This window comes from Nelumbo nucifera, chromosome 7 (assembly GCF_055504915.1).
Source record: "Nelumbo nucifera cultivar China Antique chromosome 7, China Antique-T2T, whole genome shotgun sequence".
Classification (NCBI taxonomy): domain Eukaryota; kingdom Viridiplantae; phylum Streptophyta; class Magnoliopsida; order Proteales; family Nelumbonaceae; genus Nelumbo; species Nelumbo nucifera.
In genome coordinates this window covers 58,499,825-58,641,069 of record NC_142655.1, presented here as the reverse complement: position 1 = coordinate 58,641,069, position 141,245 = coordinate 58,499,825, and the positions used below count along the sequence as shown (strand labels likewise).

At 37.7% G+C, this 141,245-nt stretch overlaps 4 protein-coding genes across 8 annotated transcripts; 3 read left to right on the top strand and 1 right to left on the bottom strand.

Annotated features, from left to right (window-relative positions):
• Positions 1 to 14,420: 14,420 nt before the first annotated feature.
• Positions 14,421 to 17,751, bottom strand: APL (Homeodomain-like superfamily protein). Of its 4 annotated transcripts, XM_088890957.1 has the most exons (7): positions 17,486 to 17,751; positions 17,278 to 17,354; positions 17,100 to 17,166; positions 16,898 to 16,958; positions 16,654 to 16,726; positions 15,835 to 16,543; positions 14,421 to 14,817 (listed from the first exon to the last, which is right to left on the bottom strand). In XM_088890957.1, the coding sequence occupies exons 1-6, from the start codon at positions 17,649 to 17,651 to the stop codon at positions 15,860 to 15,862; spliced, it is 1,128 nt and encodes a 375-aa protein (XP_088747083.1). In that variant the 5' UTR covers positions 17,652 to 17,751; the 3' UTR covers positions 14,421 to 14,817; positions 15,835 to 15,859. The 4 variants fall into 4 exon arrangements, with proteins under 4 accessions (XP_088747083.1, XP_088747084.1, XP_010260754.1 ...); XM_088890958.1 differs by lacking the exon at positions 14,421 to 14,817 and having other exon boundaries at positions 15,595 to 16,543; positions 16,654 to 16,723; positions 17,486 to 17,750; XM_010262452.3 differs by lacking the exon at positions 14,421 to 14,817 and having other exon boundaries at positions 15,595 to 16,540; positions 17,486 to 17,745.
• Positions 17,752 to 36,709: 18,958 nt separating this feature from the next.
• LOC104599760 (37S ribosomal protein S27) lies at positions 36,710 to 85,710 on the top strand. Of its 2 annotated transcripts, XM_010262450.3 has the most exons (3): positions 36,710 to 36,888; positions 37,038 to 37,273; positions 85,340 to 85,710. In XM_010262450.3, the coding sequence occupies exons 2-3, from the start codon at positions 37,059 to 37,061 to the stop codon at positions 85,428 to 85,430; spliced, it is 306 nt and encodes a 101-aa protein (XP_010260752.1). In that variant the 5' UTR covers positions 36,710 to 36,888; positions 37,038 to 37,058; the 3' UTR covers positions 85,431 to 85,710. The 2 variants fall into 2 exon arrangements, with proteins under 2 accessions (XP_010260752.1, XP_088747884.1); XM_088891758.1 differs by lacking the exon at positions 36,710 to 36,888 and having other exon boundaries at positions 36,895 to 37,273.
• Positions 85,711 to 97,556: 11,846 nt separating this feature from the next.
• On the top strand, positions 97,557 to 99,836 carry LOC104599759 (cytochrome P450 714C2-like). The gene is made up of 5 exons (XM_010262448.3): positions 97,557 to 97,884; positions 98,050 to 98,276; positions 98,403 to 98,650; positions 98,762 to 99,122; positions 99,256 to 99,836. Exons 1-5 carry the CDS (start codon positions 97,587 to 97,589, stop codon positions 99,679 to 99,681), a joined length of 1,560 nt encoding a protein of 519 aa, XP_010260750.1. The 5' UTR covers positions 97,557 to 97,586; the 3' UTR covers positions 99,682 to 99,836.
• Positions 99,837 to 131,032: 31,196 nt separating this feature from the next.
• On the top strand, positions 131,033 to 138,070 carry LOC104599758 (cytochrome P450 714C2-like). Its single transcript, XM_010262447.2, has 5 exons — positions 131,033 to 131,341; positions 132,544 to 132,770; positions 135,817 to 136,064; positions 136,162 to 136,531; positions 137,483 to 138,070. Exons 1-5 carry the CDS (start codon positions 131,044 to 131,046, stop codon positions 137,906 to 137,908), a joined length of 1,569 nt encoding a protein of 522 aa, XP_010260749.2. The 5' UTR covers positions 131,033 to 131,043; the 3' UTR covers positions 137,909 to 138,070.
• Positions 138,071 to 141,245: the final 3,175 nt, after the last annotated feature.

Sequence of the window (141,245 nt, the reverse complement as noted above, 5' to 3'; positions counted from 1 at the left end):
TTATAAGCATTGGTTCCGGGTTTTATTGGGCTTAGGCCCAGGTATGATGGGTGGTTCCAGATCATGACCCACCAAATTATGGAAACTAATCGTATATGTAAATATGCCAAAAAAATCGTATATGTAAATATTAGTAAAATCTTTTAAAAATATTGTTTTCATAAAAAACCAAAACAAATGAAAAATTGAACCGAATCAATGAAACCAAATAAAAAAAATTTAATTAACCAAGTGCACGTGCAGTTGGGCCATTAGGGCAAGGTACTGACTCAAAAGCGGTCCACAAAAAAAGTAAACAGAACAAATATTACGGGAAATTTCCAACACTCTAGGCTTTCAACTTTGTTGGACCTGCCCTTCCTAAATGGGTGTCTTGCACATACTCTTATAGTGTCCCGTGTTACCACATCGCCTGCAATGAACCTCTCATCTCTCAATAGGTTGAGACTTAATCCGTTTGGATTGGGGTTGGCCCAGTGGTTGTTTGGTCTTCTGTGGGTGAAGTGTAGCAGATGATGAAGTTTTGATGTCTGCACTCACAGACGATGACATAGATGTTGAAGGCAACTCATCAGATAAGATAGGGTTTATCGTCTGGAGTATATGACCTTCTGTTTTTCGATCATGTAGTAAGGGTCAACAAATTCATACACATTCCACTCCGCTAGCAATATGGCCGCGCATGCATGTGCACATGGGAGGCCACTTATTTGCCACTCCTTGCAATGGCACATCGGCTGGTCCAACCGGACGGTATATTACATTTCCCCCTTCATGACCTCGAACTCATGAATAGATGCACGAACAACCTAGAATTGGATGCTATTATGAATTGTCACGTGCAACTTCTCTTTGATCCTTCTCTTAATCGGTGTTGTGCAGTCTAAAGATTCGCAATGTCGCCTCCAAAGGAGTTCCATCAATTTCAACCGAAATGTGTTCAGCATGGTCACTATAGGCTGATGACGAATGTCTGATACCCATCCATTGAACGTCTTTTCAATATTGGACGACATTTGGTCATACCACATTCCTAGGAACTTGGAGTTTGCCCAATGCTTAGGTTCAGTGCCCTTTACCCAGCTGCCAATGCATTCATTCAATGTGAAAAGCCTCCTCATTAATGACTCATACTTGTCGGTAGATTTCGCATACATGATTTTAAACATTACAACCTTTATTGCATCACACAACTCCTTCGATAAACGAAGTCATGTCATGTGCGATTTTAGATTTTCCATGAGGTGTTGACAATACAAGGCATGCAGATCTGGTCGGAAAATCCACTGGACCGCATCCACCAAGCTATTACCCCTATTCGAAACAATCACAACATCTGTCATTACTGATTGTTGTTTTAAGATGCCCCATAAACCAAGTGCAATCCTTAAGGCACTCTGCAGGGACAATGGCAAATGCCACGGGGAACATCCCATTGTTGGCATCTATCACGGTGGCGGCTAGCAACTTCCCCTGGTATTTCCCATTTAAGTGCGTCCCATCTACAAATAGCAGTGCTCGACACCCATAGCGAAATCCATAGAGAGATGCATGGAATGTTAAGAAGAGTTGCTTGAAACGATCATCTTCATCAATGCTATAAATGACGTACGAACCTGGATTGGACTCAACAATCTTCTCACAGAACCACGAAATACATGAGTATGAGTCATCATCCCTACTATTGATTAGAACCTTTGCGATCTTTTTACAGCTCCAAGCCTGCTGATACATTAGCTGCAACGCGTAGTCACATTTGATGTCCTCCACGATATTTGTTGCTCTGTATGATGGACTATCCCATACCTTCTCAACAAGAAGATTCCCGACAAACTTATTCGACCTGGGAAGACTTACAGAGGATGATGCACCTGCGGTGTGGGAGTGTAGAGGTTGGTACTAATGCACTTGGACCATTGGCCCTCCTCTCAATGCACTAGCTCGAATTTCCCATTGATAGTTGTCCTTACTACATTGCGCATGAATTCGTGTGTTGTCGTTCCTGCTATACTTAAAAGGAAAATCTATGGGCTACGGAGTATTTAGACAAGGCAGTTCAAAATGCAGTCGCATCTTCGAACACTTGGTTGACTCTGGTTATGAGACCATGCCACATTATTGCTGCCATGCTACCGCTTTTAGTTATACCATTTGAACCAACACGCATATGCATGCTTTGGTCATCGTCAGAGTTGGGTTCTCTGCCATCATTCAAGCAACCCACATCCCCTGTTGGTTCATTCAATGAGACGATGGTGTCTGAGGATATGTTGTACTGAATAAGTGTCTGTTTGTCGTTTTGGTGTTGAAGTCTTAGGGTGCGTTTCTCCTCACACTGGATTGTGTACTCTATCTTCACAACGCGTGGGTTGATCCCAAAATGCCCACAGATGTCCTGCATGAATGAATTTAATTTTGTGCTCTAGTTTATAACAATGTCAATTGATTCGCAATTAAAGTTGCAAATGCATAAGATTGACTTATCCGCCTTGGGGTCCATATATGTTTGTGAACGGAAGACACACCTATAAAAAAAGATAGATATCATCAGTCATAACTATTGATGTGAAGAGAAAATGGGGGAAGAAAAAATTTAGAAGAAATAGCACAATATCGTGCGTTAGCTGAAGGATATGTAGACCGCCAACAACCTTGTTGGTGGGGGGTGGTGCCTATGAGGTAACTGCTTGTAATGGGGGGTGGGGTTTAAATGAGAGGGGTAGGGAATGGGTAGAGTATGGCGGTATGAGGTGCAACCCAACATCCATGGGGCAATCCGATGTAAAGGAGGAGCACTATAGCATGATGTTGGCCAATCGGTCAATGCGATGACCCTTCGACAGACATCATCATAGTCTGGAGGGATAGACCAAACCTAGGTACTGCTTCACCCATGTCTTTTCCGCCCATGCACAGAGACCAAGGCAAGCCTAGAATCGATAGGAGGGTGGTGTAAGTCAATGACCAATGGGCACTCTAATGTAAAGGAGACAACGGTACGAGGTGCAGCCCAACGACCATGGGGCAATTCAATGTAAAGGAGGAGCACTATAGTGTGATGTAGGTCAATCGGTCAGTGTGATGACCCTTCGATAGACATCACCATAGGCTGGAGGGATAGACCAGACCCATAAAACATCTATAAATGGGGTGGATCATGGATTCGGTTAACACACTTCACATTCTAACCAAATTATACTTAGTTTTTTTAGGTCCCCAATGGAGCACAATGACGTTACCACTATAATTATTGCACGGAGAGAGTTTCTTAACTTGATCCTCCGTGAATTGAATGCACAGGATGCAAAGTGGGTTGTGAGTGCTGGGAACGGCCTCTATCAAGCAATTGTGGCCTCCAACGTACGTGGACATGATGTATCATTTACCAGCAAACTCCGTCCATCACCGGGAGTTAGCATACAAACAACAACTGCTATAGGAATCTGCCACATCAGATAAGCCCACCACGTTCGTGTGGTGTATGTCACATACCCATAATACTACCACACTCTTAAACAGAGTTAGAACATACAAAGAGACATGGACACTTTGGTGTAGGAGAATTTAGCTTTGAGACAGAAGAATTTGGAACTTGGACACAAGGTCACAAAGATGAGGGCACGGGCCAAAACTAGTGTATTAAGCAAAAATCTGTAACATGAGGATAACAGTCCCTGTGGTCACCAACGGTGCATTTGGTACCGCAAAGGGACTAATCATATCTATTGGCCATAGATTTTGATCAATAGTTGTATTGTTCCTACCTTCACCCTTCTCCACCCAACCTAAACACTACCGTAACACCATGGAACCACCCCCACAAGGGGTGTTAGGAACCTTTCCTTTCCTTTATGCTAGTATAACACGTATGTGGAAATTTTAATGGAAGTAGTCATGTATTATTGACACATGTCTGCACTTTACACGTGCTAGTTGAATTCCCTTATGGTCCATTTGGTTGCCGAGAAAGCATGGGATGGAATGGGATGGGATGAGAAAGGATTTAAGGAGAAGGGAACTTTTTTTCTTAATCCTGTCACCTGTGTTTGGTTGTTGAGACCAGTTATCCTGCCAAATATGTTTCCTAGTGTTTGATTGTTGAGAAAATGTTGTAGGATTGTTGGATCCGTCCCAATTTGACAAATCCATACATTCTCCAATTCCACTTCACAAGTGTTTGATTCCTTACCCATTTTTGTTAGCCCCGAAGAATCTATTTTCATCGACAAATTCTCCGACTTCAGCTTTGTGTTCCTATAATTAACATCATTTTCCATACATTCTCCAATTCTCCGATTTCCTCGTCGTCACCCACTTCTGAATCCTCCTCAGAGTCAGAATTGGCACCCTGAGCATTGATGCTCTTAAGATCGTCGTTGGAGGTAAGAGCCCCATCTCGGGTGTCAGAGAAGGAGAATGGGAAGGTCGGAGCGTGATCATCAGAGGCTAACTTGCCCTTGTGCATACATGGACAAACGGAAGCAGAGGCAGAATGTGATGGGGAGGGTGATTGAGAACTCTTGGAAGGCACATGTGTGGTTGAATGTGCGGAATGACCATCCATCTTGACTAGGGCTTTAGATTGTGTGAAATTAGAGTTTTACAAAAGCTTTTGTGGAATTAGGCACGAGATTTTGTTGATTGATCGCAAAAAGATACTGAAGCAGTTGGGTTGGTTGGTTGCAAATAAAAGTTTTTGTTCAGAACCTTTTTTTTCTTGTGTGTGTGTAACGAAGAAATTGTGGTTCTGTCCTAAAAGACGTTGCTTGAGATCACTGGAGATGTCACTTGAGATCGCTAGAGTTGTTGCTGGAAATGTTGCTCGAGATCATCGAAGATGTCGCCGGAAATGTTGCTTGAGATCGCCGGAGATGGAAAAACTCAACTGTCACTCAAGATCGCCGGAGATGTAGCCGTTGGAAGGCATGTAGATGGAGGACGATAAGGGAGCCCGGTATCTCTCTAACAAGGCTTGAAACTTTCTTAATAATGCCTTCTCAGCGGGGTCTCACCAAAATGGTGTGATCCTGTGTCCTTCATTTTGGGATCTCATGTCCCTTGTTTTCCATTCCCATCCCATAAAACAAACATTGAGAAAAAAGAATATTCCATGAAAATGCTTCCCTTCCCATTATTTTCTCAGCAACCAAACAGAACATTAGGTTTATCTATATGTCTACGTTTCAAAAATATAGTATAGGCTTGCACATCACACCTGTCAATTAAGGTGGCGTTCGGTAGTGTGTATATATCGTGGATGAGACCATTTTGGTCTCGTGTCCTTCATTTTGGTCCCGTCCATGGTAAGATATGGTGTTCTACTATGTGTGGACGGTCCTCGTCCACAAAATAGCATGGACAAGGACAGGCCACACTCCAATTTATCGTCCACAGTATTTTCTCGTGGATGGTCCACACTATGGTGTGAACATTTTGTGGGAAGGTTTCAGTGTAATGCACATGCGTTACATTGGTCCAATTACTTTCATTTTATTTAATCTTTTAATAATTTTAAAATTTTATCAATAAAATAATAATTTTTAGTGTTAGTTCTACCACAAGTCCGACGATTCTCCTTCTAAACTCTTTTTTCATTATTTAAATATTAAATTTTTAATATTTTATCAATAAAATAATATTTAAAATATTATTTTTTTATTTTTTAAAATTTAAAATAATATTTTTAATTATTTAAAAATGCAATTGTTATCTACATATTGATGCCTTTTTTTCAATTTATTTACCATATAAAGTGCAAAAATGAGACATTTATGATCGACTGTGTAGATCTCCCATAAAATGTATAAGACACATGGAATCAAAAAGTATGGTGTGGACCAGTCCACACCACACCTATAAAACACCACTGTGGGTGTGGACTGGTCTGGTCCACACAATCTATCCACCATTCAGAACAGTTGTGGACTATGGTATGGTGTATATTGGTCCCTGCCATAAGGTATGGTGTGGACCAGTCCACACCCACCAATTTCTCATCCACACTACAGAACACCCCCTAAATTTACTTCACTTAATGAGGTGGTACCGCACCCTCCTACTACCACTCACCCACCGAGCATCCCGACACCTTCCGATCATCCATCGTTCCGACAATGGGAAGCGGTTGTTCTACAAAAGCATCGTTTCCCATCGCCGGCCTTCCTTGTTGGCCCAGGCTATCTCCACCTCCTCTAGGCATGTCTTGGAGACTTCTCCCCACCATGTGGAGGTGGTTTCGCTGCCGGTCAATCCTCGCGCCCTCCCTCTAGGACCACATCTCAGAAATGGCATAATCACCCGGAGGCCGCTCCGATGGGTGCGGAGGGGTTCACAAGCCACCAAACCCACTCCCTCATACAGCCACTCACCCACCGAACATCCCGAAACCATCCAGTCGTCCATTGGCCCGATGGCCCAGACTGACGGTGGGAAATGGTGGTTCTGCAAAAGCACCATTTTCCACCATCGTCCTTCCCTTTTGGCTTGGGGCATCTTTGCCTCCTCTGAGATGTCTAGGAGACCTCTCCCCACCCCGTGGAGGTGGTTCCGCCGCTCGTCTACCCCCACGACCCCCTCCAAGACCACTTCTCGAAAATGGTAGAATCATCTAAAGGCCTCTTCGGCAGGTGCGAAGGGGTTCGATGGCCACCAAACCCACTCCCTCGTACTTCCACTCACCCACCGAGCACCTAGACACCTTTTGCTCTCCCATTGGCCTAACGGCCCGACCCGATGGTGGGAAACAGTGGTTCTGCAAACGCACTGTTTCCCACTATCGACCTTCCCCACTACCCCAGGGCATCTCTGCCATCTTTGGCGACGCCTAGAAGACCTCTCCCCACCCCATGGAGGTAGTACCATTGCCCATCTACCCCTGCGCCCCCCTCTAAGACATCAAGTCGAAAATTGAAGAATCACCTAAAGGCCACTCTAGCAGGTGCGGAGGGGTTCACTGGCCACCAAACCCACTCCCTCCTACTGCCACACACCCACCGAGCATCCCAAAAACTTTCGGCCGTCCATCGGCCTGGCAGCCTGGACCGGTGGTGGGAAATGATGTTTCTGTAAAAGCACCATTTCCCACTGTCGGCCTTTCCTGTTGGCTCAGGCTGACTCCTTCTCCTCTCGGGATGTCCAAGAGACCTCTCCCCACCCCATGGAGGTGTTTTTGTCGCCCGTGTACCCCCGCACCCCCCGTCTGGGACTGCTTTTTGGAAATGGCAGAATCACCTGGAGGCCACTTCGACGGGTGCGGAGGGTTTCGGTAGCCACCAAACCCACTCCCTCTTATTGCCACTCACCCACTGAGCATCCCAACCCTTTCGGTCTCTCATCGGCCCAGCTCGACAGTAGGAAATAGTGGTTCTACAAAAGCATTGTTTCCTAGTGTCGACCTTCCCTATTAGCCCAAGGCATCTCTACCATCATTGAGGATGTCCAGGAGATCTCTCCCCACCCCGTGGAGGTGGTACCATTGCCCGTCGTCTATCCCCACGCCCCCTCCAGGATAGCAAGTCAGAAATGGCAGAATCACCCAGAGTTTGCTCTGGCGGGTGTGGAGGAGTTCGTTGGCCACCAAACCCACTCCCTCCTACTGCCACTCAACCACCAAGCATCTCGAAACCTTTCGGCCATCCATTGGCCCGATGGCCTCGTCCTTCCCCATTGGCCCAGGGTGTCTCCGCCTCCTCTAGGGGTGTCCAAGAGACCTCTCCCCACCACGTGGAGGTGGTTCCGCCGCCCGCCTACCCCTACACCCCCTTCGGGACCACTTCTTGGAAATGGTAGAATCACTTGGAGGTTGCACCTACGGGTGCGGAGGGGTTTTATGGCCACCAAACCCACTCCCTCCTACTACCACTGCCACACCGAGCATCCTGACACCTTCCAGTCTCCCACCGGCTCGGCCCGACGATGGGAAATGGTGGTTCTACAAAAGCACCATTTCCCACCATCAACCTTCCCCGTTAACCTGGGGCATCTCTGCCATATTTGAGGAAATCCAGGAGACCTCTCCCCACCCCGTGGAGGTGGTACCATCGCCCGTCTACCCTTGCGTCCCCCTCCAAGACAACAAGTCAAAAATTGCAAAATCACCTGAAGGTCACTCCAACGGGTGCGGAGGGGTTCGATGGCCACCAAACCCACTCCCTCCTACTACCACTTACCCACAGAGTATCCTGACACCTTCCGATCTCCCATCGCCCCAATGGCCCGACCTGACAATGGGAAACTGTGGTTCTACAAAAGCACTGTTTCCCACCATTGGCCTTCCCCGTTAGCTCGAGGCGTCTCTGCCATCTTTGAGGATGTCCAAGAGACCTCTCCCCACCCCGTGTAGGTGGTACCATTGCCCGTCTACCCTCACGCCCCCCTCTAGGACAACATGTCGAAAATGGAAAAATCACTTAGTGACCACCTTGTCAGCCTTACCCATGAGCTTGGGCTTCTCTGCCTCCTGTGAGAACGTATCTTCGATGGATTTACAAATATTTCTGTGAATAAAAAAATATCTTCTAAGTAATTTATGTTTATATATTTGTATTTAAAAGTCCAACATAACTACAATAAGATGCCAAAAGGGTTCACCAACATGAAAACAAAAGTGTGGGGGGGTGGGGGGGGGGGAAGTCTTTTAGCACAATCATAAAAGCACTGAACCAACGCATTCACCATTTATGATAAACTATTTCCACAAGACTAGTGTGAGGAGAGAATAATAACAAAAAGAAGAAAAATAAGTCGCCTAACTGTAGTCATCCCTTCAATAGCTAACTTATGGACTGATTTCATGGACTCAATCTACCTTATGCAAACATCGACTGCTCTCTCCACATTTCCAAGGCATTCCACAACATCACCATGACTATTTCCTGATGTAACCTCATCCGACCAACCTCGAGGAATCGCCCATTCAAAAAATTTGCAACCGCCAAAAGTATCGTTTTTAGTCGTTGGGCTATCTACCACATGCTTCTACAAGTGCAACACATGTCACTTGCAATATACACGCCTTATATCAATGCTAACAAATAATATCGTCCCATTGAAAATATTACCTCATATTTTAATTGACAGACAACTTCTGCTAGTTCCAAGTTGTTGGAATTCGAAGAATGCATTTCCGTTTCCAATAGGCAATAGCAATACTTAGTATCATACTACAAACTACTCGGAGATTGATTCCCGACACTTCATTGGCTATTCATACCTTCAAAAGTTCAATAACCCATATTAACGACATCCGTATCTTAATCAACATTAAACACTTCATTTTCATTAGCACTGAATTAAGCAACATTTAAATATTCATTTACAGAGGTCCTTACGACAATCAACCAAGGAAAAAAATTGCAACAAAGTAAATTACCTATGGTCGAGTAGCGTTAACAAACAAGGGTGCAACAAGTTGGGAGGCCTTTGCACGGGTGGCCAACAGAATGCTAAACCACTGGAGTGAGCCAGAAACACAGGGGGCATCCAACCAAAGTTAGCCAGAAACACGGGGAAATCCAAGGCAGTTGAACGCAGGGGCTTGAGAATCCTTTCAATAGCCGCTAAACCCAGGTTTGAGCGTCCTTTCAACGGTCAACACAGGGTGCCTCTGACGAACGGTGAACAGTAAACCGATGATCCAGCTTCCACCGAATGGTGAACGTTGAGTGTTGTCCACGGCCGGTGACTGGTGAACACTAGAGGATCTGAGAATGTTTTAACGTCCAAAATAAGGAAGACCATTGGGAGAGAGGAGCTTCAATAGTATAATATTATTACTGTTTCGCTGAATGGCGAGTAAATTGACCTTCCTTCAGCCGGTGACGAAACTCGACCTTCCTACGGACAACAAATGCAGGAAGCGACTTCAACGGCCAGAGCTTCACCTGAAAATAACATCGCCGTCGGACAAGCTGGAGAAGAAGACGAATGCCAAACAAGATGGGAAGAAAAAGGTTTTGGTTTTCAAACAAAGCTTCCATGCCGAGAGTTCAACAACCACTTTAATTTCCCTTTCGAAGACAACTATTTTTTGGGTCCAGGGGGAATAATGGAGCTAAGTGGACTGCAATCCACCTAAAAAATCTGAAATTGCAGCCCCCTCCTAGTCTACTAATAGCCAAGGGGTTTAACATATTTTATCATTTAAGAATCTGTTTGGTTTGTAGTTGAAATCAAAATGAAAATCTTTGGAATGATCTATTCCCATAATCTGTTTGGTTCAAACAAGACGCTAAATGATAATTGGAATCAGTTGAAATGGGACTTCATTCATCAAGGGAGGGGCAGGGAATGGCCATTCCATCAAATGTGGAAATGCTTGCACCAAGAATGGGAATAGAATTCTGATTCCGCCCAACCAAACCCTTATTCCCACAAATGAAATAAAATTGGTTTTGGTCCTTACAAGACCGTTCGTACAATCCCTTGCAGCCTAGCCTTGCTGTGAGAATATCTCTTCATGAAAAAAAAAGCATACAAGTAAAGAGATATTCTCAATATATGGCTATAAAAGGTTGTAACAATGGTGTCACCACGGTCTTATGAGGAGTGAAGCTGATCTCAAGCCAAACGGACCTTAACTTAATGGCCGGCGATATTTGTAGCAAAGTGAAAGTCCAGGGCCTTCTTGTCCCAAAAGTTAAGGGTGTAATTGTCATCGACCATACTAGGGGTCGTTGTAATTACCCTTACCCTAAATACTTGTACTAAGGCTCGTATCACACATTTTATCAAGAAAAGACACCTGCTTCACATTGAACGTGAAGTGTAGGAAAATAGTGTAGGACCACCCAACAAACAAACAGGAAATACCACTCTAAAAATAAATCAAATAACCATTTTAACCGCAAATGAAAAATAAAATAGAGAAGACAATTGAACTGAGACCTCTGGATTCTTGTCATGGCTTTACAATTTGGAGGCATCAATGCCCATTTGTTATATTAAATGCCAAATCCATGCATACTAAACGTGTATACAGCCATACAGGGTTGGTTTGAAGCTGAAAAACTTGAAATATATTGCTTACTGGTTCATGGCCTTACATAATAGAAAATCGGTTTTTTGGGCCGGGTCAAGATTTATCAACATATATGTCACTACCAGTGTATTGCCTCTACCATCTACATTTCTATTTGTTTCTTTCCTTTCTTTTTCTTCTTTTTTCCTTTTTTTTGGTAGAGTAGATATTTTTTTCTAACAAGGATGCATGATCAAATCTAGACGAGAAATACGAGTTTTTTCGGTAAATTCAGTTCCTCAGTTCAGACCCTATTATAAGCATCGGTTCCGGGTTATATTGGGCTCAGGCCCGGGTATGATGGGTGGTTCCAGATCATGACCCACCAAATTATGGAAACTAATCGTATATGTAAATATTGGTAAAATCTTTTAAAAATTTTGTGTTCATCAAAAACCAAAAAAAAAAAAAAAAATTGAGAAATTGCACCGAATCAATGAAACCAAATATAAAAGTTTAATTAACCAATCTGATGCCGAAAAGACATGGCATCAGAAGAGCTTTGATCAACCAAAACTCACCCATCATGAATAAATATCACTGGTTGATAGATTGGTGATAAGATTTTCAGATATTATGTTTTTTCGGTATCATGGTCGAACCAAAAGAACTGAACCGATTAAAATATTTTTATATATAAAATTTTTATAATTAATTGTTTATAATATATATATAGTATATATTATAAATATAAAAAATTAAAGAACCGAACCAATTAACCGATTGATTAGATTCGGTTTCGGTTCAGGACAATGCAAAAACCGAAGTGACCGGTTGGATTTCAAATACATGCCCACCGCTAGTTGGATTTATATATGATTTTGATATATTCCCTCCTACAAATTTTTAAGATTCGTATGGTGATTGGTAATTGGTAATTGTTTATAGCGGGGACCTACTAAATGTGGACCCTGGATGGACCCATTTATGGTTGGTCAAAGGTGAATGGACCCAGATCCTGGTAAGGAGGGGTTGATGTGTCGGATACCCAATACCCATTGCCAGGTCCAACCCCTTCTGTAGTTGAATAAAGCCAAGAGTTGCAACTGGAATAATTAAGTGTCTTGCATTCGGCACGTCACATGCAAAGGACTTCCTTGCTAAAGTTGTCCATGTATAAAGGATATTCAAAAGGGACATGTGGGCCTCTTTTAGGTCACCAACAGTGTTGCCACGTGGACCATTTTGACTCTTAAACGACAAACAAACCCATTCTTTTTATAAAGGCAGATGCTACGTTAACAGCTCTCAATAATGCCTGCAGAGCATTACGTTAACAGCTCTCAATACCGTGTTTTCCAATTCAAATAATGCCTGCTCTGATCTTCCTTGCTATCTTATCAGTTGAATGCATGAACATATATAATTAATGAATTCATCGACATGAATTCACTTGCCTAGATCTTTCTCTAATGCTAATTAAATGAATCTACTTAGGTTACATTATATATGTTTGGTTAAAATTCTTTCCCAACTATTTGAAAAGTGAGTTTTTGATAAAAAATGATTCTTTTTCCAAGTTAATTTTGCTTCTAATGGATCAATTCATAGAATGAGTTTAATTTGAGACTTTTAGCGCCCCCCCCCCCCCCAAACCCCCAAAAAAACGAGTCCGGATTCCCTTCCACCAAGGTTTTAAAACTAGAATTAGAACCGTTCTGGTCATCAATTTCTGGATCAACAGTTCGACCATCCGGTGTAATAAATTGCCCGTTCCAATGAAAAAAAATGAAAAAGGCCAAAAAATTGCTCGTTCGATCACCCATGTCAGCAGGCCACTAATCAATTCAATAGTTTTTGGCTAAGGACTGGGTTCGGGGTAAAACAGAATTGGTTGCCTAAACAGTTCTCGGGTCAAACGGTCCAACAATCTAAGTCAACAACGGTTCGGAAATATTGCTGCCCATGACAACTCTACTCACATAATGTTGCAGCCACACATGGGAGCATTTCATCCTCTTACATGTTATTATGCACGGGGAGATATACCCAATGCACGGAAGTAGTGTTTTGTGGATAGGCGTGAATAGAGTTCTTGTGGGCAGAAGATCTACAGTACAAAAAAAAAGGGTTAAAATCAAAATTTTCATCAGATTTAATGCTTTGAAAGCATGTCAAATATAGTCTAAGTTTATATACCATATATATAGTAGGCTCTTTTTTTCCTTTTTAATTTTACATATACCCAGTCTATACCAAATGGGTTATTTTTTGTTTTTCTCTTCTTTTCTCTTTTAGGCTATGTAATTGGCCCAGTTTGATAAAACATAAGAAATAAACTCCTTGAGAATCTTCCCTCAACTTTCTTTCTTTCTTATTAATTTTCTTTCTAACCAAATACATAGTTATTGTAATGGCATGAGTCACTAATTGCTATGGTGCATTTGATACAGCATTTACTTCCCTCTAAAATGTAAATTAAACCACTAATTGTGGACCAGTTTCAAAAGTATTACAGAGCTTGCCACCATTTGTCCTAAGATAATAAACCTAGCATGGAGCCAGATCCCTAGGGTATAGTCTGCTTTAATAGCTTCCAATTTCTTCTAATAATTATAAAACCGACCATGGAACCAGATCCCTACACAGTCTCATCCAGTCAGCTGTAAAGGTCAGATACATTGATAGAAGTTTGACACGTGGCAAGGTATTGGCTGACCTATAATCCTTCCTTGCACTTGGCTTCCATTTGTTTTAGGCATTAAATTAATAAATGCACTATAATTAGATGGCAATAGGTTTATAGCTATGTTTGAATTATAATATTAATTTGAGCTAGCCAGTTGTACCAATTAAAGATTGTTTTTCATGTAAAATGGCCATTTTAGGAATTGAATCATGAGGTTTCTAAAAGGTCAGAACAAATGAATTATTAGGGCCCACAAAATCTGTTTTTAGTGGATGATTAATGATAGTACTGCACCAAGCTGTGAACACCAAGATTGCTTTATGAATAAAATTCAAACTAAAATGACTATTGAGAGCAAAAGCTAATGAACTGCAACTTAAATAAGAACTAAACATAAAGAACTCATCTGCCATTTCTCTAGCTACTAGCCTTCTAGGCTCTAGCATAGTCTTTCCCTTTTGTTTCTTCTTATTCTTTAGTATTTCTAATCATGATTTCCAAGTTCCAACCTTAGGTTTGAAGTTTAATTTACATTATCTCTCCCTTGGTTGGCTGCAGTGTGAACTGGCAGACCCACAACTGTGTGTGTGTTTGTGAGAGAGAGAGAGAGAGTCGATAATTAGGGAAAGAAGTTTCTCAACTGTACTTTGTTTCTGGGAGTAGTTCTTTACTAAGCCCAAAGTTGTCCTGAGAGCAAAAAGAATCCAAAGTGGTTGTGGCTGCAAATGATTTACATGGAAGAACGAGCTTCAAATCACTACCTTATTATGCAGATCCGTTGTAAGACCACGAATTATTTATATATCTATACACACTACACCTCTATCCATTCAAACATACAAGTAACCAATCATTCCGCTTTTAAATTATAATATGACCAACTTTTCCAGCTGAAAGATAGAAGCTTCCTCGATAACTGCACGCGTGGTTGTGCGTAGTGTTGCCTTCCCCTTTAACTTTTCTTTTCTCCCTCCTCTCTCTCTCTCTCTCTTCTTGAGCTCTTTTTCTTTGCTCATATGTATCGCTCTCTCTCTCTCTCTCTCTGGGTAGTGAGGGAACTTTCTTGACAACTTGCACTCTCTAAATCTTCTCTGCAACCGATAAAGTTAGCAGCGCCACCATCTTTTCTCAACAGCAAAAGAAGACTCTTCTTGGATCTAATAATAGATGGCTAAGAGATGTAGAGAGAGGTGTTAAAACCTTGAGGAGACATTACATAACAGATATTATATCTTTGTCGCAAATACTCTCAAATTGGGCAAGTTATGAGATATATAAACCATTGATATATAGCTAGTTAGTGTCTAACCCAGAGGCACCCGATGAGATGTCATCTTCATCAAATGCACAAGGAATATCAAGTGCTGAAAAAGAAAAAGGAACAGGAGATAGATACTCCCTGTCGGCTTCTCTCTAAGGAAATTCTTCTTTCTCATTCCAGAAGAAAAGTAGCTTCTATTAGTCTCCTTTCACTCGGTTCCCGAAGGGTTTTGAAGCAATATAGACTACACACTACTGGACTGTGTGTTCCTCAGGACCCCATTTCATTTGCAATCTTTTTTTTTTCTCTCCCTGTTTTTATTATTTTTGCATGGTTATGAATATCAATACAGTTTCATTTCCCAATGTTTTTGTTTTAACGATGACAGTAACTAACCTGGAGCAAGTGAGCAACTAACTAAAAAGCAACTCTAAAAAGGTTGCTACATTAGTTAGAGTACGTAATCTCAAAAACAATTAATTAATCAATTTCAGATCCATGTATATATGAAGAATAACAAATTAAAGAGTCCAAAATAATATATATACAGCAGACCCACAAGAAAAAAAAAGATTAGTTGATGATATTTCAATATAATTCCGAAGTTTAATTAATTAGAAGTAATTAAAATGCATGAATGTAATTCTTCTTTCTACATAGATTTTTAAATCATAGTCACCCATGAGATGAGATGAAATGAGATGCATTTCAGAATATAAAATGTCCAGAGGTCACCTTACATATAATAATTAAATTCCAATAATGTACTAATAATAAAGGTAGTTTTGAAACTTTGAATTGAGATCCACCATGCATTGCATGGCATTCTCTCATACAGTATCCCCATAGAACCTCCTAATATGTGTCTGTTTTTTTTCTTTTTTTCTGGGTATAAGTGAAACTAAAAGCTTCGTTCAGATCACTTACATCTCATAAATAATGGATCTAAAATTCACCCATAAGGCATATTTCTTCCTTGGGTTAAGGCACTGCTCTTGATCATGGGGTTTATTCTTTCCACTGGAAGTGTTGCTCTTCGTGGAGATGGTCTCTCAAGCTTTGCCGAAGCCTCAAATTTCTTCTCACCCATACTGTCCCCTGAGACAATCGGCTTGGTTTCATAAACATCTGAGATGGAATCCATATCTGGGCCGTTGTCAATTGCCGATGGAGAGATTTGAAGCTGATGATCACCCTTGAAAGCGTCTTCTTGAGGGCCTAGACATGCAGCAGCCGTTCCCCCCAGCTCCTGTAGTCGGAGGTCATCAGCCCAAATTAAAGGGTTCTTGCCGCTGCTACTGCTATACGGGCTAGGCCTCTTCTTCCCTAAACAAATATTGTCGTTGGCTGCTGCTGGCATGAAACCATCGAGAGATGTTCTGTCCATCTGTGACTGCAGATCAAGCTGCTCCCCACCGTATATGTGTAGGTCTTGAAGAGATGGAAAGGTGTTAACAGGTGAACCGAAATCTTTCATGGCACTCACATCGAGTACTCCTCCTTGATTACCCACAGTCTTATAACTTGCTGTGGCCATGTTCTGATCACCAGCAAGTGTTTGGAAAGCTTTCTCTAATATGTTCTGCAAATACTTCCCTTGGGCTTCAATCCTTAACTGCAGATGCTTCTGCACCTGCTACGTATAGAAAATAAGTTAACTAACACCGAATATCTTCATCAACCATAGGTTTGCAAGTGCAACAGTGAGCGAGAAAACTAATTAAGAATCCCGTATCAGGTTCATACCTCTAGTTGTTCATGCAATCTTCTTTCTACTTCCATTTGCATCCTGAGTGCCTCCGTTAGGCGTACGTTCCTGCTATGGTATCAACCATCCCATAACAGAACATATCAATACTAGAGAAACTGAGAAAGAAAACCTTAGGACACGTATGAATTATGAAGCGACAGTACTGAAAATACAAGCCCTGATTATTCTCAACCTGAAGTCAGAAGCCATCTACGGAAAAAGATTAAGATAACTACATACTCATTCATGCTTCGACCCATTATCCCAGATGAAGAAGCAGCATTTCTCTGAAGCTCTAGTGCTGAAGGAACCATGAGAATTGGCCAAAAAATAGGAAAATTAAAACAGAAGAAAAAAACACTTTTGTTATTAGAAAGCATGCTGGAAATTAAAAAAAGAAAGGAAAAAAAACACAACAATTAATCCAAGTAAGAAAAGCTACCTCTGTCCCCATCCTTAACTGCATGATCATTGAATTCCTTATGGGGTTGCTTCCCAAGTCTAAATTTCTATTGGAGAAAGGAACAGAAATCACATATATACAAACTGAAAGAAAAGAAAACAGAAACAAGGGCGTACAAAATGAAGAAATCATGTGAATTTAATGAGAGTTGAAAAACCTGAAGGTGGCTCTTGAGATGATAGAGTGTAAGACCCTTGACGCCCATAACCCTCATGATGGTCTTTGGTGTGGCCTCTACAAATTTAGACAGAAACAAAAAAAAGATGGAAAAGGTTTCATTTTCATCACGTTTATGAAACCAAAAGACAAAGAACACAGAGATTGATCAGAGATATGGATGGAGAGTGTGTTGAGAAGGTAAGTACTGTCTGGGCCTCCAAGCTGAGTGACAGCATCTACAAATCGCTCGTGAAGCTCGACGGTCCATCGGAGACGGGGTTTGGGGTCTGTTGTGAGGACAAGCCCAGAGTCGCCCTGAACACACATAGGCCTGTCATGTGCATTCATAGTAGGCTTCTTAGAATGGAACATTCTTTCTCAGCTGCTCTAGAATAGGAAGAGATTCAAGAACAAAAGTGACGCATATAATGAGGAATAGGGTGCGTTTTTGAAGAGCAAACTCTCTCTCTCTCTCTCTCTCTCTGAGAAAGTATAGGCTATCATGCACCGCTGTAAAAAAATATAAAAAAAAGGAAGCCCACCGACTCCAATATGCTGGCCCTCCTTTGCCAAAAGATATTCTAGAGAGAGAGAGAGAGAGAGGGTATGCTTGTAACGTTTTCTTCCCGTAGATTGAAATTGTATGTATTTGGAACAAAGAGAGGTGAGAGATATAAGTCTGATTGTGTAATGATAAGAATTAGTGTATCTTTGCATTGCCGCATATGTCCTTTATTCTATCATGGTATGCTTTTAATTAATTCTAATTTAAGAAAATGAGAGGGACCACGCAAGCAATCATACAGAGCAACGTTTTAGCTAACCCTACACTCCTTGATATGATGATCATATTAATTCTAACCAACACACAAATACATAGATTACTGCAATAGAAACGCTTTTTCATCATCTGCTTTAATTTGTATTGACAAATCAATTAATTAGCTTAGCTATAATAATGCTTTTGGGGACCAAACATGCATCATGGCTGTACTGAGGATGATATCATTAAGAGACTGAAATGAAATTGAATGAAAACTTTTCCTTAGATTTTGATCTCATGGGAACCAGTCCACAGATGCTAGTTTATGGGACCCCAGTAGTTAAGAATTAAGATGAGACTTTGTTGGGTTGAGTTGAGTTGGACACCAACAAGCTAGCCATTGTGGCCTGATTACTATAGCTAGATTGTCTAGGCAATTTTTCCCATTTTGATAATCTCAGGAGCATAATACAGAGACACTACTTGATGAATTTATGTTTAAATCATGGTAGAAAAATAGCTAAATTTTATACATGTCTTGAGATCCTTAACAACTGTAGAAAACCCTAAGATCCTAAAATACTAAAATAATTAGATTTGGGGAAAAGTTCTTCAATTCCATATACAGATTACAAACTGAACACTTGGATCCATAAAATGTTCATAATTTTTACAATATTATTGATGGTATCTAAAGAATAAAAGGTCCATGGGCTAAATATACAATCGATCTTATCCTCTTTTTCTTAAAGGTAATAAGATTCTTAACAAGTGTCTTAATTATTTAAATAAATATGTTTTTAGAAAAAAAAAGGTTTGATCGATGGATTCTGCTTCAATGTTTACCATTAGGATGATATTTTTTTAGGAAAAACCAAGTGGCCAATTCTTATACCCTAATTAAAAAAAAAAAAAAGAAATGGACATGTGTAAGCTCCTGATGAACTGACTTGGGCAATATATTCACAATTCAACTAACCAGGTTAAAGGTTTTCCTACCATGGTTTGAACAGCTTGATTCCCTCATGTCCATAATCACGATGTGATACGTCATTGGAATGCGTCATAGGATTTATGAGTCATATATATATATACATGTATGTTCATTAAAAGTTTAACAGAATTATTATAAGATTATTCCAACGGGTTTCATGTGCATATATATCAATGATCAAAATTCCTTTTGATGGTAACGTAAGTAATCTGATGGAGTGATCAGGTAATTGAGTGAGAAGAGATTTAATCCAAGTCTGTACATGGACAATCTATCAGAGAGAAGAGTAGTAATAGTAGCTAGTAGTATAGAAAGAAAACAAGAGTTTATATGGCACCAATAACTTTATTATATATTAGTTCCTGTGGTTGGTAGTATGTGAGGATATAAAATTCATGCCATAAAGGTTTTTGTTTGTGGAGCTTTAGATATGCAGGTGGGGGGACCTATCTTCATCTAAAGCATGTTGGGTCTGAACCTAAATGGCTTTTGTAGATTAGAAGATTGTCTCTCCTATGCACATGTCACCAAAGTAACTTCAATCCAAATTCAAAGAAGCAAAAATTTTTAGGGTCAAAACCCCATATCTTGACACCCACGACCCCACACCTAAGAAAAAGTGTTTGAGGATGAGTATCAACTATGTAAAGCGCTCTCTCTCTCTCTCTCTGTTCCCATGCAAGTATGTCAAATCCCATGAAGATTATGGGGAAATCAACCAACCATTTACCCATTCCAGAAGAGAATAGATGCTTTCTTCTTTGACAAAGAAAGGGAGATTCTTTTCCATTACAACTAAATATCTTAAATCGGTTCTCCAAATCTAATTTCAGTAATTCAGGGTACTGTTAATTTCATTGTAACCCAAAATATATAACCAGAGATGATCATCAATATATTGTTATGGGTCGTTTGTTCATCAATACATAAATATATGAAAATGGCTAGATATATCTTTTAATTTTGGCCCTTGTTAATGTAGATGAATATATGATAGGTTTATTATGTTGTGGATGCATGTGTAACACCTGTACAATTGAGTGCTTTTTGGACCATATTTAAAGCCTAGAGGACTAGACTTTAATTAAACTTGCCCTTTATTTTATGAAATTACTTTTTATTTCTTCTCTTGTACATTCTCTCACTCTACCCATTAATGCGAAAGACCATCTGGGTCTGGAGATTCCTCCTTAGAATTGAATACACATCCTACGTAGCTGTCCTACTAAAGTCTTGTTAAATACATTTTATCAAAGTAGGTATTTAACTTTTAGCTCATTACGGTTCAAACCAAATCACAGGCCACAGCAATTGTGGTTGTTTTAGTCTTAAGGACATGTTAGCTTGAATTTCAAGCATCTTTAGATGCTTTTGCGAATTATTCTAAACCAGGGATATATTCCTTTTGAGGTGAGCTTATGGGGCCCTCTTCATGTACAGACTGTGTGTAGATTGTAGACTTTGATTAATTGTTTCAACTTTAAGGGGCTTTCCCCTTTGTAATGGTATAATTATTTTCTAAAGAGCTGAGGACTGCTGCTGCTAGCTTGGGATGGTGCAGCAGTAGTCAATCTTACAGCATGTTTGGCCTGCATAGACAATTTTCTGCACTGCTCTGCTGCTTGACTTGGCCTTAAATTAATGTGGGTTTTTCTTTTCTTTTTTTTTTTTCCTTCCGGTTCTTAATTAATATAATTTCCATGGAATGGTAATTACTGAAGATATATATTGGCTGCAGTTTATAAGTCATTCCTTTCTGCTTTAAATTAAACCCAAAGATTATACTTGCCTTATATTCCCAATGAATCAGAGTCAATAAACAAATAGGAATTAATGCTAAGACTATTCTTCAAAGAATATAGGAAGAAAGATTTAGGAGTGGAGCCACCCAGGGGGGCCATGGTCCCAAAATAAAGAAAAAAAAAATATTGGAAACACTCCACGTATATATTGGGGTTGGCAGAAGATGCCACCCATCCTGATCGCCCCACCCCGAAAATGTAATCATTTGGGAAAATTCTCGATTAGTATCTTATATTTATGGCTAGTATCACTTTAGCTCCTGAATTTTAAATGCAACAATTAAGTACTCAAACTTTTAAAATGTGTCAATTCAGTATATATCGTTAACCAGCTGTTAATTAGCCGTTAAGTGGCTTTTGAAAAAGACAAATGCCTTTCAAGTATCATCTAATTTTCTTTATCAACCACCCAAATGTTGATAAAAAATTATCAGTTCCAAATCCTTGCCTCTTCTATTCAAGAAAGTTGGGGTTCTTTTCCTAATGCCACTTAACGGCTGATTAATAACTGGTTAATATCAGGTACTGGATTGACATGTTTTGAAAATTCGGGTACTGAATTATCGTATTTTAAAGTTTAGAGACCAAAATGGCACTAGACCGAAATATAGGATACTAATCAGGAAATTTCCCTAATTATTTGAAGGCTTACTAGAAGTAATCCGTGTGATGCACGTGTTAATGCTAAAAGATGCTCATATTTTATAAGGGAGTGATTAGACTCAATTTCTTAATAAAAAGGAAATTTGGTTATTTATGGGTGAGTTTACATAGACTGATATACAAGATTTAGAGAGGTGAAGAAGAGGTTAGAGGAGCTTGCGACGTGGATAATTCCAAATTTTACATGGGAGTATTAAATTAAGTTTTCTAATAAAAGAGTGCAATGAATTGGTTGTGCGCAAGTTTAAGTAGTCTCTATTTGTTGTTGTTTTCTTTTATTTCTTCTAATTTTAAAAACACAAAATATAGAGGAATTATAGAGACACTAGAAGAGTTGTGACATCCAGCAAAATCTGAGTCTTGATCTAAAAAGTTTTAGCTTCTAAGCCTTGTCTAGGGGTGGCCACGAGCCGAGCTCTTCATGAGCTATTCGAGCTCAGCTCGGCTCAATTTCAACTAAGTTTCAAGCCGAGTTCAATCCCAATTTACAGGCTCATTTATTAATCAAGCCAAGCTCGAGCCTAATAAAACTCAGCTTGTGAGACTCGTGAGCTGGCTCGAATAGCTACATACATACATACATACATACATACATACATACATACATACATACATACATATAATAATAATAATAATAATAATAATAATTATTATTATTATTATTATTATAGAAAATAATATATAATAAAAATATTATATATAATACTTTTATTTTTATATATAGTAATAACTAATTATTATAATTTTTATTTTTTACATATCAAATAAAAAATATTTTTTATATACAATTTTTTATTTTTATAGAACATTTTTCTCAAGTCAAGCTCGAACTTACGAGCTTTTGACTTTAACTCGAGCCTTGTACTACCTTGGCAAGGCTTGAATCCACCCCTAGTCTTGTCCAAATTTGATTGGATCTATAAGCAGGATCCATATCCAACCCATTTTTTTGGTAGGGATGTCCAACCCATTTTAAAATACCCCAAACTAAACCTAACCCTTTATAATGTAAATGCATCTATATGCATGGGTCAGATCCAAGTAAAATAGTTTAATCAACTTAGCTTCAACGTCCCATAGCACATCCCTGTCATGTATTGAGAACATCTCTTGATGATGATATCATCATTTCTGGTATTATCCCCGAGAGATATTCTCAATACACGGTGGGGATGTGCTGTAGGACGTTGTAGGGGTTGATTTGATCTCCATTCTGTTTATGAGACATTTATAAAAAAAAAAAAAGTTCTAACCAGCAATCTAGTGACCCATTTAGTTATTTTTTTAATTTGATGAATATACAATATCATAGACATGATCAACTTTTCATGTAATCTTTTGCATTTTTATCTATTTTTGTATTTTACTATATGATCTATAACACCATAGGTCTAGACAGTTGACCTGCTGAGCCACCATGGCCAAGACGATTGAACTGTTGACATGGATCAAATCCCTTATATATATATATATATATATATATATATATATATATATATATATATATATATGCAAGCTATTTGTTTGAATCAATTGTTTGTGGGTGTAAAATTAGAAATTGAAAAAGATATGGACTAATTAATAATTTATCCTTTTCATAGATGTATACACAAGTCCTTCTTTCTTAATTATTGTATTTATTTGTGTATTAAGTTAATTTTTGAATCTAATAGATGTAATATTTAATTAATATAAAATTAAATTTGGAGAGAATTAATATTTTCTAAACTAATATATAATTGTGGTTATGAATGAACCGGTCAAATTAATGATTTATTTATTTTTTAATTTTAATATACATATAGTCATGTATTAGTTTTTATATTTAGTGTTTATATTAAATAAACTTTTTAATAAGAAATAGAGTATTGAATTAATACAAAATTAAGTTAAGAAATAATTAATAGACATTTCAATAATGACAATTAAATTAACAGTCTTTTCCAATTGACGATAATTGATTTCCTAATGCTTTTGGTTACGTAGATACAATTTTGCACCAAGTCTAATAATTTGTAGATACTTGGTCACTATTATGTTGTGATGCTGCTAAACAATAATATAGACAAAACATATAGATGCAAACAATTTTGAATTTAGAAAAGCCACCTGGAAGATACATAAAAAGATTATAACTATGAGAATGGTTAAACCAAAATACAAGGACTCTTGCTAAATCTACTTAACCATTTTCTATGTTATGCATCATCAAAGAACTTGTGACATGATAAATATTAATATTTAGCTATGCAAGATTAATTATTTTGTCTAATAATCATTATGTCAAGCAAAGAGAATTGGAGTTCTGAGTAATGTACTCAAGAACAAGTGTAAAAAAAATTGCTTGTAGGTTTCAAATGGTCGTATAGTTGTGAGAATGGATTGGATTCATTAATGAATTGCAAAATAGTACAAGCTATATTTTTTGAAATTTTACTTATTATTTAGAATAGTGAAATTAATTCCTTAAAAGAATGATGGATGTGTTTTTTTATTTTTCTTTAGGCTGTGTTTGGTTGCAGTGCAAATTTATTTGCACTAGTACAAATTCATGGGAGTGCAAATGAAAAAAAATGTAAATTTTTATTTAATTTTGTTTTAGATTTTACTTTATTCTGCTTCATGTCTTAATTTACTTCATTTGTAATGCAATCAAACAAAATAAGCCACTCAAATCATTTGCACTACCATGGTTTTGCATCAGTGCAAATATATTTGCATTGCAACCAAACACAGCCTTAATGATTTTTTTGTTATCCTATATTTAAGAAGTAGAAAAGCATCATTTCCTACCCAAGTTCTTATTACTTCGCAATTCACAAGGCATCGATATTTTTTTGTGCTCTTAGAGAAAGCCTTAGAGATAAAACTTGTAATCCATTTTTAATACAAAAACAGCAATTGTCACCAAAGAAATAGTTAACTAGAACTTTCTTATTGTCTTAGAGCCTTGGTGCTTGGTAGGGCATAAGTTAGTTTCCTAGTAATGGCATCTTAGAGTAATGGGTGCCCCTAAGAACCTTTTATAGTGAGTTCACATCTCTTACAAGTTAATTGCAACTATGGTCACAATGCTTCTTTGTGACCCCCAAGAAGTCATGGACATTCAAAGTTCGGCAAAAGCCAAGCTTGAGCTTGGCCCGTGGACATGTTTAGACTCATGTATCTTATCCCTCTTATAATAGCTATTTGGGATCTAGAACAAATTTCATAGATGAAAATGACACGGGTTTATCATCAACAACAAAAAAACTAGTCATATCTTGAACAAGAAAAATCAACTAAGCTCCTTGGATTTACAAGCATGCTTCAGGGAGATAGCCTACCGTTCAAAGGAATTCAACACCATTTATATTGCAATTGGGTTAGAAGAACTGCAAATGGAATGTTTGATGTACTGGCTAAACAAGGGGTCGATTAATAGGAAACCATTTTTTTCTTTTTGTTTGGGAAAATTATATATAGAGCTACGTAGTTGGGATTAGTTGGTTGCAACTTATTCCAACAAATTAATTTTTTAATGCTTAATGAATTTACTTTTTTTTTAATGGAAAAACAAAGGAAGTTATTTGAGCTGCTATCAAATCAGAACTTAAACCTGTTGGAAGACGACAGATGGAGTTGGAGTTGGAGTGCAGACGGTCTCTTTTCTGTGAGGACCTTTAACAAAGTATTGGAAGGTGATGACAAACCTATTTTTCTAGCTGCCATTATTTTTCTAGCTGCAATAATTTTTTAATGCTTAATGAATTTACTTTTTTTTTAATGGAAAAACAAAGGAAGCTATTTGAGCTGCTATCAAATCAGAACTTAAACCTGTTGGAAGACGACAGATGGAGTTGGAGTTGGAATGCAAAGGGTCTCTTTTCTGTGGGGACCTTTAACAAAGTATTGGAAGGTGATGACAGACCTATTTTTCTAGCTGCCAATATTTGGAACGCGACTACTCCTACCAAAGTAAATGCTCTTGTTTGGGTTGTTGCTCTGAATAGGTGCCTCACCAAGAAAAGCCTACTCAGGAGAGGACTATACCTTCAAGACCTGAGTTGTATGTTATGTGGTCAACAGGAAGAGGATAACAATCACTTGTTCCTCCACTGTTCTGTTTCAATGTCTTTATGGAATCACTATCTTTCTTCAGTAGGAGTTTCCTGGGTCATGCCAAAGTCTATGATGGATCTAATGTGGTGCTGGAACTGTTTAAGGCTTTCCAAATGGCTTGATAGAAAATTGAAGATTGGAGTTGATGCTTAATTGAATAAGCTTCACACATTGTAGAGACATCCACTTGAGTTAAGATGTATTCTAAATGCACTACAATGCAGTCTGTAAGTATTGTAGACTCTAGTAAACAAAATCTAGCAACATAATGGGTGTTCTCTTTCTCAAAAGGAGGCTCTAAGATAATCATTTGCATTACAAAGAGCCCCACCCTCCAGTGAAAGTCTATCCAAATTGGGAAGAAAGAAGGAAAAATGAGCACTTACTAGCAAATAAACCCTCCAAAAGTAAATGTTTGTAGCATGTCCCTCTCCCATTAAATCCATCATTTCCTCCTCCCATGGTTAGCCTCTCCACTCAACTTTGCCAATTAAAACCTAACCAAATCTCTACTCAATTCCATGCATTGCATGAAACTTAACTTTCATTTGCTTGATTTTACATGTAGATGGATATAGTGTTTGGCAATTCCTTACATTCATTTTTTGATTGATAATTCCTTGGATCATTTAGGTTTGCACTTATGGATAAGAGTTGGATTAATATTTCGAGGTACTTTTAGTATGAAGCCTATTTTCTAAATGTAGGTCTTACATTTTAGTGCAAAATATTTTGACATACCTATGTGTTATTTTATGAATTAGGAATGATCCAAAATACTTTGAAAACATTAACAAATTTCTTGATTTTGCCTTCTCTCACCATTCGTATGATGGTAAGATCTTATGTCCATGTAAGAGTTGTGCCAACTCTAAATTATTGGACATAGAAAAGGTCAAAGTGCATTTGTTATGAAAGAGGTTCCTCCTCAGTTATATTGATTGGATTTTTCATGGGGAAAAGATGCAACATAATACATCTACTGATAAGACTACTTGTAACAATGGGCTGACTATGGATGTTGACATTCACGAGATGCTAAGAGAATCATTTGGTTTACCAAATCTTGATGGCGAAGGGGTTAGTGCATCCTATATAGATGTAGAAGAAGGGTCTGCTACAATAACTAACGAATATTTGAATTTGTTAAGAGATGCTAAACAAGAACTTTACCCGGGATGTAAAAAATTCACAAAGTTATCTTTTATTGTGAAGCTATTCCAAATAAAATGCCTTTGTAGGTGGTCTGACAAGTCATTTCACTATGCTACTTGAATTGTTGAAAGAGGCAACTCCCTAAGGGTGAAGTGTTGTCGGTTTCATACTATGAAACCAAGAAAATCATTAGGGACTTAGGGTTTAATTATAATAAGATTCATGTTTGTCCCAATGATTGTATACTATATTGGAAGGACAATGAAAATATGGAAACATGTAAAGTATGTGGCAGGTCTACATGGGATGAACCTATTACTACTTTGGAAGGTCATAGTGATAATCCTTTATCTATGCCACGTCTCCCCTAATACCAAGGTGACAAAGATTATTCATGTCATCAAAAACTGCATCTTTCATGAGATGACATGATAAGGGGCAAACCAAGGATAAGGTATTAACGCATCCTGCAGACTCTCCAACATGGAAAACCTTTAACAACATCCGTCCATCATTTGTTGCAGATACGTGTAATGTTAGGCTTGGGTTGGCAATTGATAGATTTAGTCCATTTGGGACAATGACTTCTATTCATAGCACATGGCCTATTATAACAATATACAATTTGCCCCCATGGATGTGCATGAAGCAACCTTATATGATGATGTCATTACTTATTCTAGGATCACGTGCACCAGGAAATGAACTAGACATTTACTTACAACCCTTGATAGGTGAATTACTTCAACTATGGGAACATGGCATACAAACAAATGATGCATCAAGAAAAGAAATGTTCCCACTATATACGACTACTCTGTGGACTATTAGTAACTTTCCTGCCTATGCTAATCTATTAGAATTGATCACTGAAGTAAAATTGGCATGCCCTTCATGTAATAAGCATACTTGTTCACTAAAATTAAAGCATGGCCATAAATTTTGTTATATGGGCCATCGTCGATTTTTGGATGAAGGCCACACGTTTCGTAGTGATAAAACGTCATTTGATGGGAATGAAGAGTGGAGGACTGCACCTATTCCTTTAACTAGTAAACAAGTGTTAGTGCAATTGTAAGGCCTACTTTTACCCTTGGGAAGAAAGATGAAGTTGATGGAATGAAGAAAAAGAGAAGCACTCCTGGGTAGAATGATGAAGTTGTTGGTGGGAGGAAGAGTAAAAAGAGACATACTCCTAGGTAAAATGATGAAGTTATTGGTAATTCAAAGGATAAATTCAATTGAAAGAAGAAAAACATATTCTTTGAGTTGCCATATTGGCAAACCTTGTTGCATCACAACCTGGATGTGATGCACATATAGAAGAATGTGTGTGAGAGCTTATTGATAACACTTTTGAATATTGAGGGGAAAACGAAGGATAACTTGAAATTTTGTCTTGGTTTACAACTCCTAGATACAAGGAAGGCACTTCATCCAGTCTCTAGTTTTTGCCCTAGTCGAACTTTCTTGCCTTTAGCATGTTATACAATGAATAAGAATGAAAAAACTATTCTTTGCAAGGTTTTTGAAGAATGTAAAAGTCCCAAATGGACATGCATCTAATATTTCATGAATAGCATAAGCAAAAAACCATAAATTCACTGGATTAAAGAGTCATGATTGTCATGTCTTGATGCAACAATTGCTATCAATATTCATAAGAAGAGTCTTGCCTAAAAATGTAAGTTTAGTTGTACAATTGTATAACTTCTTTAAAGAGTTGTACTCAAGCATTGCAAGAGGAGGTGATTTCTTTTTATTGGAATCTCAAAGTGTAGTAATACTTTATGGAGAGGATCTTTCCACCTTTGTTTTTTGATTTATCATTCCTAAGTTATGGAGGTGATTTCCTTTTGTCTTATTGTGTTCTTGGCCTAACTACAAATATGAATTCTGATTTGTCATGTTCTTGATTCTTCGTTTAGTCATTACTCATTCCTTAGTTATGAACTCCAGGGGTTATGATATGGAAGAGAAAGCGCAAAAGTTTATGACCTGGTGGCGCTCAAGTATTGGGGTCCTTCCACTCATATCACTAAATCTATTATATCACATCAGTCTATTGATGCTTTCTGGTTACTAAAATGCAACTCCACTGTTTCATTTTTTTATTCAATTGGAAAATTACCAAGAAGAACTTGAAGAAATGAAGAACATGAGCAGGCAGGAAAAGGGGTATTAGTCTAACACAAATCATGATATTCTTGGAATTATAATCTTCAATTAACTTCATGTTGGGTTTGGGTTGAAGTCTTGGGTAACCCGACCCAATCTGAACCCAATATCTTTAGATTTGCATATATAAATATCATATAAGTATGCATGTATTCATGCAAGTGACCAATTCAACTAGGTATTGGCAAATTCTGGCGCTTACCACATTATTCCTTTTAAATAATCAATTGAGCATGAATTTATTATAAACCTTATGTGGATTCAGATGGGCTTTGTTAAAGGACTATGTTTGGCCAAGATGAAAGTGGATGTTTGAGGCATAATCACAAAGTAGGAAGCAGGTTTACCTTCTCATCTATGTTTCTTGCTTCATTTTTCTTATGAAAAAAATAGACATGGTTTACAAAATGTTAAAATTCCATAATGTTCTTGACATGATGTTTATGAGGGACTAGAAAGATCATGAAAAGATGTAATTTTGCCAAACAATTGCTAAAATCTTCTGATGTCATATCTGAACTAACTACTTGCCACTTTTTTTCTTGAAACTAGATAAATGAGATTATGCTAAATTAGATATAAGGAAAAAGTGTATATGAATCGTGGATTTTCTGGAAATTGATTTAATTAAGTAGCACTAAGACTTTCTTTTGCATGTTGGTCCAACCTATGTCATCGGGGTTTATGATTGCTGCAAGGCACATTTAAGTTTATCTTTCAATCAAATATTTTGCATGGTGAGTCAGGTCCACCCCGGATTGTAAAAAGTGTTCCCTCAAGTATCTTTCAATATTTTCTTCCGTATAAGAATTGGTGGAAAAGAGTGACTCTTATCTCATATATGTTATCATAGTAAGTGATTGGGTGAAAGATATATAAGTTAGATTCCACCATTTGGAAACGTGGTCAAAGAGGTTCTCTTGATGCCCATTTTGAATTGTTCTGAAAGTTGTTTCAAGTTAACAAGTTTGGCTCTTTAATGTTTTTTAGTCTATCTATGGATGAAGCTACTTTTCAGTGCACAGTTTCCTGTAAATATGTTAATTTATATTTTCAATAATTTTTTTCCTTTGGCTCTATCTGGAGCAACATACTGTATTTCATCTTGCAGCATGATATTGCCCAACAAAGTTGTCCTCTCAAGTCATGGTTTCAACGCAAGCATATCAATAATATTTTATCAGGTATTCTGGGTGTGTGTCTTGTCTATGAGACAACTTTTTCCCTTACAAAGAAATGCCATGGTGCCTTGTTAAGAAGTTCCATAATAGTTAGGAACTCTTGCTTTTGGCCTTATGTTCACTTCTGACTATCTTCCAAGTAAAAAAAATAAAAAAAATAAAAAGAAAAAGAAAAAGAAAAAGAAATACTAGGTTAGAACATGTATACTTAGCACCAATTTCTCTATTCCAAATATTCTTATTTCTACTAAACTTGTGAAAGTGCCAAAAGTCACTATTTTTCTGGGTTTGACAATGCTTAAATAATACATTTGCTAAACTTTCCACTTAGTCTTATTTTGTGTCATGGAACACTTTATATTTAGAATTAAATTCTTCTTGAGCTAATAGAAAAGAATGGGGAAATGGTTTGTAAAAGCAAATCCTCCCTTTTGTATTTATTAAAATGATCTCGTCCTTGTCTGACCTTTTTCCCTTGGAGGATGCTTCCCTGGATTTGCCTTATGGACAATTTGTTTGTTTGTCAAGGTGTGGTGCCATTGAGCTCTGTGTCCAAATAGTCTTATGGATAACCATGAATTGTTCTCAATTATGCCGCATGTTAACATGAAATGTATGGTGGCGATCTTTGCTTTTTTTTTTTTTTTCTTGTACAGTAGGATGGGTCCTGATATTCGAGTATTGGTCCAGAAAAGTAGGAAGCAAGCACAACAATATTTCATATTATACAAAGTAACATTTGATTTCTCATAACTTTATTCTCTTTTCCCTCCTTCCATTGATTCTAGTAGCTGCCATTTATGTTTTGCTTCTCATTCTAATCATTAGATTAAAAAGATGCTTTTTGCTCCAACTCTATATCTATGTAAATTACTTGGATTGTAATTTGGCCCTGCTATTCTTGGATGAAGAATTGTTTTTCTTTAGGCTCAGTTTGGAAAGAGTACAAATGCAAATATGTACAATGTAAATACATACAAAGTAATACAAAATATAAGGTATTGCACTCTACATGTTTGCATTTGTACTCCTTCCCAAGGTTCAAAGTATCGGAAACATTAAGTGTATCAGAAAAGCAATTTTAAGAAACATATTGGGATACGCCTTGGATACGCATGTGTATCGCAGAAAAACTAAGATACACATAGATACGCTTGGAAACACTATAAATACTTTAATAAATCATAAAAATACATCAATAACACTAAATATAAGACCTTAATGAGGTGTATATACACTAAGGGCATGTTCATTTGCTCTGAAGTCTGACATCTGAAAGTGTAATAATTACATTAAGAGGTATATTGGTATTAGTGAACTTTTCTTTCCTCTGAACTCTAAATGTAGATAATGTTGTTCTGAATTCTAAAAAATGTCAAATGTCCAATTTAACCGCATATAAGAGAATTTTTATTTATCTATATTATTCAATGAATAAACAATATTAAAAAATATTATAATAAATATTACCTAATATTAATTATTAATAGTAATTAATTTATGATAATTAATAATAATCAATAAAAAATTAATGATTATTCATTAATTATAAATTAATAATTAATTATTTTATGATCAATTAATACTTATTATTAATAATTAATATTTATTATTAACAATTAATTAACTATTATTAATAATAATTGATTAATTAATTAATAATAAGTAATAATAATAATTAATTATTACTTAATTATGAAGTACTATTATTAATTAATTAATGAAATATTACTATTAATTAACAATTAATTAGTAATTAATACTTAATATTAATAATTCATAATCAGTTAATAATTAATTCATTAATTAATAAGTTAATTAAGCTATGGGTCTTCATATGAGATGTTAATTGGTGGTGGGTCCCATGGGTCTTCATATGAGATGTTATAAGTTAATTTTGCATTAGAGGGGCAATATGGGTAAAATACATTAAAATAATGACGTGATTCATTTGTACTTGAGCTATCATTAGGTTTTAGTGTTAAGAGCCACCAAACACCTCTTTAGCGCTGAAAGTGGTATGAAACCACTTCAGCGTTAATAGATCAGAGGCACCGAACAGGGCCTAAATTAATATATTTTAATGGTTTTATGAAGAAATATATTGTAGTTAATTATAATTTCATTAAAAATCCTATGCTTAACTATAATTTATAAATTATAATTCTAAAGTTTTAATGTTTTATAGGATGGGAAAAACCCAACTCTCCTATCCAACCATAAAACATGCATTGGCACAACTTTTAAGTGAAAATATAATCAATAATTATTTATTATTTATTTTCAAAAATTATAAAAAATAAATAAACATTATATAATATATTCAAAAAATAGTTATTAAAGAAGAAATTTCAATTGATTTGTGGATACAATAGATCATCCATAGAATTATAATATATTCAATCATTGTGATCAAATGATAAAATATAATTAATTAATTAATTATTTTTTTAATTCTAAAAATAAAAAAATAAAAAAAATAATTATTAAATAAGAAATTTCAATTGGTTTGTGGATATGATAGATCATCCATCGAATTATAATATATTCAATTTTTGTGATCAAGTGATAAAATATAATTGATTATTATTTATTTTTAATTCTAAAAATATAAAAAAATACTAAAGAAGAAATTTCAATTGCTCTATGGATATGATTGATAAATCCATAGATCTAAAACATATTTAGTCTTTATAGGCAGAGAAAAATTACATTTTCAAAATTTTTTATTAATTTATATTAACCCAAATATCTTCATGAAATTTCCATCAATTTATTAATAACACAAAAAAAATTATGATTTTGAATGTAAGAAATGTAGATCAACATAAATTTAAACATTCAAGAAAAAAGAAATCACAAGATATTATAGAAAATTCAAAATACTTACCTATCTTTGCCATATTTTTTCAAAATTTGAAAAATTTTCAAAAAAATTAACGATTCACACTTGTTTCATGCAAATTTTGCAAATCTAGCACTCTAGGAATGGGGTTTGGAGTTTTAGTCATTTGGGGGTGAAATGAGGCTTATTTCAAAGAAAAGAAGCTTGGTTTTCCTCTTTATTTTTTTTTTTAGTTTTTGGTCGTATCTTTTTCGTCGACACACTACCAATACGCCCCCGATTTGCCCCAATACAGTCTGATACATGTCTAATATGCATTAAAAAAATATGAGACGTCCAATTTTCATGTGTATCTTGTATTAGTTTTTCAAAGATACAATATGATACGCCCCATATCGGGCGTATCATATCAAAATTTTAAATTTGCTCCTTCCAAACTCAGCCTAGTTTCTTTTGCAATTTCTCCCCTTTCTACAACTTCGTGTTTGTGTATACTATGATGACTTATTTCTTCCCATAGAATCTCAAGTCAGTACTAAAATAACTTAAGATTTTCTAATATTTAACTTTATGGTTTATTAGTAATATTAGATTGCATTTTGCAAAAGTTGTAACCTTCATAACGATGAGGTGAATGTAGGAACAAATCCCTGTTACACAACTTGTTAGGGAAACAACGGTTGTTATGCAGGAGTTCACTCAATCTGGTCCTCTATTACTACATAGTTTCCATTTGTTGCAAGCTTCTACTGAAAAGATTTGTACTCCATTTGTGGAAAGTAAGCTACATAATTTAGTTTTACTCTTTTTGTGATCAATATGTATCAGCCTTAGCTTAGTTTTAAGAAAGTTTCCTTAACCATGTAGAAGTAAATTGGAAACCAATATTTGCTCTTTTACTTCATGATCAAAGTTTTTAGAAATACCGATTTGCTGAATAGCCATCAACCCCTTCACTTATTCTTTGCATTATTATTATTATTATTATTATCTTTTTTCTTAGTTTGAAGCACATAAACATTGCAATGGCCACAATCCTGAAGAATGTGTCAAATATTTTAGTGGCAATTGGAGAATTATATATATATTTAGGAAGCGTTAGAATCAATAAGTGTGGATGGCCATGTCCTTAATGGTACATCATGCCTTTTTCCATTTGCATGAACTGAATCACTTATTATTTTGTATCTCTTAATTGGGATATTTATTTGCTTATAGATGAAAGGATTAAAAAAACGTATGGCTAATCTTGTAGCTCTATGCACTAAATCTTGCAGCTCATGGGTATGTTGGTGCTGATCTTGCAACTCTATGCATTGAATTTGCAGTTTGCTCTTCACTGAATTTGCTATAGAGAAAGATGTGATCGACTTGGAAGATGAAACAATAGATGCTGAGATACTCATCTTCATGGCTGAAACAGTAGATGCTGTGGTCGCCAAGTGGTTTGCATTGGAGGATGTGATACATTATTCGAGATATTTATTTTGTTTTTAAGTCCTTGTAATTTTTATATATCAATTGGATAATGTATTTGAATAATTTGTTTTGGATAGTGTATTTGAACATTTTATTTTGGATATTATAATAATTAGTGTTTAAATTAATAGATTTAAGTAGTTTTAAGTTTTCATGTATCAATTTTCAAGAGTGTATTAAGCATGTATTAAAGTGATGGATAATAAAGTGCATGTGTAAAAAAAGTACTGAAATTAACCTACCATATAAAAAAAACACAGCTCTGAGCCGGTGGTCAACTAATTGCTGGCTTAGCCATAAATAAGGCTATGTGTGGCAATCGGATATGATATAAGCCAGTGGTTTAAACCGTCGCTCGAAAGAGAAGTCATTTTTTGGTAAAACTTTAGCTGACGGTTCAGACTGCCACCTTAAGTAACTAGCATTTTTTGGCAAAATATAAGCCGATGTTCTGAAACGCCGGCACAAATGTCAATTTCAAATCTAGCTGGCGATCTACTTTTATTTGTACCAGCGATTTCCAATGCCAGTTTTTAAAAATATTTATTTATTTTTTACTTTTTCCCAGTGGTGTATAACTATCGGTATTAGGAAGGATAAGCTAACAATTTTGACAAACCGCCGGCAATGGTTAATTCAATGGCCTAAGTTGGTGCCACCTATGCCGGCGGTTTTATGCGGATATTGCAGCAGTCTTTATTTTTGTTGACAGTGGCTATACCGGAGAAGAAAGACTCTTAAGTCAGTGCTGGCGGTCATGAAATTTGTGTCGACGAATCCAGACCGCCAACTAAAGCCTGTTTTTTTTCTTTAGTGCCAAAACCAAAGGCAAATATTCGCTTTATATATTATAGATTATAGTATAAGATATGATTTATTTTATATTGGGATAAATGATAAACAAAGACGGCGTGCTTAGGGGTAATGACACTTTAGCCCCTTGAACTTTGTTTTGAGACATATTTCCAACTTTCCCCTTGTCATTAGCATTGTATCAATTTAACTTTGTGGAGTGTTCCATTAAACATTTTTAAAACCCCAACTACTTTTATGTCATTTTAAGAGACCATTTTACCCTTTTAACTTTGTGGAGTGTTCTAAGAACTTAACTCGCATGTTTTTTTACAACTTTCTTTCAACAAAGTTCAACTTGAGAACACCTTGAGAATGATCAATACCTTGAGAATAATTTGTGCTATAAAATGGTTAGTTTCATCATTTTGACATTTGTTGCTATGAACCCATAAAATCTCGAATGGGAAATTTATTAATTTTACTTTCACCATCAACCCTATTAACAAGCTATGAGGCAAATTAAGGTGTTGGAGATCAGAAGTTCAGGTGCATAAAAGTGTGCAATATTACTTTATTCAAAGACCAACGAGCAAACAACAATCTATCTCCATCGGTAATAGCAGTAGCAGAGTTCCATTTCCGATCAATGACCACAAACTTAGGCCTGTGGCCCGTGCCAGGGGCACACAGGCCATAAACCCTGAACCCAGCCTGGCCTCGGGGGTTGTGTCGTGCTTGCCTCAACAAACATAACCAAGAGGGTTAATTTGGTTTGATCACTTTGATGAGATGGGGTGGGTCGTAGATAACGGTTGGGAGATGTGGTCAATCAGGATTTGTTCCTTATTGGAACATCTCCATTAATAAAAACACAAAGTATAGGAGATGTCCCTAAGATCCGGTTGGGACGTGTTGTGAGGTTGGTGGTCTGGAGGGAATTGGGATATACTCCTTTGTCTCAGCCTTGTGTGTTTTTATTCATGGGAGATGTTTCCAAATACATGGTGGGGGTGTTCTGCGAGATCGGTGAAAGATGCCTTTATGAGAAGTAAATTCAGAATCGATGGGAGTAGTGCTTTACAAGAAACAGATCCGTCTGAGTCCCAATTACCTGCCAATAAAATAGGTTCCAACGCTTTACCAACAACATCTGACATGGCACATCTCACACATGACGGATCTTGCTTTTATGGTGGGCCCAAGTTTTTTAAGGAAATGTACGGTGTCGGATCAACTTGCGTTGGTTGTTGGAATGAATTCGGCTTCCGTCAAGGCAACGCCCGTTCTAACACCTCTACAGCCTTCTATTGAGAATATCTCCGTGCTTATAAGTTTTTATTTCATGGAGATATTCCCGATAGAAGGTTGCAAGAGATGTTGGGACGGTGTAAACACGGGGCCTGACCGAAGCCGATTTGGAACTTGTTTTGCTTTTGCTAGCAGGTGATCTCTACTTGCGTTATTCAGAATCAGGACTGCGCCCCTCAATGCCCCACAGCACATCGCAATCTTGTATTAGGAACATCTCCCGATGTGAATTCATCATATCCGTATTTGTCATCGAGAGATGTTCCCGCCCTCTAGTGCGGGGCAGATCTGAACTCGTTACCTCAGTGACGTTGTAGATCCGCTTGTTTGGACTGGGCCAATAAGGTAGCGCGGAAGGACATTCGGCATTCGTCCTTTGTTGAAACTTGAAAGAGCGAAGGAGAAAATTTGATAGACATAAACCCAGAGCCTAGAGTAGAATAGTTCACTCTCTCATTTTATTTGATGCCCTGTTGTGTGATGCTGTGTTGCAGACTGGTTAAAAATAGAACAAAATGAGCGGGAGCCTGAGGAGTATGTTGATAGCGGCGGCCATAAATGGGGTGACGGAAGCGAGGGCGAGGATATTCGGGCACGTGCTGAACCCGACGGGGCAGAGGTCTCCACACAAGGTTCTTCGGAAGAAGCTCATTGGCGAGAAGGTGGCTCAGTGGTACCCCTATGATATCAAGAAGGACGACCCCCTCGTCATGGCCCGCCAAGAACAAGAGTCAGTAGTTTATTCCTCTAGTTTTTCTAGTACTTCGTTTCTCTTTATTGATGGGTTTCTAGTGATCTCTCTCCCTTTCGCGCGCACAAACATTCATTTACATTATGTCCACCAACCGTTTGTTTATGTGTCTCTGTTGTCTCCCTTGAAGGTTTTCTTTCTTTCCTTTTTTTAGGGTGTGTGAGTGGTAATGTTAGGCATGGATAACGTTCTGTTCTTATTTTTGTGTTTATTATTTAAGCCCTCCTTGTGGACCTCATAATAGTCTGTTTTGTTCAATTTTTGAAAATTTATACACTAAAATCGTACTCATTCACTATAAAATTGTAGCAAAAGGGTGAATTTCAGATTTTGAAGAGAAAAGATAAGGTTATAAATGATGACCTTAAATGTGCTCTTGCAAAGAGAATGAATAGTTATATTAATAGATAAGCTGGTATTTAATATATTATTTTCCTAAAGGGCAAGGATTATCTATTAGTATCAAGAGCAACTTCTCCTTTGCTAACTGTTACCCTAGTTTATTCATTGTTTCATTTATTTTCAGTCCCATTGACTGTTTATTTATGTCCTTGGTGAAGTTCTTTTTTATGCTCATGTCATATTAGGCATGGATGTTACCTAAAGTCTAAATGTAGTGATATCAAAATAACACCTAACTAGGAGAATATTGGTTGGACAAAATTACAAAGTCATGTTTCCATGGTAACTTAATTTTTGAAGTGGAGGAACCTATATCTAAGATTAGATTAGTGAGGTCAATGTGGAAGGCCCAATTAATGGTGAGGGAATCATTAACAAGGGGGTGGATGCTCAGTTGTTACCTTCATTCTGATGGAGGATGGAGCTTGTACACATGGATATCTTCTCCTACCCCAAACACACACACACACACAAATTAACTATTGTCATGCTAAAGGAGTTCTTAGAAGAAGCTGTTTTATAATTATCAAGTATTGAAGATGAAATCATGGATGTGAAACATAGTCCTGAGGATAATGGTGAGAAAGAAAGAAACCTTGAAGCATCAGATTAGTATGCAAGTCACATATAGAAAAAGGAGTGCATGTGCAGCTAGGTATATTAAGATTTTCTTATCAAATTTCTCAAGTATATTCATCTCAAGAAGGGGTTTTCTCCATACAGTGTTATGCGTGGATAATATCAATTTTAGCATCTTGATTACCCATTTGCAGTTTACAGATGATATCTTGGTTTTTTGTGATGGAGATTGTAGAGATAGGGTGGAAAATCTGAAGTTGGTGGTGAATCTTTTCAAGAGATTGTCCAATTTGAGGATTAACTGGTTTAAGAGTTTAATAGCTGAAATCAACATAGAAGAAGATGACTTGAGGGCTATGGCAGATTGTTTAGGTTGTGAGAGGGGAGAGTGGCCTATAAAATACTTAGGGTTACTCTTAGGTGACAATCCTAGATCTGCTAGTTTTTGGACCCTAGTGGTGGAGAGGGTGGAGAAGAGATTAACTGGGTGGAAGAGGAACTACATTTCGCTGGGGGTGAGGCTAACTCTTCATGTTGGGTATGATCTGGCTTTGGGTCAAAAAGTTAGGTTTTGGGAGGATATATGGATTGTGGATATCCCTCTAGGGGAGAGCTTCCCTTCACTTTTTGCTCTTTCCAGTCTTAAGGGTAAACCTGTGTCTGATTTGTTTGTCCAGCACTCTCTTCCTTCAGGGCTGAACTGGAACTTAGGTTTCACTAGAAAACTCTAGGAATTTGAAATTCCTGGTGTGTCTGAACTATTAGGTTTTCTGAATTTAGTGGTCCTGGGAGAAGATGGCTTGGATTCTAGGGTTTGTGGCCATAATTCTAATGGTTTGTTTTCTTGCAAGTCTTTCTTTAATTCCTTGGTAGCCACCTCCCTTTCTCTTTTCCTGGTCAAGGAAGTTTGGTGTTTTCCTATCTCCCCCAAAAATCAGTGCTTTCTATTGGGAAGTATTTCAATGGCTGTATTAATACCTTTGACTTGCTTCAAAGAAAAAGACCAAATTGTTGTTTGTCCCCTAGTTGGTGCTTCCTTTGTAAGTTAAATGGTGAGACTGTTTTTTTTTTATTGGAAACGGTAACTTCATTAATACAAAATTAAGTACAATAGTCAACCCCTAAAAAGGGTGTTGATCCCCAAGTACTCTCTATTACAAAATTGCCTGGAAAATACTCTCCCTCACATTCCCTTGTTTTGCCAATGTATCAGCTAAACCATTAGCTGATCTCCTTGTCCATTTGAAGCAAGTACCAATCTCCCTTGTTATATTGAGAATTTCCCTTATGGGCTGTCTATAAATCCAGGCTCCAAACTTGCCTGATTGCAGCCAATCGATTAGCAATTTAGAGTCTCCCTCTATCTCAATTTGGTGTAATAACTCCAATTGTTTGGCATATCTTACACCTTGAAGCAAAGCCATCACCTTCGCTCTCAATGAGTCCCCACTCCTATTGGCCCCGAAAACATAGCCACAATTCTGCCATTTCCATCTCTGAATACTCCTCCTATACCTGACAGGCCCGAGTTACCTCTAGAGCTACCATCAAAGTTCAGTTTCATTCTTTGTTGTGTTGGTGGGGACCACAGTTCCTATACAGTAGGTTTTGTGGAAGTTTTAGATGCCACCACTCCCTAATTCCTGTATATGTCCCTGGCTGAGAAACCTTTAAACAGATCCAGTATTTTCAACCATTGAATAGTCATAATGGCTATTCTTTCTATTTCCCCCTTGGTTTTTCCACTCCTTTAAAGATCCTATTGTTTCTTTCTTCCTAGACAGACCATAGGATAGCTGCTTTTGTGGCTCTCGATATTAATCTCCACGCCTCTTCAGTTGCTTGAAAAAGCTTGTGTCAAAAAGGCTTATCACGTCTGGGGGAGGTGTCCACTTGCAAGGTTGCAACTTGCAACCAAAGATAGAAGAGAACCAGGTCCAAATAAAGCACACAAATGGACAAGAAATTAATAGGTGTGTGATCGTCTCACCAGAACTCAAGTAGAGGCTACAAACATGGGGTGACAAGCAAAAATTTGGCCTTTTTCTTTGCAACACATCTAGAGTATTGATTTTTTGGAGAATCACCTTCCAGCAAAAAGTCTGAAACTTCTCTTAGATTGTTTACCTCTTTTTTAGTCTCCTGTCCTTGTGTTAACTTTATTTGGAATTGGTTTTCTTCTCTTTTTGGATGCAGATGGTGCTTTGGATTTTGGGGAGATGTACTAGAACAGTGGTGCTTTGGATAGCTTGGGAGAAAAGGAACTCAAGAATTTTTGAAGATAAAGAAGTAAGGAAGCTTTGGTAGAAGTTATAACTCTAAGAGTGGCCCATTGAGCTAAAAGTCTGAAACTTCTCTTAGATTTTAAAGTTGAGGACTTCTTCAGGTCTTGGGGTGTAATTGTTGCATCATCTTCCAGAACACAGAAAATAGTTGAGGAGTGGTCACCCCTAAATTGTGGCTGGAAGAAACTGAATTTTGATGGAAGTTGTGTGGGCAATCCGGGCTCCTTAGGAATAGGAGGGGTCATTAAGGATGAAAAAGGAAATATCGTAGCCTTATACTTGGGACCAGCTGAACACGGTGATGTGGTTAGATCAGAGCTATTGGCTGCAGTATATAGGGTTGAGAAGGCCAAACATTTGGGTATTGATAGAGTGATCATTAAAGGTGATTCAAGAGCTATTGTGAAATGGATGGAGAAGGGGGAAGGGGTGTCATGACATGTAAGAAATGAACTCAGGTGATTTAAATGGCTGTCAAAAGGCATGACAATCTAAGTTAAATGGGTTAGGAGAACTGCCAACAGGTTGGCAGATGGTTTAGCTGAGCAAGGGGTACAAAGAACTTCCTTGTTTTGGGCTCAATTGTAATTCTTGGGTTGGGTCAGATTTTCTGAAGCTGTTTTTTCTCCTTTTTCCACAACCTCTTGTTGTAATTATTTTCTCTATTTTTAATGAAATCATTTATGTCTTGCTGATAAAAAAAGAAAGAGGTGACCAATCATGTGGTATTCATCACAGTTTACAGGGTGCTTTGATTTGTCAAATTTCTTTCGGTACCATGTCTTTCCAGTATCATAAATTTTCTCTATATAAAATATATTCAAAGTGAAAATATGGAAGTGAAAGCAAGAATATGTGAATTGTACCAAAGTGCTTCAAGCACTCAACAACTTGAGCATGTGAAACTTTCAATTCATTTATTCATCTCCTAGTTGCAGTTCTTCATGTGGCTAGTATGATGTCAAACATCTTGCATTCTGTATCGTTTGGAGATCAGCCCTTTGCCTCTGTAAAGGCCCCTTAAGGCAAGCCCAAACAAGTCATTGCAGGGGTTTGGGTAGTGCCACTGACAAATTTTTGTCTATATATATAAAGAGATTGGTTTTGTGATTTTAGTTGCAGTCCATTCTGTTTCTACGATTAGGAATCAGATATTAGTTATATTGTTGTTGTTTCTTAGTAGAAAATTTTCTATTTGAGATCCTATTTGCGAGGCTTCAAGTTTTTGAAAAGTTTTTGCTTTTATTTATTTTAAAAGTAAATAGACCATTAAAATAGTGTACAAACAACAACAAAAGGTTATTAAGAAGTTGATAAATGATTAGAAAAGTGTGAATCCACAGAAACACTGTACTATGTGACTATGTTTTTTTTTGATCAATAACAGAATGCTTTATTAGATTATAAAAATTGTGAAACTTTAAGTACAAGAAAGGGGAGATAAAATATCTTAACTCCCCCACAACAGAGAACAAGAAAGAAAGCTAAAAAATGGCCCAAAACATAGAATCCTTAAGCACCCCTTGCTTGGCTAACCCATCAGCCATGGAATTAGCACTTCTCTTCACCCAGCTGTACTTCACCTCAATATCCCTGCTCAACCATTTAAATTTTTTCTTTTCATTTCTGTAGCTCTACAAACCATTGATGTCTTCCTTCAACCACCTAATTACCTCCTCTGAGTCCCCTTCAATGACCAAGCACCGAATATTTAACTCTCTTGCTCTTTTGATTCCTTCCAGAGCTGCTAAAATCTCTGCCTTAAGAGAGTCACACTCTCCAATAGGGCCAGAGAACATAGCATTAATAATCCCAGCCTCATTTCTGAAAACTCCCCCAATCCCAGAAGGCCCAGGATTCCTTAAGCTACAACCATCAAAATTCAGTTTCATGAATCCTGAAGGAGGGGGGGATCAAGAAGGTCTAGAGGTCCTTTTGCACTGAGCCGAGGTAGCAATTTCTTTCCACTTTCTCAAAAGATCAGCCATGGAGAAATCTGAAAAAAGCTCCAAAGATTTCAGCCAGTGACTAACCCTTAAGTGTATCAATTCAGTTAAATTCTCCATAGATCTTTCTTTGTCTGAAAAAAGTCTAGAGTTCCTCTCTTCCCATACGGACCAGCACACAGCTGCTCTAATGCTTCTCCACATGATCTTCCCTCTTTTCTTAGGCCATCTAGAGAATGAGGGAGAGAACAAGCTTTGCAAACTCACGGGGGGATTCCAAGTGCATCCAAACAAGGATGAAGCCCATTCCCAAATAGTCTTAGTAACCAGACAAGTAACCATAAGGTGGTAAGTCGTTTCCCCATTAGCTTTACAAAGAACATCCCTATTGGGAAGTAAGCAAGAATTAGGTCTCTTTCTTTGAAGCAAGTCGATTGTGTTTATTCTTTCCAGGAAAGTTTCCCAGCAAAAACTACCAACACAAGGAGGAATGGGTTTACTCCAAATCTCATTAACAGGGAAGGAAAGGCCAGAGGGAGCAGGAGGATGGACCAAGGTCTCAAAAAGCGATGCACAGAAGAAGGAACCATTGGAGGATGGGGTCCAAATTCATGGAGTCATCCTGACTCGGGTCCAAGAAAACATTTTCAAAGGTGGCTAGTAAGGATGACAGGCAGCCCAAATCCGTATCCCTTATTGTTCTCCTCAACCCTAGATTCCATCCATAATCGGAATTAGAACAAGAAGGAACTAAGAAAGAAGAAATGGGTTCATTCTTCAGATCTGACAAAGCATATAAAGAAGGAAATTGGTCCATCAGAGATGAGACCCACACCCAGGGCTGCTCCCAGAATTTTACGAGATTACCAGAGTTCAGATCATACCTTATCCAAGGGGAGAAAATCGGAAGCAAATCATGAATGGCTTTCCAAGGAGAAGCAACTGTAGTCCTTGCCAAGATTGGATCCCAGTCATTGTCTTCCAGCCTATGTATACTAGCCACAATCTTCGTCCAAAGTTTGTCCCTTTCCATTGGAAACCTCCATAACCATTTCCCCAACAATGCCGTTTCTTTTCCTGATATTCCCAATCCCAAGCCCTCCTAACTGCTTGCTTCTAGTTACCACCTTCCAACTCACTCTATGGTCTTTCTTCTCCTCTCCTGGTTCCCACAAGAAATCCCTCATTAACTTTTCCACTCTACTTGAGACCTTTGCGGGAATCTTAAACACTAACAAAATGTAAACAGGAAGTTTAGCTAGGGTAGACCTAATCAAAGTGATTCTCCCCCCTAGAGAGATAATTTTTCCTCCATGAGGCAAGCCTTTTCTCAAATCTTTCCAGAATCGGGTTCTAGAAGCTGTCCTTCATGGGATTATCTCCTAAGGGGAGACCCAAATAAGTTAATGGCCTATCCGGAATTGCACACCCTAATAACCCTGCATATTCACTTTTCTCTCCTCCAAGTATCACTCCCACCAAACAGCTCTTATCAAAGTTCACTTTTAGATTGGACATCTGCTCAAATAATTGTATGGCCAATTTCAGGTTTCCTATCCAATTTATGTCCCTCTTCACAGAAAAGAATTGTGTCGTCTGCGAATTGCAAGTGTGTTAGTGGTACTTGCTCCCTTCCTATTCTCCACCCTTCTACTAAGTTCCTCGCATTAGCTTTATGAATCAGTCTCCCCAAAACATTTGCAACCAGAGTGAATAGGAAGGGGGAGAGTGGGTCTCCTTGTCTTACTCCCCTCAAGGTAGGAAAGAAATCCCTTACAACTCCATTCACCAAGATTGAATAGTGGCAGCTCCTAACACAACCCCAAATCCATTTACACCATCTGTTTCCAAACCCAAAGCTCTTCATCACCTCCAACAGGAAAGACCAATCAACTAGGTCATAGGCCTTTTTTAAATCTAGTTTGCAAACCACACCCTTCTTCTTGGACTTCCTGAAAACTTCCAAACTCTCATTTGCAATCAAGATTTGATCAGTGATCTGCCTCCCCTTCACAAAAGCTCCTTGATTGGGTGCAATAATAGAAGGAAGAACTTTCTTTATCCTTAGAGACAACACTTTTGCAATTATCTTATACAAACTATGCACCAAATTGATAGGTCTAAAATCCTTTGGTTGTGAAGCCTCTTTCTTCTTTGGGATCAAAGCAATAAAAGTAGAGTTTAAGCCTCGATTAATTATTCCCCTCCTGTGAAATTCCTCAAAGACTCGCATAATATCCTGATTCACAGTATCCCTACAATCCTGATAAAAAGCCATTGTTAATCCATCGGGGCCTAGAGCTTTTGTCCTATCCATCATAAATACTACCTCTTTGATCTCCTTTATATCAAAAACCTTCTCTAACCCCTCTCTATCCGCTACACTTAGAGTAGGCCAATCCAGCCCTTCCAACCAAAACCTCTCATTTACCGGCCTTCTAAAAATAGATTTAAAATGATTTGCAAAGGCCTCTGCTATTTCTGCTTGGTGGGAAATGACTTCACCTTCAACTTCCAATTTTGAAATGAAGTTCTTCCTTCTTCTACTATTTGCCAAAGAATGGGAAAACCTCGTGTTTTTGTCTCCCTCCTTTAACCATTTGCACCTAGATTTCTGTCTCCAACTTATTTCCTCCTGGAGCAAAAGGTCTTCCATCTGCCTCCTCACACCCCACCTCAACTCTCTGTTTTCCTCTCCAAAGTAACCCCTTACTTCAAATCCAAGTCCTCTAACTGTTCCAACAAAGTCTGCTTTTTCTTCTCCAATCTTCCAGACTCCAGCCGGTTCCACTCCTTTATCTTGGATTTTAGAAATTGAAGCTTCTTGTGGAATTTCATGCCCTCCCACTCTATTGATAGATTACATTGCTCCCACCAGTCTCTGATTTTCTCAATGAATCCCGAATGAGCTAGCCACATGTTCTCAAACCTAAAGGGGGTAGGTCCATCTTCTCTTAATTCCTCCTTACACATCACTATGGGCCAGTGGTCTGAGGTAAGTCTAGGGAGGGCTCTAGAAGTTAGATTCCCCCAATGCTCTTCCTAATCTGTTGAAAACAAGAATCTATCTAGCTTGGAGCAAATCGGCCTAGATTGTAGGTTGGACCAAGTGAAATTGTGACTTAGAAGAGGGATTTCTTTAAGCTCAAAGGTGTCCAGAAACTGATTGAAATTCCTCATGCTTGTAGTCACCCTCTGACTCGGATTGTTAGTTTCCTCTTTGAACCTCACCACATTAAAATCCCCTCCCACGCACCAGGGTCCTTCCCAGAGGCCCCTAATATCACTCAACTCTTCCCACAATTTCTTTCTTTGCCTGTAGTCGTTGGGGCCATATACATTTGTTAAGACCCATTCGAAACCATCTACCACCTGCTTGAACTTCACAGATACCGAGTGATCTCCTATTAATTCCTCGACCCTTACAACCACATCTTCTTTCCACAAAGTTACAATCCCACCTGAATCTCCCCATGATGGAGCAGTCGCCCACCTTATCCCCCTTGACCTCCACATACCTCTTGCCCATCTATTGTCGAAATCAGATCTCTTGGATTCTTGAATTAACACCACGTCTGGGTCAAACTTCTTAATCACCTCTTTGATAGTTGCTCTCTTCCTCGCACTACCCATCCCCCTTACATTCCAGCTTAGGATCTGCATTTCAAATTTAGGCTTCAACCCTAACCCACCAGAGATTTATTTAGTCCCTTTCCTTCTCTCCCCTTTCACTCCAAACTTCTTATCCCCCTCAATATCTCTCCTTAACCTCTCAACTTCACTCAGTTTTCTTCTTTTAATCTTATTCTCCTCCTTTTTTTGTAGAAAGGCTTTTAGGTCATTTGGGTTCTTAAGTTTACACCCTAGCTTGCCAACAAATTCTGCTATTGAGTCCTCCTTACTAGCCTCCCCTCTTTTAATATCTTTGTGCTCTCCACTCCTAGCCATCTCCTCAACTCTGCCCTCAGCCTCCCTACTATAAGCCAATTTTGTCCTAGTTGTAGCCTTCCTCCATAATTCATTTATTTCAACTGCTCCCATTATACTATCAATGATTCCCCAAATTCTTTTATCCCTGCAAGTTTCCTCCACCCTCATCTCCCCTTCCAACACCCCCCAAAAACTTCGTGTGGTCTTCTGACTATGGGCTTCAGATTCTGAACTGGGGAGGGAATCTGGAGCAAGGGACACAACAACCTCATCAGTAGAAAAAATTGAATTTACAGAGTTGACAGATTTACCTGAAACCGACCGGGAGTTTAGAGCGAAATGCAAGGGAGGACAGGTGGAAGCCAAACCCAGTGAAGAGAAATTGGAGTTTTCTGTCTCGTTTTGGAGGGAAACATTCCCCGTCATTTGGTTTACACATAGGCTGCTTCTCTTACCCGATTGTTTACCTCTCAGAGGTGTATCCTCGTTCAGTTTTGGGTTAACAAGATCTGCCACCATCTTGGTTTCTTGCCTGGCCCCAAGACTTGGTGAAGGCTTATTCCCTTGTGGGCATTGCAATTGCTACCCGTCGGTTTGACTAGCGCTGTTGGCTAATACTGACTTTTCCTTCCGATCCGCCACAAACTCCACTTGTGCGCACTCCCAATCTCCCAGAAAGAGACCCATCAGATTTAGAGTCTCCCTGTTTTGATCTTCTTGGAGTTCATCGTCTTCCAAACTCCCTTGAAATTTCTTTTGAACTCGCCTCCTCATCTTCACTTTCGGAACTGCACCTTAACCAACCCTTATCTTCCTCCTCCCTTTCTGTTTCAGAGGTGTATCCTCGTTCAGTTTTGGGTTAACAAGATCTGCCACCATCTTGGTTTCTTGCCTGGCCCCAAGACTTGGTGAAGGCTTATCCCCTTGTGGGCATTGCAATTGCTACCCGTCGGTTTGACCAGTGCTGTTGGCTAACACTGACTTCTCCTTCCGATCCGCCACAAACTCCACTTGTGCGCACTCCCAATCTCCCAGAAAGAGACCCATCAGATTTAGAGTCTCCCTGTTTTGATCTCCTTGGAGTTCATCGTCTTCCAAACACCCTTTGCTTGAAATTTCTTCTAAACTCGCCTCCTCATCTTCACTTTCGGAACTGCACCTTAACCAACCCTTATCTTCATCCTCCCTTTCTGTTCTGTCCCTCAGGTATCGTGGATTAGGGTGATCTACTGCAAGAGAGAGCTGTTCATCGACCTCCCGCCGAGAGACCCAACTCAGAGGCTTAGTCCCAGCTTCTATTCGCCGCCCCTGAACCTGGTTCGTTTCAGACGCACTAGATTTGGAAGATGATAGATGGTAAGTCTCGTCTACCATCTCCCTCTCCTTAACCCGACCCATGTGACAACTTAAACTGTCACGTGGCTCACTTAAAGTCTTCAAAGGTCTAAAGGCTGGGCTGCCCTTACTTCCAGCCGGTTCAGATAAAGCTCCTCTCCTGGCCATGTCAGCGAAAGAAGGGCCACCATTAATAAAAGTCTTTAATTCAAAAATATTTGAAATTATTGCCTTAAATGGAGCATTTCGGGACTGATTAACCCCCTGCGACTGTTCCTCTTCCATTTTCACACTGCCAAACTTCCCCTTCTCCATCCCTTGCTGGCCACGTGTCCTCCACCCTGCCACTTCACCATCGTCCCCTACCTCCATTCGTTTTCCCTAAAGCGTTGCTTCAACTTTAGAAGCAAGCCAAATCTTGTACCAGGCGCCACCAGAGAGGATTTCCATCGAGCGGGGCACGTTCTCCGGCTTTATGCCTGCGACCTTGATCTCCACAGCCCGTAGGTTCCTCTGGTTTTGTTCCAGCAAAACACCACCTAAAGCTCTTGTGATTTTTCCCAGAATCGTTTCATTCCAGAGGTTGAAGGGAAGCCCTAACAGTTTAATGGAGAAATTGCCTTCTTCCGGATCGACTTCATTACATATTGGGACCCAGTTTTGAATCTGTATCAGCCAATCCTCATCTCTTACCGTGCTGAGACTCAACTTCTCATCGCCCACGTCAAGGATTGCTTTCTTCTCAGAAAACGGCAAAGGAATATGTTGAAAGTGTTAAAATAATTGATTTTATGTTTGTTAGGGTCTGTTTGGCTGATTAAAGCCTTTTTTATTTTAATCTATTATTGTACTATCACTTAGTAGGGGCACAAGGGTCATTTCCCTTCTTATTTTTTTGCCCTATATATTATAATGAAGCTGGCACCGCCAGTATTGTTCCATTGCGTCAACACTTCTTCCTTCCTTCTCTTCTCTTCTCTCCTCTTCTCTTCTCTTCTCTTCTCTTCTCTTTGCTGTAACCTTCAATCAGATTTACTGCCAAGATGGTATCAGAGCGTGGCCATTGAATCTGGGCGATCAAGTGTCTTCTCCAAGCTGCTGAATCTGAGCGGAACAGAGGAGTACATCTAGGTTGTTCGAATCAGACCTGCAACTGGTACTGCCCCATTTTTTTTTTTCTTTTCTTTTCTTCTCTTCCCTTGGTCGTGTACCAAGAGGAAAACAAATGGACCTGAACCACTGAATGTTGGCACACCCTTGTGAGGTGTTTCCTCTGTTTGTTTTGGATCGTGTGATCCTGTACCTATGAAAGGCTGCTATAGGTCACGTATGACCTGTTTTCTCTACTTGTTGGCTTGATGCCTTGTGCGTAAGGATCTCCCCTTGTGATTATTGTTTGTAGACCTGCTGAGAAAACTAGTAGGCTGGGATTGTACTCCGTACAGGTCTGAAAATCAGATCTGTCGTCTTGTTTATTTTGGAAATTGGTGCTTGTCTTGTGCTCAGATTAAGTCCAAAAACTGCAGTGTGGGTGGACTAATCACTTGTTGTGCGTGGAGTTTCTGTTCTGATATAAGGAGGGATCTTAAGTTGAAGTTTTTTGATAAAAAAATTGTGTTGACCATGTCTTCTAAGAATTCTGCTACTTCAGGGATTTCTGGAAATCAAAATGGGGTAAGTGGGAGAATGGATATGAGTTTCCCCATGGCTGTCATTCCCTTTGATGGTTTGAATTACCTTGAATGGTCTAGGGGAATAAAACTCTACATCACTGTTAGGGGAAAAATAGGATATGTCAATGGGAAAGTGAAGGAACCGAAGAGCGGAAGTGCTGAATATGATAGACGGAACCAAGAAAATAGTCTGGTGATGTCTTGGCTCTTGGTTTGCATGCTGCCACAGGTGAGAAAAACTTTAATGTGGGCTGAAACTGCTTGTGATGGGAACAAGCAAAGTCCACCTATTCAGAGCAAAAACACTATGCCAAGATATACCAACTGCAAGTTGAATCGTCCACTTGTAAGTAGGGAGAAAGGAGTCTCTCGGTGTACTATTCGGATCTGACATCGATATGAAAAGAACTTGATCATTATCAAAATGTTAACTGGAAGTGTGATGAGGATGTAAAGGCATACAAATCACTTGTATCTCAGCAACGGGTATTTGCCTTCCTCTTGGGGCTAAATCCTTCATATGAGTCCATTAGGGTGCAGATCTTGGGAAGTAAAGACTTGTCATCAGTTCAGGAGGTTTATGCCTTGGTTCATGCAGAAGAAAGTAGAAGAAATGTGATGAGTTCTACAGAGGGGGAGCTAGTTGCTCTAGCTGTCCGAGGAAGTTCAGATACTAATGTTGGAGGTGGTTCTAAGAAGGGTGACTCTCAGAAGAGAACAAATGATAAGAGTAAGCTTTGGTGCACTCACTGCCAGAAGGCAAGACACACCAGAGATACCTGCTAGGATCTCCATGGAAAACCTAAATGGGCATAGGATTTGGTAAGAAGTCAACAACTGATCAGGGCAAGAAGCCAAGTCAGCAGAATCAGAAAAGGTATAACTCAGCTAATATGGCATCTCAAGAGACTGGTCCCATGGTAACTCAGGAAAGGCATCCCGGTTATGACCCTAAGGAAGAATCATCAACTCCTTCCGTGACCATTTGGAGTTTATATGGTAGGACTCTTCGCCAGATGGATATTGGTCCTACTCCTTCTACCTCTTTTGCATCTGCTTCAGGTAACACTGCCACTGCCTTCCATGTGTCATCTCGTACCTCTGAGTCCCCTTGGGTAATCGACTTCGAGGCCTCAAACCACATGACCAGTAAGCCAAATTTATTTCAGGCATACAATCTTTTCTCTAGGAGAGATAAGGTGAGACTAGCTGATGGCTCTTTCTCCACCATAGTCGGCCAAGGAACCATTATCTCTCCCACTCGGCCTTACCCTTTCTAACGTACTACATGTTCCTAAATTACCTATAAATCTGCTTTCCATTAGTAGTATTATTCACTCCTTGAACTGTTCAGTTACTTTCTATCCGTCTTCATGTGTGTTTCAGGATTTGGCCTCGGGGAAGATGATTGGTAGAGGAAGCATGGTGAATGGCCTCTACGTGTTGAAGAATAAAGCTGGTCTTGTGGCTATAGTCTTTGAGTTCGTCCAGTGAGAGTCAAGCCTATTTATGGCATAGTCGTCTTGGTCATCTTTCTTTTGAGTCGTTAAAAGTTATGTTTCCAAAGTTGTTTGAGTCTTTGTCAGTGAGTCAGTTGTAGTGTCAGACATGTCAATTGAGTAAACATTGTAGAAGCTCTTTTCCTTTGAGAAATAAAAGATCTGAATTTTTGTTTCATATTGTTTATTCTGATGTTTGGGGCCCTATTACTCTACCTACTGAGGTTGGATATAAGTACTTCATTACTTTGATCGATGATTACTCTAGATACACCTGGGTTTACCCTATGCGATCTAGAGAGGAAGTGCCTAAAATTGTGAAAGACTTTCAATGTGTTATAATTCAGGTCTGCCTTAGAGTTCGGCCTGACTGAGTTCAGTTATGTAGAAGAAGAAAAAGTGATAAAGAAAGAGAGAAAGAGAGAAAGAGAGAAGAGAGAATTCTGGTTCGAACTGAAAGAGTCAACATGACTTCTCTTAGTCGGCCAGTAAGTATTTATATTATTATTAAAACATAACTGAAAAGACCTATGTGCCCTTACTTAAGTTAAGAGCACATGTTTCAACACAACATTACAGATCAACAACATCAATCAAGGTATAAAGACATAAATACCCCTACGCTAACACTCCCCCTCAAGTTGGTGAGTATATATCATATACTCCCAGCTTGTTACATATGTAGTCCACTCTTCCCTGACTCAAGCCTTTTGTAAATAAGTCAGCCCACTGATTTCCTGTATTAACATGTGTAGTGTCTAGTTCTCCATTCAGCACCTTCTCCCTCACAAAGTGACAGTCAACCTCAATGTGCTTGGTTCTTTCATGAAACACTGGATTAGAGGAGATATGAACTGCAGCCTGATTATCACAATAGAGCTTCATTGGAGTGTTAATGCTGTACCCTACTTCCTGTAGAAGGTTCCTTAGCCACACTAATTCACAAGCGGTATGCGCCATAGCCCTATATTTTGCTTCTGCACTACTTGCCACAACCGTCTGCTTCTTACTTTTCCATGTCCCCAGGTTACCTCCTAGAAACGTGCAATAGCCTGTAGTAGACCGCCTATCAGACATAGAATCGGCCCAATCAGCATCAGAATACCCTTCTATTTCAAGTTTTCCCCCACTCTTGTATATCAAACCGCGACTCGGGGCCCCTTCTAGATACTTCACAATTCTCAGAACCGCATTCCAATGAGGAATCAGAGGTTTTTGCATGAACCGGCTTACCACACTAACTACAAATGAGATGCCTGGTCTGGTAATGGTTAGGTAGTTCAGTTTGCCCACAAGTCGTCGCTATCTGCCAGGGTCTTCAAACACTTCACCCATATCACTGCTTAGCTTGGTATTTGTGTCCATGGGTGTTTCAGCTGGTTTGGCACCCAACAAGCCTGTTTCTTCCAGCAAATCAAGCACATACTTCCTCTGGCACAGGTTAATCCCATACTTGGATCTCGCTACCTCTATCCCCAAGAAGTATTTCAATTTACCCAGATCCTTTGTCTGAAAGTGATCTTGCAGATAAGTCTTCAGCCTGTCAATACCAATGTTATCATTCCCAGTAATAACAATATCATCTACATACACCACCAACAGTATTTTTCCTCCCGGAGAGTCATGACTAAATACAAAATGGTCAACTTTGCACTGTTTCATGCCAAACTTCTTTACCACCTCACTGAACCTACCAAACCATGCTCGAGGAGACTGTTTAAGCTCATATATAGCCTTCCTTAGTCTGCACACCTTACCATCCTCCCCCTGAGCAACAAACCCTGGAGGTTGCTCCATGTAGACCTCCTCGAGTAAGTCACCATGCAAAAAGGCATTCTTGATATCAAGCTGATATAGTGGCCACTCATACATGGCTGCAAGAGAGATCACGACACGAAGTGACCCTATCCTAGCAACCGGTGAGAAGGTCTCTGTGTAGTCAATGCCATAGATTTGGGAGTACCCTTTTGCAACTAATCGTGCTTTCAGACGTTCAACACTACCATCAGGCAGATACTTAATCGTGTAAACCCACTTACAACCAATAGCTTGCTTCCCAGGAGGAAGAGCAGTGAGGTCCCAAGTATGATTATGATGAAGGGCTGAGAGTTCTTCTTCCATGGCACGGCACCACCCTAGAGAGGCAAGGGCTTCCTGGACATCTTTAGGAACAATAATTGATGATAACAAGGTAACAAACTGGCGATGGGAAGAGGAAAGGTGAGTAAGAGAAACATAATTAGAAATGGGATGAAGGGTGCAAGTACGTTTACCTTTCCGCAAAGCAATGGGTAGATCAATCTCAGATGCTAAGTGGGGGTCTGGTGCCGGATCCGTCGACGGAGATGTAGCCGGAGGAGTAGTAGCTGGTGCACGTGGGCGATGTGTATACACATGACGGATAGGTGGGCGTTCAACAGGTGGTGGCACCGGAGGCAAGGATTTGGTCACGACTGGAACAAAGGGAGGAGGATCGACAACGGGAAGTGGAAGAGGAGGAGGTGATGAGGAGGAAGAAGCATCACCAAACCCCAAAAAAGAACGGAGTATACTCAAAGAAACTGACATCAGCACACACAAAGGACCGTTGAGAACCAGGATGGTGACACCTATACCCTTTCTGGGTCCGAGAATAGCCAAGGAAGATGCACTTGAGAGAACGGGCATCAAACTTGTCGTTCCCAGGACCCAGATTATGGACAAAACAGACACACCCAAAAACTCTCGGCGTAAGAGGAAATGGAGACAAAGTGGGAAACAAGACCTGAAACGGAGACTGGCCATCAAGGATGAACGTGGGCATCCGATTAATCAGAAAACAAGAGGTAAGCACTGCATCACTCCAAAAAGGTTTGGGAACATGCATGTGATGCATTAGGGATCTTGCTGTTTCAAGGAGATGGCGATTCTTTCTTTCAGCCACCCCGTTTTGTTGTGGGGTGTAGGTACACGAGGTCTGATGTATAATGCCGTGTTGGTCCAGGTATTCCTGAAATGATGAGGATAAATTTTCGCGGCCATTATCAGAACGAAAAACTTTGATGTGGGTACCAAATTGGCTACGAATTTCAGCATAAAATTTTTGAAAAATGGTAAACAATTCACTTCTTTCTTTCATTAAATAAAGCCACGTCATCCTTGAAAAATCATCCACAAAAATGACAAAATATCTGTATCCATTATATGACATTACTTTATAAGGACCCCAAACATCTGAATGAATTAAAGAAAAAGGACTCGACACACGGTTATTAACCCTAGAACTAAAGGGAACACGATGGTGTTTCCCAGACTGACACGACTCACAATCCAAAATAGAAAGCTGACTCAAGGACGGAACTAAGGACTTCAAGACTTTGAGCAACGGATGACCAAATCGGCAGTGCCACTGGAGAGGAGAAAGAGATGACTGGAGAGCTGTTGAAGTTGTACCACCACCACCGTCAAGATAATACAGTCCACCTGCTTCTTGCCCTCCACCAATCTTCATCCCCGTCTTGAGATCTTGAAAGACACACATAGAAGGGTAAAAGGTAATGGAGCAGTTAAGTGATTTGGTCAGCTTATTAACGGACATAAGGTTAAAAGGCAATTTAGGAACATACAGAACTGATGAGAGGGATACAGGATCTAGGTCAACATTACCAACACCACAAATTGAGGATGTGGAACCATTAGCAAGGGTAACAGATTGTGATGTTGAGCAATGAGATAAGGAGGAAAACACACCTGGAGTTCCAGTCATGTGATCGGAGGCTCCAGAGTCAATGATCCAGGGATTGGGTGTAGATGCCAGACAAGCCATACCTGAGTGAGCAAAAGTCGCCATGTTTTACTGTGATTGGATAAACCTCTCATATTCATCACGGGGAACACTCACCATCTCCTTCATGGGACCATCTGTGGATGTAGGAGGCAATTGGTCAGATGAATGATTCTCCTGTCTAAAGCTGAAACTTGAGTCACCGGTCGCGACATGATTGGCCAAGGTTGAGGGAGGACCATGTAAATCATAACAATAGTTGATGGTATGTCCATCCATACCACAATGAGTGCACTTCCTCGGTCCTGAGCTACGTCCTCTACCACGGTCTCCCCCTGAATCTCTGCTCCCAGTACGACCACTACCACGATTATAAGTAGACCCACCATTGCCACTTCGGCCATATGCAGAACCACTACCAACACCACGGCCAGACTGAGCTCCCCGAGCTCCACCTCTACCACCACGGCCTCTCGATGCAGCAAAGGCAGATCTATCTGAGATATTAGAGTTCTCAGTAGATCCGATAGAACTCCTCTGAAGTCGAGCAAATACCTCTTCTAGGGACGGAAGAGCTGATCCCCCTAATATCTGAGCCCGTACTGGTTCATATTCAGACTTTAGTCCCACCAAAAATCTAGTCACATCAAGCTGCTCTCTCTGTTGTTGAATCTTGACATTAGAAGTGAGAGGATGATAGACATTCAACTCATTACGTATGTTCCTCATGTTGGCATAGTACTCCTCAAGACTCTGATTGCCCTGTTGTAGATTAAAGTACTCTTGATAAAGCTGATAAACTCTGGTTGTATTGTCCTGCCCCGAATACAATTTCTTCGCATGGTCCCACACATCTTTGGCAGTATCAAGGAACATGAAGTTCACACTAATCCTGGGTTCCATACTGTTCCACAACCATGTGATGATCTGAGCATCCTCTTGCTCCTAGTCTTCATACTCGTGAGAGTCAGAGGAGGGTTTCTCCTCTCTGATGTGTTTTACCTTCTTCTTTGCCTTCAGAAAGATTTCAACGGATTTTTAGCCCAAGGCACATAATTCTCTCCATTTAACTTAATGGAGGTCATCTGAACATTCAGGTAGTCTGTAGGCACCATCACACTAGGTTTATAATCCTTATTGTCTCCCATTATGTTATCACCAATTCTGCACACTTGCTGAATTCTATTATCACTGAGATCTGCACACTACACACCACTAGGTCACACCTGTCACACTGATTGCAGCACTAGTTGTTGCTGGAATGTGTGCTCTTTACACCACAAACCCTACTCCTACAACTACCTGAAATCTCACCACTATATGATCATATCTCTTCCTTCAAAATGCACAAAGAGACTAGCATAAACCCTAGCACTTACTGGCCGAAACCCTAGCAAATGGTCTTAAACACACCTCCTATTTAATCCATAACAGATATCATGCACTGAAATCCCTTACATTATCGCTGAAGTAACACCCATGCGACCAGGAGAGCAGTCCACACACAACAGCCGCTTCACACACAACAGCCACACACAGTTCGACCCTCTATTCTTCCTCTACTAGGAGAGGGCGATCTCAGAAATCACAGCAACCGACCACATACGACCTGACTGGAGGCATAGAGACCCCTAAGGGAAGAGGGCGATCACTCCTTTTAAGCCCTTTCCCTTATCTCCAATCGAACACAGAAAAAAAAGAAGAAAACCCTAGATAGGGTGCGCAGAGAATGAACCCTAGGCAAGCAGAAATCTAGGCAGATTTAACCTAGCTCTGATACCATGTTATAATTCAGGTCCGCCTTAGAGTTCGGCCTGATTGAGTTCAGTTATGTAGAAAAAGAAAAAGTGATAAAGAAAGAGAGAAAGAGAGAGAGAGAAGAGAGAATTCTGGTTCGAACTGAAAGGGTCAACATGACTTCTCCCAGTCGGCCAGTAAGTATTTATATTATTATTAAAACATAACTGAAAAGACCTATGTGCCCTTACTTAAGTTAAGAGCACATGTTTCGACACAACATTACAGATCAGCAACATCAATCAAGGTATAAAGACAGAAATACCCCTACGCTAACACAATGCATGGTGTTCACTCAGTTCCAAACTGAAATCCATATTTTCTAGTCGGACAATGCAAATGAATACTTCCATAGTGATCTCACAGAATTCTTTGCTTTGAGTTGATCACTTCAACGAAGCTCTTGTGCTAGGACACCTCAACAAAACGGTGTTGCTGAAAGGAAAAACTGTCATCTTCTTGAAGTAGCTCGTGGCTTATTAATCCATATGAATGTTCCGAAGCGCTTTTGGATGGATAATGTTCTGTGTGCTACGTAAATCATCAACCGTTTGCCCTCTCGGTTACTAGAGTATAAGGCCCCACATTAGCTTTTATTTCCTACAACTCCGTTTTTCCCCATTCCATTGTGTTTTTGGGTGTCGTTGCTTTGTTCATAACTTGTCACCTACTCGGGGTAAACTTGATCCCTCGTGCTATTCCTTGTGTCTTCCTTGGTTACCCTCTATCTCAAATGGGGTACTGTTGCTATGATCCCGTCTCTCGTAAGTACTATGTCTCAATAGATGTGTCCTTCTTTGGGAATCAACATTTCTTCTCGGTTTCTCCCCAGGGGGAGAGTAGGGTTGAGGAGAAATAGGCTCAGACTCAACTACCTCCTCTACCTGACCCTCCTCCATTCCGTGTCTTTCTTCGCCGCCACAAAAGCCAGCAGAGGTCAAGAGCCGTGGAACCTGACACTATGCAACCAACATCATCGGCTTCACCGGAGGTTGATCCTTCCCATCAGCTAGGTACACTTGCTTCTATTGATATGCCTGCTCCTCTCAATGTTGATTCCCCTGTCATTAATGATCTTGATGTTCTTATTGCTAAGAGAAAGGGTGTTAGATCTTGTACCACTAACCAACATATCTCTCACTTTGTGTCCTATGGTCATATTTCATCTTCATATCGTGCATTCCTCTCCTCTATTGACAGTATCCCCATTCCTAAGAATGTGGCAGAAGTTTTATCCAAACCTGAATGGATAGATGCAATGAAGGAAGAGATTGATGCATTACACAAAAATGGCACTTGGGAGTTGGTGGATCTTCTTGAAGGGAAGGAACCAGTGGGGTGCAAGTGGGTGTTCACAGTGAAATACAAGGCTGATGGAACTGTTGAAAGGTACAAGGCCAGACTGGTGGCAAAAGGTTTTACACAAGTATATGGAGTGGACTATGCAAAGATTTTTGCCATAGTAGTCAAGATGAACTCTATCAGAATTCTCCTTTCACTAGCGGCAAATCTTGATTGGGAACTTCACCAATTGGACATAAAAAATGCTTTCTTGAATGGTGACTTAGAAGAGGAAGTGTACATGACCGAACCTCTAGGTTTTTGTGTTAAAAGGCAGTGAACAAAAAGTGTGCAAGTTAAAAAAATCTTTATATGGGCTGAAACAATCTCCTCGGGCCTGGTTTAGTAAGTTCCACTTAGCAATTCAACAGATGGGGTTCAAACAATGCTAGTCAGATCACACACTATTCGTAAAATAAGGTGAAGGGAAAATTGCAGTTCTAATTGTGTACGTGGATGACATAGTGACCACAGGAGATTGGAGGCTGAAATATAGAGACTAAAAATGTTCTTAGGCACTCAATTTGAGGTGAAAGATCTAGGCCCCTTACGTTATTTCCTTGGAATTGAAGTTGCCCGCTCTCACAGGGCATCTTTATTTCCCAACGGAAATTTGTACTAGACCTACTAGAAGATACAGGCAAACTGGGGGTGAGACCAATTGACTCACCAATTGAACCTAACCATCATCTGGGAGACAATCGGGGAGAGTTCTTGAAGGATGTGAAGAAGTTTCAGAGACTTGTAGGGAGACTCTTGTATTTGTCTATGATTAGGCCTGATATTGCTTATGCAGTGGGTGTCCTTAGTCAGTTCATGCACAACCCTAAGACAACTCACCTTGAAGCTATAGAGAGGATCCTCAGATACCTCAAGAAGTTTCCTGGAGCTGGTTTGCTGTTCCAGAAACATGGACATTTAAAGGTGGAGGTATATACTGATGCTGATTGGGTAGGGGCAGTTGATGACCGAAAGTCTACTAGTGGATATTGTGCCTTTGTAGGGGGAAACCTAGTCACAAGGAGAAGTAAGAAGCAAAGTGTGGTGCCTAGGTCTAGTGCAGAAGCAGAATACAGAGCTATGTCTCATGGAGTTGCTGAAATCATGTGGATAATGAAGATGATCAAGACTGCTATCAGTCTTGGACACTAAGGAATTTCAGGTTCGAACAGAAGAGAAAGTGAAGAAGAAAGAGGAGAAAGATTAGTGAGAGAGCAGTAGAACACAGGTTTGAAAGGAAGGACCGATTTTGAATGATCTACCGCCGCCACTTCAATTTAATATTTATATGTTATGCTAGTTACATGAAATGACATATTTGCCCTTGGTGTTTACATCATAACACTTAAACAATATAAAAACCTGAAAAGTAAATAACAGAATAACATAACAAATAGACTAGGTATATTCTACCCTACGGATAGAGTGGGAGTAAATGTTTCTCTACACTCCCCCTCAAGTTGGGAGTAAATGTTTATCATTCCCAACTTGGATAGATCCGCTTCTATCTTCTTTCTTGATACAGCTTTAGTGAGGATATCTACTAGTTGCATATTGGATGTGATGTAAGGGAGACATATTTCTTGAGATGAGACCCTCTCTCGTACAAAATGTCAGTCAACTTCAATGTGTTTGGTTCTGTCATGCTGCACTGGATTATGTGCTATATTAATGGCTACTTGATTATCACAATACAACATCAGAGGCTTCTCATACTCAATACCCAACTCCTCAAATAGAGATCTTAGCCATAGGATTTCAGCCACTCCGTTGGCCATGGACCTGTATTCTGCTTCAGCACTAGATCGGGAGACAACACTTTGTTTCTTACTTCTCCAGGAGACAATGTTTCCTCCCACAAGGGCACAATATCCTGAGGTTGACCGTCTATCATCAACACTCCCAGCCCAATCGGCATCTGTATAGACCTCCACCTTCATGTGGTTATTGTTATTGAACAGTATACCCCTACCCGGGCATCTCTTCAAGTAGGCTAAAATTCTTTCTGCCGCAAGAAGATGTGTGGTTCTAGGAGAATGCATGTACTGGCTGACAACACTAACAGCATAAGTAATATCTGGCCGAGTGAGGCAGAGATATAGGAGCTTTCCTACCAACTGCTAGAACATAACTTTGTCTTCAAGCAGCTCCCCATTCTCTGCACTAATCCTGTGGTTCTGTTCAATAGGTGTATCTGCAGGTTTGACACCCAACTTTCCAGTTTCAGCCAACAGATCTAAAACATATTTCCTCTAAGAGACAAAGATCCCCTGTTTAGATCTAGCAACCTCAATGCCCAAAAAATACCGTAGTGTACCCAGATCTTTCACCTCAAACTCTTGATGAAGGAGCTGTTTGAGGGACTCAATCTCATGACTGTCATTTCCTGTCACCACAATATCATCAACATATACTGCAAGTAGTGTCACTAAAGACTCCACCCTCTTGATGAGCAGTGTATGACTGACTGGGCCTGTACATAACCGAACTTTCCAAGATCTAGTTTGAATCTGTCGTACCAAGCTCTAGGTGACTGTTTCAAACCATACAATGCCTTATTGAGCCGACAGACCTTCTTACCTATCTCTGTATCATAGTATCCAGGAGGCAACTGCATGTAAACCTCTTCCTGCAAGTCCCCATTCAGGAAGGCATTTTTAACATCCATTTGGTACAAAGGCCAAGTGTGGCTTGCTGCAAGAGATAATAGAACCCGAATGGTGGTCATCTTGGCTATTGAGGCAAATGTCTCCAAGTAATCTATACCATAAGTCTGAGTGAACCCTTTTGCAACTAGCCGAGCTTTGTACCTTTCAATGGATCCATCCGCATTGTGCTTCACAGTAAATACCCATTTGCATCCAACTGGTTTCTTTCCTTTGGGCAAGTCAACTAGCTCCCAGGTATTATTTTTCAACAGGGCATCCATTTCAACTTGCATTGCACCTCTCCACTCCTGAACTGATAGGGCCTCTTGTACTGTTCTTGGAATAGGGACATTGGAAATGGAACTAAGGTAGGACCTGTAGGTAGGAGATAGGCGATCATAGGATAAAAAATGGGAAATACAGTGGGCTGTAGATGTGGTACAATGTCGTTTCCCTTTACGGACTGCAATCGGAAGATCAAGGTCATCTGTAGGAGGTGAAATGGCAACAATAGAAGAAGTCTTTGTGGGTCCTGGGACTGTAATGTCTGGACTTGGAGCCGTAGATGAGATTGGAGCTGGTCTGGACTACTGATGATTGGGATCAACCTGCCTGCACCGCCTGTGATAGACCCTCAACTCCTGATCCCTCTGACCACCCTCACCATTGTAGCTCCCCCTCAACTCCTGATCCCTCTGGCCACCCTCACCATTGCAGCTCCCATCACCCAATGGAATAGGTAAAGGAACTACCCTACTCTCACTGTTCTCCCCCTGAGGAGAAACCCGAGGATAATAGGGTGTCTCCTCAAAGAAAGTGACATCCATGGAGACGAACTTCCTCCCTGTGACAGGATCATAGCAGCAATACCCCTTTTGAGTTTGTGCATAACCAAGGAAAATGCATTTGGAGAACTTGGGTTCAAACTTGGAGTGATGGGGTCCGAGAAGCTGAACAAAGCAGGTACAACCGAATGTTTTAAGGGGAATAGAAAACAACTCCTCATGTGGGTATAGAAGGGAAAAAGGAGATCGCAAATCAAGAACCCGGGAAGGAATCCGATTAATAAGATATACCGCCGTGAGGATAGCATCACCCCAGAAGCGAATAGGGACATTGGAGGTAAACATAAGACTTCTAGCCACCTCCAAGATGTGCCTATTCTTCCTTTCTGCAACCCCATTCTGCTGAGGTGTATGAGAGCAAGAGCTCTGATGGATAACCCCACGAGTAAGAAGGTAAGATGCCAATGACTTAGCAAAGTATTCCTTTGCATTATCAGATCTAAGAACTTTAATCTTGACATCAAACTAGGTTAGGATCATTTGGTGAAAGTTTTGGGTTAGGGCGGGAACCTCATCTCGTGAACGCATAAGATAAACCCAAGAAAACTGGGTATGGTCATCAACAAATAACAAAAAATATCTGTACCCACCCATAGAAGGAATGTGATATGGCCCCCAAACATCCGTATGCACAAGATCAAAAGGACGATTACTCCTTTTATTACTCAATGAATAAGAGTTTCTACAATGTTTAGCAAACTCACATCTTTCACATTGCAACTGGGACAACTCAATAGACTCAAACAAATTAGGAAACAGACTCTTTAAGGACCGAAAAGACAGATGACCCAATCGGTTATGCCAAAGCATAACCGGACTCACACTCTGGGAAACAAGTGACCTCTTACCCACTGACTCTTCCCGACGAGAACTCTCCCCAAGCAGATAGATCCCATTCATCTCACGGCCAGTCCCAATCACCTTCTTCGTCTCCAGGTCCTGAAAAACAAACTCTCCCCAAGCAGATAGATCCCATTCATCTCACGGCCAGTCCCAATCACCTTCTTCGTCTCTAGGTCCTGAAAAACACACCGGCAGGGAAGAAAGTTACTGAGCAGTTCATGTGTTTGGTAATACTACTGACTGAAAGGAGGTTAGTATCAAGCTTAGGAACATGTAAGACAGAAGACAAAGAGATCGTATCTGATAACTTAATGTCCCCGTTTCCAGAAATAGGAACCAGGGAGCCATTAGCAATAGATACTTTATCCCTACCAGATGACAAATGGTAAGAGGTAAACAGTGAAGGCAAGCTAGTCATGTGGTCGGATGCACCTGAATCTATTACCCAACAAGGTTCAGTAGTACCTGGAGCTGAGGCATGGTAGGCTGAAGCTAGTGTGAAAATTTGAGAGAAAAAATGAATTGATTGTATTGTCTTGGAAGGAGCATATACACAACTTTATATAGAATTATAGAGCTAATTTACAGGGTGATAAAATAGGAAACTAACTTTTCCTAAAAAACTAATTTCTATATCAGTGGGATTCTCCAATTAATATCCCATGATTCTAGGATATCCCATGATTCTAGGAAATTAAGTTTCCTAAACTGATGGACCTAAAATTATGGAGAATCAATCAGAGAGTCAATCTTCTACTTTCCAACACTCCCCCTCAAGCTGGTGAATATGCATCTTTCATTCCCAGCTTGGAGATAAGTCCTTGGAATGCCACACTGCAAAGCCCTTTTGTCAGCACATCTGCTAGTTGACCATTCGTTGAGACGTATGGAGTGCAAATTAATCCGCTATCCAGCTTTTCCTTTATGAAATGCCTATCTATCTCAATGTGCTTTGTCCTGTCATGTTGGACGGGATTGTGAGCAATATTAATAGCTGACTTGTTGTCACAGAATAATCTCATTGGACCTTCCCATCTGATCTTTAGGTCTTCCAAAATTATCTTGAGCCATAGTAATTCACATACTCCCTGAGCCATTGCCCTGAATTCTGCCTCCGCACTTGATCTAGCTACCACATTCTGCTTCTTACTCCTCCATGTCACAAGATTTCCTCCAAGGAATGTACAGTAACCTGTAGTGGACCGCCTATCCATGGGAGAGCCTGCATAATCTGCATCGGTGTATGCCTCTAGGGTTAATCCAGTATTTCTTTTAAACAAGATTCCTTTGCCAGGATTAGCCTTTAGATAATGTAGTATCCTATAGACCACCTGTAGGTGAACCTCTTTCGGGTTGTGCATAAACTGGCTAGCCAAGCTCACGGCATATGCTATGTCTGGCCTTGTGTGGGCAAGATATATAAGTTTTCCTACTAATCTTTGGTACATTTCCCTATTCACGGCTGGATCTTCATTTGCTTCTCCCAATTTGTTATTTGACTCAATCGGTGTGGAGGATGGTTTGCATGCTAACTTTCCTGTCTCTCTTAAAAGATCTGTTACATATTTCTGTTGTGAGATAAAGATGCCTTCTCTGGAATGAGCTACTTCAATCCCTAGAAAATACTTCAATCTCCCAAGTTCTTTTATTTCGAATTCTTTGACTAGGCATCTTCTCAAGGCTTCCTTCTCCTTTTCATCATTTCCTGTCACAATTATGTCATCGACATATACCAGAAGAGCCGTGACTCCCCCTACATCCGAATGCTTTATAAAGAGTGTATGATCTCCCTGACTTTGTTTGTATCCAATGGCAAGCATAACTTTAGTAAATCTTCCAAACCACGCCCTAGGTGATTGCTTGAGACCATATAGTGCTTTTTTTTAACCTGCAAACTTTATTTCCTTTTAGATTTCCTTTGAAGCCCGGAGGAATATCCATGTATATCTCCTCCTCTAAATTACCGTGAAGAAAAGCATTCTTTACATCAAATTGCTCCAAGTACCAGTCGAAGTTAGCTGCTAGTGACAACAAAATTCTTACCGTATTCATCTTAGCCACTGGAGCGAATGTCTCCTGATAGTCAACACCATAGATTTGTGTATATCCTTTTGCCACGAGTCTTGCCTTGTATCTTTCTAGAGAGCCGTCTGACTTGTACTTTACTGTGAAAACCCACTTGCAGCCCACGGGTTTCTTTCCTGGTGGTAGGTCAACAATTTCCCATGTTTGATTCTTATCTAGAGCCTGCATCTCTTCTCTCATAGCATCTTTCCATTTCTCATCAGATAATGCCTCAGATAAAGTATTAGGAATATGAATGGTGTTTAGACTAACTAGGAAACTCCTATGTGATGGTGAGAATTTTTTAAAGGACACAAAATTTGCTAAGGGATATAAGGGATGTTTAGTGCATTCTCTTGTGCCTTTCCTAAGGGCAATAGGAAGATCTTGGTCAGATGCTAATTCAGAAGAAATTTCTAGAACTGTATTTACCTCATTCTCAGGATTAGGAGTTGAATCTTGAACCTGCACAAGATTAGGATCCTGGTTTCTTCTTCTTGAATATACCTGCAATCTCATAGAGTCACAAAGTTCATCATTCTCTGTCATGGGTCTGATATGAATGGGTGAAGAAGTTGGTTTGGTTTGAGGTGGTTCGATAGGTGCAGATACGGATTGAACTGGTATAGATGCTGAGTTTGGGTGTTGAGAAACTGTAGGTAGACCAAGCGGGAACAATTCTCTGTCCTTATCTTCAATGAATGACAAAGACTCCCCCTGAAGATAAGGTTGAGTGAAATATGGTGTTTTTTCTTCAAAAGTGACATCAATAGAGACAAAGAATTTTTTAGTAGGTGGGTGGTAACACTTATAACCCTTTTGGGTGGACGAATAACCCACAAAAATACACTTGATGGCTCTTGGATCTAACTTCCCTCTATTATGGGTATGAACATGGACAAAAACAGTGCATCCAAAGATTCTTGGGGTGAGATTATTTGTTGTACGTAGATCGGGATAAAATTGAGAAAGTGTTTCCATTGGTGTTTTAAATCCCAAAACCCTTGAAGGTAATCGATTTATAATGTATGTGGCTGTAAGCACAGCTTCCCCCCAATAGGTTTTTGGAACATGCTGGTGGATAAAATAGGAAACTATTTTATAATGTATGCGGCTGTAAGCACAGCTTCCCCCCAAAACCCTTGATTGTATTGTCTTGGAAGGAGCATATACACAACTTTATATAGAATTATAGAGCTAATTTACAGGGTGATAAAATAGGAAACTAACTTTTCCTAAAAAACTAATTTCTATATCTGTGGGATTCTCCAATTAATATCCCATGATTCTAGGATATCCCATGATTCTAGGAAATTAAGTTTCCTAAACTGATGGACCTAAAATTATGGAGAATCAATCAGAGAGTCAATCTTCTACTTTCCAACAGCTAGAGTACCTGAATTTACGGTTGTAATCTGACCACCCATCTCAGAAACACTGCCATAACTGATGCCTCCAAAGCTGCCTTCTACCTGATTTTTAAACTCCATCTCGGTCAAGTCTTAAAACAGCACTTGGACTACCAATCCCAATCAAAAACAGTATAGGCCTGATCTGTATTCACAGTGTATGTGCACAAAACTGAGATAACTCTGATCTGAAATCAACCAACAAACACAACAGTGGCTGTCCGTAGAGCTCTCACCCCTTTAAGAGAGTTCGAAAACCCCAAAAAACTTTGAAAAACAGCTTAGAAGGTCTGATTTTCCTTTGCAGAATTAGGGTTTTAATCAGTCCTTAAAGTGATCAATTCAGTTGCACAATCTAATCAGTACTGTATAGATAGACTTGCAGTAGGGTTAATATGAAACCCTAGAATCTGATCAATGCTGACAATAAACTTGAGGACAGCTCTAGATAGATCACAAGATTCAGTCCAGCACTAGGGCTTGCCGCAAGATCACTTTCAAACTCTAGTGCAGAAAGAAACAAGGCTGAGACAGTTCGGTGTAAAACAGTAGGGTTTTAATCACAGCAGAACAGTAGGGTTTGCTGTAAAACCCTAGTGAATCGAAGTGTAAAACAGTAGGGTTTTAATCACAGCAGAACAGTAGGGTTTGCTATAAAACCCTAGTGAATCAAAGAGATGAAAAACCTAGAACGGTTCAGCCTTCCTCTCCAGATAGGTCCAACCTATCTTTTCTTAGAAAAGTAGATGACTTACAAGAAAAGAATTGTTCGCTGCCTTCTAGGGTTACCTGAACCCTAGTCTTCTCTGATCCTTCCTGACCACCAATACTCTGCAACCATAACAAAACTTCCAACAGCTGCTAGCACTTCTGGCGATCTCCAAGAATCAGTCTGCGAACTCCACCTTTTCAGCTTCTAGTCTCAGGAGATTCTCATGTGGTCGGCTGGTATTAGACTCACATAAGAAACCCTAACTTGGCTCTGATACCATGAAGATGATCAAGACTGCTATCAGTCTTGGACACTAAGGAATTTCAGGTTCGAACAGAAGAGAAAGTGAAGAAGAAAGAGGAGAAAGATTAGTGAGAGAGCAGTAGAACACATGTTTGAAAGGAAGGACAGATTCTGAATGATCTGCCGCCGCCACTTCAATTTAATATTTATATGTTATACTAGTTACATGAAAGGACATATTTGCCCTTGGTGTTTACATCATAACACTTAACAATATAAAAACCTGAAAAGTAAATAACAGAACTAGATATGGCAATGTGTCAGATATGGAATCTGCACTGAAAATTGAATTTGCCAACATGATATGACATCCTTCCACAAGTATCCAGATGCCATAGGGGCCAACCCATGCTAACCTGCCTAAGATTAAGAAAGCTGCAACATTTCATGGCATTTTTCAAAGCAGAAGAGCAAGTGATTTACTGCTGCTATCTTTTACTCCCTATCTGTGTCTGTGTCTTTTGGTTATGCATGATTTTCTCTCTTTTGTTTCCCTCTATTTATTGCCCTCTCTTTTATTTGTACAATTGTATTTTCTGGTCTTAAAAGATCATATTTGGTTTTTCCAAAACAGACATGCATATGGACACATGTGTGATGCTGTTGTTTATCTTTCTTTGAGTTGTTGGTCTCCAATGCCCTTTGCTTTTCTGTGTTTCCATAAAAAGCTTTCTAGGTGGTTCTTATTGTGTCAAAATTGTTCGGAGCTGGTTCATTAGAAGATTAACACTTATGAGATGCTTCAGTATCTTGTTTGGGGAAAGATCTCTTCCCCCACAAGAAAAGGAGTGGCTTTTTAATAGCACGTGAGTTGTTATTTTTTGAAGAATCTGGGAATTGGAAAGAAATAAACACCAAGATTTTATCTGAGATGGTCCATCGAAGTGGTTACTTGGGTGGTTGCAAGCGGTGTTTTAAAAGGTGCCCCTTATGTGTTTCTACTGCCTAGGCTCACAAGTGAGGGTTATCTTCTTGGGTGCACATCTCCTGAACCCAGGTCCACCTTACCTGACTTGTTATGTTTTGATGAATTAATCTTAAATTTAAGGATAAGACTGGCATTAGTGTATTGGAAGACAATACTCTGGTGGTTCCACTAGCTGAACATACTTCAACAAGTCTGACTATAAATCAAAAAGGCAGAAGAAAATAGGGTGGTGTTTGGAACCAATGCCGGTTCCTGAGAGATGTTTTCTCAGAAAACTTTTTCTCAGGTTTTCTATTTAGTATCATTGCTGTTGCTGCCACATAGGCGTTTTCAATGCCATGCCAGAATACTGTTGCTAGCAACAGTAGAAAAGATGGGAAAACACAAAAAAAAAGGCGTTTTCTCAGACCACACCTTCAAAATCAGGAAAGGTGTGGTCTGAGAGAACGTTTTTCAGAAAAAGATGGCTAACCAAACAGCAGACATTTTCCCAAAAAACAGATTTCTGATGTGGCGTTGATGTGTGTCACTGTTTTCTGAGGAAACAGCATTGATGCCAAACACCTACTAGGATGGTTGGGCTGCTATCTAAGATCTCGCCATAATAAAGCAGTCCAGTGGGAATACCAGTCATGAAATTACGATAAGTTGCGGGTTGATTTGGGTCATAAGAAGAATCAATCTCAAGGAGTTGTTTTGGGAAATGCTCAAGCTGAGTTACAGGATTCATTGGTCAAAGTGCCTAGTGGTAGGGATGAGAATGTCTGGGGAAACATTTTAAGGGGCAGAAACAACAGAATTTGGTAAAAATTTTATATCTTTCTTCCAAGTTAAATTGTGGCTTATGTGGAATGGAGGTCTAAGAGAAGTAAAGAAATTGAGAGAAAAAGAGTTTTCAAGGTCTCGAAATGACCAAGATAGGAGTTTGTTGGCTTGCTCCCATTCATCAAAAGATTTAAAAGACAAGTAAAAGATGTGAAGGAATTGGAGATGACAATGAATGAAAATTTTACCAAGAAGAAGAAAAAATACAGAACCTTGTCAGTTATAGATCAGATGGATGATAGGACAGAGGAGGATGGTGAAAACTTGGCAAGTGAGGAGATTGATGAATGAAATGAATGTGAAGAGGATATGATAGCAATGGATGTAGTTACAAAACTGATAAGAAAGTGGCTTTGAATAGAGTTGCTGGTAAAGAGGTTGAGGTAATCAAGAAATTGGAATAGTTTTTTCTGGAGGGGAAGAAATTGCCGAAAAAAAATTTCTCGGAGTTCGGAGGAGAAAGGTAAGAGTAACAGCTCTTAATAGTGTAGTGATCAGGTCTGAAACAGCTTTAATTAGTGAGACAAATAATAATAAACTGATCAGAAATGCTCAGGTTCAAAGAGAAGTTGAAGAAGAAGAAAAGAAGAGGGAAAGAAAAATAGGGCTGAAAGAGCCGAGAGATTGAACTAACTGATCTCAACTGTTGCCCAACTTTTATTTTATTGTAATAATGATGCCCCTACTTAAGTAATTAAAGAAAGGGTTAATTACTTAAATATGCCCTATGTTTTGACCAAAATACTTAAATATACCCTGTGGTTTGTAAAACTACTTAGATATACCTTATAAGATGGCCCCACATAACACAAATGGACCTTCTGTTAAGAAACCTTTAGGGCCATTTCACATGCCCATTAAAGTTATTCATAAATCCAGTTTTACCCCTCCTTTTCTCTCCTTTTTCTTCTTCTTGTCCACAGTTTTCAACCTCTCAAATAGACAAAATAAGAGGAAGTATTGTGTGGAGGAGAGGAGAGGAGAGGAGGGGCATGATTTGAAAATTTAATGAACTGTCAAGTGTCAAGGGTATTTTTGGCTCTTTAATTTCTTTTCTATCACTTTTAACATTAAATGCTTTAACAAGGCATATTTAAGTAGTTTTACCATGGATTATCTTTAAGAAGTTTAAGAAACCACGGGGTATATTTAAGTAGTTATCCTTGTTAAGTCCTTAAGTTTGCTGGACTGGGAGCATGTTATTAAGATACTCCCAGACACAACTTAAAAAAAATAATAATAAAGAAGAAAAAAGGGCTTTCTTATAAGCCCAGTCAGTCCTATTGGTGGGCTGAAACATTTTAACAAAGAAAGGGGCCTGCAGTCTAGTTTAGTGAACAACAGGCCCCAAATTAATTGGGCTTGTTTGTAATGCAATAAGCATTTAATGGGCCTGTAGTAGAGCCCATTTAATGGAACAACAGGCCCTAAAAGAATAAATCCATATTAATTAATTTCTTGTGAGGTGTCCCACTTATTTATAAGGGGATGCCACTTGTCTTGTTCTAACAAGAGGGCTATTTTCCCTCCTTTAACTACTTGAAGTGGAGGGACACATGTCACCCTAGGGAAGAGAGTTATTTTCCCTCTTCCAACCACTTTAAGTGGGGGGACACATGTCACCCTGGGAAGAAGGATTTATTTTCCCTCCTTTAACCACTTGAAGTGGGGGGACACATGTCACCCTGGGAAGAAGGATCTATTTTCCCTCCTTTAACCACTTGAAGTGGGGGGACACATGTCACCCTAGGGGAGAGAGTTATTTTCCCTCTTCTAACCACTTTAAGTGGGGGGACACATGTCATCCTAGGGGAGAGAGTTTTCTTCTCCCTCAACTCATTTTAAGTGGGGTGACACTTGGCACTCTAAGAAGATAAGAGGGGGGAGTTACTTAACCACCTCCCTCTATATAAACCCCTCTCCTACAAGGAGAAGGGGCTAATGCCTTTTTGTTGGCTAATTCTATTCAGTTGATAGAATTTACAGCAACAATAAACAAACCAAAGGAGAAAGAAGAGAAGATTGTGGTGTAGAAGAAAAAAGGAGAAGAGGAGAAAGAAGGTAGGGGTTGTAGTATTCCTCCTCCACCTCTTCGTTATGATACTCCTACAACTTCCTCTATTAGACTGATGTCTTTTCTTATACTCCTTTCACATATTTTCCTTCTTTGTTGTTATTATTTCCTTTTTTTTTTCTTCTTTTTGTCTCATTTTAATCATATGTGAGGGAGACAACCATCTACAACCTTGTTCATGAAACTTGGCTGATTATAGTTCCTCACAACCTATTAACCTATGTTTGAGGGGAAAAACCATCTACAACTTTGTTCATGAAACTTGGTTGATTATGGTTCCTCACACTATGATAAATGCACATAATCACAATTTAAAGGCCATTTGCAGCTTTATTGATGAAATATGACTATTTATGATACCTATTTACTTGTTATGTATAAAAAGTTCATTTATTTGTTGGTTTTCTCTCAAACAAAGTGGGAATATATTCCAGAATTTTCGAAGGAAAATTTTGCAGAAAAATGATACTTAGTTTAGTCTCTATTCATTGGTACTTTTGAATCAGAATCAAAAGGTTTTCTCTGCCCCTAGCAGAGATGTAATTAAGGGAATATCTACGTGATTTCCCGAATGGGGCATACCCAAATAACAAAAAGACCCAGTATTAGTATAATTGGGTGAATTATGTTATGTGAGAAATTATACTAAAAAAATTTCCACTAACAATCCCTAAAAGAAGTAACAATCATAGAAAAAGGGACAAAAGGAGAAAAAGACTAAGAACATCATGTTGACATAATGACTGTAATTTAACACTCCCCTTCAAGTTGGTGCATATATATCATAAAACTCTAACTTGTTACAAATATGTTTAATCTATGCACAATTCTAGCCTTTGGTGAAGAGGTTGGCTAGCTGATCTTCATATTTCACATAAGGTGTAACAATCTCTCAACTAACAACTTTCTCCCATAAAAAATGGCAATCCACTTCTCTGTGTTTTGTTCTTTCATGAAACATTGGATTGGAGGAAATATGAATTGCTACTTGATTGTTACAAAACAGTTTAATGGGAGTTGAAACTCTCACTCCAATTTCCTATAGCAACTACTTTAACCATACCAACTGTACCAGTTCACTAGTATGAGCCATAGCTCTATACTCGGCTTTAGCACTACTCCTAGAAATCACATTTTTCTTCTTACTCTTTCAAGTGGCTAAATTTCTTGCTAGGAAAGTACAATAAATGGTTTTGGACTTCCTATCAATGATTGAGCCTGACCAATCGACATCTGTATACCCTTGTAAAGAGAGTTCTCATTTCTTGTACAACCCTTGACTTGGAGTGCCCTTTAAATAATGTATAACTCTAGAAATACCTTCCCAATGATTTATTCTTGGGTTCTGCATAAATTGACTTAATAACCCCACACTAAAAGAAATGTCCAACCTTGTAATGGTGAGATAAATAAGTTTTCCCACTGGTCTTTTGTATCTCCCAGGGTCATCCAAAAGCTTCTCTCATTATTAGACATCTTCACATTTGGATCAATAGGAGTGTTTACTAGTTTTGCTCCTAATAATCCTGTTTCTTCCAACAAGTGAAGTGCGCACTTCCTTTGTGAGAGGGAGATTCCCCACTTCAACCATGCTATTTTAATACCTAGAAAATACTTCAAGTGCCCCAAATCTTTAGTCTAGAACAATGGAACTATTCTTGTAAAAACTGTTTCAACTTCTTCATCCCTTGTACATCTCTTCCTGCAATAATAATGTTATCAACATACACAACCAAGACAATCATTCCAAAAACAGTATCTCTACTAAGGGCAGAGTGATTGACACTCCTCTATTTCATCCCAAACTACTATATCACACTATTGAAGTGACCAAACCAAGATCTTGGAGATTCTTTCAATCCATAAATTACCTTCTTTAAGCTACACACCTTTCCTACCTCCCCCTAAGTAACATGCCTAGGTGGTTGCTCCATATATATCTCTTCCTCGAGTGTAGCATGGAGGGAAGCATTCTTTACATTCAACTGAAACAATGACCAGTCAAAATGGGTAGCTAAAGAAATGATAACTCAAACAGAGCTCATTTTGGCAATTGGTGAGAGAAAGTGTTAGTGTAGTCAACATTGTAGGTCTATGTATATCTTTCGGTCACCAAACATGCCTTAGACCTTCCATAGTATTATCTGCCTGATTAACTATGTACTGTCATCGACAACCAACTGCTTCTTCCTAGGAGGAAGAGGATTAAGGTCCTAAGTGTCATTGAAGAGCATGAATTTCCTCATCCATTGCTTGTTAGACTGGTGAGAGGTCTTCATGAACCGACCTAGGGATAGTTACAAAGGAAAGAAGAGACAAAATTTTGATAGGACTGAGATAGATAAGCAAAGGAGATGTAACGAGAAATGGGATAATCAATAAAAGCACACTTTTATAAGAGCAATAGGTAAGTCCAAATCAAAAGGATCCATTGATGCCTGATAGTGAGAACTGATGATGGCTCAATAGTAGCAGGAATGGGTGAAAAAGTTCCTCAAGAACCATGGGTGTACACTCTGTAAATTGGTGGTCATGTAGGCATCTCAACAAATGGGGCCAAAAACACACATATAAGAGCACAAAAAAATCTGTTAGGCAAGGTGATCCTCCCTTTCCCTTGGGATTGTTATTTGTTAGAGATTTCTTTCTAGCTTGCCGGGGTTTGAGGCAAGGTGGTCCTCTCTCAACCTTTCTCTTTACCCTAGTAGTGGATGTGTTTAGTAGAATGATCTCAAGGGCCGATAGGGAGACTATAGTAAAAGGATGGAAGATTGGAAGAAATAGGATCCCAATTACTTATCTACAGTTTGCTAATGATATTATAATCTTTTGTGAGGGTGGAGAGCAAAATTTGGTAAGGAATTTGAAGGAGTTGGTGAAGAAGTTTGAGCTTGTCTCTAATTTGGAAGTCAACCTTGATAAGAGTTGCATAGCAGGAATCAACTTGGAGGAAGCGGAACTGAACTTTGCTACAGATATTTTAGTGTGTCCTATTGCTAGTTGGCCTCTGACCTACCTAGGACTTTGTTAAGGTGCAAACCCTAAGGAGATTAGATTTTGGAAACCCATAGTGGAGAGATGTGCAAAGAAACTGGCAATTATGTATCTTTGGGAGGAAGGATTACTCTGGTTAAATCCACACTTGCTAACCTGCCAATTTATTTCCTATCAATTTTTTGAATCCCCCAAAAAGAAGGCAAGAAAATTGAAAAGATTATGAGGGACCTTTTGTGGAAGCTGATTGATGGAAGCAAGGATCGTCTAGTTAGATGGGAAGTTGTGTGTAGGAATATTCAACAAGGAGGTTTAGGGATTGGTAGTGTGGATAAAAAGAATAGGGCTCTGTTAGGGAAATGGCTTTGGAGGTGGCCGATGGAAAGGGATAGACTGTGGCATGAAGTAATATCTAGCAGACATGGAAGGTTGGGATGCAGGTATATCTACCAGAGCTATTCTGACCTCACCTTGGGAAGCCGTTCATAGCATTTTGCTTCACTTTCTTTGTTTCGTTAGGTATGATGTTTGCTATGGGGCTTTTGTTAAATTTTGGGAGGATACCTGGGTTGGTTCTTGTCCGTTAAAGGAGCTCTTCCCTTCCTTTTTCCTTGTACAAAAATGAGTGTGTGTCAAGATTTGTTGTTCCTCCAATACATCCAGTGGGCCTTATTTGGGATTCGGTTTCTGTAGAGGTCTTAGGGATAACAAACTTTTGGCTTGTGCAAATCTTCTACAACTCCTTCAGGAGGTTTGCTTGGACCCCAGTAAACCTGATAAGCATATTTGGGCCCCCAACTCCAAGGGTTTGTTTTCTTGTGCTTCTTTGTTCAAGACCTCTTGTGATTCCTTAGCTTCTTCCTTTCCCTTTAAAGAGTTTTGGTGTAAACACATTCCACCCAAAGTAGCTTTTTGCTGGGAAGTAGTTCGTGGGAAGATAAATACTATGGACTTGCTACAAAAGAGAAGACCTAATTCCTGCCTCTTCCCTAACTGCTGTCTTATGCAAATCCAGTAATGAGAGTTGTCTTCATTTACTTATTTCTTGCCATTTTGTTGTAGATATTTGGCTTTGGTTTTTTTCTTTGTTTGGGTGTAGGTGGACTTTACCAACGGAGGTTAATATGCTATTTGATCCCTCCCTGTTTACTTGGACAAAGAAAAGAGGGAGGATAATGTGGAATGTGTCAGAGCAGCCTTGATTTGGACCATTTGGGAAGAATGGAATTCAAGAACATTCTTAGAAAAGGAGAGAAGAAAGGAGGAAATCAGGATTTGTGTGATGGTAGGGTGATCCACTGGATCAAAACTCTAGAGTTGTTTTCCCAGTTTTCTTTTGATGACATTTGGAGGAATTGGGAAGCAGTTGCTAAGAGCTCTAAGAGAAAGGACAAAATGGAGGTTGTTTGGGATCCACCAATTGAAAGTTTTTTAAACTGAACTTAAATGGGAGCAGCCGAGGTAATCCAGACCCTTCTGGAATAGGAGGGGTTTGAGAGATAGAGAAGGTAAATTTATAGCACTTTTTTTCTGGCCCAACGGGTATGGGTAACTCCCTCAAAGTAGAACTGCTTGCCTCAATCCAAGGGGTGCAGATAGCTAGTGAGCTAAGCTTGACAAATGTGGTGATTGAAGGGGATTCGAAAGTGGTGATAAAATGGCTAAAAAATCCAAAGTCTATAATTTGGTGCTACCGAACTAAAATGAAAAGATTTGTATGGTTAACCAGAAATATGAATTTGAGGATACAATGGGTGAGGAGATCGGTAAACGGGATGGTGGATGCTTTGGATAAGTAAGGGGTGGAGAGGTCTATTTTATTCAGGATACACTTGTAATGCGATTTCTTTTTATGCATGAGAGGTAGCAGTTCATGCCTCTCTAAGAAATGCTTGTAAAGATATTACATAAAGTTTATTAATAAAATTCAATTATTTATCAAAAAAAAAACAGAAATTTGTTGGGCAGCTTAAGGTATGGGTTTGATTGGGAAATGGGGTTCGGGAGAGATCTTCGTGAGTTAGAAATATGTAGTGTCATGTCGTTGCTCCAAAGTCTAAAGGGGTGTTCTTCGATCCCACAAAAAGGGATAGTAGGATTTGGACTCTCTCCTTTGGTTCCCTCATTTGTGCCTCATTCCTTTCGTCTTTAGTACAGTCGGGTGATAGTCAATTAGTCATGGAGTGCCTTTTCATGTAAAGGAGGTTTGGAGCAGATCTATTCTGCCTATGATAGGAGCCTTCTACTGGGAAGTATTTATGGAAAGAATTAACATCTGTGATTATTTCAAAGACAAAAACCTAATTGGTACTTATTATCCCCTCACTGATGTTCTCTTTGTAAGGCCAATGGTGAGACTTGCTACCACTTATTAATTTTTTGCCCATTTGTATATTCAATTTGGGAATGATTTCTTTCTTTGTTTGGTGGTAGGTGGAGCCTCCTGCCAAATGTACAAAGCATGTTTGTTTTTATCTTTATTAGTTGGCTGAAGAAGAGGGGAAAAACCTTATGGAGGTATACAAGGGCAGTGGTGTGTTGGACTATTTGGGAAGAAAGGAATCAAAGGATCTCTGTAGAAAAGCAGAGGAGTAGAGGTGCCCTAATTGAAGTCATTACTATTATAGTGATTCATTGGGAGAAGTCCTTGGAACTCTTTGAGGATGTCCATGCAGATGATTTGGTGAGAAATTGGAAGGAAGTAGCTGCTTCTGCTCTGTTCAAGGCTGTCATTAGGCCAATTTGGTTCCTATCTTCAGGTGAATTCCTAGAACTGAATTTTGATGGAGTAGTGAAGGAAATTTGGGTTTCCCTGGCATAGGAGGGTTCAGGAATGGGGAAGAATTGTTTCCATTTATTCAGGTCCAATTGGCGTGGGTGATTCTTTGAGGGCTGAAATGATTGCTGTCTTGGAAGGGCTCCAAATATGCTCAGTTGCACATCAATAAATTAATAATTGAAGGGTACTCAAAGTTAATTATTGATTGGCTGCAAAAGGAAGAGGAGGCTGGCTGGTGGAGCTACATTATTGAAACGTGGATTAAGTGGCTGTCACAAGAAATGGAAGTCAACCTATAATGGGTGAAAAAGGATGCTGGCTCTTGCTGATACAATAGCTAAACAGGGGGTTGGAAGGAATCAATTGTTTTGGGCTGTTTTGTAACCATCTGCTCTAATCATGGGAGATTGAAGAGAGTTTATCTCTCCCTTTTTTGTTTCCTTTGTATAACCTCTTTTTAATTTAATGAATCAGTTTCAGTTATTCATAAAAAAAAGACGTAATAACTGTAATTTAACGTAGATGATGACAATAATTTGATTGAAGAAAGTCTGTTTCAGAAGCTGAGAGCTTTGGCTGCTAATCAGTATCCTTGAGAGAAGTGGGTGTGCTGATGCTTGAGCTGCTGGGAAAGAGTTGAAATAGATTTGGAGCTTTTTCCTAGTAATGGCTCATGTCACCATTTTTTATGTCGAGTTGCAGGGTTATTATGATGGGTTTCAGGTTCTTTAAGGAATTATGTGTGTTCTAGAAGTTCTTCTACCTGATTATAACTCTTTTGAAGGTGATATCTTATCACCTTATCTTGTATTCTCTTTTTCTATTTAATGAATATTTTGTTATCAAAGAAACCCCTAATACAAGAAGTCTAGCCAGCCACATTTCATCTTCCCATCATTAAATTTTCATCTTTCTTGCATATTCCACGGCATGGAAATTGGTCTGTTACGCAACCAACATCAGAACTATAACCTACCTATGTTGGAGCTTTCCTAGTAATAGTATAATGCAAGCCATCCAAAATGTCAGTATTTTAATTCAAGAAAAGATGCAGGATCATGAAGCCCTAGAATCTTTAGAACTCCTGATGGATGAAGCTTTTTATTGGGACCCTCTCAGTGCCTTTTCTTGTGCTTCTCTTTTTTGTGTTCTTTCTACCTCCTCCCTTGCCCTTGCAGCCTTTTCTGATGAATGAAATTTGGAGTAAACTGGTTACCTAAGATCAGACTGTTGGGAAGTTCATTGTCAGAAGATTTAACACTTGTGATCTTCTTCAGAAGAGGAAACCTTCTTGGTATTTATCCCCTTGTGTTGTACCTTTTGTTAAGCAAATGGGGAAACTACTTGCTACTTTCCAATCTCTTGTGCCTTTGTTTCTAACAAAATTTGGGAATGATTTTGATCTCTTTTTGGGTGCAAATAGATTGCTCTAGGTAATGTGACAAGTCTATTCAACTCCACCTCTCGTCATGCCTAGAAGGGAAGGGACGATAATGTGGCAAGCCACAAGGGCAGCAATCTTCTGGACAATCTTGAAAGGAGAGGAATGCAAGAATATTCAACAGGAAGGAGCCAAGAAAACAAACAATCATTTTTTTGGATAAATGAGATCAATTTGATTAATCAAAGAAAGAGTGTACAGTCAGCCTAGGAGGAGGCACGAGGTGTTACCTCTCCCTAGGACTGAACCATATGCAAATAAACACACACAAGCCTGAATTACAATTACAAGGTAGCCCAAAACAGGTCTCCCCTTGATACCCCTTGTTTAACCAGAGAGTCAGCCATTGCATTTGCTGACCAGCTAACCCATTGAACCCTGACTGTCATATTTCTTGTCAACCAACTAACTTTCTTTAGCAGATCCCTGTAACCCCCCAACAGACTGTTTCTGGATTTGTCAGCCAGCCCACCACTACCTTGGAATCCCCCTCAACTATCAAGTAAGTTGACTGGTCAATTGTATGCCTTGTATCGCTGCTAGTATCTCATCCCTTGTAGAATCACCAACATCCGCTTGTCCTGAAAATAAAGACATGTTGCTGTCTTGTGGTTTCCAGTTTACTTGTCGTTTGTTCGTTGTGGAGACTGTGGATGCCACTGCTGCCCAATTTCTCCTTAAATCATCAAGGGAGTAATCGACCAACAAGTCTGAAGATTTCAGACAAGAGGTTGTCCTTGTCATTATACACTCCTTGACTTCGAAAAATTCTAGCATCTCTCTCCTCCCATAAAGTCCACAAGGTAGTAGCTCTGATACACTTCTCCATAGGCAGTTGGAGTAAACAACAACTTTACTTCAGAGGGCAAGTTCCACTTGCACCCAAATAATGGTATATCCCAGTTCCAAATATTGGCAGCAAAAGAGCAAGATATCAGCAAATGGTTACAGTCCTCACCCTTCACTTTACACATAAAGCACCATTTGGGGGACAAGCACATATAAAGTTTCTTCTTTTGCAAGTTTTCCACAGTATTGATCTTACCATAAAAGGCTTCCCAACAGAACGCAACTACTTTAGGAGGTATTGGCCTTGATTAGACTTCTTTAGCAGGGAAGACCTAGGAGGAGGGGATGGAACAGAGGGATTTAAAGAAAGATGCACAAGTGATCTTACTCACTACATTCCCTAATCCTAGACCTATTTTTTTGCTTCGACTCACCACCTCCCACCTAATCAAGTGATCTTTTTTATCTTCCCTAGGCTCCCATAAGAAGTCCCTCATCAATTTTCCAACCTTTTTGCCTCCCTTTTAAGAATTCTAAAGACTAACAGGAAGTATATTTGCAAGTTGGCTAGAGTTGACTAATCAAAGCTACTCTACCCACGAAGGATATATAGTTTCTCTTCCAGGCTGCCAATCTTTTTAAAAGTTTTTCCACCACAGGGTTCCAAAACCTACTCTCCTTTGGATTAGCACCCAAGGAAGTCCTAGGTAGGATAAAGGCCACTATGACCAAGTGCATTCTAAACAGGCTGGTATAGACTCCATCTCCTCTTTGCTTAGATTTATCCCCACAATACAACTCTTCTCAAAATTTATTTTCAGATTTGAGGCCCTCTCAAAGTGAATTACTAAATCCTTAAGATTTCTTACCTCCATCGGATCACAAACTTCATAAAAGATTATTATATCATCTGCAACTTGAAGATGGGTAATTGAAACTTTGTCTCTACCTATTCTCCACCCTCTTAAAGATCCAACCCTATCCGCTTCTAATAGGAGTCTACTAAAAGCTTCGACAACTAGAGTGGATAAGAAAGGTGATAGGGGATCAACTTGTCTTAGGCCTCAACTAGTTGGGAAAAAATCAATAACTACCCCATTGACTAAGATGGAATAATGGTAGGAGGATAGGCAACCATTTATCCATTTGCCCCATCTATCCCCGAACCCACACTCCCTTAGCATGAGTAACAAGAAACCCTATTCCACTAGATCATAGGCCTTTTCAAGATCTAGTTTACAAACATAACCTTGATTACTTGATCTCCTCAACTCCTCTACACATTCATTTGCTATTTGAATATGATATACTATTTGTCTCTCTTAAGCAAAAGCTCCTTGGGCTTGGTTGATAAGACATGGAAGCACCTTTTTAATCCTCAAAGATAAGACCTCAGCCACAATCTTATACACACTAGTCACCAAACTAATAGGTCTAAAGTCCTTTGGATGCTTGGCCTCGTTCTTCTTGGGATTCAAGGCTAAAAAAGTAGCATTGATTCCATGACTTATCACTGGATTATCCTCAAATTCCTTAAAGACCTCAATCAAATCTTCTTTAACTACTAAGTAGGTCATTTGGATTTGAACCAAATGATTCCCGCCGTATGAAAAGCAATACTCTAACCATTGAGTTAAGTAGGTCATTTGTCATCATAAAGAAAAACAAATGGAATCCATCATATTGATGCATTATAAAACAACTTGTCTAATTTCCTCATCAAAGTTCCTCTCCAATCAACTTTTTACTCTCTTCCAGAAGCCTCTGCCAAGTCACACCTTCCAGTTCCACTCTAGTTCCTAGGGGCCTCCTCAGGATGGATTTGAAATGGTCAACAAAATAGTTGACTATTCCCTCTTAGGAATGAAAGACTAGCCCATCCACTTTCAATTTGGATACTAGGTTTTTCCTTTTCCTTCCGTTGGCTAGTTCATCAAAGAATATAGACTAGCCCATCCACTTTCAATTTGGATACTAGGTTTTTCCTTTTCCTTCCGTTGGCTAGTTCATCAAAGAATATAGTGTTCCCATCCCCTTCCTTGATCCATTTACATCTAGATTTCTGCCTCTAGGAGATTTCTTCTCTCAAGAGGACCTCTTCTAAATTTCTTTTCAGGCTCCTTCTCCGATCTCTTTCCTGAGAGTTTATGACTCTTTGGGATTCCTTTGCATCTAATTCTTCTGTTTGGGTCGTCAAAGAGGATTTTATTTCTTCTATTCTCCCAAATTGTTCCCTATTCCATTCCTTCAAGTGTGCTCTCAGTCTTATTAGTTTTTTGTGAAATCATACCCCTTTACACTTCACCCCCTTCAATTCTTCCCTCCACCTTTCCTCAACCTTCTTCATGAATCCTGGGTGAGTCAGCCATATGTTTTCAAACCTAAGAGTCGAGGTCCTTGCCTAAAAGACTCCTGTTCTAAGCCTATGGGACAATGATCAGAAGTGACTCTAGGTAGAGCTCTAGCTATCAAATCCGCCTACTTGTTTTCCTAGCTTCCATTAAACCTATCTAATTTAGAGCAGGTTGGTATTTCCTGAAAGTTGGACCAGGTATAGAGGGCTTGTAGCATTAGGAGTTCCTTCAACTCATAGCTATTAATAAAATCATTGAACTTCCGTATGCTGGTTGTAATGGCCTATTGGGGATTATTTGATTCATTCATAAACTGAATTACATTTAAATCCTCCTTCCCAAACACCATGCACCATCCCAAAGCCCTTGAACCCCATATAGTTCTTCCAAAAATTCATTCATTTCTCTGTAATTGCTTGGTCCATATACGTTAGTTAGTGCCCAAGTAAATCCATCCTTTACCATCCTGAATTTTAACGACACTAAGAAGTTACCTATCAGCTCCTCCATTTCCTCCACAACTTCCTCTCTCCAAAAAGTTGCAATACCCCCGAAAGCCCTCCAAGAAGGTGCAGAAACCCAACTTATTCCTCTAGATTTCAAGATGCTTCTTGCCCATCTATCAATTTCAGCTAATTTGGACTCTTGTAACATCACAATATCCGGCTTTTCCCTTCTAAGGAGGTCCTTAATTAGCCTTCTTTTCCTAGTACTCCCCAGCCCCTCACATTCCAACTGATGATTTTCATGGAGACAAAAGATTTGGCATCCCCCTTAAAGATCAGGCCCCTACTTGGAGGCTTTCCTTCTCTCCCCTCTTCCACTAAATTCCAGATCTCCTTCTATGTCTGGTATCAACCTCTCCACCTATGACCTTTTCTTCTTCGTTCGGTTGTTAACTGTTCTGGATTTGCCTAAGGCAACTTTTGTTAAGTTACACCTCTTTGATTTTCCTTGGTTTTCCTCCAAGGATTCCTCTATTTGCCTACTCCTCGAGGAGAGCACGAATCTGTCCCCATATACTCTCTAGTTCCTCAATCTATAGCTTTTTCGAGGTTGAATCATCTCCAATGTTTTTGCAGCACTGAAACCCTGACTTTACTAAACCTTTTTGATATTAAGACTTTTCTACCAATTCCTCTTTTTTCTTGTACTCCTCTAGATACACATCAGTACCAAAAAACGAATTGACAATATTACTTGAAAGGTTGTGGGAAGTGGGTGATAAAGTTGAAAACCAACAAGAGGGGGCGAAGTCGCGACCAATCCTTCCAGTTGACTTGATGACTCTATGATCGGTGACAAAGATGTGTCCTGTCCCTCTAATCTTCTATCATTGCCAGGCTGTTCTAGCGAAATGGGAGCAGATTTGGGAACCGGTATCCCCCGTCTCTCCTCTATAATAGCTGTGATGTTCTCCGCTTCCTTGGGTAGAGAACAAACTTGAAAGGGTTTCTTCTGGGCTATTTCTATCTGTCCCACGTCTTCATTTTCCAAGAATAAGAGCTCAGTGTGGAAGCTCTCATCATCACTAGGTGTTTTGCTTTTTGTAAGTTCCACACTTCCAATACTTGAGGAGTCTTCAAAGTCTGATTCTGAACTGCTTTCTTCCTCCATTGTGCAGCCTTCAAAAGGGTCCGTTACATTCTGATTCACCATCTCCGGAACGTTGAAACACCTTGTTTCCAAAGTTGGTGGTGCTTCTTAAACCTTGGATTGCATCGTTCTGGGGAGTTGACTTTTTTCCTTGTGCTTGGAACTCATACCCAGTTCGGATTTGCCACTCCACTGTGCCTGAAACTTTTACCAGTGAACAGTGGCGGGCTTGTCTTTTTCAAAGGGGACGATGATAGAACAGGTTTTGTGTCCATCGTCTCCCCTCCTCTCTTGGTCACGTGCTCTTTTAAAGAGGCACATGGCTTTTGATAACTTGGGTCCACCCTTTTTAACAAAGCCGGCCCGGACTTGTCTTAAGGCCTGCTATTTTCAATTAGGCCTGGGACCAGTCCCCCAAACTCTTTAAAGGTCATGTGATCACTTAATTTTTCATGTGACCTGCCTTGGTTCACTAGACCAGACTGAATCAACTCACAAAGCCGGTTTGAATCCTGCACTCTAACCGACCTTTGCTCATTTCCTTTTGAATTTTGAACCTCTTGTGCGTGTCCATCTTCAATTAATTCTCCTGTTACTGCCTGAACATAGGATCTGCCAGCCCTCTGCCTACCCTGCCATGACAACTTTCCCCATGTATTAAGGTTAGTCTCTTTTTTCTCTTCTTTCTTGGTTTCCTCAGTTGACTTAGCCTCTACCTTGCAACCCACGTAAACAGGCCTGTTCTCCAAGAACCCACTACCAACTCGGCTGAATATCTTCTTCAATCAACCATTGATTCAGTTCTCCATACACACTGTGTATGGGATTAAAAGAAAGAGAAAATGAAAGAAAAAAAAGGGGCCTGCTCTGATACCAAGAAGAGAAACAGTCCCAAATAAAGAAATAAAAAATCTGATTAGAAGATGAAGAAACAAAAAGAAGACAGCAAGAAGAGAAGAAGAGGAAGAGAACGATGGAAGAGAAAGGGATGAAAGAGGAGTTGTTCGTACACTCTCTCCTTTTCGTAATCCTTTTAATTACAATGATTAATCACTAATTAACAGAAATTACAAGTAAGCACTTAGTGGGGTGACTAGCTAATTAAAACATAAGAAACTAATGCTAACAGGCCCTTAAGAAGGCCCATTAACAGAACAGAACATAAACAAAAAAAAAACAACACAACTGTGGGCTATGGGCCATTCGGCCCATCTTCTCTACACAACTGAATGGAGATCATAACCAAAGACTCCATCTAGCCTTCCATCACAGATTATAGCTGTTGACTGTAATAACTCCTTCCAAAGATTGAATGGCAACCCAAGCAGCCAGACTGTTACATTATCCTCAATCTCAAAACTTTTGGTATTAAAGAGAGGACACCATTTCGAGACTGTAACAGCACCAGCGTCTGAGTGAAGATTTAAAGCTGAAATCTCTACTACTTCACCCAGATCAATCAGAGCCTTACAAGATTCATAAGGTGTAATCACAATCGGCCTTGTAAGGTTCAATTCTTTGATTATCACCTGCACAATACCCCTCAAATCTTTTGCTGGGCTTGAAGTTTCCACCACAAATTTCTGCCCCCAATCCTCCTTTTCTACCAGTTTACAGTTTCTTCTTCCTTTTTCTCCAATCACCCATTTCTTTTCATTGGATTCTTCCTCTCTGTTTTGTTTACCCACTTCCTTTTCCTTTACTACAGCTTTTATTTGTTTTGTTTTCAGCTGTTGAGCAAAATCACTCAGTAACTCAGCCACTACCCTCCATCCATGACCCCTTTTACCTTCTGGGAAGCAAACTAACTGCTTCTTTCTTCCTCCAAAGAATTCCTGCAGAGTTATGTAGCATCCTTTTGCATTCTTTTTGCACTCCAGCTCGTCTCTCTCCATAAAATTCACTTATTTACCTTTAGAGCTTGGTCCCAAAACAAACTTCTGCATCCATTTGATCACTTCAAAACCTTCCAGCAGTACCATGGCTTTCTTTGCCTCCCTGATCTTCAAGCTCTGCTAGCCTTTGATCCTTATCTCTTTGAATATGAAATCTTTTGCTTTGATCTTCAACGCTTTCCTCCATTTTCTAGCTTCCACAAATCTTTCCTCCATCTCTCTGATGTTCTTGTTGCGGACTATTTGGTTTCCTGGCTGTTCCTTTCTTTCCAAATGCTTCATTGGATATATGGAAGTTTTTCCCTCAAAAAGTTGGTTGGCAAGCAAGTGCTATTGCAGAAAACAGACAATCATTGAATACATAAGAATCATAATCTATTGGATAAAGCCCTTGGAGCTGTTGGCGTCATACTCCACAGATGACATACTTGGGAGATGCCGAGAAAACAAACACCATGGCAGCATAGGTAAGGGTACAACTTAGGTTGTGTTGGATTGGGAAATTGTTAGGCTTTTTTTTTAGCCCAAACCCTAACCTGAGCCTGATGTTGAAATTCTCTTACGTATAATCATCAATCCTCATGAAGAGCATGTATTGGTGTATGCAAGTTGATATTTGGATGCTAGCAACCTGTCTTCTACACAATAAGACATTGGACTTGCAATTGGCATGTAATTGACATATTTCATCTACATGTGCGAAGCATGGGCCCTTCTGCTAGTTTCTATGGAAGTTGCTTGTATATAAACTTTAGTTATACATCTTCACAGGTTTTGCCCATTTTTCAAAATGCAGTATCCCCAAATTATCGTCTTAAACACCAACATGTCTTATTTGTCAAAGAACGAAAAACATGATGTCTTGCTTGTTAAGAAAACCAGCTCTTGATTATAAATTAGATCACTTGACCTTCAAAATTAGTTGTGATATATAAGCTGAAGATTGATGTGCACATCTGCAATGTCTTGACTAGTTTCTCTTTTCAATTTCGGCAGGCGCTTATCTAAGCTTGAAATGTTGAAGCGCCGTGGGAAGGGTCCACCCAAGAAAGGTCAAGGAAGACGTGCTGTTAAACGTAGCAAGTAGAGAGTTTATCTTTGATGTCACTGCTGCCTTTACAATGTTGGTACAAAACTTTGAACTTTGCTTTTTGGGGAAAATAACCTCTTATTAAGCATAGTTCATTCACATTTGCAATTGAAGGATTAGTTTGGTTCGTGAACTGTCTATATCTGGCAAATTCATCTTTAACTTTCCATGATGTGGTAAAGTGCATCCTTTTGTATAACTGAATTATACGTTTTTTTCACCAACTAGAAAGGGAAAACATAATATGGTATAAAGAAAACATAGAACTGTTGCTACTCTTCTTTCTGCTAGACCTCAACTAGTCACTAGACGAAAAATATTTCTGGGGATAGCAGCATTAAGAGAAGTTTTGCCGTCAGTCGTGACTAGCTCTTTTCTTTTTCGTCCATTCTCTAAAGTTCTGCCGTCAGTGGAATGCTCAGAAGGAACTGGGATCCACTTCAGTTCACCCTCTCCACTGTTAGGGTTGCATAGAAAAGAAATAGTAACTAACAATAAAATACTTTACAGGGTCCTTATCTTCATCCATGAAGAGGAAGCTGTATCCAATTCATTTTCTCAGTACATTAAAAGTGCACCTTTATTATATCTTTACTTATCCAAGTCATTAGACTCCAGCAGTTCCATACTTCACAGTTAATCTAATTCCTTTCTCAAATGGATTGAACTTATGAGCATTTGGAATTTTTTTTTTTTGAAGCCAAAAATCAATTTTAATTCAATGACCAGATTTGTAATACCTCCTTTTAGAGTCTCCTAAGGTCATGCATATGTATAGCTAGATGCATGATGATAGTGAGGACTGAGGACAATTGCAGGCAGGATGCAAACGCTACAACCACCTTTCCCATGTCAGCTTTGACAGTAACCCCCTAATTTCAAGTTTAAACAGTTGCCTTTCATGTAGGATTGGATTACCTAATTACAGTAAGCCATGAGTGGTCTAAGAAATAGCTGTGGGCCTGTAGCAAGCTTGCTTCAATGGGTTATCACCACATCCAATTTCTGCAGCCATGTTAGTAAGAGAATCTACGCCCAGCCTAACTTTGAGATAAGTTGAAATGTCACAATGAAAGACTAGGGACTGCAATTTTCCCCATCCCCGATGGAAACCCGACTTCCCCGACCCTATGGGGCCTGGGATGGGGATTGTTTTGGCAGGACGGGGATGGGAACGGGGATTAATAGGAATCCTCGATCGGGGTTGGGGTTGGGATCGTGGATGATGGGGATTAAGGTCCCCACCCTGTCCCAACCCCAATTATATATTTATATTTAAATGTTATTTATATTAAATATATATTATTTATATTACTTGTATATATATATCAAAATATATTTAAAACATTAGTTATAATTTAATTTTGGGGATTCGGGTTCCCGTGGGGAATCATCCCTGTTGGGGATCGGGGATGGAGGATAAATTTTATTCCCAACGGGGATCAAGGATGGGGATGGGGTTAATTTCAGAAGCGGGGGCGGGGACGGTGAATATGATGCCCGCCCTGTTGCCATTCCTCTGAAAGACCTAATTAGGCCACTTGTTAAAGGCCAGCACCAGCAGGTATTCAGAGGTGGTATATGCTTTGACTCAGAGTTTGTCAAAATGTATACGAAGCTAAGAATTGTGCAACTCAGGCTGGGTTGGCTCAGGTTGAGCTCAACCATAATCCAACTCTATTTGTTAAATTCTCAATCCTAATACTCTGATATATATATATATATAGAGAGAGAGAGAGGCCGATACCCAAATGTTGGTCCTGGCTGTTTAGTGTCATTGGAGGGATAGACAGGATGTTCTTAGATCCAAACCTGTGTTCTCACACATGTCAGGCGAGATATTACCATTGTACATGGCAATAGCCCAATTTTCTAGGCTTGGTGCAAAAATGGAATGAAGTGCACAGGTTTGTGGAAATAAATACTGCAAGTTCCACATTTTACTATTTGGGGTTAAATCATTGGCTTTGAATTGCAAGATGAAATTAATAGATTTAACTGTTCCACAAAGAAAGAAGGATTGGGGTTGGAGGCCCTGGGGACATGGCAACTCAGCCTTAGTACCTCACACTTACCAATTGAATATGTGAGTAGAGAATGTTGTTTTTACGTACTAGCATTTGCCAAGGATATATGACAGAAAATATATTTTCACATGGAAAAAAAAGAACAGTTGAACTTTCAAAGGCTTGATAATCATGAGGTCAAATTGATTTGATAGGAAAATGCCATACTGCAATTATCGTTTTCTCATTTGTCCTTTTGATTTTTCTTTTTTCTGTTTTTCCAATCTAATGTTTAAAATGATGGAAAAAGTTAGACGAAAGGTGATTGATAATGACTGTTACTAGACTCACTGTCGAGTATGTCATGACCACCCTTATTCACTTATTGTGGCTCAATAAAACGTTGAGTATTTCAATTTATTAGGCCTCACTTTGAGTGTTTGAAATCATACTACACGCTGTGAAGATGTTCTTTTGTGTGGACAGTGTGATACCTTTGTCAAACCAATACTTTAAGAATTATTATAAGATTTTACATAAATAATTGCATCCATTGTGGCATGTTTTTTCGTTTTTTTTTTTTTTTAAGAGGGAGCTTTATTAATATGTATAGGTTTAATACTCACCTGCGAGTTCCTATCAGAGTTAAAAGCATACTAATACTTCTGCTTTACATGCCAAATAAGCTAATATATGAACAGTTACACGCATAAAAAAGGACTTTAGTATAAGCATTCAAAAGCATTCAAAAGGACTTTAGTATAAGCATTCAGTAAATCACCAGTTGATTTGGGCAGTTGAGCCGTTTAACAGTTTTGATCGTTTTTTAATTTTTTTGTCAGAATGGATTGACTGTTCAATTCAAATGATTGGACCATTTGACCCAAGAACCAAACCCCTAACTGATTTGATGTCCAGATCGGTTTTAAAAACCTTGCTGCAAAATGGAGATATCAACTGCTTACAATCACTGTATTCTGATGTCGTATCTACTGCCTGACGTGAAGCTGCCTCTAATCCAGCCAATATAGACTGGAATGAGTTGAAACCACATCATTTTTAAATAAACTACACTACCTAAAAATCCCTAAACAAAACACCAAAACAGTGGGCAAAGGCATCCCGCAAGGCTTTGACTATGCCGCTGAATAGGGCATTAAAGGTGTTTACTGCCCAATAAGATATCGGTTTCAGTAGGCACAACATAGGAGACATATTTATTGATCACTTTAAAAATATTCTGACAACTGTTAAAAGTTGTTTTTAATTTTTTTCAACTGATAACGTGTTTACAATAACGTGCCTCCCTAATCTAGATTCCCCACTTAAATGATAATAAATGAATGGGTCCCAATAACTAAGGTGATGTTTGGAATTATGGCCATTTTTCAAAAAAACAGTGCCATGTTGGATCCATAGAGGCGTTTCAACAAACGCTCATGTATCTCATTGTTTTTTATTTTTTTCAACTGTTAACATGTTTACAATAACGTGCCTCCCTAATCTGGATTCCCCACTTAAATGATAATAAATGAATGGGTCCCAATAACTAAGGGGATGCTTGGAATTATGGTCATTTTTCAAAAAAACAGTGCCAGTTGGATCCATATAGATGTTTCAACAAACGCCCATGTATCTTATTGTTTGGTTCAGTTGATTATTAGAAAATCGGGCATGCCTTGAAAATTGGGACCCCACCGATGCATGCATCGGTGAACCGTTTCCCCCAACGGTTGACTGATGTATATCCTATGTGGTATTTATCTGTCAGCACATACATAAAAAACAGTGATGAAAATCACCTTACCCAACAGCATAGTATTGCACACTGCCTATGTGGTAGAAGTGTTTTTCTATGAAATACGGGTCTTAAAAATATGGGCATTCTTTCTTAAAAATCGGTCCCAAAAAGCACTCACACTTCCAAACACCATGTAAAATATCAGCTTTAGCTTGATAAGACATGTCATCTACCCAATGTCCATCATAATCATGATCAAGTTAGATTAGGGTTGAACAAGAGTTAGGGTTTATATTTTAAGGCATTGGGTAGGATTAGGGTTATATGAGCCAAACTGGCTGAGTTGCACTTAGACCCATTTATAGCCAGGCTCGGGTTTGGCTTTTGCCAAACTTTTAATGGGTCGGCCCCAAACCTAAACCTAATACAGTATAAAGTCAGATCCGAAGTTTGGCCCGTAAAAGCTGAGGTTAAATCATTGGTGATCGAGTGGTTGTAAGATGCTTATTGATGGATTGAACAGATTGGATTCGGAATGACCTTTGGGTAGTAATTTTATTATAAAGGATATATGTAGTTCGGTTTCAGTATTTTTCTGTAATTTCACCAAGAAAGAGGACAACTGTGTGGCCCATGAACTTGTTAGGAGAGGCTATGTGGAGTCTTTAGTCCTGGATGGTGTTTGGGCAGAACCGATATATATATATATATATATCAAGTTCAACCTAAATTATGTCTGTCGGTGGAATGCATTGAAAAGATTAAGGGAAAATATTTCGCAAGCTCCTTAACCTCATCCTTGAACAATTGAAGAGGAAGAATTAAGGTTTTTAAAATCGAATCGTACAATAAACTACTGGGGGGTCGGGTTTTTGGGTTAAATGGTTTGATTGTTCAAATCGAATGGATAAAAAAAAAAAAAAAAAAGCCAAAAATCATTGGATGGCTTGAAGTTGAATGGTTTGACCAATGGGTTAATTGTTTGCTGACCAAATTAATGGTTTTTGGCCAAAAAATGATTTTGGGGTAAAACGGAATTGATCAAGTGACCGGTTCTCGATTTTTTCGGTCTGGTTTTGAAAACCATGAGAAGAACTATCAAATTCTTTTTTCTTTGTTTACTGTATATTAAAAGTGCACTTTGATTATAATAATTTTCAGTCACTCACTTCAGAGTCAGACTCTCTAGAAACTCCTTACTTCAAATACAAATATGTAGAGTGCAAATGCATACAAAATAATACAAAATACAAGGTTTTGCACTCTACAAATTTGTATTTATAGCCTTTCCAAGGAAGGAGTACAAATACAAATATGTACAATATAAATACATACAAAATAATACAAAAATACATAGTTTTGCACTCTATATATTTGTATTTGTACTCCTTCAAAATTGGACTTAGGCTTAGTTTGGAAGGAGTACAAATTTAAATATGTAGAGTATAAAACATTATATTTTGTATTATTTTCTATGTATTTGCACTATGCATATTTGCATTTGTATTCCTTCCAAACTAAGACTTTTAATGGCAAATGAGTTGAACTTATGAGCATTAATTTAGGGGCCATTTGGTAAGTCTTTTTTGAAAGATCTTCTGAAAGCTATGACAATCAAAAGATGATGTGAGGTTTTGCATCAAGATCTTAAGACCGTTTTGGTTAAGGCATGTCTATTTGCACATCTTTTTACGTTATGATAAATTGAAGAAAAAAGAGAAAAACTCAATTTAGAGCTTCTTGAAAATAGCTCAAAATGGATTTCCCACGTTTAGAGCTTCGACGATTAAATCATTTTCCAATCAAACAGAGAAAAACCAAAATACAAACTGCTGAGTTTCTAAACAGCCAACAACCCATTCAGAAAAAACGTGCCAAATAGAGCCTTACTAATTTCTTTTGATTCAATGATCAGATTTGTTATATGTACTTCCTTAAAACGTGTACATACAATGCAAGATTATAACTCATAATAACGCTTTCTCATTTCAGCTTTGACAAAACCTATCTACATACCATTTTCCACAAGGACCGTTAGTGCTTAGTTTCAACATATTTCACTTTCGTATGGTACTACCTGATTAGCGTAAACCATGGATGGAACTAACAAACTATGAAAAATAATAATGAATATGGCCAAAGAAATTAATGCCACAGCAAGTTTATTTAAATATTTTCCATCCCAAATTCAATTTCTACAGCCATTTTATCAAAAAAATTCGACGCCCAGCTTCCAGGTTAGTTGAAATCATCATGATCAATGATGTAATTTTTATCAGATATATTTGAAAGGCTATCTAGATCTAGTACGCAATCAAAGATTTCTGCTTAATTTGACTCAAGTAGTTTGTTCAAATGTGTGTATGTATTTTTTTTTTTCATTTTGTGAAAAGGAACATATATTAAAAATAAAAAATAAAAAGAAAAAGAAAAACAAGGGTAGGAAGCCAGTCAAGCATAGTCAAAACCAAAAACAACTCAGGAATCAAACAGACTAGACCATCTGACCAGACCCTATCCGGGGGCTTCGCCCCACCCTGCTCCAGTCAGAGTCAGGGTGGTTATTCCTTTTTGGCTCATAGTTTATTCCTTTAATTCACATTTTCTATCCTCCGTGAATTTTGATGAAAATTAGCTGATTCTTTACTACTTTTATAATACCAATTGTTTGGTTAACAATTTTTCAGGGATCATGCCTTTTGGCTCATAGTCAGACTTGTTTTTAAGTCTTAACTAGAGGTTTACCACGTTTTCTACAAGTTCATTCCTTAATTCACATTTTCTACCCTCCCTGAATTTTGATGAAAATCAGCTGTTGGTTACCATGCACATACCAGTTTTATGATACCCATTAACAGTTTTTTTTAGGGATCATTCCTTTTCTATGAGGTTTTTAATTCACGTTCACCCCCCGGGTGAGGTTTGATGAAAATCAGCTTTTATGATACCAATTGTTTGGTTAACGGACTTTTAGGCTGTGTTTGATTTGAAGGAAAAAGTGGGAAAACCGTTATAAATCTTGAATAGGTTTTCCTACTTTTCCCTTCCTTTTCCCTACCTTTTCTTTCAAACCAAACATAGCCTTAGGGATCATGCATTCCTGAATCATACTCAGGCTTGTATTGTGAAACATTGTATTAAATAGACTTGTGTTAATGAAACATTGTATTAAATAACTAGATGAAAACATGTTCTTTAAACTAGAAACAAAGATGATTTTGATTTGGTTTCAGAGCTCACAACCATAAAAACAATTTATATTAGATAACATCTCTTCAATTTTCCATTACAAATTCCTTGAGAAAGTGGGTAAGATTATTGATTTTCAAATTTGCTTATAAAGGAGTTCAGTCTGTGTTTTCTTCTTCGGGTTTTCTTTTCAAAATGCTTTGTATGGCCCCTGGTCATATTTAACTTTTATAATAATTTTATTTTGGTATTAGGGTATTCCTTGTGCCAACAAAATGACAAGGGGTAAAAGTGAAAATACAAAAATTAAGTTCTTTAAGAAGGGCATGTACTATGCACGTGTGCAAATGAAACTAAAACGGTGAAAATGAAAAGCATTTAGCTTTTGAAAGATTTTTTAATACTTTTTAAAATGTATTAACTCAGTGATTGGATTTAAAGCTTATAATAAAGTCATAAATATTGACATTATATGTCATCAGAACAGTAATTCAATAAGAATGGTGGTGAATGGTCAAAGAAGACATGCAAGGACAAAACCCTAAACTGGTTCCACACAAATTACATCAAACTGCAGCCAAAAGACTCAAACCCTTGTGATTGATCAGATGTCAATTTGCCCTATGTATGCATTTATGTCATTGAATTGAAGATAGACAGTTTTAGAAGGAGGATTAGGACCAAGAAGACCATAAATGTAACCGCCTAGTTGAGTGGGTTGAATAACTTCTTACATGCAACTGGTTTGAAAGGAGACCTGGACCAACTATTAAAGCTTTTGTTTAATGTTTGGACGATTCAACCACTACTGCCCCCTTTGGCTTTTTATTTTATTAAAACATCTTAATCAATTTTTCGTAAAGAAGTATTTGTTTTGCCATTTGAAAATAATAATATTATAACTTATATCGAATAGAAGGGCATGGTTTCATGGTTATTTATTCTGAAAATAGTAATATTATAACTTATTTCGAATAGTGGTTGCTTGTATTAATTTTATTAGGGGTAAAAATGATATTTTCATTTTCATTTTTCTTTTTTGTTATATTTATTCAAATAGACAGTACGGTTAAAGCTGTAATTTTCCATTATCATCTAATGGAAGGTCAATTAAGTAAACCAATTGCAAACTATAGGAGTGTTTTAATAAAACACATTTATGAGTAGATTTTAGTAAATCTATGAAACTATACGGGGTGTTTCACTAAATGAACCTATTTTTAACACGTTCAATTGGGTCTTCACCAAAATTTAGAGGGGATTTTAATTGGTCAAAGCCTTAATATTTATATTATATTTAGCTACTGTAGCAGCCACTCTCCACTTTTCTATATCCCTCCATTTCTCTAGTTTTTGAATTTTAAAATCATAAAAATGACCAAAAGGCATTATTGACTCATTAATTGTCATTTGAAACGTCTATCAATATATTCATTTGATATAGTATTAATTCTATATTCTGATTCTTACAAAACTAAATACAAATATTAATATAAGATTGGATGTTTAATAATATTACAATTATTTTGTTGTTTCATTCCTAAAAAATATTCTATACTATTATTAACTCCCTCCAGATTTATCGTTATTTTGTGTATAATATCCACGTCTAATTATTTTTGAATTTTGATAAAAAAGTTATAAATTATCAATTAGGGACTACTCTTGAAATAGTTCAATATTTTCTGTCTGAATACGAAGAAGCTTTAGGATGTCATAGGGCTCCTTGTCAATTTCTTTTGACAATGCTTGCGAATTGCATGGGTCGAATCCAATTACATCAAAATCCAATTTGATTATTGAAATTGGTGTACAGGTGCCTTGAATTTCAGTTGTAAATCTATTCTATGTTCCAATTTGATTAAAATTAAAAAAAACCCTGAAGACAAAATTTCATAGTCAAGGGTATGGAGAGGTAGAGCTCCTGCAGTATCGCATGGCAATCACAATTTTGTTAGTTGCACATGAGACTCACAGGATATTCAGAATCACAAGTTATCTGGATTCGTGAAATCTATTACTTAGTAGTTTGTGGGGCCGACCCAATTTAGGGTTTTTGTATACCCTTATATTTTGCACAGAACGTAATCTTGTATCTTGAGAGTCAAGAAAGAGGAGCTGGAGAGTGTGCAAGATAAGAGGAGAGGGAATTTTGGGTGTAACGGTTTGTTGAGATGTTGGTGAATATTTTTGTTTGCTTTGTATTGCTCTATTTTACTTCTTCTCTAGTTTTGTTTTATTTTTTGCTTGTCAGTCATTTTTCTTATGTGTTTGTCACTTTCTCAACAAAAAGTTCAAATCCAAAATCTGATATATTGGACTTTTGGATAAAATTTGAATTTAAATTAAATCCCCTTTATTGTTCTTATTAAAATAAATAAAATTTAAAATAGTTTAACTAGTTTTTAACTTATAAATATATAATAATTTTATATAAATACAAGTATTGATTTCGTTGATTACAAACTTTATTTAATTATATATGATACCTATATACATGCATAATTATCTAACATACATGATACAAAAACTTAGATAAAAAATTGGCCATGCTTATGGCATTATATATTGGTCCAGTCAAATGTTTTGATGGTTAAACCATAGGGATCACTAGGTCATTGGCTGAGTTTATTTTTTGTTTTTTGTTGTTGGTAGAAAGGGAAAATTATAGGAGGCAAGGGAAAGCTCTTCTTGCCAAGTCCATGAAAATTTGAAAACAATGGTGATGTTTGGCACCGGAGCATTTTACAAGCACTTCTAATTTACAAGTGATTCATTTCACTTGTTTTTTTTGAGAAATACACAAAAAAAAAGGGATGCAGCTGATTGGGCTTTTAAAGTGATTTGACTTAATATTATAATATATTTATAATGACAACCGTGTGATATCTCAAAAAGTAGTCAATTTTTTTAAATTTCAATGTGCCATTTCGTCAGGGTGATTCTGGATCACCAAGGCAATTCAAGAAACGAAAATTTGATGTTTCAAGAAACCCTTCTTTTTTCGAATCCCAAAGCTAATCAGTAATATGAAACAGGGCTGCCAAATGCTTTTTTTACTATTCCTTTGAATCGTTGATATACAGGGTGTTTGGTTCTGTGGGCATTTATTCAGTAAACGCTACCACATAGGCGCCACTTCAACATTTTCTCTCTTTTGCTCTTCTATATGCATCGAAAATGATAAAAGTGAACTTTGGTTTTTGTGCATGCCAACCATTTGTGGAATTTACTTTTTTTAAAGTTTCCACAAATGGCCAGGCGTTTTTTCACTATTACGCTAATGTAGAGCCTAGTGGCGCCTAATTGTCATAAACGGTTATAATTATTATATTGCTTGGTTTTACCAGCAAATAAAGTTCAAACGTTTATTCAATAAATATAAACGGAACCAAACACATACATGGAGTACATGACATCAACATCTCCTCTCCTTGATACACTTTGTTTGGTTCCCTTCCCTGTGGGTATATACTATTTGGTTATGTTGTTGTGGACCCTAACCCTAACCCTAACCCAACCCAACCTTCAACCCATCCAATACAACCTTAACCTTAACCTTAACCCTAACCCTAACTAAATTCCTTTAACCCTAACCCATCCCAACCCAACCCGAAGTCAGTTTCTGGTTTCGGGTTGGGTTGGGCCCAACCCAACCTTCTTCCCATCCCTTAAAACCTCATAGAATTTATTGATTTTAGATCTTAACTCAATTTTTACTACATAATTCTATATTTCATCAGTATTTGTTTGTTGACGTTTTTTTTTTTTTTGGTTCTTTTGGTTCAAATTAAATTTAGAAAAACAAGTGTTAGAAATGACTATAGTTTATTATGAGTTATGACTTACGATAGATCTTTCTTGGGCGACAAACAACATGGAGTAGATGAAGAATAAAATTTTCAAAAAAATATAAAATAATATTGTTAAGGTTTTAGTCATTCTAATTAGTATTAAGTAAAGTGATTATCTTAAAAGAAATACATGATGCTATGCGGTGGGGGCTATACAAATATCATGCATCTAAACAAATTGTGACCGATGAATCCTCAACCTGTATACGTAACTTGTGGGCCGGACCTCGAGGGTAGCGCCCATATTTCCGTTATAGTTATTGATGTTTTCCCAACTGTTACCATCTTAGCTGAGTAGACGTCCAAGCGTTGTCTGTCATCCTCTTTGAAATAACATTCAATTAATAAATTCCATAGTCACACATGTCTTTGACTAATATCCCACCTAAAACCCCATCAAGGCAAGAAATCCCAAACCCATCCCCAGTATCCCCAAATCTTTCGTGCCCTGCATAACTTGCATGTCATTCTTAATTGCAAAGTTATTTATTTTTTTCCTGAAACTTACCTATGACTATATTATATTATGTTGTGTAATATAGTATAATATAATATAAATTAATAGTTTATATATAATATATAGTGAGGACAGGTTAGACATCAGGGCTGGGGTAAGGTGGTCAAATGCCATCCCCGCCCCATCTCCAGTTTCTAGAGTTTTGGGTTTCCCTGAAAATTCCCCGAACCCTAATCAATGATCAAAAAAACTTGCCTCCACTGGGGCAAGGCAAATTGCCATGTCCGGTGGAAAACATGGCAATGGAACCAAACACCACCTACCTAAACTATTAAAAGATCTGGCAATAAATACTGGGTACAAAAGACTTGTGATATTTCTAAGGCTTGTGTAGCTACAAGCTAGGTGCATGAGCTGCTTTGTTTCCCCCATCATGGAACGAAGAAGCACTAAACACAGAGCAACCGGAGAAATTAACTGATGATGGATCTGCATAGGATAAAAGATTTAGCTATATTAATTAGCCATGGAGGATCAAAAGCATCGTCCAACAGAAAAAAAAAAAAAAGCATTAATTGGATACATTCAACTCTTTATTAGCAAATTTAAGGCCCTCCAATAGCGCCTGCGCAAATCAAAATTCTCCAACTATACAGTCGTGAGGAGTCCGCCAACAATGACCACTGATCTGATTAGTCCTACTCACACCCAAAGATGAAGATCGACACCGGTATGAACTCAAATTTCTAGTTACAAGTTCAAATAAACCAGCGAGCGTCATATTTGACTGCATCTAAATTGGTAAAAAAAAAGTATTTGATTAACTGTTCACTACAAAACCCAACTATATAAATGAGGGAAGAGGGTGAGAGAAAGAAAACACAGAGAAGTCAATAGCTAGAAGCAATGGAGCTTCAACTTGTACTTGTCAAGATGTTGTTTTCCCTTGCTTTGCTTGGTTTTCTCAGCTTGTTTTTGCATCTCTACAGGGTTCTTTTGTTAAACCCACAGTTGCTTCGATCCAGACTTGAAAAGCAAAGGATCAAAGGTCCTCCCCCTACCTTTATCTTTGGAAATGTTCCAGAGATGAAGAGGATGCAAAATTCCAAATCAACAGCATTGGTGGCTTCAAACAAGGAAAAGCTATCTCATGATTTTGCTTCTACCATCTTCCCTTGTTTCGAGAAATGGAGAAAGGAATATGGTAAACAATGTTTATTGAGTTCTGATCAGGATATGAAACCCAATCCAACCACTGACCATTTAGATGATCTGATCAATCAATTGATTGTTATAATTAACGATTCTTTTTTTTTTTAGTTGGTTTTTATACTGAACATGTTTAATTATCAACTGTTAATATATACAGGTGATTTGTTCACGTTTTCCCTTGGAAATCTACAAATATTGTATGTGACAAACCCTTATCTGGCCAAGGAAATGACCCTTTGTTCATCCATGAGCTTGGGGAAGCCTGGATACCTACAATATGAATTTGGGCCTTTGCTTGGGAGGGGCATTTTGACGTCAAATGGATCAATCTGGTCTCACCAGAGAAAAACCATAGCTCCGGAGTTATCCATGGATAAGGTTAAGGTAACCATGCATACAGTACTTCACTAATGGCTAATTATATATAAAACTGGAAGACTCAACTTAGCACTTGTCTGAACTAGTCAATTTGAGTCTTTAGTGAAAACCCATGTGCAAATCTTATTGCAGGGAATGGTGAACTTAATGGTGGAGTCTGCAAGCTCAGTAGTGAAAGAATGGCAAGGGAGAATTCAAAGTGAAGGAGGAGTTGCAGAGATAGGAGTTGATGAGGACATGACCCGCATTTCTGCACTTATAATCTCCAAATTTATGTTTGGCAGCAGCTTCTCCAAAGCACTTGATATAATTTCAAAGCTCAAAGACATACAAAATGCCTTGACTATGTCAACCATTCTTAAAGGGATTCCCGGCTATAGGTATATATGCCTTTATCTGAGGGAGAGAGAGAGAGAGAGAGCATATATATTGATATATATATATATATATATATATATATTTATACTGTGGAAATTTGGAAATGTGTTCAGATACATTCCAACTGAGAACAACAGAAAAATATGGAAACTAGAGAAAGAGGTCCGTTCAATGATCTTAAAGATTGTAAAGGAACGAGTAGCAGAAGATAAACCTGGGCAAGATTTATTACAGATGATAATTGAGGGTGCAGAGGATGGTAGTCTAGGCGGTCCATATACTGCAGAAGATTTCATCCTCGACAATTGCAAGAACGTCTACTTTGCTGGGCTTGAAACCACTGCAATTACAGCCTTGTGGTGCTTCATCTTGCTGGCTTCACATCCTGAATGGCAAGATCGTTGCCGTGCTGAGATACTAGAAATTAGTGGAGGATGCCTACCAGACGTAGATATGCTTCGCAAGATGAAAACGGTATATATACATATATATATATGATCAATATTCTGATGAACTTAAATCACTCTCTCTCTCTCTCTGTCTCTCTCATAAACTGATTAATGGACTACTACATAATATATATATTTCATTGATTGATTCTTGGCAGACAACAATGGTGATTCAAGAGGTGCTGCGTCTTTATCCACCAAGCTTGTTGCTGTCCAGAGAAGTTCTGCAAGATATCAAGTTGGGAGAAATTCTTGTGCCCAAAAGCGTCAACATTTGGCTCTCGGTGCATGCATTACACCGAGACCCTGAACTTTGGGGACCTGATGCCTGCAATTTTAATCCTGAGAGGTTTGCTAATGGAGTTGCAGGTGCATGCAAGCTTCCACAAACTTACTTGGCATTTGGCATGGGGTCTCGGATTTGTGCGGGGCAGAACTTTGCCATGATGGAACTGAAGATCATCCTCGCCCTCATCCTATCAAACTTCTCCTTCTCACTCTCTCCAAAGTACCATCACTCCCCTGTGTTTAAAATTATCATACAGCCTGGTGATGAAGTGAAGCTTATTGTGAGGAAGGTTTGAGTCTTGTATCTAGTTTTAGTAATAAATATTAGAAAAAGGGGTAGACATATAGTTTCTTTTGGTAATAGTTGTAATGGGTAATATATATTTTGTATTTATCTAAAAGTGGATACTTGCCTTTGATTCATAAAAGTTAAATCACATATTTACCAACATTATATTTTATAACAGTTTTCAGTTTTATTCTTTCATCTAAAGCATGTGTTTATTCTAGTAATAAATAATTAGTATGATTGTGTATAAAAGACCATCTATTGCATCCATTAGAAGTGATATATATATATATATATATATATATATTAAAAGTTCAAGGGGACTAGAAGAGTTAATGGTAGACTGAAAGAGAGGCAGATAGAAGTAATAAGAAATTATTTAAGCACCCATAATTTGAAGATGAATGATATGGAACTGAAGAATGGCACAGGATTCATGTAGGGATCCCCTATAGTTGGGTTTGGTGTATTTCACCTTTGTAATGAATTTCAGTGTAAAATAAAAAAGGGTAAATTACATATAGGTGTCCTCTACTTTGGGGTAGTGACAGATAGATACCCTGAACTTTCAAAAATAGACACTTAGGTCCATCTGTTAGTATTCCGTCAGTTAAACATTACATTGTCAAAAATATATACCCTTCTCATGTATTTCTGAGATCGTTTTCAGGTAACCAAACTTCTCCCTATGATGACGTTCTCAAATGGGCATCAAATAACATATTCAAATTTTCCGATGATGACATTCTCTGGTGATGATTTTATTTCATTGAATGATCTAAAAAATACACTAGAAGGGTATTTTTGATATTATGTAATGTTTAACTGACGGAATACTAACGGATGGACCTAAGTGTCTATTTTTGAAAGTTCAAGGCACTCAAGTGTTGCAATTGAAAGTTCAGGCCAATAAAAAAGTAATAAAATTTTAAGGGCATTTTCAAGAAAAGAAGACCTTGAAATCTCTCTCTCACATCTTTCCTCTCATTAAACAATGAAGGTTCTCCACCTCTCTCTTTCCTTCATCAGTCAGCTTGAATTTAAATACCTATTTTTCTCGGCAATTTCTGAACAGAAAATCTGTTCCTTCGACTTTCAAGGTTTCTTAATGTGAAACAATGGCGCCTCCCAAAACCTGGAGGAAAGCCCAAGAAAGTAGGAGTCATTCTTGCTCTAGATGAGGGAGGGCCATTCCCGCACCGCCTGTCGGTCCGGTCGTTACGATTCAGTGTTTGTGGGCTGAGTTAGAACTTCATAAAACTAATTTGTTAGCCTTTTGAATCTTGGCTTAACGTTAGTATTCATTCTTTTATTGTCTTACTATTATGCATTATAGAACAATAACCACCACTACATGACAATTTGTTCATGAAGACTTACCATGTTAAAGATGGCCTTTTAGAAGGAAAAGAAACAATTATATATATACCATAATTATTATATAATTATATATTATTATATATATATAATATATATATACGGCATAGTCCGATTTACACCTTTAGGTAAATCCCAACAATGTTACAGTCAACCCTCACTTTAGATAGGATTGCAACTTGGGTTGGTCCGAGTCTCCGCGAGTTGGCATTTTGCACTGTGTTGGGCTTGGGCCTTTGATCAGGTGCATTCAAATTTTGGCAGAAACCCAACTTGACCCCTCCCAAGTTGTAGCCCTATCTCTAGCCCTTTCATCGTGCTAGATTTTTATTAAAAAAAATCAAAATTATAAGAGGATGTAGATGTCAGCCTATTTCTCTTGCCAGGGAAACTTTGCAACTGTTCTATGGCTTTCCATGAGTGATATCTACCAGCTAGCTATCAGCTGGTATTGGGTCACGTCGCAACTCCTATTGGTAAGGTGACCATTCGAATACATCCAGAGATTTTGTGCTCGAAACTTTGATAATAAACCTCACTTTCCTGACCGGACCGTGGCAGGTTGAGAATGAGGAATTTTAAAATATTTATAAGCTTGGAATCATCATTTTCTATGTTCTTAACAATAAACATATGAAAGGGTGTATTTATTTAATTTTTTCTGAAATGTCCCGATGAAGCAATATTAATATTTCATATAGTTCATTTGGACAAGAAGGACATTCTATCAAAAACAAGGGGGGATATGATGATTCATTTGTTAGTGAGTGAAGACTGAAAGGAAACTCAGAATATAGGGGTTTTGGTGAAAACAAAAAACTCAACTTTTACTCGTTTGCTAAGAGGAAAGAAAAGCTACAAAAGTGAACGCAAGTTTCTGATATCAACATACATTAGGGCTGCAACTTGGGTGAGTTGGATGAGAATCGACCCAAGCCCAACATTAAGATTCAAACTTGAAGCTTGGACCTGGCCCAACTTAACCTTAGTTAAAAACAATTTTGGCTACGATCAGGTTTGGCTTTGATTTGAAGTAATTTTTTAATATCTTTTATGCATTTATCTTTTATTGGGCTTTGTAACTAAATTTAGGAGTAGAATGGATTGAAAATATTCACAAATGTCATTCAACATCATCATCATCTAAGCCTTATCCTATCTATGTGGGGTTGGCTACATGAATCCAGTTTCACCATGCCATTTTATTTAGTTGTTAAGTTTACAAAATCATGCAATTAATAAATAATATATATATATATATATACATGGCTATGAGTTTTATGTTAATCATAGACATATTGTAAAAAGCAAAAAATAGTTTAAGATGTATATAATAGTATAAATATGTAATATACATAAATGTATATGTTATAAATAACAACACAATATATAAATATATGTATATGTGTATATAATAAATGTTGTGGAAGCTTGGGCTACCCACAACCCAAAGACTGAGGTTCAATGTGTGTAAAAGCTCAGGTTAGATTGGGTCAGGTTTGAGTTGGGCCTCCCCAATTTACATCCCTAATCAATACTAGTGGTGGCTTACCAACTGAGCTAAATAAGAATAGCACCTAGGTGAGCTCACACTTTCTGCCATCACTGCCTTAGCATTTTGTTGCGGTCACCAACAAATAAAACATCCCCACTTGGATTTCCAATTCAAAACACAAGGTGATTAAATGACCCTTTTAAATTTTACATCCCTACTTGATATCAGCTCTGCAAGCAAAGCTATAATACATTTTCTCCATAGCTGTTGCTTCCGTCTGTGCCTCGGGAATGTAAGTTTCTCGTTCTAGGTACTCTTATATTTCCTAGATGCACAAAATTTGGTTTGAAATAAAATTCGTGGTTTGATATCTGTTGAAATAAAATCAGAATTCTAGCTAGAAAGTAGAAACATATAATGAAAATAATAAAAGCAGAATAAATAAATATTAAAATGAGGAAAGCAGAACTACCAGCCCCTACCCCTTCAACTTGCAACAAAGTACATCTTCCTAACGTCACCCACTTCAATTTCATTTGCATGCCCACATTAGCTGAATGCATGAATAACATCCTAACTGTTAGTATCCAATTTTTGTTCGGTCCCTTCACCCTACGTCTTTGTATTCTTCTTTTGTACTCTAAAAAATTGAAACACAAACAGATCAACTTGAGACTTTCCAAACCCGAAAAAACCTTCATTTGACACAATCCATTGGACAAACAAGAACCTTTATCAAACATCGTTCCTAGACTTAAAAAATTATTACTTAGTTATACATCAATTTTCATGACTAAACTCTAAAGATCCACCATTCATTATGCCAATTTCCTTTCTAATGGTCCCGATCTATGCGATATCCAAATTTCAATTCCTCCAAAATCAAATCCAACATATTCATCACCAAGATCATTAGGAAATAATCAACTAGTGAATCCCACCATGAGTCTTCAATAACCAAAGGCAAAAACATCAACATCTCATTCGGATGGCCCTGAATGATTACCAAGATCGGCCATATATTTCCCAGATCAGAATCATCTACTTGACTCCTCACCCTAATCCATTCCTACCTACCAAATTGTAGCCCAAATTCCCTCGTTTAACCCCCCATAAAGCTTAGATCCTATTCCAACAACTCTCATTAATTATAGCTTACCATTCATCATCCCAACCTCATATGACAAATCAGACCTTAACACTATATTCGGAGCCCAAAAAACCTTAGCATGTCAAACCTTATGACCAAACCCCTCCGTTTGACCGTTAAAAAGTAAGATTCCATTTCAAACCCTCTCGTTGATTGAAAAACCATAAGCTAAGATCATGATTTGAACTAAATCAATCAATCTACACATCTGACCAAAGATCCATCACTTCCATTAGATTCAATATGATCAAAAGTGTCAACCCACCAAATTTCATCCAAAAATTCCTCTGTTTGACCCTTCATTAAACAAAGATTCTATTTAAGAAAATCTCGTTGATCCAAACTTGTCAGCCATAGATCTCAATCATCCCAATCCCATTTGTTCGATCAAACCTCACCACTATGTTCAGAGACCCAAAAAATCCCAGGGTGCCAAATTTCATGACCAGACTCATTCATTTGACCGTTAAACTAGAAAGATGTCATTTCAACGCACTAAATTAAATTGCCACATCATCTGTCCCAACCTGAAGCCTTAAAAGGGTATTGGCTGATGTCAAACCATTCTTAACCCATTAAAACACCTGGACCAATAAAACAAAGCCTAATATACCCAAAAAGCTCAAAATACCAAACAAATCCCTACTTAAGACCAAGAAAAGACAAAATAACTTTAAAAAGTTCATCAGATTTACATTTTTTGCCATTGTCAGTCCCAAATACGGGACTGCAACATTTGGCACGCCCCAAGTTCCCCTTGGATGCACAAAACCCATAAAAACCATCCCCAAATTGAAGAAAGTGGTTCACCAAACAGGAAAGCTTGATTAAACATCTATTTCTTTTAAAGAATCTTTGCCTATTTTGTAAAAAACCTCTATTGAATCCTAAGCATTGTAGCTAGGTGAATTTTAGACCCATCTCCCTCCATTTTCTATATAAATAGAGGCCCAATTCGAGCTCAAAGAGGAGGGGGGGGCTTTGAGGGTAAAGACTAAGACAGATGAGGAATGAACCTAAGAGAGAAGAGAGTTTTCCAACTTCTATAACCCCCCATTCTGCTTGAAATCCTGGAATCCCTGAAGCTAAGCTCAAGCCTCATCCCCTGCTATCTAGACTTAACACTAGAAGCACACAGCCCAGTTTTTGCCTTGCTCAAGTATCATTTGAAATCATTTCAATTGCTGGAAAGTTAGTTTCAAGGTTGTACATGAAAGGTAAGCCTCTCATTCCCCATCTCTTTACTTTTAGTTTAAGTTTCAGGTTGCTCAAAGCCCTTGAAATCCCGAGACATTTACATTCCCAACTCCCTCTAGATTAAGAAAAAGAGGTAGAGAGGCAAAAGTTTTAGGGAAAACAATATCTAAGACCCGATAACATCACCTCAAATCAATTCTAGGTGAAGTTGGGAACATTTTTACCAGATTTCAAAAGCTTTGAGTAATCTTGTTAGCTTGTAGTTTGCTAGAATCTGAGCTTGAATAACTCCTATATCGAACTGCTAAAGTAGCTTGGAGAGAGGGGTGCCTAATACCTTCCCTCTCCCAATCCTTGGGACTTAAAATCTTTTGGTTGTGTAACTTTCCCATGAAAAATGGAGTCACTATCAAAGACTTAAATCGAGTTTTTCAAACCTGAAAATGAGGGCCCATTTTCTCTAAAAAAAAGGATGGCGACTTCAACTCTTTTGAGCCAGCCATGAGCTTCCCGGAGCTCACACTAAGGTCATACACAAAATATAGTATATAAAAAAAATTGAAATGCAAAGGGAACCCAACATCATACAACCATTTCAAGAAATGGATAATTGGAAGAAATCTAATCCTCAACAAACCCTTAAGTGAAAATGCGAACATACCAGGATGCCCTTTCCATTGAAACCTAAAACAAAAACATCAATCCTTACAGACATGCAACGGTTTCACCTTTCTCCCATTAGGTGAAGCCACAATGAAGACTTGGAAAGAGAGAGAGAGAGAGAGAGAACCCAAAGTTGATTCCGAGGTTGAAGGAGCTGGGAAACACCCCATAGAAGAACACCCCTATAACAAATTAAAACCCATTGTTAGTTGGCTCTAAATTTAAACCAATTTGGAAAGCTCGGTGATCATGAATGGAACTGAACAACCAATGGAATTGTTGGAACCTAAAACAAAAACATCAATCTTTATAGACATGTAATGGTTTCACCTTTCTCCCATTAGGTGAAGCCACTTTGAAGACTTGTAGAGAGAGAGAGAGGGAACCCAAAATGATTCCAATGTTGAAGGAGCTGGGAAACATCCCATAGAAGAATACCCTTGCAACAAATTAACACCCATTGCTAGTTGCTTACCGAATGCATTTGCCTAGCAAAGTGGCTCTTCACCCGTGTCCTAGACACAATACTTGACCTTTGAATGCAGAGTTTGATGACTAAAAACATAGGCCTTAGTGTTTAAACAGAGAAAGGAATCAATGTGTACAGACCTCCCATGTTACAGAAAAATCCCATTGCCATCACCAATTGTAGCAAAAAACGGAGACAAATGGAGAGAGGCAGCGAGAAGATAGAGGGGAGAAGATGGGGAGGGTGGGAAGAAGCATCTTGAAGAAGAAATGGGAGAAGTGACTCTAGAGAGGATGAAGAAAGAATTCCGTGTGTGTCATGCAATGGATACGTGTCATGCAATGCAAAAATGAGGGAGGGAGAGAGAAATGGCATTCAATGAATCACACCACTCAAACGATTCACTCGTGTAGCTACACTAAAACAGTAGAAAGATTTCATTTCGCAAAAGGGGAAAACACCCCTTTCGCTTTAATATATATATATATATATATATATATATATATATATATATATATATATATATATTAAAACAAGGTAGTGAAGAAATTTTCTCTTTTTTTTTGAATTTTTTATTTTTTTTATTCCATGTCATTTTTGAAACAACCAATATGATGCACTTTCCCAGAACCTAAATAATCTCTTCTCCTAAAACTTCTCCGAAATACCTCCCCCACTTTCTCCAAAATTATCTCTAATTTCTATTTATCTTCTAAATTATCTCTAATTCCTATTTATCTTCGAAATTATCTCTAATTTAGTAGAGAGTTTATCTCCTAAATTATCTCTAATTTCTATTTATCCTATCCCCTACTTTTTATCTATATCTATCTAAAGAAAGTTTGGATTAAAAAATTTAAGAATTATTTAAATATTCTAACAAAATTATATAATAACTTGAAATATTTATTAAAAACACAAAAAAAAATAATTTTATATTTTTACAAAATATACCATGAAACTATGTACTAAGAATTTAAATTATGTTTGTCCGGATTATCAATTTAAATGTTTTCCAAATATTGAATAATATGTAATAGCTTTAAATAAAGAAAATTCAAATAACAAAAAAAATTAAATATTTTATAGATTTTTTAAATATTTAAATAAAAATATTTATCATAACTAGATTTTAAATAGTTAAAATAATGAAATTATGTAATAAATTTAAAAAATTTCTCCAAAGTAGAAAAATAATTATAACATAATATTGACATTAGTAATAATTTAATTTATTACAAAATTAATAATGGAATTACATAATAATAGTATAAATTATGATTTTATGTATAATCAAATTCAATAAATAATTAATATTTTAAAATTTAAATATTTTTCATATTATTTAAGTATTTAAATAACTAAATATTTAACATAACTAGATTTTAAATAGTTAAAATAAAGTAATTATGTAATAAATTTAAAAAAATCTGAAATGTAGAAAAATAATTATAACATAATATTGAAATTACTAATAATTTGATATTTTTACATAATATTGTAAATAAATAATTTCATTTATATGAAGTAATAATTCGAGAAAATAACTTTAAAAAAATTAATATTTATTAATAATTATCTTCAAGTCTTAATCTGTATTTATTATATAATCATACATACTAAAATTAATAATTACTGTATTTCAATATTTATTTATTATTTTTTGCGATAAATGTATTTTCAATGATTCTATATAAATTTAATTTTTTTGTTATTTAACAGAAAACTTTCAATAATTATTGGAGATTAAACTAGCATTATTGAACTTTTCAAATTTATTTTACTATACTTATTGTATTTTTCTTATAACTTATTGGTTAATGTTTATTTGAAATTATACTATTTATTGACTAAGTTAATATATTTTTAGTACTTATTGTATTTTTGTAATTATTTTAATTATTGTATTTTTTCAATATCAATATGTTTTCAATAATTGTGTATTTTTGCTATAAATTTTCAATAATTATTGGAGATTAAACTATTGTTATTTATTAGAGGTGAGACTATTAATTTAGCTGTAATAATGAGTGTTCATGAGTTGGTTAGCTAAAATCGACTAACCTTTTGTGAAAATCGACTCACTCAAGTTGTATTGGTTTGGGTAGATTTGTTGGTTTTGTTAGTTAGTTCAAAAGATTTAAACTTTAAAATTAAATTAAATTTTTAAAAATATGATGTAATTATTAAAAATAAATTTAAAAATTAGATTCATGATATAAAACATTCTTAGGCGAAGAAATATGGGAAATTTCCCACTTTTCCATATTAAAAATTATATTTAAAATATAAAATATTAATATATATATCCATTGTTAGGTCGTTTGATTTTGGTCGGTTTACAAATGGCTAAAGTGAAACCAATCCAACTTGATCAAATTGGGAAACTTTTGAACCAAAGTTGACCTAAAATACTAGAAAACTGACCAACTCAGTTGAGTTGATTGGGTTGGTCGGTTTCATCAGTTTGATGAATAAACTTAACTGAAATTAATTATTGTTATTTTTGTATTATAAAAAAATTATTAAAAGTAGTATATAAAATATGAATAATTATCAATTATTTAAAAAGTTGAAAATATAAAACAATTGTATACTCTTATGTGTTTCTATTAAGGTCATTTACTAGAACACGCCTTATAATTTTACATATTTACTTAAACCTACCTTATAATTTTCATTTTACTAAAACATCCCATATATTTCACAACTTATTTACTTAATCAACCTTTCATTAAGGAGTGTTTGTTTTGCCATTAGGCCCATGATTTTTTATTCCAAAAATTCCCTTAACAATTTTTTTTTTGTACAGAAAACAAAATTAACCAAAAATTAGCCAATAGAGTGGTTGCCCGTGTCTTAATAAGGGAAAAATGGTATTTTTATTTTTATTTTCTTTTGATTAAATTTATTTAAATGAACATTAGGGTCAACAATGTCATTTTTCACTATCATCTAATGGGAGATCGATTAAATACATTGCAAATTATAAGTGGTGTTTTAGTAAAATGCTAACTATATGGTAGATTTTAGTAAATCCATGAAACTATAAGGGGTATTTTAGTAAATAACCCTTTCTATTATTTAGCTTTCGCTTAAAAAATCCCATGCAACACATGGGTCCCTACTAGTATATATATTAAAACAAGGAAGTCTAGAAAATTTTTCATTTTTTTGAATTTTTTATTTTTTATTCCATGTCATTTTTGAAATAACCAATGAGATGCACTTTCTCAATAACCTAAATAATTTCTTCTCCTAAAATTTTTCCTAAACTACCTCCCCCACTATCTACCACTTTCTCCAAAATTATCTCTAATTCCTATTTATCTTCTAAATTATCTTTAATTCCTATTTATCTCCAAAATTATCTCTAATTTAGTAGAGAGTTTCTCTCCTAAATTATCTCTAATTCCTATTTATCATCTCCCCTACTTTTTATCCATATCTATCTAAAGAAGTTTGGCTTAAAAAATTTAAGAATTATTTAAATATTCTAACAAAATTATATGATAACTTTAAAATATTTATCAACAACACAAAATAATTTTATATTTTTACAAAATATAAAATATTAAATAAAATAAATTATGTTTTTATGGATAATTAAATTCAATAATAATTAATATTTTAAAATTTAAATATTTTACATATTATTTAAGTATTTAAATAATTAAATATTTTAAATAACAAAATAATTAACATAACCAGATTTTAAAAGTTAAAATAAATAAATTATGTAATAAATTTAAGAAAATTCTAAAAAGTAGAAAAATAATTATAACGTAATATTGAAGTTAATAATAATTTATACATAATATTGTAAATAACTAATCTCACTTATATCAAGTAATAATTCGAGAAAATAACTTTCAAAAGAATTAAAAATTATTAATTATAATTTTGAACTCTTAATTTGTATTTATTATATAATTATATATACTAAAATTAATATTTATTGTATTTCAGTAATTATTTATTGTATTTTGTGATAAATGTATTTTCAATGATTATGTATAAATTTATTTTGTTTTGTTATTTAACAGAAAACTTTCAATAATTATTGGAGATTAAACTACTATTATTGAAATTTTTAAATTTAATTTATTGTACTTATTGTATTTATTGTATTTTTGTTATAACTTATTGGCTAATATTTATTAGAGATTAAATTATTATTTGAGATTATACTATTTATTGACTAAGTTAATACATTTTTAGTACTTATTGTATTTTTGTAATTATTGTAATTATAGTTTTTTTTTCATTATCAATATATTTTCAATAATTGTGTATTTTTGTTATAAATTTTTAACAATTATTGGAGATTAAACTATTGTTATTTATCAAAGATGAGACTATTAATTTAGCTAAAATTATGAGTGTTCATTAGTTGGTTCGGTTAAGTCATAGGCTACTTGGCTAACCAAATTGACCTAGTCAGGTTGGGAAGTTGGTCAACGACTAGCCTTTTATGAAAACTAACCCACTCAAGTTGTATCAGTTTGGGTCAATTTTTTGGTTTTGTCAGTTAGTTCAAAAGATTTGTACTTAAAAATTTAATATAATTTTAAAAATTACAATGCAATTATAAAAAAAATAAATTTAAAATTAGATTTATGATATAAAACACTTTAGACTAAGAAATATGGGAAATTTTATACTTTTCCATATTAAAAATTATATTTAAAATATAAATTATTAATATATATCCATGGTTAGGTCGTTTGATTTTGGTTGGTTTACAAATGGCCAAAGTGAAATTGGTCCAACTTGGTCGAATTGAGAAATTTTTGAACCAAATCTGACCTAAAATACTAGAAAACTGACCAACTCGGGTCGAGTTGATCGGGTTGGTCGGTTTTCATCTGTTTGATGAATAAACCTACCTAAAATTAATTATTGTTATGTTTATATTATAAAAATTTATTACAAGTAGTATATAAATATGAATAATTATTAATTATTTAAAAAGTTGGAAATATAAAACAATTGTATACTCTTATGTGTTTCTATTGAGTCTGGATCTCCTACCCAAGAGAACTCTGTCCACGTTTGCCCGCATAACATTGCAGCCACACATGGAGAATTTTTTTGGTGAACTCAACACCTTGGAGCCAAGACATCGCCAACACTGTGATTATGGTTCTGATAGCATTGGGGGCCAGCTGGCATAGGGTGATGTCATACCACCTTAGCAACTCGGGGATGAGGGGATGAAGCAGAAACCAAAGGTCGAACTCGAGGTGATGTTGGAAGATGCAGATCTCACCCTCCTCTAGTAGCCACAGCTGATCATTGATGTGCATGACCCTAAGCCACACATTTTGGGCCGCTCAATGCTAAGTACACTATGCAACTCAGAGCGTGGGAGGCACTCCACCACCACCCCTCAGGTCACGTACTCTGCCCCCGTTCTGGGACTGGGCTCGGGGATTTCCTCACCCTCAACCACCTCGAGCAACTCTAAGGTGCCCTTGGCTTCTCTTGACCTCGATGACTCAACACTTTCTTGGGGAGATTCATCGCCTCGTCGACTGCATTTAGCGCCTATAGAGGCAGTCCTCCCCCTTAGCACTTGGATCTTTAGCCTAGGAACAGGGCCCTTCAACTCTCTAGAGTAGCCCTCGCTACTACTGGCCGAGGTGGTTGTATGGGAGGACTCGTGAGGGTGCAACTTCGGCACGAACGTGCCACGAAAAATTTTTTTAGTCAACTCAACACCTAGGAGCCAAGACATCACCAACACCGCGATTATGGTTCTGACAGCATTGGGGGCCAGCTGGCATAAGGTGATGTCATACCACCTTAGCAGCTCGGGGATGAGGGGATGAAGCGGAAACCTAAGGTTGAACTTGAGGTAATGTTGGAAGATGCAGATCTCACCCTCCTCTAGCAGCCACGACTGATCATTGATGTGCGTGATCCTAAGCCTAAAGTTTGTGGGCCGATCAATGCTAAGAACACTATGCAACTCGGAGCGTGGGAGGCGCTCCACCACCACCCCTCAAGCCGTGTACTCGGCCCCCATTCTAGGACTAGGCTCGGGGATTTCCTCACCCTCAACCACCTCAAGCAACCCTAAGGTTCCCTTGGATTCTCTTGGCCTCGATGACTCAACACTTTCCTGGGGAGATTCATCACCTTGTCGGCTGCTTTTAGCGCCTACAAAGGCAGTCCTCTCCCTTAGCACTTGGATCTTTGGCCTAGGAGCAGAGCCCTCGGACTCGCTAGAGTAGCCCTCGCTACTACTGGCTGAGGTGGTTGTACGAGAGGAGCTCACTCCCGAAGGGTCTGGGAGGTCATAGCACTCGGGACCTAAGTTGGAATAAGACATTGCTACTGGGTGAAGTTTTTTACCTAGACGAAGTTTTTGAAGGTCTAAGGGAATGCAAAGTTTAAGGTCGAGGCCTCTAAAGTCTAAAGCTCTCAGAAGAAAATGGTGAAGACTCACTTGACTAAGTACCCTATTTAAAGGAAATTGGACGGCTTAGATCATCTCTAATATAACAGCCATGGAGCGACTGCCTTAATGGTCCAAACTGACGCCCGACACGTGTCACTCACCTTGGGAAGATGAAACGATGTCGAGCGAGTTTACTGGTTCACTCACTGAGTTGAACGGTTCACCCAATGATCCTGGGCCAACAACAACTCAACCCAATGCTCGTCTCGCGTACGAACATGATGTGACAACCCGTCTCACGTATGATCATGATTCAATGCCCGTTTTAGGCACGGATCTGACCCATCAATGTCGAGACTCATAGAATGCACAGTCAACACCTGGTGCCGAGACCTGTATCCTATATAGCACTAGCTTGTCGACAACAACACCCTTCTTGTGCACAGATATGGCATGCCCGCCAGTCACCCGTGCAACATACGATAACCACTAGTTGAGGCCAACGCTTGGCTCATGCAAAGACTCATCAGCACACCTGTAAAGCACAGGACTGGGGGGCATGTATGTCTCGTACCCGTATCCAACATGGTATCGAGCTCTCGGAAGCTGAGGTTGACGCCTCCATACACCCAGTCCTCCGTGACTTTCCCAAGGGGCGGAACCCAAGAAGTAACTGCCACCAAGACAACTATGGAAAGTCCTCAGAAGTCGAGGTCGACGCCTCTGCACCCTTGAAATAAGACTCTCCCTAACAAAGCCAATGCCACAGTCGAAGCGTACCCATAAAGAGTAGCTGCCACCAAGACAAGAGAAGCCCTCCGGAGCCAAAGTCGACGTCTCCACCCTTCTGAGCCAGACTATCTCCGATGTCTCCAAAGACTAAGCTAGTGCTACCACACTTAAAGACGAGGTTCTCCCTTAGTCAAGCCGTAGTTGAAGCCAAGCCCCTCGCCAACGCAAGCCACTTAGCGCCTCCCAGAAAGACAACACACTCTCTTCGGCCGAAGCTGAGGTCATCACATAGACCTCCACCATGGCCTCGAGAATGAGGGGCAAATGATGTAGGAGCACATGGAAGGCCCAATAGCGCACGGACGTGTGGCACCCTCAAATGGCGATGCACGACACAAGGCATGTTGCATTCTCACTCAAGCCTCGTCCTACCTTACTTGTTACGCCTTCGCTAACTTGACCGTCGGAATCTCCACCCCTGGGATAACACCTGGGGCCTCTGACATACTTCTTCCTTCACAGGTCAGACTTATAGGCCCTCAGACTCATCAGCCAGCTCTCGTCTCAGAAGTGATTTAACATTGTTGCCCTAGGCCCATTCCAGGCAGCAACACTTGTAATCTCCTTCAAGTGGGGAGCTAGCTCCAACCGGGGCTTCACCCGCAGCCACTAATCTTCCTTGGAAATTTTCACTGAAAGAGTGTTCCTATTTTACTTTCTATTTAAAGGTTCTTGGAAGGAAATCCTAAATTCCTAATATATAGTTGTGCTTAAAGTATTATATGGTTTTGTTTTCAAATACAAAACCATATTGTCCAAACTCCCCCCCCCCCTTTATTTGAATCTTCATATGTAGCTCACAAGATGATTGAATTTATTGGTTATTATTAGAAGAAATTATTTTAAACGAAATTTTGATTGACCAACCATAGAAGAAACTGTGCTTGTTCTAAGATGTGGTTTTTGGGTTGTCTTTTTGTTGACCAGACAGAAAAAGAAAAAAAATCTTGTTCTTAGATGAGGCTTTTGGGTCGATATTAGACGATGCATCCAAGTAAGCAAATTCCTTGTGTTGTTGGTGGCCACGACTGTGAGTGAGTGAGTGTGTGTCTGACAATTGCATTCCAATAGATGTCTACCCAACCAGTTGTGGCCAGGTTTAATTGTGAGTTGTTGGTTTCAATCCAAAGAATAGTTAGATTGCATACTTTTTTTGGTAAATTACAAAGCACCCTGTGTTATGGGGTCAGTGATAAATACCCCTGGAATTTTCATTTACCGCAAAGACCCCCTTTAACTTTCACTTTGTGACAAATACCCTCCTTATTATAATTCTATCATTTAACTTCGAAAAAGATTTTCATTTAGCATTCTAATTTTTTTTAAATCTCTAAATTACTAATCTTTTCTTATTTATTTGAATGGTTTGTGATTTGATTAATTTTATAAATAGAACATTAAAGTCCTCTCGGTTGCTCTAATAGATCCTTGCATATTTCTGCCTGGATTCAATATTCAAATGAAATGGTAGAGCTTTCTTTCTTTCTATATATATATATATATATACCAATTTATGGTTTCATTTGGTTTTTCTTGATTTATTGGAAAAAGGAGTGCATAATTTTTATATTTTAAGATGAAAAGAGACATTCATGTCAGTGAAATGAAACAAGATCTAAAATAAAAAACTTTTTTCTATGCCAAATGAAATTACAGTTGTTTTGTTTGTTGGTTTCATTTGGAGAAAATATAAGTATTTTTTGTTAAGTAGGGTTTAAGAGAAAAGGGCGAAGAAAAGAAAATAAAGCTGGTTCGGGTGGATATTTTAATAATTTAACACATTACATCATCTAACTTAATGGTCAGGGGGTATTTGTCACAAAGGCTCTGTTTGAAAGGAGTACATATGCAAATAAGTAGAGTGCAAAACCTTATATTTTGTATTATTTTGTATGTATTTGCACTGTACATATTTACATTTATATTCTTTCCAAATTGAGCCAAAGTGAAAATTCAGGGGTATTTGTCACCCCATAGTACAAGGTATGTTTAAGTAAGGAATTTTGATTACTGGGAATGCCGCTTATAATGGGCTGTGTATTTGGGGTAGGGGACTCTTAAGTCAATTATGCACACGAAATGCTTGTTAAAATGTTTGAATTCAAAACACTTGGAGAACTGTGGGCCTTGGAAACTGAAGCTAATGAAAATACAAACAAGTACATAGGATTCGGACAAAAGCATAGGAATTAAAGCGCGTTTATTGATAAAAGAAATACAGAAAACAGCCTATTTCCGGTGGGGTTTGAATCCGAAATTTCAATAATCAAATTAGACTCCGATGTGATTGGTTTCAATCCGAATGTGACCCGATAAACATTAATTATCCGTCCCTCTTGTGTAATAACTCAAAATTAATTTAACCACTGCTTGTCAAGAAATATAAGGCTCTGTTTGGTTATATTTTTTTTAAAAGTACTTTTATACTTTTGAAAGCATAGTACTTTTTTTTGGCTTTCATAATTTTTTCGGTGATCCGCTTCTTACACTCAGAAAAGCTAAACCAAGTACATCAAGCCAAATAGATGTGCTTGGCGGAAAAAAAAAAAATGGAAGGTCTGGGTTGGGCTTTTCAACCCTAACCCACAAGTTAAAGTTGGATTCAGGTTTTTCAACCCTAACCGCCTAAGTTGTACCCCTAGCTTGGCCCAGAAATTTTCCGGTTTGATCCAAGGGTTTTGTGTAGGCCATCCTGGGCCTGGAAGGGTGATCATGGGCTGGGATTATCACCAATTAAAGGTATCTAGTCTGTGCCAGAATGGGCTGGGCCTGGTTCCTAACCTATGATCTAATAATCAATATCTGCTTTTTAGTTTGAAACAAAAATAGTATTACAATTTAAAATATTTGGACGATAACTATTTGCAAAAAGTGAAAAAAGACATTTAGATTTTGATTTTTTTTATAAGATAACAACATTAATAAAATACCCTTAAAATATTATGACTAGTCAAATATATGGACAACAGACATTATATTTTCGACATTTTCTGGTCGGGCCTGGGCCCAAATACATTAGGCCTGTCCAGCAATGCATTCAAATCTTATATTTATTTAATGCATTATTATATAATTTATTTATATAAATACTAAAGTAGAAGGTGCCACGTAGGTGGTCATTGGTGGTGAGGACAGTGGCTGAGTTGACACACTAAATATAGATAAATTAGTGCTTAGTTTTCCACAAGGACCATTCAATTAGTGCTTAGTTTCAATGTTTCCCTTTCCTGATTGTAGTAAACCTTGACTAGAACATGAATGGTCAATAGACTAAATCCCTTGGTGACTTGGCTAATGGGAGGGCTGGGACGGGGCAATGGACAAAGGAGAGAAAGTTAAGGAGGAAAGACGAAATTAAAGGGGGAAGAGAGAAGGGAAAACAAGTGTGGCGTGAATAACACTTCCCATGTCAACTTTGACAACAATATCCCTCTATTATTTTTCACAAAGACCACTTAAAGCTGTGTTTGGTTTGAAGGATTAGGGAAAGGAAGGGAAAAGCAGGGAAATCTATACAAGTTTTGTAAAGGTTTCTCTACCTTTTCCTTCAAACCAAACATAACCTTAGTTTCAATCAGTTTACTTAAATATGGTTTATCACCACCATTCCGCTACATCTTCAATTTCTACATCCATTTTACTAATTAGAAAAATCTACGCCCACCTTCCAGATGACCTATGCTTTGACTCGATCGGTCGGGTTTGTCCAAATTTGCATCCCAAGTAAGTTTAAGTTGATTTCAAACCTTAATCCAACCCAGTGTGTTAAAATATCTTCCCTAACCCCTACTGACCCTAATTCAATCTCATCAGGAATTATATTAAATAATTAAAACCTTGTGTAAGAGCTTAGATGTTCAAAACCAGTATATATAGTTTAATGCACATCGGCTCAAAAGCCGAACCAACCCGGTCTAGCAACTAATCTGATTTACTGAGAAGTAAATATAGCAAATTGTAGCAGTTTAAGAATAAGCTAGTTGTTCACAGCTTGCTTCTTTGGATGACATGGCATGAAAATATTCTAAAGAAGTCTCTATGAAGTTCACATCAGCACCCCACCCAGCGCACCCCAAAAACGCCCCACGGCACATCTCAGCGTGCATTGGGAACACTGTGGGGTGCAGCAGATGTGAATTCGTCTCTATGTACAAATAGAAAAACACAAATAGCTCTCGTCAAAACACTTTTTCCCTCTCTTAGGTTTTTTCTTAGACTTTATCTTTTTGATAGATTCCAGATCACTGACTTGCAGGGAATTACATTGGCTTGATTCCTCGCTGGAGATTACTGACTTAAATTTTCTATGGAGAAGTACAGATAGGTCTAATGTAGATTTCTGATTTCCGTTGCAGATCTATAAACATTCCGGTCAAAAATCTATATTTTATGCACCTATATCCACCCATGAATTGGCATGAATTCCGAGCTGGCACCTACCCTAAATGTACTTTGGGCCTACAAATTCTGATCCTGGCCTGAACCGTCATTCTCCCAATTCTCTGTGCCCTGCAATAATAATATTGACGTATGTGTGTGCATGAATGCATATTGGTAAAAAAACGGAATTAAGAGCACAATGAATCACGATTAGGGAATTAATAGATTATTTATGCCTTCAATGATTCAATCCATGTTTTTTAAAGTCGATCTGTCTGATTAGGCTGGGAGTGCAATTCAGTTCCATTTTTTCTCTACACTCAAAAATATCAAAACACAGCTTTAGAGTACACTCTAATTAGAGATGGCAATCTTATCCATCCAGGGGGCTTCAACCCACCCCACCCCACCCTAGTCAGGGTGGTTTTTTCACCATTGACTAGGTTTGGAGTGGGCTTATTGCTTGGACTGCATGGTTGATCTTCACTCTATCGAGAGAGTGATAGATGGTATTTGGTACAGTAGCATTGTACTGTTATTGCATTTTGGGTTGGTCTGTGAGAAATATGTATCATCACATTATATTTGAACATCATTTCAATTAAAAAATTATGCATGCTATAAGAAACATTAAATTTGACATTTTAAGTGAAAATGGCAATTTATATTGATAAATTTAAATTTCAAAATATTTCAGGTAGAAAATTCTTACACAAATTTGTATTGCTCAACCCAAAACACAATACTAATACTGTACCACACCCCATAGTAAGAGAAAGAAGCTAATAATTGTTTATGTAATTTGTATTCTCTAGAGAATTATCATACATACCTACAATTAGAAGGCACTCTACAAAGAAGAATATTTGGGAAAAATGGACGAGGATTGGTATCACACACCCGATTTTTGCTCAGTCCCCTCTCTGACCCACTCCTCACATTCTAGATGCCTGATCAAACTCTACTATTCTCTGAAGAACATGTCCAACCCCTAAAAGACCAAATTTTGACTTAAACACCATTAAATCTACTATTAAAACTACAAGATTCCCTTCTGACGGACACGATTGTGCCACATCACCACACCTATTACATGATCAGACCCCATAATATGAAACAAAACCTATAAACATCCAATCACACCTAACTTTAGCCATAAATTCCTTCATTTTTCCATCTACCCATTAAAGATTCCATTTTGATGAACTGAATGCTACGATTAAAACCCACGATCCAAATCTCAACCTTAGATTCTATGATTTTGCCATCCACTCATCGAAGATTCCATTTTGATGAACTAGACACTATGACTAAAACCCACAATCCAAATACATTAGACATGATCAAAACCTTCACCAACCTCTCGATTGATCATCCATTAAATTTCAAATCTCAAAATGACTATTTCATCCTTTATTTAAAAAGATTCTAAATAGGTAATTATTATTGGTAGTCACTCTCCAAATTCAAGATCTCCATCATAACATATAATCCAACACCTCCAAACCCATCAAAACATCTAATCAACTCCATGGTTAACCCATCCATCGAATTCCAGACCTAAAGCTTTCATTTCTCCCTTTTTATAGAAAAGATTCCAATTTAAGCCCTCTTATTACCCATTACTCTTATAGCCACAAATATGTATCACAATACATCTCCCAAGACCCCCAAACCTTACCAATGCCTTCTTAAAACTCTCATTGACCACCCATCAAATTTTAGCCCTTAAAATATCCGCTTTACCTCTTCATCATACAAAGATTTGATTCTGAGCCTTTTTTATTGGCTAGACCATCCGTACATCAAATTCCTCGATCCAAATACATTTAAACCAACCAAATCTTATAAATTTGTCCAAGACATTCAAAAATTCGATCCTACAAAATTTTAACTCAAAATTCCTCAATTTGCCTACCCATCGAACGAAGATTTCATTCTAAACATTTTCATTTATCAGACCACCTGTACCCTGAATTCCCCTAATCCGAACGCATTTGAACCAATCAAATCTTGTCAATTCATCTAGGACACTTAGAAATACTATCATACAAAAGTTCAACTTGAAATTCCTCCATCTGCTTGTCATTAAATAAATATTCCATTCTGAGCATTTTCATTGGTCCCCTCGATCCGAACACATTTGAACCGATCAAACCTTTCCAATTCATCCAAGACACTCAGAAATACAATCCTACAAAATTTCGAATCAAAATTCCTCCATCTGCTCATCTATTGAACGAAGATTCCAATCCAAGAGACAAAGAGATAAAATGCGTCTAAAAACAAACCACATAAATAAATGCGTTTCTAGCATATAAGGGCAACCTTTTGCCCTTAATATCAATAAAAAATAATATATTTATATAATAACTAAAATATAATAGCATTTTTGGAAAAATATCAAGAAAAGGCATTGTTGCTTGTCTTCCTCCTCTATGGTAGGTTAAGGTCACTGGCGACAAATATGACTAATCTGCTCATCCATTGAACGAAGATTCCAATCCAAGAGACAAGGAGATAAAATGCGTCTAAAAACAAACCACATAAATCAATGGGTTTCTAGCATATAAGGGCAACCTTTTGCCCTTAATATCAATAAAAAATAATATATTTATATAATAACTAAAATATAGTAGCATTTTTGGAAAAATATCAAGAAAAGGCATTGTTGCTTGTCTTCCTCCTCTATGGTAGGTTAAGGTCACTGGCGACAAATATGACTAGAGTCCTCATGAGAAACCATGTTAGGTAAAATCATAGGTGGCACAGTGTAATGTCTTCTTGCTTCTTTAGTCAAAGTGACATCAACAACCTCAAGATCCTAGCCAACCTCAAACCAGAACTTTGTGTGTGCATGTGTGTGTGTGCGTGAAACTTATTTCTGTAACTATAATGGCTTGAGATGCTTCGGTGCAGACTACAACAAAGCAAAAGGAATTCATTTATAGGTCAAGTGGTCATGCTTCTACTGCCTAGCTCTTCTGAGTTCATCTTTACCTTCCTCGGCATGTCTTACCATGGTGCTACCAACACAACAACGAATCCCTTCTACACCTTGTCGGAGATTGCCAAACAAGCCAAAGAGTCAAATGCGGCTGTCGGTTTGCTTTCTGAGACGTGAAGAGCATTTCTGGTTATAACTTGGATGGAATCTTATGATTCATTCACATGAATACAAAGGTAGAGGAGGAAGACGAACAATAGTGCCCTTTCTTGTTATTTTTTTTCCAAAAAAGCTACCCTGTTTTAGTTATTATATAAAAATATTATTTTTTTATTGATATTAAAAGCAAAAAGTTGCCCTTATCTGTAAGAAACCCTAAATAAATTGAAAACAATAACATAAAAAGAAAAAATTTTAGAAAGAGAAAGAGATAGATAGGGAGAATGGGGGGAGGGACGCTTTATTACCTTTTTTATGTTGCACACATCCATGACATAACAAAGAAGGGTACAGAGCACTACTACGACACAAGGGAAAGAAGGATAGAGGAGAGAACAAGGAGGGTTAGACAAGGATAACGAGACAGGAAGTGAGAAGATTAGAAACAGAGCTATAGAGATGGGAGAGAGAAAGAGCTTAAAAGAGGGAGAAGAATATGACAACAACGGTTGTTTGTCTTGTGGAATAGGTTTCTTAAGGGTTGCAGAGATTTCTCCGATATCTAGAGGGAAGTGGAAGGATAGTAGCTGTCTAGGCAGCAAGCCTACCTTGGTTTTGGATACAAGAAGAGCCTACCTCAGTTCTGGATACGAGAAGGAGCCAAACTCAACCCTGAGAAGGAGCCCATGCCCGAGTTCACATCTCCCCCCACAACACATCTCTAGCCGTGTATTGAGAACATCTCCCGATGATGATATCATCAGTTCTGGTACTATCATCGAGAGATGTTCCCAATACACAGCGGAAATGTGTTGTGGGGCATTGTGGGGTGGAGATGTGAACTCCCTAAGCCCTCCTACATCTACCTCAACCCAGCCTTCTTCCTTGGGCAGAGGCAATGGCTCAACCAACACAGATGGCGTGGCGGCGGTTTCCTACACAGTTGCAAGAGGACAACTCAGAAGTTGTGTTGGGGGTGGTGGTGGTTCCTAGAAGGATGAATGGTTCTCGAAGCTTCAACCTATTCTAACTACACTAGAGATTGTTAACGGCAACACCATTGGAGTCTCCCTCTCTCGCTCGAAGAGCGAGATTCAAAACCAATGTGAGACTCTCGCATGGTTAAGCTTCCATCTATATGCAAGCACAGACTCCTTGCATGTGAGACCTTCAATCTACATGCATGAATAGATTCCATTTAGCGCAAGGAGAATACACCCATTCCATAGTAATATAGATAGATACATTTGCTTATATTTTTTCTACTCTATCCAATGCCATTCCTGATTCATTTATTAACAAATCAGCAATTCGGTGGGTGGATTGACTTGTCTTTTGTATTTTTGGTTCGAATATTCATAACTAAAGACAACTTAACATCATACTGATAAGAACCCGCTAGACGACTTGCTCTAGGAACTCTTGAATCAAGTTGTTATGCGCACCTAGAAGCTAGAAAACAAGTTGTACTTGATCAGATTAGAACCTTAAGGAAACTAAGTTCTTAAAGACCCCAATCTTGAAGACGTCACAAATGTTGATCACTCCCTTGATAAGTCAAGATGTTGTATTCTACCAAGAACACAAGAAGGCAAAGCTAAGCTTGCTGAAAATACCTCTGTATTATTGATTGATCTTGTATTATATAGTTGCAGCCTTTATATAGGCATGTAAACATCATTATCTTGTAAAAAAACTCCTAATCTTATAAGGAAACTCCTAACTAATGATTATTTTATCAGGAAACACCTATCTGATGAGGATCCCTTTAATTTAGGAAAACAAATCTACTTTGAAATAGGAATCCTTCTAAAAGACTACAACTAATGACAACTAAGCATAGAAAAGTCAAAGTAAACAAAACAAGATAAAAACAAGCCCATCAATACATCTTTGCATACGAATTGGACCTTTTCTTATCATGTCCATGCGCCAAGCCCATCAAGCTTTGTTCTTCAAGTTCTAAGCCTTGCACATCGTCTTGCACGTAAAGATAGGTGATTATCTTTGGTGAAGCTTTGGGAACTGCTAGAACAGTCTTAGAATCTTGTAGAACAGCCACTTTGTCACGCACTTCCATGATTAAGCCTTGTAAAGCCTCTTTCATCCTCTTTGTTCTTGCCCTAGTCATTGGACCACCGATTCCTTGCAAAGGATCTTGAGAATATTTGAGAATATTAGCTTAAGCCATTTAGCCAGCATCTCGATCTCCATTACATACCTTGAATCATTCATTTATGTTATAAATCTGTTAATTTATCTCATGTAAATTCATGTTCGATGGATTAATCGGGATTGTTTCTTGTATACTGAGTTTGGTTATGAAGCCAATTCACTTCCCTCATGCATTGGTAGTGATTTGAAAAGGTGTGGATTTAATGATTGTCATTAGCCTTATGCTTATTTAATGGGTAGAAACACAATGGAAATTAGTTAGGTAGTTATTGGATAGTTACGGCTATGTTGATGTCATTTTAATTGTAGGAATGATTCCCATCTTGTGGGTAGTGAATATTTTCTTCTTAGATGGCTGATTAACTACTTCCGTCCTATTAATTAATAAATAATTTGTCTTTTAAGGCACTAAACCACTACCATTCCTGTTCATGCATATATCATTCATTTTAGTTAGGTTAAGTTAATTTCTTGTCCTTTCATTTTTAAAAGGTTCTCTTTTTCACATAATAATGGCCTTTTTTATTTTGTCTCATCTCTTTTATTTTCTTTGCTATATAATTTCCATTTTGTATTTTGCAACAATTCACACCCATTGATAATAGCTTGTACATTAGTGTATGTTTTAGGCCTTTTCCCCATATGGATACCAGCTATTGCAAATGAGAGAGAGGTCATAATCCCTTTCTTCTCTCATTCAAGTCTTAGTGAGACCAGTTTGATCATTACCTTGGGTTTGGAATTGCTATCAAGCAAAAAACAATTTTAAACATAAATCTCGAAGGTCCCATGACCTCCACTTCTTTCAAATGATGAGTGGTGACTAGACCTGTTCATGGGCCGGGTAGCCCGATGGGCTGGCCCGGCCTGACCAGGCTCCTAAACGAGGTTGAACATGCATTTTAGCCTATGGACTTGACCTCAAGCCTAAAAGCCCGACTCGATTTTTATGGTTTGGGCTCGGGATTTTTCAAAAAAGCCCAGCCCGAATTTTATATAAGTTAAACCCTAAATTCCTAAACCGCCTAATCCTAACCCTAAATTCTTCTCACTTTTCTTTTCATTCTCATTTTTTACTCTCGAACTCTCAGAATCGAAGAACCCGGGTGCATCGTTTTTACTCTACGAACTTAGGCACTAGTAGCCGACACCACCAGAACTAGGTTCTCTTTCTCTCTCTCTCTCTCTCTCTCTCCAGCCAACACTGTTTTCATCTTCTATCTTCTCAATTCTCACTTTTCTTTTCATTCTCAGTTTATCACTCTCAGACTCTCAGAACCAGTGAACCCAGACTCATATTTTCACTCTGCGAACTCAGGCACCAATGGCTGGCGCCACCAAAACTAGGTCGTTTCTCTCTTCAACTCTCTCTTTCTCCCTCTTTGGTTGCCACTGTTTTCATCTTTTATCTTTTCACTTTCTTAGTTTTCATTCTCATTCTCAGACTCATAGGAATCGACAAACTTAACTCAGGCACCATTCTCTCACTCTTAGAGGTGAACTCAGGCACTAGTGCTCAGACTCCTAGGTTGGGCTTTGGTCTCGGGCCTGAACTTTAGGCTTTTTATGAGGGCCACACTTAGGCCCAAGTTGTAGGCCTGTTGGTTGGGCTAGGCTCGGGCTCGAGCTTGAAAAATTTCTATTAATGAAGAGCAAAAACTTGGCCCGAGCCTAGCCCGACCCAGCCCATGAATAGACCTAGTGGTGACTCCAAATCAGCCCCAAGTGAGCCATTTTCTGATGCTCACCATTGGTTGCATTTAATAATTATATTTGTCAAATTTTTCTTAATAACAACAATGGTAATTAGCATCAATCATATATATCGGTTTCAATAAGAGTGGAAAATTTTGGTTTCTAACTCTTTGTTTGTCCATCTTTCAATTTATGTGAAGATTTTTGATAACTGGATGGATAGAGTTCTCATATTTATGTTCTCTTTTACATACAATTCTATTATGGTATTCTACAGATAGGCACATTGGCCTTCATAATGTGACAATCCAGTGCCCGAACTTTGGTTTGAGTGACAATTTGGTCCCCAAACTTTAAAATGCAGCAATTTAGTACCCAAACTTTCAAGATGTGCCAATCCAGTACTCGAACTTTCAAAATGTGACAATCCAGTACCCGTCGTTTACCAGTCCATTAATCAGCCGTTAAGTGACATTTGAAAAGTCAAAAATGCCCGAAGAATGTCATCTAATTCTCTTTATCAACCATCCAAACATTGACAATAAAATGAATAGTCCCAAATTCTAGATTCTTTTAAACAATCGCCAACTTTTTTGAATAGAAGAAGCTGGGAGTTGGGACTGTTCAATTTTTTTTTTCAACCTTTGAATGGTTGATAAAGAGAATTAGATGGCATTCGAAGGGTATTTTTTAATTTTCAAATGTCACTTAATTGCTGATTAACGACATGCACTGGATTGTCACATTTTGAAAATTTAGGTATTGGGTTGTCACATTTTGAAAGTTCGGGTACTGGATTTTTGCATTTTAAAGTTCGGAGACCAAATTATCACTCAAGCCAAAGTACAGGGTACTGATCAGGAATTTTCCCAAAAGATAAAGAGGGGTTGGGGTTGGAGCTCTAAAACTTTGCTTCTATCTATTTGGGAGCGGACATCAATTTGGTTGCATTTGTTTGTGATACAAACACAAATACCCTTTTGTCAAATAGGTTCACAATTGTAAACCCTTTTGTATTCCTCTAGTTTGTTTCAAATCAATGTAAAGAGATGAACAGTAGTCTCTCTCGCGCTCAAACAACAGAATAAATACGCCTATTTACATCGAGATCCCAAGAGTACAAGTTTGTATCCATTGAATGGATATAGTAATGCACTCCTCACCATATGAATACCTCAAAAAAAAACATTTTTCACCACTTAATTAATTCACTCTTGTATGATAAACAAACATTCACAAACCCATTTTTGGGTCAGTGGTTTAACCATTCGGGTCGAATGGTTCAAATGGTTTACATTAGGGCAAATATTTATATGAGAAAGGAGAACGAGAGAAGAGATTGTTTTGGTTGAGAAAGAAAAAAAAAGAAAGAAGAAAAGGAAGAAAGAAAGGAAGGAGAAAGGAAAAATATAAAAGAAGAGAAAGGAAAGGATGGAGGAAAGGAGGGAAGAAGAAGGAAGAGGACGAAGATGATTTGACACTCACCAGCAATGATAATGGCGATGATGACGGTGAGGCGGCGACAATAGATACAGATCTGAGATTTGAGATCGATTTCTTTGCAATGTTTGTGAGTGTTGTAGATCTTCTTCTTCTTCTCTCTCTCTTTGTGTTGGATCTTAGATTTGAGTTTGTGTCTCAGACGATCTCAGATCTGAGTTCATCCTCTCTACACCATTTTTAAACTATGAACCGCTGTTCGGGTCAAATGGGTCAACGGTTCAACCACCCGGGTCAGTGGTTTTCTAATGAAGTCAATGAATTTTGACCCAGGAACAGGTTAGGGGTGAAACAGAACCGATTGCTTAGATGGTTTCTGGCCGAATGGTCTGACCATCTGGGTCAATGATGGTTCAAAAACATTGCATAAATAGTCCGATTGGACATTTATATAAAAACAAACGCAGCCTTATTCTCAACATGGTATAGGCCTCGTCAATTGAATGTGACAAGAGATTCTTGTAAACACAAATTGAAAGCTAAAAAAATATGTGGGAAAATATATAGTTTTTCATGGAATAAAACATATCGTTTCTTATTTCCAAGGTGTCACCACTATGAGAGGTCATCAGGTCAAATTGATTTGGTAGGAAAATGGCATACTGCAACAATAGTATAATAATGTATCACTAGCGGAGGGCCCTGCTTCGTAGGTGCGGGAATAGAATTGCACATTAAAAAAGACAATGGTTTCTTAATAAGAAACTTGCAATTATAACTACTCAAGTCTTGAAACTTATATAAAGATTTAAAAGAGAGCATCATATGCTTGATTTTTAAATATTGCTTCAGTAGAGATTCTCATATAAAAGAACACAATCATACAGTGATTGTTCTGAGTTCTACTTTATAGTTATTCTTTGTCTCACATCGAGAACACCCAGTTGACTCGGACGGTAAGATCATTCGACCCGGAAACCATCTAGGCAACCGGTTCCATTTTACCCCAAACCCGGTCCCTCGCCAAAAATCATTGAATCTGTCAATGACCCGATGACTCGGGCGGTCGACCCGTTCAATGGTTTTTTGCCAATTTTTTTTTTACTTTTTTTATTTTTAATTTTTGTTGTCAAAATGGGCCATCTATTCGAACCAAATGGTCAAACTATCAACCTAGAAACCAGTGGCTAGAACAGTTCCATTTTCAGTCATTTTTTCTATATGTCAATAATTAGACGAAATAACTTTGTAGTCATAGTCATGGAAAGGGGTGGCCATTGCAAGGGATTTAGAAATCTTGAAAGATAAATCCAAAGTGACCTTAAACACAAAAATATTGGCAGTAAATCCACCAAACTAGAAAAACCAAGGAAAAAAAAATCGAGTCCAAAGTTTCACTTTAAGATAGAGCTAAAAATACATGCAATCAAAAAGCAGATTGTCTTCTAAGAAAATAAGAAAAAAAACATTGCACAAGAAAACCCAAAGAGAAACCAAAAGGGAAGAAATAAAATGGTGGTAAACCTTAAACCGTTTTGGAGGATCTTAAGAAGAAGGCCAAATACAATAAAAAAAAGTAGAAAATGAAAAAAAAAGGAACATACTGCACACACTTTGATAAAGCCCATAGTAGAAGAAACATTTGAATAGTGAAAACCCAAAAGCATAAAAACCATGATTTTTGAACCGTCATTGACACGAATAGACGGACATTTTGGCCCAGGAACCGTCCAAGCAATTGGTTCCGTTTTACCCCAATCCCGGTCCCTAGCCAAAAACCGTTGAATCGGTCAATGACCCATTGACCTAGGTGGTCAAACCATCAACCCGTTGACCCATTCAATGGCTTTGGTCCTTTTTTTATTTTTTTAATTGGGAACCGTCCAGGCAACCAGTTCCATTTTATCCTAATCCTGATCCCTATGAATCGGTCAATGACCCATTGACCCGAGCAGTTGAACCATCGACCTATTTAATGGTTTTTGGTCATTTTTTTTTTAATTTTTGCTGTCAGAACGAGTTGCCCGTTCGAACCGAACAGTCAAACCATCAACCCAAAAACTAATGGCCAAAACGATTTTGTTTTCGGGTCATATAAGTCACACTCTCAAATGACATAACACGAATGGTATTGCTTAATTGACCTCACTCACTCAATTTTTTGTCTGTAATTTTTGTTGTTAGAACGGGCCGTTATTTTTTTTTTTTAATTGAAAAGCGTCCAGGCAACTGGTTCCATTTTACTCCAATCCCGGTTCCTGGAAAAAAACCGTTGAATCGGTCAATGATCCATTGACCCGAATGCTCGAACCATCAACCCATTGACTCGTTCAATGGTTTCTGGTTGTTTATTTATTTATTTTTTAATTTTTGTTGTCAGAACGGGTCATCCGTTCGAATCGGATGGTTGAATCGTTGACTCAAAAACTGGTGGGTAGAACAGTTCCATTTTTGGGTTGTATGAGTCACACGCTCTTATGACATAACACATATGATATTGCTTAATGGACCTCACACACTCAATTGTTTGCTTATAATATTTGTTGTCAGAACGGACCATCCGTTCAAATCAGATGGTTGAACCGTTGACTTGAAAACCAGGGGCCAAAACGGTTATGTAATTCTTTGCTTGTAATTTTTGTTGTCATAATGGGCCATCCTTTCGAACCGAACAGTCGAACCGTCAACCTGAAAATCAGTGGCCAGAATAGTTCCGTTTTTGGGTCGTATGAGTCACACACTCGACTGCTTAATGGACCTCACATACTCAATCTTTTACTTGTAATTTTTGTTGTCAGAATGGGTTGTTTGTTCGAACCAGATGATCGAACCATCGACCCGAAAATCGGTGGCCAAAATGGTTTCGTAATTTTTTTGCTTATAATTTTTGTTGTTAGAACGAGCCATTCATTCAAACCAAACAATTGAACCTTATGTTTCAATGAAGAAGAAGGGAAGAAGAAGGGAGAGGAGGAGGATGATTCGACATTCACCAGAAATAATAATGGCAACAGCGGTGGCAAGGCAACGGCAACATACGCAGATCTGAGAACTAAGATCTGAATTCTCAGATCTCAGATCTGAAATCGATTTCTTTGCAATGTCAGTAAGCGTTGGAGATTTTCTCTCTCTCTTTGTGTTGGATCTCATACATGAGTTCTTGTCTCAGGTCAAATTGATTTGGTAGGAAAATGGCATACTGCAACAATATTATAATAATGCTTTTCTCATTTGTCCCCTCACAAGTTTTTTTTTTTTTCTTTCTTCTTCCGATGCAAGTTATTAAAATAATGAAAATAGTTTGTTAGATCATGACTGCATTATGTACATTTATATTAAGCAGTTATGAGTTATGACGGAGAAGAAAATAAATAAAGCTAATTACAAGTACAACAGGACACGAAAACAGTGTAGAAAAGCATGGATCCCCCAAAACTCTTAATTACAATTGGCTGCAGTCTGCAATATTCGTACTGCATATGTTGAATAAGTATTAATTAATAGTGTTCTCTGGATAATAAAAGAAAAAGAATCTCGTGATTAAAAGATTTTTTTAGCTAGCCGTAGTGGTTGAGCATTTGTATCTCGGAAAAACTATCGGAGTAGTTTCATATTACAGTCTTATTACTCGTGACTGGAACACAGTGGCACCCATTCCGAATTTTCATCAAATATAATTTTGGGAGAATGATGGTTTAGCTTAAGGTCAGAAATTTTAGGTTCAAAACACATTTAAAGTAGGTGTTAGCTTGGATTTGATGTCAATTCACAATTCACAGATGAATATGGATGCATAAAATGTGAATTTTTGACATTTTGAATATTTATAAATTTGTAATTGAATTCAAAAATCTGTATTAAGCCTATTCGTATTTTTCCGTATAATTTTTGAGATTTATCAAAATTAAATGTCAGAAGCCGCATCCTGAAAGCCCTCTTCCTAGCCTGCTGACTATCATCCCCTTGAATAGTAATTGGAAGGAATGTTTAAGACCAACTGAATCAACTAGTTGCATGTAAATTTCCGATGCACTTGCACACATGCATAGGAAAGATCGAGAGTAGCAAGCAGATAGATTCGGTTTTAACCAAATCAACCAAAGCAATCGAAAGAAAAAATTTTGGTTCGGTTTGTTCAGTTTTTGTAAAATTGGGTTTCAGTTCAGTTTCTTAAATAGATATATCGGTTTTTAAAAATTTGATTTATTTGATTTAATTTTTAATAGATATATCGGTTTTTGAATGTCCTAGATGAACCATTGAAACTTTTTTGCTTAATTTTGAGATGAATTAATCCACCATATAACTGCCATCCTTTGGCAATTTATCTCAGGAGCTTTAATAAATCCATCCAAATAGGGCAGACATTACGTACAAAGACATACATGGTATAACTATAGATTGCCATGGCAACTAGAAAGAAATAAAAAAGGGAAAGGGTGTCATTGGAATTGAAAAATGTATGAGGTGGAACTCTCCACCAGTCAGACACATTTATGGAGAGAAAGAGAATGGAAACCTTTCCTCAGTCAAATTGTAAGCACATGAATGGACTAGTTTGAAAATAACATGATATATGTATATATATATATATATACTAAAAATCAATTACTTTGAACTATTGTATAATATTATAAATCAAGTTGGTATAAACAGGGGTTGGACTATACACGGGAAAGATATGATATTTAAAAATCATGTCTTTTTGTTCTGTATCATAGATTTTCCCTATAAAATAGTATATTAAAAAAATGAAAAAATAAAAAAAAAAATCACCAACGGTCAAGATCGGCTACTTTAATTTGCCACATGAGCTAAGAAACCCAAATTTCTAACTACAAGTTCCAACCACCCAACTTATGTTGACATCATGGACGTAGAAAGTCAGCAATCAACAAGCTTCAAATCTGACTACAACGACTTTGGTGATTAAAGAATGTTTAATTACTCAACTGTCCACTACAAAACCCATGTATAAATAAGGGCAGAGGGCGAGCAAAAGGAAACATAGAAAGCTAGATACTATGGAACTTCAACTTGCATCTGTTACGATGTTGTTTCCATTTGCCTTGTTTGGTTTCTTTAGCTTGTTTTTGCATCTTTACAGGGTTCTTTGGTTAAAGCAACAATTGCTTCGATCTAGGCTCCACAAGCAAGGGATAAGAGGTCCTCCCCCTACCTTTGTCTTTGGGAATGGTCTAGAGATCAAGAGGATACAAAATTCCAAATCAACAGCAGTTAAGACTTCCAACAAGGAAAACCTATCACATGATTTTGCTTCTACTCTCTTCCCTTGCTTTGAGAAGTGGAGAAAGGAATATGGTATGTGTATATTATGAGTTTACATCTCTGCCCCACAAGGAGCCATCCCACAATGCCCCACAGTACATCCCTATCGTGTATTGGCCCTATGATAATATCAGAACAGATGATGTTATCATCGGGAGATGTTTTCAATACACGGTGGGAATGTGCTATAAGGCGTTGTAGGGCGGCCCCTTGTGCGGCGTAAATGTGATCTCGTATATTATGCTTTGTAATCAATTACTACAATAGTTCATCATTGTCAAGACAACGCCTAATGGCAAAGCACCCTTGAGTGATGGGAGTTCATATTTGCTCCTCCTACAGCGCTCCCCACACCAGTCTTACAGCATGTGGAGCCGTGCACATCTGGAACATCTCCTTACCATTCATGGAGAGATGTTCCTGCACCACGGCTGCAACGTGCTGTCAGGTTGGTGTGAGGCACTCTGCTGTAAGGAGCAAATCTGACCAAATTCGAGGGGTGTGGACTTTCTCTAGCTAGCACTTACATTTTTTTGTACAAGGGGCCACATAATATTTTTTATATTTTTAGTTTATGATAATGTTAATATAATACAGTAGATATTATTAAACTAAATTTTTCATTTTTGGATTTATATATATATATATATATATGAAATCTTATACTAGTTTTTATACTAATTTTCTTTATATTATTTTCTTATTTGTTTTGGTTCAAACAACACACAAGTTGGTGGATGCCTTGTTGAATCAAAGTCTCAGCCCCTATATTTTCATGAGAATTTATTAGCAATATAATTATCGGTTGAACATACCACTGATTGTTGTAAACGAAACAAAGGAAAACACCTTAGGCTGAGTTTGGAAGGAGTACAAATGTAAATATGTACAGTGTAAATACATACAAAATATAAGGTTTTGCACTCTACATATTTGCATTTGCACTCCTTCCAAACTCAGCCTAATAGGATTTATATATATTTTCTATTAAAAAAAAAAAAACTCATCATCACCTAGGGCTAGCCCCCTCCCCTCTGTTACCTAACATTGCCTTCATTCTTTGGAAACTATATGATGGGCTTGAGGATGAAACCCAATCAAATTAACCACTGATCATTTAGAGTTCTGATCAATCATCAATTGATCATAAAGATTCCTTTGTAATTTTTTTTTCTTTCTTTCTAAGCTGGTATTTACTAAATAATAAATAGTTAATCAACTGTGATTATATACAGGCGACTTGTTCACGTTTTCCCTTGGCAATCTTCAAATACTGTACGTGACAAACCCTAATATGGCCAAGGAAATGACCCTTTGTGCATCCATGGGATTGGGGAAGTCTGGATACCTACAATATGAATTTGGTCCTTTGCTTGGGAGGGGCATTTTGACATCAAATGGGGCAATCTGGTCTCACCAAAGGAAAACCATAGCTCCAGAGTTATCCATGGATAAGGTTAAGGTACGTAATTATATTTTTACTCATATATATTTCATAAATTAATGCATGGCTAATCTCTCTCTCTTTATCTATTTTCTTCACGTAATTATTTATCTATTTTCTTCATTTTTTATACTTTTCTTATTTTCTTTTATTTTAAAAATATAAACAGTAGTCATTGTTTATCTTGATTAGATTAATAAAGTTGTATACAATTAGAGAGAGACCTTTGGATTTTTCAAGGCCTCTTATTTTAATGCATGTTATTATTACATTTAAAAAAGACATTTAAGAGAGAGAGAAAGAGAGAGAGAGAGTAGTAATAAATAAAATAAATAGGTTGAGGTTAAACAATAAAAAAATTATTAATTTAAAAATCCACTAAACTTTGACTAAAAATAAATATTAACATAACTTAATAAATATTAAAAACATGTTTCAAATTCACTTAAAAGTCAAACTTAATAAACTCTAACAAAAATAAGAAATTTAAATATAAAAATATTAATTGATAGTTTTCATAATATTATTAGATAACTTACGAGTTGAGAGTTGAGACATTTGTTGTGCATAATGGACTCACTAAAAATGATAAAAATTAATGAAAATTTAATTAATTAAAAATCTGGAAAATTCTGAAAAAACTAAACATAATTAAAATATTAAAAATAATTAAAAAATATTGAAAATTAACAATATTTTATATTAATAAAGGTATTTATTGAAAATAATTAAAAAGTACAATTAATAGTATTTTATTATTAAAAATACAAAAAAAATATTACAAAATACCCAAGCCAGAAATTATTAAAAAATATTAAAAATTAGCTCTATTTTTTATTAACTATGGTATTTATTTAGTTATTTAATTTATTTTTACTGAAAGCAAATGCAAATTAATTTTTTAGTGACTAATATGAAAAAATAAATGTTGAAAATACTGAAAATTAGTGAAAATACTCATATGCAAAAATTATTCAATAATAATGAAAAAACACCAAAAAATAATTAAAAATCCAAAAATTTTGAAAAACCTAAAGCTTAATTAAAATACTAAAAATAATTAAAAAATTAAATTAATTTTATTTTATTGCAAAAAAATAATGAATAATAATGAAAAATTAATGTATTTTAATTATTAATAGTAATATAATTAACGATAATTATTTTTAAACTGTAATTAATATTAATTATAATTTAAGCTAACATTTAATTAGTAATTTAATAATTATAATATTTTAATAATCAATAATAAAAAATAACAAATTGTTTATAACTGAACTTAACCCGATTAGATCTATAAATTTGTAGGCTCAAGCAACTATTTTCTTTTGAGTTAGGTCTAGTTGAGATAAGCACCATGCTCACACATTATCAGGGATAATCAAATTCGAAGTCCAATTGGGTATCAAACTTTTAAAGTCCAATGATGACTTTAGCAGATAATGCCCAAGCTAAACAACTCCTAATAAGTTGAACTTGTAATTTATATGCATATATGGTAAATATTACTATATAATATTTAAATAACAAAATTTATATTAATATATATAGAAATGTTATATGTTTTTTACACTAAACTAGAATTAAATAAAAAATTTAATTTGTAAAAAAATCATATTTTTTAATTAACATGGACCTCTTCATTAACAAAAAAATGTGCAAGCCCAAAGCCCGATCTGTATACAAAATGTCTCATTTTTAGTATAATTTTTTAAAATAATATTATATTAATTTAGTAATAATTTAATAAATTAATAAAATAATTTATATTTCCTAATAGTATATTGATATTTATTAATAATTTAAGAAGCATATATATATATATATATATATATTACATTTATTATATACAACATAAGTACTTTTATATATATATATATATATGTATATATATAATAGTATTGAGTCGGGCTTATTTGAGAAAGCCCAAGCTCGAGCCCACGGGCCTAAAATTTTGTCCAAGGCTGAAAAATAATGAGTCAGGTCGGGTTGGACCGTCGGGCTACCCGACCCATGAATAGGTCTAATTGTATATATAAACAATTGTATACATTAGAAATCATACGAAATAAAAATTTAAACATCTTTTTAATTTTTTTTTAAATGGACCTCTCATAGATTGGCTCGGTCTACGGCCTAGCTTGGCCCAATGCTCGACCCATGGACTAGTCCGGCCCACGGCATAGCATGGCATGGGCCCATACAGGCTCGGGACATGGGTCATTCCTAACCAACCCCCCAAATTATCCCAAGGGAGGGAAGCACGGCCCAGGATGCCCAGAGGGCCAGCATGGCTCGGGACACCCCAAGGATCAGCATGGCATGGCCGGCACTTTGTGCTGGTAGCATACGGGTTGTGTTGTGTCGGCCCAGCACAACCCGATTTAAACCTCTACTTGAACCTGCCCAATATTGGGGACAGGGCAGGGAAATTCAAGGATTCCCCATCCTTGTTGAGGAGTGAGGTGCTTTGCCCCTAAACTCGCTTGACATTGAGGAGTGGTTTCCTTGCCCTGGACCCACCTGACACCGGCGACTAGGCATGGATGGAGTAGAGTGTCTTAACTATGGGGTAGGGACAAGAATGGGGTGCCCTGCCCTGAACCCACCCTACTGTCATTCCTATATAATTGTTAATTATTAGTGAAATTAATAAAAATGTTAGTTTTTGTAATTATTTTTGTTTATTTAAAATTAATCAAAATTTCATTTAAAATTAATAAAAATAATAACAAATATTAAAATTACTACAAATTCTTAATAAAACTAAATTTATTAAAAATATTTGTTCATATTAAATTAACAGTAATTATTTTCTGTAAATCAACATTAAATGAAAAATACAATTATAGAAATTTTAGATGTTAACAATAACTTTGAATACTTTTTGGTTATTAATTTAATATTAATTAATAATAAATAAAATTATTAAAATTTTCAGATTTTCCCAGGCATAGCACGGGTCCGCTAGTTACATACAAAACTGGAAGAGTCGTTGTCTGAGTCAATTTGAGTCCAAGGATATTATTATTGCCATTAATGAAAACCCATATCAATATTGCAGGGCATGGTGAACTTAATGGTGGAGTCTGCAAGCTCAATAGTGAAGACATGGCAAGGGAGAATTGAAAGTGAAGGAGGAGTTGCAGAGATAAGAGCTGATGAGGACATGAGACGCACTTCTGCACTTATAATCTCCAAAGTTTTGTTTGGCAGCAGTTTCACCAAAGCCCTTGATCTAATTTCAAAGTTCAAAGATATTCAAAATGCCTTGACTATGCCAACCATGCTCAAAGGACTTCCTGGCTATAGGTATGTCTTCTCTCTCTCTCTCTCTTGGGTGTTGTTTTATTGAGAAGATCACACATAATGGTATTTACTTATATTGGAAAATTGATACTGTGTTTAGATACATTCCGAGTGAGAATAACAGAAAAATATGGAAGCTGGAGAAAGAGGTCCGTTCAGCGATTCTAAAGATTGTAAAGGAACGTAGTACAGAAAATGAAAATGATAAAGGTGATGAGCAAGATCTATTACAGATGATTATTGAGGGTGCAAAGGATGGTAATCTTGGTCCATACACAGCACAAGACTACGTCCTTGACAATTGCAAGAACATCTACTTTGCTGGGCTTGAAACTACTGCAATTTCAGCCTTGTGGTGCTTGATCCTACTGGCTTCTCATCCTCAATGGCAAGACCGCTGTCGTGCCGAGATACTAGAAATTTGTGGGGGAGGCCTACCTGATGTAGATATGCTTCGCAAGATGAAAACGGTATGTTATGTATGTTAATTTGTGGGGGAGGCATTTTGATCACAACAATCGCATTCATTTGCCGCACAGTAAATGACATGGTTTTTAAAACCGAACCGGTCAACGGTCCGGTTACCAGTTTGACCCGAACGGTTTGTCCATTCTAACAAAAAAATAAAAAACGGACAAAACCATTTCGAATGGTTAACCGTCCGGGTCAGCAGTTTGCTGACCAAAATCAACGATTTTTTGAGAAATCCCGGTCTTGGGGGAAAACGAAACCGGTCACCTAACCGATTCTCGGTTTTTCCAGTCTGACTGTCTGGTCCGGTCCGATTTTGAAACCCATGGTAAATGAGTATACCTGAAAGTAAGTGTCAATGTACCGGTTTTAGATTGGACCCCATCCAAACCAAAACCAAATGGGACAGACCAACAAGACATTGAATTGGACCAATCCAGATTTAATAATCCAAAGTATTTATTAGATTGGATTGGACCTGGTCCCTCCACTCATGTAAAATAAGAATATAGGTGTCAACAGACTGGGTTTGGATTGAAACAAATCTAAATAAAGACGAATTTGAGTAGATTGGACAGTCCAGATATTGAATTAGATCAATCCAAAATGGTCCAAAATATTCAATGGATTGGATTAGACCTGATCCATTTGTAATGGATTCACATTAAATTGGATTGGATTACACCGAATGTAGTCCAATTGACACCCCTAATGCAAAGTGGGTAAATAACTTATTTGCATCTTAATTTGTTGAAGTCGATAAGCATTCTCTCTCTACAAGCTAGAATAGGTTTACCCGAAAAACACTTGCTTGGATAAACATATTTACCCAAGTAAAAATGAACAAGGCCAATGAAATAATTGAGTCATTACTTTATATCCACAATAGAAATTAATTTTAGTGTACTCTACTACATCTTCCAATGATGCATTGATGCATGGCATGGCAGACAACAATGGTAGTTCAAGAGGTGTTGCGGCTGTATCCACCAGGCTTGTTCATGTCCAGAGAAGCTCTGCAAGATATCAAGTTGGGAGAACTTCTTGTGCCTAAAGGCGTCAACATTTGGCTCTCGGTTCATGCATTACACCGAGACCCTGAACTTTGGGGACCTGATGCCTGCAATTTTAATCCTGAGAGGTTTGCTAATGGAGTTGCAGGTGCGTGTAAGCTTCCACAAACTTACTTGGCATTTGGCATGGGGCCTCGGATTTGTGCAGGACAGAACTTTGCCACAATAGAATTGAAGATCGTCCTTGCTGTAATCCTCTCAAACTTCTCCTTCTCACTCTCTCCGAAGTATCGTCACTCCCCTGTGTTTAAAATTATCATACAGCCTGATGATGGAGTAAATCTAATTGTGAGGAAGGTCTGAAACTTGCATCTAGCTATGATAATAAACATTAGAAAAGCTCTACATGGTTGGTATATTTATGATACATAATTGAACATGGTTGTTTGGGTTTTGTGTATTTAATTTTTGTAATGTTTTTTTAGTGCAAAAGTCGGTTGTAGAAAAAGGATAAATTTCTTAAAATATTTCTACTATTTAGCTAATTGACTAACTCTATTTTTACTATTTACATATTATTCTAAAGTAGTTTCAAGTTTTTTGACGATTGTCATCTTAACGGAAATGATGAAATGTCAATTTTATCCTTCCGTTAAATCCAGATATCTACTACAGCTTGCCGAGGGAATAATGGTTCTTAAAACCGAACCGGTCAGGGGTCCGGTTACTAGGTCAAACGGTCCGACTGTTTGAACTGAATGCTCGGACCATCCTGACAAAAGAAAAAGAAAAAAATTTTCAAAAAAATCAAAACCGTTCGAATGGTTCAAACGATTAACTACCCGATTCAGCAGTTCGCTAACCAAAATCAACGGTTTTAGAAAAAACCGAGTTGATTTTGAGATGAGTTTCAGAAGGAAATCCCAAACCCAAAAATCAGCAACCCAGAAAAACCCAAATATAAACTTTTGTACCTCAGAATGGTCACTGGAGTCGGGACTAAACGCACGGTTCAAATTCGAGAGGTTTTCTCTATTGCCACTGCTGGACGACTTGGAGGACTCCTTTTGTCCGGGGAAGACATGACTACGGTAGATTGAAATGGGAGGGAACCAAAGGAGATGAAGATTCGTTTCAATTGATGAGGTTGATTTTATTGTAGCTGCAGCTATTATTGCGGCTATCCAGAAAAAAGAGGACATTCGTCTCTCGATGTTGACGCAACCTCTTTTTTCAACCTCAATACACGTCTCAATTTGCAAAGTAAACAGTTTGCACTGCTTTCCTGTATTATTTACAGAGTTTGAAGTTTGCTCTGCTTTCCTGTATTACTCTGGCTTGGTCTAAACTTCCGATGCATTGAACACATATATAGCATCCTTCTTTGCAGGGCCTCACGGGTGAGTTTGGGATGAGTTTTAGAAGGAAACCCAAACCCAGAAAACCCAAAAATCAGAACTCACTCTCTTTTTCCACGGGTGAGTTCGATGTAGCCATATCTAATCCGGCTACATCGAACCAAAGCCTTTCGAAATTCGAATCCATTCTAGAACGAGGACAGGATGTTCGTCCCTGAGCCATTAGAAGATTATCTGATGGTCTTTGTGGAGGATCAAATAGGGTAGGAAGAGACGAGGTCCTGGGTCGGGTACTGATTCCAATTATGGCAATGAAACGGATGATCGATTATAAGCCGGTGGTTTCAAATTGGCTTAGCCTTCACATGCATTACAACTTCACTGAATCCAAGGTTAAGGTTTGGTTCTCGTATTCATCTCTATATCTCACTTAACAGGGGATACCACATCCTGGAAGAATTGACGATATGCAACAATGACGAGGGACTGACTGTCAGAGAACACTACCCGACGCTCAATCTGGATCTTAGGAACGACAGGTGACACCGGCTGCTGATCCGGAGTAACGACATGAACAATCTCTTGGATTTCCTTGGAAACGACGGGGCTGTGGTCGAGATCTCCGGAAATGCCAACGTCACAAACCAGATTAGGAAGAAATCCCTCAGCATTCCTCCCTGTCTCCAAACCAGTGGCAGCAATTACAATGAAAATGGTCGTCCGAGCAACGTCTAACCGACGGAGGTCTTTCTAGGTGGAGCTCTCATCAAACGCCATCAGCAATTACAATGAAAATGGAAGCCACCGGTTAAATTATACGTTTCTCATGTGTATAGATTTTGACGAAATATTCATGGATACCAATGGCAGGGGTAGAGTTGGTCAATGGTTAGAAAACTTGGAGGTAATCTAAGACAAAATATAAAAATTAGTCAACTAACTAAATAGTAGGAATAGTTCAGGAAATTTTCCCAACAAAAAATTAAAGGCATTTCATTGAGTCGACACAAAAAGAAGTATGAACAAAATAAATAGTCAAAGCAATATCCTACATGTAAAAATTTGTTTTCATGTTCTTCATGATTCATTACATACAATATCTAAGATTTTTTTTCCTTTTTTTTAATCCTTTAGACCAAATTTTAGTTATAATAAGATTATTTCTTTCACCAAGAAGTGGAAAAGGAAGGAAAATGAAGCAATGCAAGAGAGTTTAAGCTTCTTTGCTTCTCTCCCTTGTTATATGTGAGGTTCTCCCGTTGATATTTCTTTCTTTCTCCAATACTTCTTATATCCTTTCTGCCTCCTCCTCCTTTTCTCTCTCTCTCTCTCATCTCTATCTCTCTAACTAGGTATATTGGCTAACGACTTACATATACCCTTGGGTTTTCAAAGCTACTTGTGTTTACTTTGTGGAGTGGCCTATTGCATGTTTTATCAATATATATGTCAAAAGCCTTAACAATGATGGAATGCATCAAAGCCAATTACTTTAATTTAGGACCATACATACATCCATGCTTCTACAACCAATGCCTCGGCGGCTTCACTCTAGGGAACTCTCACTCTAGTTGCAAGTAACCCTCTCCATGAAGGCTCACATTCTAGAAATAAGTAGCTCTTTCCCTATAGTGGCTTTCCCTTTGCTTCAAATAGCCCTTTCCATGGTAGCTTTCACTCTGCTCTAGGTAGTCCTTCTCCCAAGTAGCCCTCTTACTGTTTTGAACTTTGAGACGTGATGGTAGGCTTTGATACCAAATGTGAATGCTTGATCAATATGCCAGAAGCCTTAAGATTGATAGAACACATCAAGCCTAGCACTTTAACATTTAGGGGGACCATAATTGGCCCCACTTGACACAAATAAGCCCTTTATTATTGAAACATTTAGGGCCATTTTCATTTAATATCAATTTCATCTTATATTGTAAGGAAAATTCTTGATTAGTACCTTGTATTTTGGGCCTAGTGCATTTTGGTCCTTGAATTTTAAAATACAACAATTTAGTGCCCAAACTTTTAAAACGTGTCAATTTAGTACCTACTGTTAATCAGCCCATTAACCATCCATTAAGTGGCACTTGAAAAGACACAAATTCCCTTCAAGTGTCATCTAATTTTCTTTATCAACCATCTAAATGTTGATAAAAAATGAACAGTCATAAATCCTTGCCTCTTCTATTTAAGAAAGTTGGAGTCACCAAAATACCTTTTAAGACGTGACCCCAACTTTCTTGAATAGAAGAGGCAAGGATTTGGGATTGTTCATTTATTGTCAATGTTTGGATGGTTGATAAAGAAAATTAGATGACACTTGAAGGGCGTTTCTGTCTTTTCAAATG

What these genes read in the sequence shown, in the direction of transcription:
- LOC104599760 (XM_010262450.3), top strand. Translation starts at nt 37,059, where the DNA reads ATGAGCGGGAGCCTGAGGAGTATGTTGATAGCGGCGGCCATAAATGGG. An exon ending in ATGGCCCGCCAAGAACAAGA is followed by an intron (nt 37,274 to 85,339) that starts GTCAGTAGTTTA and finishes CAATTTCGGCAG; the next exon opens with GCGCTTATCTAAGCTTGAAA.
- APL (XM_088890957.1), bottom strand. Translation starts at nt 17,651, where the DNA reads ATGTTCCATTCTAAGAAGCCTACTATGAATGCACATGACAGGCCTATG. An exon ending in AGTTAAGGATGGGGACAGAG is followed by an intron (nt 16,959 to 17,099) that starts GTAGCTTTTCTT and finishes TGGTTCCTTCAG; the next exon opens with CACTAGAGCTTCAGAGAAAT. An exon ending in ATGGGTCGAAGCATGAATGA is followed by an intron (nt 16,727 to 16,897) that starts GTATGTAGTTAT and finishes TTGATACCATAG; the next exon opens with CAGGAACGTACGCCTAACGG.
- LOC104599758 (XM_010262447.2), top strand. Translation starts at nt 131,044, where the DNA reads ATGGAACTTCAACTTGCATCTGTTACGATGTTGTTTCCATTTGCCTTG. An exon ending in TATCCATGGATAAGGTTAAG is followed by an intron (nt 132,771 to 135,816) that starts GTACGTAATTAT and finishes TCAATATTGCAG; the next exon opens with GGCATGGTGAACTTAATGGT. An exon ending in AAAGGACTTCCTGGCTATAG is followed by an intron (nt 136,065 to 136,161) that starts GTATGTCTTCTC and finishes TACTGTGTTTAG; the next exon opens with ATACATTCCGAGTGAGAATA.
- LOC104599759 (XM_010262448.3), top strand. Translation starts at nt 97,587, where the DNA reads ATGGAGCTTCAACTTGTACTTGTCAAGATGTTGTTTTCCCTTGCTTTG. An exon ending in GAAATGGAGAAAGGAATATG is followed by an intron (nt 97,885 to 98,049) that starts GTAAACAATGTT and finishes TAATATATACAG; the next exon opens with GTGATTTGTTCACGTTTTCC. An exon ending in TATCCATGGATAAGGTTAAG is followed by an intron (nt 98,277 to 98,402) that starts GTAACCATGCAT and finishes ATCTTATTGCAG; the next exon opens with GGAATGGTGAACTTAATGGT.